Source organism: Staurois parvus, unplaced genomic scaffold (genome assembly GCF_062004578.1).
Source record: "Staurois parvus isolate SC_StPar_1 unplaced genomic scaffold, SC_StPar_1.0 ptg000080l, whole genome shotgun sequence".
Lineage (NCBI taxonomy): Eukaryota > Metazoa > Chordata > Amphibia > Anura > Ranidae > Staurois > Staurois parvus.
Genome location: NW_028317876.1, coordinates 5,129,631 through 5,273,809, shown reverse-complemented (window position 1 = coordinate 5,273,809; position 144,179 = coordinate 5,129,631). Strand labels below are relative to the sequence as shown.

General features: G+C 41.6%; 1 protein-coding gene across 1 annotated transcript; it reads left to right on the top strand.

The window, feature by feature from the left end:
• Positions 1–81,348: 81,348 nt before the first annotated feature.
• On the top strand, positions 81,349–134,165 carry TLR3 (toll like receptor 3). The gene is made up of 5 exons (XM_089669586.1): positions 81,349–81,480; positions 113,338–113,783; positions 114,936–115,127; positions 126,511–128,342; positions 132,262–134,165. The coding sequence occupies exons 2-5, from the start codon at positions 113,340–113,342 to the stop codon at positions 132,488–132,490; spliced, it is 2,697 nt and encodes an 898-aa protein (XP_089525712.1). The 5' UTR covers positions 81,349–81,480; positions 113,338–113,339; the 3' UTR covers positions 132,491–134,165.
• Positions 134,166–144,179: the final 10,014 nt, after the last annotated feature.

The window sequence follows — 144,179 nt, the reverse complement described above, 5'->3', positions numbered from 1 at the left end:
GGGACCAAGCTGCGGTTCTATGTGTGAATGGACACACAGAGCAGAAGCTTACGAGCAAGCCTGCTTGGGTGCCCCCATAGCAAGCTGCTTGCTCCTGGGGGCACTTGGCAGGAGGGAGGAGCCAGGAGTGCTGGTGGAGGAGCCAAGAAGAGGAGGATCGGGGCTGCTCTGTGCAAAAACCACTGCACAGAGCAGGTAAATATAACATGTTAGTTATTTTTATTAAAGAAAAAATGCCTTTAATATCACTTTAAGAGATGGTATTTTAACACATTAACCAAGAGAAAATAAATCCAAAGTCAGAAACTGGACTATAAAAAAACAAAAAGGTGTTTAAAGGGCTGAAATATTTTCTGAGTCATTGATCTGAAAAAATACATAACAAGATGACAGTAAAATCAGAACTTCATATCCAAATACTTTGTTTATGATTCAGAAAGCAATGAAGCCATTGGTTATTATGACAGCCAGGGCAGTAGAAGAGGTCAGCGATGGCGGTCTTAGGTTTGCTTTAATTCATATGAACATTACATTTCAGAACAGACAGCTCTCACAGCTCTGTTTTGCTTCTAAGGATGATATCATACTCTATGCACTGCCAACACAGAGCATATTTTGTGTCATACTCTGAGAAGAATCCTATGATAAGAATTTAGCCTGACAGCTCTAAGTGTAATGGCAGCACCTTGTTAGGAACACACACTAATCTGAGCCCCCAGACAGCTTGCAGATACTGTACCATGAAAAGTAGATCAAAGTCATGGAAAAAAATAGTAAAAAAATAAAAAAATAATAACAGCAGTGTTAAAACTAGAGGTCCATAGTAAAGCAAATGATTGACTCACTCACCACAAGCATTTTAGAATATATGAATAATGCAACAGACCAAGGCTGCCAAAAATCAAGTTAAACAATTCTAATAGATCAAATAAAATGTACCAAATTAAATACAGTTGGGAATATCAGGCTATAAGGATCTACTGGCTGCTACATTGGCTACAATGTTCAGCTGGAGGCCTAGCATTCCTGGATCTGGCATAATTTTTCTGGCTAAATGACCTCTCACTAGGTGCTACCATGGTACTTGATGCAGTAAATAGATGTAACAGATTGATGCTTGTCTCGATGTAACAAGGTCCATGATAATCTGTTCATAGCATCAGCACAGTGCCTGAACTATCATGACTAATCTAGATGTCTCTGCTTCATTTTATTGCTGTTCCTGTTAGAACCTGATTAACTCCTCACAGATGCCTTTAATTAAGGAAAAAAGAAGGGCATGTGGGAAAACATTTCCTGCCCGTCGGAGGAGGGAAAATGACACCCGTAATGCGGTCCTCGGAGTTCCAATGCATTGCACCAAGGACCACATTACGGGCACCATTTTCTCTCCCCTGATGGACAGGAAATGCTTTTCCACATGTCCTTCCTGGGGGGGAGGAGTGGGTGGTTCTCCTGCAGCCACATGGGCTTTTATAAAGGGCTATTGAAGGGCAACCAACAGAGGCACTTTGAAATAATGGTGATATGTCCATGTGGTCATATGGAGATTCAGCTTTATATCCCCTGTGGGGCAACTTGTAAGTATTCTTCTGTTTTATCACTTACTTATTGATATGTAGGACCCCATACACAGGGATTAATGGAAATGGCCAAGATTACTTTCTACTACTGATGTAGATTGCGAAAGATTTTATTTGTTTTTTTGGAATTCTTGTATATTCTAAGTCTTACTAAGGAGATTAACCTAGCCCACATAAACTATAACTTGTGGTAAGAGCTCAGTAAAAGTAAATATACCCAGCCAATTACCTCAAACTTACTATATTATACCTGATGGGCTCCCTTGTTTTATGCACAGCTGTACATGTATGGGGACATGTGTGGATACTCTTCTGTCTATTATATCTGTCTGAGATAATAAGGTCTTATTAGATATAATCCCGGTATAGGGTGTTCATAGTTGGATGGTAATAACTCTCCATCTGTATACTGTATATACAGAGACTTTCTTTCCCCTTGTATTGTGGCAGTTGAGGACAACGGAGAAGGGTGGCCTTAGCAGAAATGTTCTGTAACCCGGTGGCGTGAGAGGACACCCATGCTTAACTTAATAATACTCGATGTATATTATTTTATAATATGCTATGCAAAAAAATTCTTCTCGTTTTGTTTTGAAATTGCTGTGGATATGTATTAAAAAATGCAGCTATAAGATTACAAATGGATCTTTATATTACAGTTAGAAGTTATAGTGAGAAAATTTTGAAATGCGTTGGATACCCTAGGCTGCCAAACCAACAATCAAGATGTTCTATTTGTACGGTTTGAATATGAACAATTCGGGATACCACTAGGTCAGTGGTGGCCAACCTTTTTTTTCAACTGAGCCAAATCTCGCCAAAACCACGATTGAAATTTATTTTGAGAGCCACATTTTTAAAACTGAAAATACATAGGATGGTACACTGTTTTTAGTTTCAATAAGTTTTTATAGTAATTCATCCCCCATAGTAATTCATCCCCCATATAGTAATTCATCCCCCATAGTAATTCATCCCCCATATAGTAATTCATCCCCCCTATAGTAATTCATCCCCCATAGTAATTCATCCCCCATAGTAATTCATCCCCCATATAGTAATTCATCCCCCCTATAGTAATTCATCCCCCCTATAGTAATTCATCCCCCATAGTAATTCATCCCCCATATAGTAATTCATCCCCCATAGTAATTCCTCCCCCATATAGTAATTCATCCCCCATATAGTAATTCATCCCCCATATAGTAATTCATCCCCCATATAGTAATTAATCCCCCATATAGTAATTCATCCCCCATATAGTAATTCATCCCCCATATAGTAATTCATCCCCCATAGTAATTCATCCCCCATATAGTAATTAATCCCCCATATAGTAATTAATCCCCCATATAGTAATTCATCCCCCATAGTAATTCATCCCTCATATAGTAGTAGTAAGTAAGTAGCAAGTAGTAAGCCAAGTCCCCCCTGTGTCAATTCACTTACCTTTGCTCCGTGCGTTCCTCTCGCCGTGTTCCCGCGCCGTTCCGGTCTTCAGGGCGGACTGTGAGAGGAGCCTAGCTCCTCTCACGTTCGTCACGCTGCCCCGCCTACACACATCCTGACAGCCAATCACTGGCTATCAGGATGTGAGTGGCAGCGAGACTGGCCAATCATTGCATTTGAGCGTGCTGCCCTGGCTGTTTTTTTTTTGGTTCATGCTGCAGAGTCCCTGCCGCCCGAGAGGAGGGAGGGGAGCGGGCGCCCGGCACACAAGAGCCGCATTAAAGCGTGTAAAGAGCCGCATGTGGCTCGCGAGCCGCGGCTTGCCAACCACTGCACTAGGTAATTGTTTAAACATGCCAAAACTTTATTGTCCACTTTGTGATCTTGAAAGAAATGTTGATTACATATTTCAAATATGTCTGCACAACAACGGATGATTTTATCTACGTTTTGTCTATCTAAATTTTAACAAAGAAAAGAATTAATAAAGAACAATTGATATCTTTTAATTGTGTGTTTTGGTTGCCCATAAAATCCCATTAAGTGGTTTTTAAAAACTAGATGTCTTTAATTGAGTCCACATTTTCTTCCTAGACTTAATGCCTAGGGATAAGCCAAACTGTCCTTGGCTCAGATTGACAAAATTGAAGGATGTTCAGACGTCAAACCCGAACCCCAGGGGCACACCAATAGGACATGTTGGTACACGAAATGCATTGGGTGGATCCCTATTGCTGACGCCACGCCGCCGCCATTGAGGAGCGTCCGCCATCTTGGTACTCACTTCGCTTTTTTTATTACTCCACGTGGATATTTTAAATTGTTACTCGTGACCATTATAATAAAGTACTACACTATTAAACTATTAAGCACCTTTCTGGCTCCTGTGGCTGAGCTAATTTCTCCTTAGGACCATTTTGGCACCCACCCTGATGGATGGATGGAGTTGGATGACTAACCCATAGCTGCCAGCATACTGCTGCACCCCCAGATGTGTGATGTGTATAACCCATGCGCATTAATACTTTTGTTCTGGTGAGTGTACACCCATCCCAAGGGTGGATTACCTTTCACGAGTTCATGCACTACTGTCCGTCACGGATAAACCACACGTGCCATTCATAGGCACTCTCTGAGTTGGTACTCTCGCACGAAGGACATTCCATTATTCAGGAATGATGATATGAACTTTTTTTAGCACCATTTACCAGTTTACATTATTTATGTTATTTATGTAAGCACTTATTTGCACTTTTTTGATTTTACATGCGTTTGATTGATAACATGCATTTATAGCGTTGCACTATTACTTTAACATAGAATAGTTACATGATTAAAGAGAATGAAGATATATAATTATATTGGGAAATTAGAACTAGACATTCCCAATTATTTGAGATATAAGTGGGAAAATGTTTGACATTTGAAAATAGAATGTATGACATTCATTAGGAAATGCATTAGTTGTCTGATCATTTTGGAGAAACAGCAACCCAAAAAATAAATAATTAAAGGTAAAAAGTACACCTATATTATTTTATAAGCATTCTCATATGCAAACAGAAAAACGCCAACGGGACAAAGCCCGCGGTTGTGCGCCACCTAGCGAACGTATCCGGTATTGTACCTAAAAATGTGCCAGAGGTGACTCCGGATTTACTAACAGGAAAAGAGTCTACAAGTAGACTCTTTTCATTGATTTTGCTAGATGCCTTTCTGAAGACTGACAGGTCTAGATTGATTGAATTGAGTCTGCCTGAATGTTCAGCATCTGCTGGTAGACTCAATTCTTAGTAAATCAGGGCCTATGTGTCAGCTTTCTGAGCTCTCTGCTTTGAGAGCCTTTTCCATAAAATTTTCTTGGCAAATTTTTACAAGGTAGGTTGCCAGGTCATTCCTAAAACCTCTTTGCATAGGCATGGGACCAGCATACTAAGACCAGTTTAGACAGGAGCCAATTAACCTGCAGTCCCTGTATGTCTTTGGTGTGTGGGAGGAAGCTGGAGTACCAGGTTAAAGCCCAAACAAGCACAGGAAGAATGTGCATACTCCATGCAGGAGCATGGATAGACACTCAAATTTTGCAGTAGTAATCACCATAGTAGTCAAAACTGAAGGTATTGGAATGTTTACTTTCAATAAACAGGAACCTGTGGAGCTCGCTTTTAAAATATAGAAATACAGAGTAGATTCTGTATACTGTAATATGATATTTCACAATCATTGATGATGATAACTTTAAAAATAAACAGCAGATAGTAAATGCAGCAGGATTAATATATATAACATTATGTTTCATCTGGCGCAGTGTTGTGTTATACAGGCTGCAAATATGTAAATATTTGCATAGATTTAGAAATATTTTGAATTTGAAATAATTTAGTTTTGATTAGTAAACACCTCTTAAAATGTATTAATACGGATTGTTTGTTTTGGTATATAGTTATATATCTCCTATGTAATTCCTAGGTGTAGCACTCACCCCCGAAAGGGCTCATTTGTCCAAATTTTTTTTCCCATGCCAGAGTTGCGGTGGCCAGGCACACCTCAACAGTAACTCTTTCCAGCTCATTGAACAGTCTAGAGGTTTGTCTTTTTGAGCTTTATTGCTAAATAAACCTGAATGGGGTACAGGGAGCTGTGGGATATCTCCTTCCAATATCAGCCAGACATTTCACCTGTCAACTTTCCAGACCAGACCCTCAGTAAAGTTCTTTAGTCAGTTCCAGCAAGTTTCAGCAAACATGCCCCCCAACTCTGGCATAGCTGGGATCTCAATAAGCTCCTGCAAGAATTTCAGCTGCACTGCCCTGCAGAGCAGAAGCCCTTCAGGCTGGGAACTTCTCTTCCTGGACAGGAACAGGGCTGTCTCAGATCCCAGACTATAGATGCTCTCTCCAACCACTTACTGGGCATCTTTCCCTGGGAATTGGCTGAGATCACATAAATATTGAGGCTGGGGGTGTGCCTCTTTCAGCCTTCTACGTTCTAGAATCCTCCAGTAGGCAAGGGGAAGCAGTCGCATCTGGCAGCCAGTGAAGCCTAGAACAGCCCAAAGCAATCACAAACTGCTCCACTGATTACAGAGGAGCCAAAAAAGACTACATTTACCAAGCATATCTAGCAGCTTATCTAGGAGGGTGCTATATCTGCAAACTGTAATAATCAGATTTAACATGGCACATACCAATACAGTTTCAGAAAAAAACATATCTGGTAAATTGGAGTTGATTTGTTTACTGTGTCCCTTTAACATTTAGGCACATTTAAAAGAATTTTACCAAATAAAGACCTATGATATACAGATATACAGAATGCACATGAACATTTCCGAGGAAAATACTGAATGTTGATTGGATTATCTTCCATTTTCATATTTGTTATGGATATTGAGGAATATACAGTATTTAAAGGAAAGTTTTTGTTGATGGAGCTTTAACAAAATGGATAAGAAGCTTATTTTCAGTCATACTCATTTTTCAAATATAATTGAGCTCCTTACCTGGGTATGTTAGCTTTGTGAATTAACCTTTTATTTTTCTACAAATATACCTTGTAGCATAGTGGTGTATATCTATAAGCGGAACCTTGATAAGTTAGAATTTTAAGGCAATTACGCATACAATTTCCTCCCTCTGCATGAATCTGTTAGAATTACAACCTCTACTTTAGCCCAAACAGGAGATTTTCTTTCAGTAACAGACAGAATGGGACTTTTATTCCCAAAATTCCTTCTAGAGAAAAAAAGCACATACAAGATCTTGGACTGAAGAGATAAAATCTGAGCTTAAGCCAATTCCCACCATCTCATAAATCAGTGAAGGTCCATGTGCCAAATTCTCGTGAAACCCAGAGCAGATTGTTTTTCTCTGCACAGAACACCTTCTGTCCCCAACTCTGTGTAATCTCATTGGTAATGTGGCTTTTTGTCACACAAGCCAAGTCACTCTGTATGTAACTGAAAGCCATCAGAGCACAATGGTGCTGAAAGGCAGAGACAATATCCAGGATTCCACCATTATTACTGATCCGGGTAGATCTAGTAACTGAAAATCAGTAGACACCTGGCTACAACAGCCCAATGTCTTTCCTAATGCACAATTACAATGCTTTAAAAGGATAAGACATACCAACAATAAAAATCACCCAAGTATTTAAGCCAGCTTGGAAAAAAAGTGTTTTTCATTTGCTTATTCCTTGTGCACTTAGATTGTACCTAACAGTGTTTCCTATAAAATGTGGTCAAAAATATTAGATGCCAGTTTTAGCTGGACTGGGTGATAGTGTACCATTGAACATGGTAGAAGACCTTGTCCGCCTTATAAGCTAAACAAGCTAGGCCGTCATGTTTGCCAGACAAAGGTGGTGTCCAAGGATGGCTGAAATGTGAATGCAAGTCCGCCTGTCCTCTGATGTCTATGGATACCCTTAGTTTCTCTGTTTTTCTCTAGGTGTTGGGTAGCACAGTGGCTAATGATTAGCGTGAATGATTTTCCTCTGGGTACGCTGGTTTCCTCCCACACTCTAAAGACATGCTGAAAGTTAATTGGCTCCTGTTTAAATTGGCCCTAGTAGATGTATGTATGAATGTGAGTTAGGGACCTTAGATTGTATGCTCCTTGAGGGTTAGGGACTGATGTGAATGTACTCTATATATATATATATATATATATATATATATATATATATATATAATGTGCTGTGTAAGTTGATGGTGCTATATAGGTACCTGTAACAAATAAAATAAATCTGTGTGCACATGCATAAACAGGAAAAATGACCAAAAGAAGCCAATGGGAAAATATTATTTGTGCTCCCAGACAGACCCAGACTGGGACAAAAAAATAGGCCCCGGCATTTTGGACTGAGCAGCCCCTAGCCCAGGGACCCTTTTCTCGGAGCCCAGTGGTGGAACACCAGGGCCCGGTTGCAAGAGCGACCCCAGTAGGTCAGTAGGTTTTTATTTAATTTTTTACAACTTTATATGTTATTATTTTTTTTTATTTTTTTGTAGGAGAGAAAGAAGAAAGAAAGAATGAAAAAAAAGTCCGACAATTTTGAGAAAAAAACAATATTTTTGACATTTTGCTATTAAACATGTCCAGTAAAAAAAATCAAACTTCATCATAACTTAATGCCAAAATGTACTCTGCGACATGTCTTTGCTGAACAAAATCCCAATACATGTAAATTAATTGGTTTATGTGAAAGTTATAGCGTTTACAAATGGCGGTATATATACTGGGATTTTTCTTTTTTTTTTTTTCTTTTTACTAGTAATGGCGGCGATCAGCGACTTATAGCTGGACTGCGGCAGACATTCTGACACTGGGAGGAACTGACTTGGTGTCACTGTTATCCCCAGTGACACCAATACAGTGATCAGTGCTTAAAAAAAGCATTGACACTGTACTAATGGCACTAGGCAGAAAGGGGTTAACATGAGGGGCAATCAAAGGGTTAACTGTGTGCAGGGACTGTTTTACTAGGGAGCAGTGTGTGTGTGCTTCACTGTAAGCACACTGCTCTAGATGGCTGTGCTGTGCACAAAATCAACAAAAGTAACACAGGTATCTTCCCCAAAGTTGCATGCAGTTGTGTTGCATTGATGTGAACAGGCACCAGCGATATCAATGTGATTTCTATTGTCATGCGTTTCTGTGCGACTCAAGTCGCATATGAAATCACAATGGTGTGAACCAGGCCTTACATGCTTAACATTTAATAATCCCCTAAAACATGGCTAACTTGACCCCTAATACAAGACCTTAACACTTACCTGTAACCCCTCCTCCCCCTCTAACATTTTACCTCCAAAGTGAGCACGTAATACTTCACCATCCCAACCTTGGCCCTTAACCCAACTACCTAAATAACCTTTTATAATGTAAATAACTCAATTTCTCACATTCTAACACTTAAAATAACCCCTAAACTAGGACTTTACACTTATCTCTACTCTTCTGTATACTTACCTTGCTCTATCCCATGAGCCTCTGTGTCCACAGAAGACAGCCCACTGTTGAACCCAATTCAGTTTGAAAACAGGAACTACATGCATTTTACTATCACTGATTAGCTGCTGCAGTAGGTGGTTGAGCAAGATTATGGAGCAAAAGTGATGACTAGGGATTATAGGAAGGTTCACCAATTTCATAACTGTAATGTTAGCGTCCAAAATGGGACAAATTGCAGAATTGTGGGTGCATTACAGATCACTCATTCATAAAACAAAACAGCCATATTTTAATATTGATGGCATACTAGACTATTGTTTTAATTTCTACAAAGCTAGCAATCCTATTTTAAATGCTAATTTACACTGTGTGTGGTTGCCTACAGTTATCTGAACACAAAATGCAGGTTACTCCTGGAGCACATAGAAAACAATTGTTTTCTATGTGTCCTGTTCAAGATATAAAACAACAGTGATGACCGGTGTGGAAAATTGTTTGATATCTTTATAAATCAATCAGAGCCTAAGTAGAAAAGACTGAATCATGCCAACATGCTGCAGAGTAGTATGTAGTGCAAGGGCCCGCCTAACTGGATACAATTGAAAGTGTTGTTAGGTTTGACCTCCTATTATATGGTTTTTGGTAAATCTAAACCAAAAATTTCAAGAAAATTGTATAATGTATGGCCAGCCTTGCACTCCACGTGAAAACAGTGATTACTTTGCAGAGGTCCAAAACACCCCCTATTATCAGCTAGGGAGATTTAGCTTTGCTAATTCCTCAGCTATAGTCTGAATATGTAGGATGGATGTTGGACCTCTGTAGAGAGACCACTATTTCCACATAGAGAGCAAAGGTCCCAATCTGAAGCTGCTGGCAAGGGACAAGCTGTTCTTCTTAGGCTTTGACTGTTTTTGAAAAAAAAATAACTCTAAGACAGTGAATACCTTTTGTTATAATGTACTGTACCTAGAATGTATTAGGCTGATTTAAACTAAAGGTTCAGTCGAGCTTTAAAGCCAGCGTCAAGGTTACTTTCACTCCAGATAGTTTGGGCCAAACTGGTCTAAATTAGCTATTTCTTTTACTAACTGCGGCTGTTGTTAGTGTCTAAACTGTATGTAGCATCAGCCTGATTTGAATTTGTTCAATGAATGAAGAAAAAATCATTCAAGAGGCTTTGGGACTTTGATGTAAGTGCTTACAAAATAGTGAGAGGACAAAAACATTCAGAGAGCTCACTGACTGAGGTTAGCCTGCTCACAACAGACAAGGCTACCTCCAGTGTAACCCAGCAGGTTCCTCAGCAGGTTCACAGAAGAAAAACATGCACCAGGAAGGTCTTGTGGCCCCAGTGCCTCAGCTTTGTCGAATAGCTCTTCTAAATTAACCAGTGGAGAGGATGCCTCATTCAACACAAAGACTGATCTCATGTATGTTCTTAGCCGATAAGCTCACCATAGCTCACTCATGGAACTTGATTTGAGCTGATTTGGAGTCCATGTGTGGACTATGCTCATATTGACCTCTAGGGAGTGCAAAAGGTGACCAGTGTTCTCTTTTCTTTTAAACCAATATCCACTCTCCCTCTTTCTCCTTTTTCAGTTTTCTTCTCTTTTCCTAGTTCCTCCTCTTCTTTACGTCCTCTTTTCATGATCATCTAATGTTTTTATGATCTTATAGTTTTCCCTTCACAACTTATATTATGTGGGGGCAAATGGTACTGCTTTGCAGTTGCTATATAAGCTCATATGTATATGTGACTGATACAATACAGATATTCTCCTCTCTAGGATAGATTATCCTCTTTTTTGAGGTGTATTTGACCAATGTTATGCTCTTTGGACATTTATTGGTCTTTCTTCGTTTCTTACTGTTCACGGAGACCTATTTTTATGATGCTTGGCCAAAGCTATGGCCTTCCTTTTTTTATGTAATCTGTTATTCTATTCTTTTGAAATAATAAAAAGATTAAAAGAAAAAATATGCACCAATGGAAGAAGCATCAGACCTTAGGATATATTAATTTATACCATAAAAAATCAACGAGTTTCAACTTGATTGCTCACATAGATACTGCTGGCCAGTGACTCTTTTGATCCAGCAATTAACTTCCCTACACAGATTCACACAGGAAAGCTCTACTTTGACCATTCAAACTTAACTGTAGCCCCGATGAAAGGATAGTTTTTATGACCCCAGAAACACATTGGATTTTTTTGGTATAAACTAATATATTAATTTGGACTCCTTTATCCTTTGGTGTTATTATCCTTCCATTAGTACATGATCTTTTTCTCCTCAATTTTATTCCTACAGCAAATAGAATGTCCCCGTATTGCTGTTGGAAAGCAGTGCTGTATACTGATACTATACACAATTTATACAATGCTGACAGTGACTGCATCTATTAGTAAAGGGAATAGTTCCTTTGGACCAGCTTGAAGTGAAAGTAAACCTGGAGTTTGGCTTTAGCTATCCAATGAATGCGATTTTATTTGTTTTCATATAAACTTGTAAGCACAAACAGTAAAGATAAAATTCAGTATAAAATACTAAACCTAAGGCAAAAAAAGCAATAAACCTTTAGTAAATGTTCTCATGAATTTGTGATCTCTATTTTTTTTGGCATGTAAAGTTTTTACAAGTGAGTTCCTGGGATAATGCACCTTTATAACCATTTGAAACAGCAAACATTTCAGTAAGGGTTGGGACCACTGAACCAAGCTAAAAGTGAATTCCATGCATATTTCCAACACACCGCCTGTTTCAAGCTTCTATTAAGGTATTCTTGCAACTGAAATGCAGCCTACCATACGAGATTCTAGACAGTGAACTGTGGTTTAGTACAGAATTACAAAGTGATTTGAGAACAGCTTTTTGGGCCACACACAGAGGTACAAAGAGGGCTTATTGTCCTGACATAGAGGGAAAAAAAAGCACAGCAACATTACCGATTCAGCAAACGGCAATTTTCTTAGAAATATAAAGAGGGGTAATTTACAAATACAGTAATTTGTGGTTGAATCTATATAACTGTGTTCTAGCTAGCATAATTCCCTGTCTAATTTTATCATTTATGATTTATACATAAAGTATAACTATAGTTTGCTGTTTCTTCAAGCAATGCACAGAGGTGGTAAACAATGGTATAGAAATGGAATATGAATGTTACAAAAGTATGTCTCACCCACAGTCTATTGAATGAAAATGCCTAATGAATGCATTCTTTATGAGCTAATGTGGAGGTGTACCCACAGCTAGTCCTGTACACCTGGGTTATTATGATATATAGCTGAATTCTGGAAACAAACCAGAAAACGTTTTTAGGGTGTTGATTAAATTTTTCTATTGACAAATCCTTCCTAAAAAAGCAAGCAGAAAAAAATAAAAATTGTTCCTAATATTTCAATAAAATAATTTTTGTATACATTTTCAAATATAGTATATGGGAAACTATACACCAGCTTCAAGGTGCTACTTTTTTGTATAGCTACACCAACCACCTTGGAACAAAGTATATCCATGAATAAATAAAGAGTAAAGCTGCCCATAGATGGATTGAAATGCATCTCGTTCAGCAGGGACTGGTTGAATTTTATTTCATCTATGGCTGTTCCCACAAACAGAAGCTAATCTAATGATTGACTTCTGTTTAATGGGTCTATTAGAAAATCTTTCTTGGCTGCAGCTGCTCATCAGTGTATTCTGACAGCAGAGAAGACCTGCTACTCAGAATACAACGGCACATTAGGGAGGAATCCTCCATCCACCTCGCATGTGTGGATGGGGGAGTCCATTTGATTTTTTTGTTTTTGATCAGCCTTCTGGTGGAACGAAAAAAAAAAAAATAGGCATCTATGTCTAACCAAAGTTTACCTGGAGGGATGGGTTTGGGAGGGTTGCTATTTTTCTTCTCAAAGGTACAGCAGGTAGGAACCACACTAGCTAAAGTCAGTTGCAGAGCACTGCATCCAAGTGAAAAAGCACCTAATTCATTTATAATAAAACATATACAGATAGGTATGAAGATATGAAATTGTTTCTACTGGAGATATTTGAATATGTACAAAACTGAAGACCATAGGATAAAAAAAGGAAACAATGCTTACTTATTTATGGAGAAGCAGCACTGTCACCCAAAGACAGGAAATACAGTATATTGGGACCACAGAACATCTCCCCATTTCCTCATATCTATAAGTCAAAGAGCTGTTCTAAGGTCTAAGATCACACAGAAGAACTGGGCTGATAACTCTGATGGAGATAATTCTGCAGAACTCACAGGGATTTACATCGCATCAACAGGAAAAACTGATATTTTTTGCACTTTTTGAACAGTTATAAGAAAATACTTCTAACTGTACATTTTGAGTTAATGTGTTACTACACAGCAGTAAAATTAGTCTGTATATGCAGTAAAGCATGCTTGTTATATTCACTGTGGAACCTAAGAGGTTTATCCTCTATATTGTGCAAAAAGGATGTTTGATTCTGTCTTCTCTGATCCTCCCCTTCTTCTACTATCCCCAATCCATCTGCTGATAGTACAAAGTTCTAGGAGACACTCTGCACAATTTGGTGTATATTGCTAGAGAGTTTTTTTATTTGGGAGTGTACATGTGATCAGCACAGGGCAATCAGTACTATCCAGACAGAGATCAGGGGTTATGTCGCCTCTTAGGAAAGTCAGGGCAGAATGAAAACTCCCCCTACAAGCTTTAACTAGTGCTCAGCTGGACACTGATAGAAGTCACAAGCCTGCTATATACTGCTGCTGAGAAAAGGTATTTAGCAGTTGATATTTACTACAATAATTGCATTTCTGTCAGGAATGGACTGGCCAGCAATGGTGGGACTCACCTGCCTTTTGATCTGCAGTACCAGGGCTGGCCAGCGGATGCTCCCAGCAATCAGAGACTCAACTTTGCAGCCAGCTAACACCTGGAACTGATTATGCTGGGGTATTTAAGGGATGGCCAGACCCACAGACTCGGCCTTGGTGTTGTGTTTGTCCTGGGCCCTGTATCCTGTTTCTGTCCTGCATCCTGTTTCTGAACCGCTGCTGACTTCTCCTGCTCTGATCCCGGCTCGCTCCTGACCATCCCTCTGCCTGACCCTCTGTACCACGCTGCTTGCTACCTGTTCTGATCCCTGGCTTGTGACCCTGACCATCCCTCTGCCTGACCCTCTGTACTACGCTGCTTGCTACCTGCTGAACCTGGCCTGTGACCCCGACCAATCTCCGCTTGCTCCCCCTGTACCTACCTGCCCTATTGATATTGACCAGGCCTGCCTGACGACGCTTGCTTGTATGTACTGTTATCTGTGGGTGGTTGGTTTGGTTTGGTTGCACTGTATTATGTTTTAGTATTGCACTGCGTTTATGTTTGTATTGTTAGTGTTAATAAATTATATTGTTTATAACATATCTGAGGTCTGCGTTTCCCTGCGCCAGCCACACACCTCTGGTCACACCTGGGAGCCCTGACATTACACCAAGGCCAATCCTGACCAGAAGTGGCTGCACAGGGAAGCCATCTTGGCTTGTTGCTGGGAAGGATGGATCTGGATGAGGTTGTGTATTTATATCTGCTAGTGTTTGATGACAGGGAGTATGCTTATCAAACTCTGAAAGAGTATCCCCGGGATCAACTACTAGAATGTATACGGCTCGCTCATGTTCTAGTAGATCAGGGCACAGAGTTCTCTGAGGTGCAGCCTTTGATTGAGGTTTGTGCTGAGTTGGTTTCATCTGGTTCCCTCGAATGCAGGGATGAATTTTTGCCACCATTTAGTGCAGACCAGGTAGAGTCCCTGGTGTGGTTATTAGAGGATGATGTGGGTTACTTTCTGGAGCGTTATTCCACATGTTCACCACAGACACTAAGAGATTGTATAAACGCAGTGCAGTCATTGACCAGACAGGCTTTGTGTAAGCTCAGCTTTGTTCAACCCATACTGCAGACATGGACAGACTTGTTGCACCCAGCCTCAGTCAGCTTACAAAAACCCAGTCCTGCTTCTAACTCTACTCCTGTATTCCCACCAGCTCCTCCAGTTACAGCCCAGTATACTTGGCTATCTACCGCATGTCAGTACCCTGTTCCCACTCGCTGCACCTATCCTGCCTTTAACCCTGTAAAAAAGCCCTCTGTAGCAACTGCTCCCTCTCCTGTTCCATCCTCCAGTTTTTCTCTGTCTCCAGCTGCTCCATTCGTTTGCAGACCTGCGTTTACTTGCAGTGCTCCAGTAGTTAAAACCAGAAAAAAGCGAAAATTCTTTCCAACCAATACCATCCTGCCAGTATCCAAACCGGTGAACCTGCCTTCCGTGACTCAGCCTGAAGCCTCTACTCAGCCTGAAGCCTCTACTCAGCCTGAAGCCTCTCTTCAGCCGGATGCCTCTCTTCAGCCGGATGCCTCTCTTCAGCCTGATGCCTCTCTTCAGCCTGAAGCCTCTACTCAGCCTGAAGCCTCTACTCAGCCTGAAGCCTCTACTCAGCCTGAAGCCTCTACTCAGCCTGATGCCTGCATTCAGCCTGATGCCGCTACTCAGCATGATGAACTGATCCAGCCCGACGATCCTATTAGGCCAGTTGACTCGATGCCCGCTGTTGATCCAGATGATCCGGTACCTGATCCGGTGCCCGCTGTCATACCTGGTGACCCGATGCCCGCTGTCGAGCCAGACAATCCGATACCTGATGACCCGGTGCCCACTGTCGTGCCTGTTGACTCGGAGCCCACTGTCTTGCCAGACGACTCGATGCCCGCTGTTCCGACAGACGACTCGGTGCCCGCAGTCTTGCCAGTTGACTCGATGCCCGCAGTCTTGCCAGACGACTCGGTGCCCGCAGTCTTGCCAGACGACTCGAAGCCTGCTGTTCCGCCAGTTGGCTCGGTGCCCGCAGTCTTGCCAGACGACTCGGTGCCCGCAGTCTTGCCAGACGACTCGGTGCCCGCAGTCTTGCCAGACGACTCGGTGCCCGCTGTTCCGCCAGTTGACTCGGTGCCCGCAGTCTTGCCAGACGACTCGGTGCCCGCAGTCTTGCCAGACGACTCGGTGCCCGCAGTCTTGCCAGACGACTCGGTACCCGCAGTCTTGCCAGACGACTCGGTGCCCGCAGTTCCGCCAGTTGACTCGATGCCCGCTGTTCCGCCAGTTGACTCGGTGCCCGCAGTCTTGCCAGATGACTCGGTGCCCACTGTCGTGCCTGGTGACTCGGTGCCCGTCGCTTCGCCTGGGGGCCCGAGACTTGTTGCTCCGCCTGAGGGTCCGAGACCTGTCGCTCCATCTGGGGGTCTGGCGCCCGCCGCTCCGCCTGAGGGCCCGAGACCTGTAGCCCCGCCTGGGGGTCCGGCGCCCGCCGCTCCGCCTGGGGGCCCGAGGCCTGTCGCCCCGCCTGGGGGCCCGGCGCTCGCCGCTCCGCCTGAGGGCCCGAGACCTGTTGCTCCATCTGGGGGTCCGGCGCCCGCCACTCCGCCTGAGGGCCCGAGACCTGTCGCTCCATCTGGGGGTCCGGCGCCCGCCGCTCCGCCTGAGGGCCCGAGACCTGTTGCTCCATCTGGGGGCCCGGCGCCCGCCGCTCCACCTGAGGGCCCGAGACCTGTAGTTCCGCCTGGGGTCCGGCGCCCGCCGCCCCGCCCGGGGGCCCGAGGCCTGTCGCCCCGCCCGGGGGCCCGAGGCCTGTCGCCCCGCCCGGGGGCCCGGTGCCTGTCGCTCCGCCCGGGGGCCCGCTGCCTGCTGCTCCGCCTGGTGGCCCGATGTGCCTCTGCCCGGAGTCCTGCCCGATGTGCCTCTGCCCGGAGTCCTGCCCGATGTGCCTCTGCCCGGAGTCCTGCCCGATGTGCCTCTGCCCGGAGTCCTGCCCGATGTGCCTCTGCCCGGAGTCCTGCCCGATGTGCCTCTGCCCGGAGTCCTGCCCGATGTGCCTCTGCCCGATGTGCCTCTGCTCGGTGTGCCTCTGCCCGGAGTCCAGCCCGATGTGCCTCTGCCCGGAGTCCAGCCCGATGTGCCTCTGCCCGGAGTCCAGCCCGATGTGCCTCTGCCCGGAGTCCAGCCCGATGTGCCTCTGCCCGGAGTCCAGCCCGATGTGCCTCTGCCCGGTGTGCCTCTGCCCGGAGTCCAGCCCGGTGTGCCTCTGCCCGGAGTCCAGCCCGATGTGCCTCTGCCCGGTGTGCCTCTGCCCGGTGTGCCTCTGCCCAGTGTGCCTCTGCCCGGAGTCCAGCCCGATGTGCCTCTGCCCGGTGTACCGCTGCCCGGAGTCCTGCCCGGTGTGCCAGTCTTTGATATCCCGCCAGTTACCAGACCCGGGCGGTGGAACATTTTTCCCAGCTAGGACTGTTTGGAGCGTCCTGAGGCCGCTCCTTGAGGGGGGGGGGGTACTGTCAGGAATGTACTGGCCAGCAATGGTGGGACTCACCTGCCTTTTGATCTGCAGTACCAGGGCTGGCCAGCGGATGCTCCCAGCAATCAGAGACTCAACTTTGCAGCCAGCTAACACCTGGAACTGATTATGCTGGGGTATTTAAGGGATGGCCAGACCCACAGACTCGGCCTTGGTGTTGTGTTTGTCCTGGGCCCTGTATCCTGTTTCTGAACCGCTGCTGACTTCTCCTGCTCTGATCCCGGCTCGCTCCTGACCATCCCTCTGCCTGACCCTCTGTACCACGCTGCTTGCTACCTGTTCTGATCCCTGGCTTGTGACCCTGACCATCCCTCTGCCTGACCCTCTGTACTACGCTGCTTGCTACCTGCTGAACCTGGCCTGTGACCCCGACCAATCTCCGCTTGCTCCCCCTGTACCTACCTGCCCTATTGATATTGACCCGGCCTGCCTGACGACGCTTGCTTGTATGTACTGTTATCTGTGGGTGGTTGGTTTGGTTTGGTTTGGTTGCACTGTATTATGTTTTAGTATTGCACTGCGTTTATGTTTGTATTGTTAGTGTTAATAAATTATATTGTTTATAACATATCTGAGGTCTGCGTTTCCCTGCGCCAGCCACACACCTCTGGTCACACCTGGGAGCCCTGACAATTTCCATGTAGTGTGCACTGTGGGAGACCAGATATAATGAATGCAGGGTCATGGGTTTAGTAACACTTTATTATTGCATTAATGTTAATATGACTTTCACATTATACATCCTTATTCCTTCATATTGTATTAAAGATAGAGACTATATAAGTTATCCATCCAGAAGACTCTCAGTACCTCAGTGCAGTGATTCACGTTTTGCCTAAAGTTGAACTGAAAAATCCCCCTTCACCACTCTCACCCTTCTCCCCACCCTCCTCTAATCTGATATTAAAAAGAAAAAAATTAGAAAAAAATGTAAATGCTACATTTAGGCCATCAAAATCTGTGGTCACGTAACATTCCAGTCCTCAGTCTTCCTTCTTTTGTTTACCAGAGGCAAAATTCTTTGGGTGTGCACATCATTACATTAACACTTCCTATTGGCTGTCCAGTACCAAGGTCCTCTCATGATCCAGAAGAGAGTCTGCAAGGGCACCATCTGGGACCAGCCAGCACAGACACATCTGCAGCACTGGATTGCCAGTCTCCTGCACCTGAAAACAGGGAAGAATCCAGGTGGCAGAAAGTTGAGTCTAAACTGCTCCAGAATGTGTTTAACCACTTCCTGTGCATTCATAGCCTAAAATCAAGAGATGGGAAGCAGTGCCGATGCGGGCCATATGCCATACCAGCTCCCTATTCCCCGTCATATGCCATACCAGTGTCCTGATCACCGCCATACACCATACCAGCATCCTGATTACCGCCATACACCATACCAGCTCCCTGGTCACCTCCAAACCCCATACCAGCATCCTGATCACCGCCATACCGCATACCAGCATTCTGATCACCCCATATGCCATACCAGCATCCTAATTACTGCCATACCCCATACCAGTGTCTGGCATTTTAGAGTCTCAAGTGATCAATTTTCAGATGCGTATCTCATAGATTGTAAACTCTATAACTTTCACACAGACTAAATAATATACATTGTTTTAGGGTATTTTTGCAAAAACATATTTTGGCCTAAATTTATAAAGAAAGATTATTTATTTGCAAAATTTCATAACAAAAACTAAGCAAAAATGTTTTTCTTTTTCAAAATGTATTTTTTCATTTATATAGCAAAAAAATAAAAAACCGAGTAATGATTAAATACCAGCAAAAGAAAGCTCTATCAGTTTAAAAAAAGAGATACAAATTGCCTATTATTATAGTGTTGCATGACTGAGTAATTGTCAACTCAAAGTGTGACAGCGCTGAAAGCTGAAAATTGGCCTGGACTGGAAGGGGGTGAAAGTGTCAGGACTTGAAGTGGTTAAAAAAAGAAAAAAAAATGAATGCGTTCGAGGGAGTCGGGGTAGGGGAGTGGGCATTAGACTATATTTTGCCCAGAGATGAGCTTTAACAACTTTTGAGATAAGGAGCCTGATCTTCTAGACTCAATAAAGTGTGTGAACATTCACCTTAGTTATCCAATCACTTGAAAAGCACATTTTTGTTTACTTATTTCATCTGCACCTATATAGATAATTGAAGTGAATATTCACACTGTTTGTTGTGTAAAGGTTCCCTACTCCTTTTGGTAAATTAGCCACAAATGGGAGGGGTGTATTATTTTCAATGAATCATATGACTCAAAGACATTTTGATAAGAAGCAGTAAAACGCAACTGTTGTGTAGAGCTGCAAAGTAGGACACAAACCTTGACTGTGTAATGAGAAAAAATAAATGCCGTATGTACTGTGAATACATAATTGAAACATGTATTAATAAATTTTACATTAGCTTATTTTTTTCATACACTTTTCAAAGATAAAATAGAAACGACTAAACAGTATATGCCCCTAATTTCTTACTAAATAAATTCTTACAAAAATTATGGTGAAATTCTGCATGAAATGGGTTTGCTTGTTGTAGACACTATTGTATTAGTGAATTTTTCAATTTCTTTAGCCAATTTGCAAATTAATTTAACTAATGAATTTCCTAAGTTGATTAAAGATCCCTGCTTATGGATAGCGAGGGTTGTACAGTGTAGATTGGAGCACAGTAGTTGTGACTGTGCAAAAGGACATGTGAGATAGACCTCTGCCATATAGAAGGTAGTGGGCTTGATCTGCCACTGGGGAAGGTAAGATTGTGAAAGGGCCAGAGCAGCGGGAAAAAAAATGTTCAAATACTTGTGCAGCTCGACATTATACAACATTTAAACAAAGCAATAATTTGGCCTAAAATTCAGCTGCCATCTGGACAATCTGGTGACATCATACGCTCTTCCCCTTCTTGTCTGATGGTGGTGGCAGGCAGTCCTTACAGCTGCAATAAAAGGCACACACCTAATGACATATAAGTTCTAGGAAGTGCACAACCACTGTGAGTCCAGGCCAGCCTGATGATGCACACCCAGGAGGTGGGTTTCTGACAGCCTAAACTCAAGGGTAGTTGGTTAAATGATGCTGGCCCACATTCAACGAGGATTGGATGCACCATCTACCAGAAAAGCAGAAAAAGCAGACTGTTTTAAAGGTTTTAAAGGGGGGAGTTATTCAGATTGAATTTGAGTTATGCTGTAAAAGCTGCTTTTTCTTTTTAACTGAGATGGACATTTATGTATTTATTTATTTAAATAAAAAGATACGTGCCACAGAATCTTTTCCTTATATTTTATGCTATAACAGTAAGAAATAGTTAGAGATTGTTTGAAGAGATATACTGTAAGTGCATAAAATAGGGAACTGGTATTCTTTGGATTTAAAATCCATAGTATCGGATTAGAGTTACCCAGGAGTCTTTTTTCATTGAATGATCTTGAATATCTATGTAAGTCATTCACATTTGTCACATGCAGTAAATATATCATATGTTATCAGTGCAATTAGACCATACCCATCAAGTCTTTGTGTCCTTGTGTTATCACGGCTGCTAGTAAATTGAAAAGGGTAAAAAAAAAAATCAAAATTGTATATCAAGGGTGACTACCACCAAATTACAATGAACCTGCTACAAGTGATGGAAAGATCTATACTATATTAATGGCTTTGAGTGGCTATACTCACTGGCTATATTTTTTACTGAAATTTTTTTTTTTTTTAGAATACCAATCTTTACCCCAATAATCAATATAAACCTCTATTGCAGTAGTATATAAAAATAAACTATGCAGCTGCATTAAGAAGAAAACTCAGAATGACACATCAGATGCTGGTAAATGGATTGGCATTCCCATTTGTAATATACTGTATCTCAAGATTGCATGCTAGCTGGTGATTGATTCATAAAAACACTTCTAATGAAATGCTTGCATATCATGCTGACATTGATAATTACAAGTGGATAACTATACCATGTGAGACTTAATTATTCATTAAGTGAGTAAAACATTAGTGAAAAAGCTGGTATATAAAGTTCTGCCCACAGTGCTGTTCCTGTGTTGCCAAGTCTCAGCATTTGTATGATTAATTTTTGAATACAATAAGGAACCTCAGTTGGGTTTTTGTTACTGGTTGGGTCCTTACTAGAAAGCTATAACCTCACAACTTGTCTTTAAAGTTCCATTTCACGCAACTGCAAAAAATTAAATCCATTTCAAGCTTTAGCTATTTTTCATCTCATACAATCTGGTGATCTTACATAGCAAAATAATATTGGAAAGGCATGTAGATTGTGTGAATTTCCAACTATCAACTAATTCCAGCATATCACTGCTGCAAATATGCTCAAAGAACCACTGAGCAATAAAACTTAGATAAAAAATGTTATTAAGCTCCCTCTCTTCCCAGGGGGCAAAAGACAATTAAACATGATGGCTTTTTCGCCAAGAGCTATAAAATACCACTTCATATTTTTGCTGATCCCTTCTGAGAATATAATTTAAGAGCTCAATTCAATTTGTTAAATGAAGAGAGCAAGATATTAAGGTTTACATTACAAAGCTAAAAAGGATCTGGTGAACCAATGGCCCTGGGTCTTCCTATAAGGTGTCCAGTTTCTGGATTCTTGAAAATGGACTTTTTAGATACCACAAACCATTATAACTGACAAGCAGGATTAACACAAATGGAAATAAAGAGTATTGAAAGAAACAATGTACAAACAGAGGGAGACTGAAATTAAAGCTTGCAAAATCTGGTGCAGCTCTGCATAGAAACCAATCAGCTTCCAGGTTTTATTGTCAAAGCTTAATTGAACAAGCTTAAGTTAGAAGCTGATTGGCTACCGTGCACAGCTGCACCAGATTTTGAGTTCTCCAGTTCTAGTAAATTTCTCCAATAGAGGCTCAGCTTTAAGAGGTTGCGTGTAGCAATAGTCTCTCAGCTGTACATCTTTGTATTTTAGTGTTACACTAATGTAGTTTTGCTAAATCCTCATAAGATCACAGTAAAGGGAAATCCTAGTTTACATTATGTTTAATCATTACAAGTGTTAAATCCACCAGTTGTAATACATATTTTGAGATAATTCATCAGTGATCAATTTAAGTTACAGCTATAAATGTCTCCCATGATCCTGCAACACTAAGTGACTGCAGGTGTTTGAGACATAACATTATGGTCACATAGACCATTTTGTTGCTAAACTCTCAGAAAAAGTATAGACTTGGTTTCCTGAAACATCTTTCCAACAATATGCTGGAAATACTGGGCACTCAGTTGCAATGTGTGATAGTACGAATATATCTGGGATATAGGACTTTTCATGGTATACAGGAAACAGGAAACTTTTATTTTTCAATTACATAGTTAGTCTGGCTGAAAAAAGACAAAAGTCCATCCAGTTCAACCATTACAAAAAAAAAAGTTATAATCCTATACCCACAGTTGATCCAGAGGAAGGCAAGAAAACCCCAGCAAAACATGTTCTTGCTGGGAAAAAAATTCCTTCTTGATCCCCCGAGAGGCAATTGGATGTTCCCTGGATCAACTTTACCTATAAATGTTAGTATTCAGTTATATTATATGTATCTAAGAAACAATCCAGGCCTTTTTTGAAGCAATCCACGGAGCTGGCCAGAACCAACTCTTCTCAAGAGGAAATAAATTCAGTTCCTCTAATCTTTACTCATAGCTGATCTCCTCCATGCCTCTTATCAGTTTAGTTGCCCTTTTTCCAGTTCCTCGGTGTTCTTTTTGTGAATCGGTGCCCAAAATTGAACTGCATATTCCAGATGAGGACTTACTAATGATTTGTACAGGGGTAAAATCAGGGGCGGACTTACCATTTGGAAACTCAAGCACTGCCTGAGGGCCCAGGGTCAGTAGGGGGCCCCATGAGATGCCCCTGGTACCTTTTTCATAGGCTTTTTTGAGTTTGGGCCCCATGATCCCCTATTGCCCGGGGGCCCCATGAGTTCTCAGTCCGCCCCTGTTACATACATAAGAAACTACCAAAATATGGTAAGGTAAATTGTATCCAAATGCAAAAGAAATGTAGTCTGGGGGCCCCATGAGTTGTCAGTCCGCCCCTGGAAAAAATGATATCTCTCTTTCTGGAGTCTATACCTCTTGTAATAGAATAGAGGATTTTGCTTGCTTTAGAAACCGCAGCTTGGCATTGCATGCCATTATTAAGTTTGTGATCTACCAGAGCTCCCAGATCCTTCTCCACCATTGATTCCCCCAGTTGTACCCCCTCTAGTATGTATGATGCATGCATATTCTTAGCCCCCAAGTGCATAACCTTACATTTATCAACATTAAACCTAATTTGCCACATAGTTTCCCAATTAAACAGTGCATTGAGGTTGGCTTGTAAGTTGGAGACATCCTGTAAGGACGTTATTCCGCTGCACAGCTTGGTGTCATCTGCAAAGACTGAAATGGTATTTTTAATCCCAGACCCTATATCGTTTATAAATATATTAAAAAGTAAGGGTCCCAACACTGAATATCTGTCCATAATTAAATGTGTTGCTTGCTTGGTATTAACCATTTTTTTTATTTGCCGCATGCAGGCACCGCTGAACATAATTGCCTATTATTTACAATTGTCTGTCTCGCTGAGTCATCGGATTTCAAGGGTGTCACCAGATTCAGGGAGGATTTGTACTTGCACATTATCAAAGCCAACACCTACAGGTGGGCTACATTGACATATCAGAGAAAACTCACAATATAGTGGCAACTCAATTATATCCTATATATGTACACACGTATTATGGGGGGGGAGTTTAAGTAATTTTCCTTCCTAAGTCTTAAAGCTTTAAAAGAGATTCATAGGAGATTTATGTACATAAAATTTGATCATGAATTTTTTATGTATAATTATGCCTGTATATTTATTGTATTGATATATTTCAGATAAGTATTTCCAATAATTAGCTGCAGAAGCGGTTTTGTTGTTGTTGTTGTTGCTGCGAAACATGTCACAGTTGCCGGTCGTCTTATATTTGATTGTAATATGTGGTAAGGATAACAACATTGTTTTCTCTGTGCTGGAGGTATATTATACTAGTGTACACATATGCACAAGAAATTACAATCAATATATGAATGAGTCACGTGGAAGTATACTGATATGAATTTTTTATAAGGATAATTTTAATATATGTATAAATGAAGATTTGTGAGACTGTTTTAGAAAAAAAACTTATTGTTGTAAATATATTGATAAAATAAAGTCATAAACACACCTGAAAAATCTCCTTTGTTGGTTCAACGTATTTGTCTACATCTTTTTTGGGATGTGGTGTAATGAAATATGGAGATATCTGTATATATGTTTTTCCCTAGACATCAAATGATATGGCAATATTAACCACTTAGTGACTTAGCAGCAATGTACTGCTAACGGGCGGCAGCTGTAGGGAGAGCGACGTACCTGTACAGCTGGAGCCTGTCAGCAAGTCCTGGCCAGTGATTCCCGGCCGGGATCTGCTGATCAGTTGTATATGATCACAGACCAGAGCTCTCTGTTGACATTCAACACAGAGCTCTGTACACAGGAAATTATCTCTGTGTTTCTGATCCCTGCAAAGAAGATATGAGAAATTTAGAGATCTCTTAGTAAAGGCAGCACACTTCACACACATTACTCACAGTTAGGCACACATTTAACCCATTGATCGCCCTAGATGTTAACCCCTTCCCAACCAGTGTTGTTAGTACAGTGACAGTGTATAATATTAGCACTGATAACTGTATTAATGTCACTGGTGATGTCAGTGGCAGTTAGTCAGTTCCTCCCAGCGTCAGATTGACTGCCACACTATCACAGTCCTAATATAAGTTGCCGATCACCAGTTAAAGTTAAAATTCCAATATATATACCATGGTTTATAGGCGCTATAACTTTCACACAAACCAATCAATATATATATATGTACAGAATACACAATATATACCCTGTTTCCCCTAAAATAAGACCTACCCCGAAAATAAGACCTAGTGCTATTTTTGGGAATTGCTAAAGTATAAGACCTACCCTGAAAATAAGACCTAGTTGTGATCAGGGCTTTTTTTCAGCCGGAACATGGTGGAACGCCATTCCACCACCTCCGCCATTGGCCTTGTGCACACCCAAATCTACTGTCTCTTATAAACACAGAATCGCAGCTGAAGTGACAGCATCATCTGCTCCCACAGAACCTCCCTACCTCTGTACTCACTGTGGGACAGGGAAGGAACAGATATCTGCGGGTGCAGTATGCAGTGTGTTTAGGGGTGGGGCCAGTGGCGTCCCGAGGCGGGTGCGGTCCACACCAGGTTACACTGACCAACCGCATGGCATGACACCGGACCCGCTCCACAAAAAGGTAAGTTGTAAAGCAAGCTGACGATCCCTGCAGGATGGATCCGATCCATCCTGCGGGGATCGTCGGCTTTCTTTACAACTTACCTTTGCTTGGAGCGGGTTCAGTTTCACCCCGCATAGGTTGCATGCCGACGATCCTCAGGTGTTGCAGAGGTAAATTGAGTCAGGTGAGTTGCAGACAGGGTGCATAGGTGAGCTGCAGCTGGGGGGGGGGATGCAGAGGTGAGCTGAGTTGCAACCCATCTCTGCACCTCCTGGCCACAGCTTAGCTCTGCACCCCTTGGCCACAGCTCACCTCTGCATTCCCTGTCTGCAAATCACCCCTGCACCCTGTCTGTGGCTCATATCTGCACCCTGTCTGAAAATCACCTGTCAAGTCATCTCTGCAACACCTGACTGAAGCTCACAACTGTCATCAACCGACCCTCTCCATAGCAACCCTCATCCACAACTGCCTGCATCTCACCTCTGCACCCCCTGTCCACACCTCATCATTTAAAAAACAAGACCTACCCCAAAAATAAAACCTAGTGTGTTTTTTTGAGCCAAAAAAAAATATAAGACAGTGTCTTATTTTCGGGGCAAAACGGTACAAGAAATTTGATAAAAATATAAAAAAAATGTATTGGATATGTTTTATTACAGAAAGTTAAAAGGTTTGGGTTTCCTTTCAAAATTTTTGGTCTTTTTTTTGTTTATATAGCAAAAAATAAAAAAAAACAGTGATGTTCAGATACCACAAAAAGTAAACTATTTGTGTGAAAAAAAAATGATATAATTTTCGTTTGGGTACAGCATTGCATGACTGCTCAATTACCAGTTAAAGTAGCGCAGAGCAGTATAGCCAAAAATAGCCTGGTCATGAAGGGGGTAAAATCTTCCATAGGTCAAGTGGTTACATTATTACAAGCGGTTGCAATATTAAAAGGATACAATTGGCTTATAAATTCAATGACAAATTTTGTTTTCCTTAACACTGACTATAAGATAGATAATAAAAACAAGAATAGACTAAAATAATTTCCTCCCCAATCATAATTATGCAACAAGCTTGTATTATTTCAACTGTAAATCCTTTGCCATATTAAAAAATGAATTACATTTGTACATATTAGCTGAGGCTTTCTAGATTTCGGCATCCTCTCCTATCATTTCTAATTGATGGACACCTTCTAGTGTGGTTTGCTACAAATGTTCAGTAACATTAGTGCTGTTATAAAGGCAAAGCCTCATGCAAACCTTCCACTTAATTAAAACTATTTATAAAATGGTTGCAGTTCAAGGCTCTACAATAAAAGCAGCCCATCTCTGTTACATCTCCAAGGCAGCAAATAAAAAATGTAATTCCCAAATCACAAAAGTATAAGACAGAACATAGCACTGACCCAGTGGGCGCTATCACTCATTTCCGAGCCGTTCAATGTGTGAAATCCCATGCTGAGGTACTGGCAGGAGTAATCCCACCCAGTGGTGTGCTGAAGACCATTTATAGCCTCAGTTATTAGTGTAATTTCTTTCCCTTAGAACACAATTGCTTTTGTTTTAGTGCTGGCAGAATGGAAAAACCACAAGCCTAAGTATGTAGAGCTTCTATGTTAATTTAGGGGAAATAGACTGCTACAGGAAAGAAACATTCCTCTAATACCACATTCCTGAGCAGAATTTTATACAAGGATTTTATATTAATTACGGTAGATTAAAAGGGATTATATTTATTGGAATGAGCAAAATATAGGAAATTTCTTAGCTAAGCGAACCAGATCAGCACCTATTTCCCCGATTGTTACTTGTCACATCATTACCAGCAATATTAAAGGACAGCTCATTCTTCAATACTGAAAGGTGATTATAGGGAATGATTCATGAAAGCTGAATTATAGTAGATCTATTAACCTCCACCGTTCAATTGGGTGCAGGAGATTTTAAAACAATACAGGCGCCTCCCAAATTTCACTAGAACGTGTCATGCCTTTGGTAAGCACTTCCGGTCCTCCGGCCTGCAATGTACTGCGGACAGACGGCAGCTGCAGGAACAGAGACGTACCCATACGTACGTCACTGTTTATTCCCGGGTTTGGAACGCGCATGTGCGCCACCCCCCACTTACCCCCACCATCATTTGCTGCAGGAGATGTATGTCAGTAGGTCTCGGCAAGTGTTTTTTTGCTGGGACTCTGCTGATGTCCTACAGCAAATGGAGAAGCAGAGCTGTTTCTGTATTTAAGCCCTTGATTGCCACATTAACCCTTTGATTGCCTCCTGTCACCCTGCCAGTGCCATTAGTACAGTGTCAGTCTATAGTATTTTTTACTGATCACTATATTACTGCCACTAGTGACGTCGGATAGTGTTAAATAGTGTCAGGGTCAGTTAGCACTCCTCTCAGCCTGGGTCAGCTAGCGTTAGATTGCCCACACACTATCGCACTCATGCTTTAGGTTGCTGATTGATCACAAACAGAACTATGCCAGTGCCCCCTTAGTATTAGTGTCCCTAAAAATGCAGTGTTAGCAGGATCGCTGCTAGAACTTGCATTTAGCCCCTCCACCCCTACTCCAACAAGAAGTGCAGTGCCAGTGTAATTCCTGATCACTGTCACCTGTGATATATTGCACACAAAATCGCAGCGTTAGCAGAATCAGGCCTGATCTCTGCTAGCACTAGCAGGTGAATTTTATTGATAGCAGTTAAAGCAGTCCCTGACAGCAAGGTGCTTCTTTTTCAGTGAGTAGCACTAGGTACCTGTAAATTTAGAGACCAAAATGTCCCAAAAGAGGTACACTAGTAAAGAGGCCTACAGGATTCTGAGCATGTCAGATGAGAGTGAAGGGAAAGCCTCAATGACAGAATCCACATAAGAATATAAACCTGTAGAAAGCAGCAGCACCTGGACAGCTAGCTCGGACGATGGATAAAAGATCCCTGTTAAAATCAGGCATACCCAACTCTATGAAGCTGAAGTGCTAGGAATGCATTATTTGTCTCATATGCAGCAGAGTGCCAGTACTAGTGCCACACTATCTTTTGGTGAACTGGCGAGCACCAGTGGCCTAGAACATCCTGGTCTTTTTCATACCAGGACTGCAGTAACACTTGGTGACGTGGCGGGTCCCATAAGTGCAGTACATGCTGGTGAGGTGGTGAGCACAAGTAGTGTCCTACAGCTACCAAGAATTCAAACACAGGCCCATAGAGCCCATAGTGTCCTTCTGGACATGCTTGCAAATCCTGATTGACAGCCTACAGATTCTGCAGCACCTGTACTTCCCCCATTCACTGTCCAACCCGGAATTCAGGTGGAAACAGCGGATTTAACCATTTGCCGCCCGCCCTATGGCCAAATGGTTAATGGCAAATGTCATCAGCGTTCCTGGTGGATGCCATATGGCGTCCTCCCACACATGCGCAGATTGCGCTCCTGCAGGACATGGCCGATGACAGATCTGAGTATCGGCCCCGTTGCCAGTACCATGTGACCTGCTGTGACCAATCACAGCAGGTCACATGACAGTTGTATACAATGGATGGCTTCATTCATGCCATCCATTGTATACTACTGCCTACCTGTGAATGGTCACAGCTAATCACATGCACATGTCATGTGATTAACTGTGGCCAAATCACAGCTAAGCACAAAAAAAAAAAAAAAAAAACCCTGAATGAATCGATGTCATTCAGGTAAAAAACAAAAAACAAATACTGATCACTTCCCCAAAGTAGTACAATGTTACTATGGTAACATTGTACTACTTTGGTCATAGTGAAATATGAAAAATAAATCTTAAAAAAAAGAAAAAAAATGTAATAAAAAATAATAAAAAAAAAAAATATATATATATATATATTTTTTTTTTTTTCCATACTGTCACCAGTCAGTGTCCCTGATCACCACCATGCCAGTTATATGATGACGCTGTACTGCACTGGTGACAATATGACAAAAAAAATACAACTTCAAAAAACTCGCCATGCCTCTTATGAAGTACGTCGGACTGTCTACTTTGCAAAAAGGGGTCATTTGGGGGATATCTGTACTGTTCTGACATTCTTGGAGCTCAAGAAATTAGATTGGCTGTCAGTACTTCAGGACTGATGAATATTCAGATCTATACCATAGTTTGTGAACTCTATAACTTTCCTACAAACTAAAAAATACATCCTAGTTTGGGTTATTTTCACCGATGTAGCAGATTACATTTCGGCCTAAATTTATGAAGAACAATTATTTATTTGCAAACTTTTATAACAGAAACAAAGAAAAACTTTTTTTTTTTCAACATTTTTGGTTTTTTTTTGTTAATTTAGCAAAAAATAAAAACCCCAGTGGTGATTAAATACCACCAAACGAAAGCTCTAGTTGTGTGAAGAAAATGATAAAATTTTAGTTTGGGTACAATGTTGTATGACCGCGCAATTATCATTCAAAGTGTGAGAGCGCTGAAACCTGAAAACTGGCCTGGGTAGGAAGGTGTAAAATTGCCCGGTATTGAATTGGTTAACTACTCCCCTTGATTTTTTGGAGCTGTTATTCACAGACGATTTGTATAATTTGAGTGTGGGCCAAAGCAATTTATACGCACTACAATTTACCACTGCCAACCAAAATTCAGCTCTTGCCAGACCATTCTCATGGAAACCTATCCTGGTTTCTGAATTTAAAATTTTTGGGGGCCTAACCAACAACATGGGCACTGCAAAAAAGAATGAGTTGCGATCGTATTGGTCCACAGACCCAGTTCATCATATGCCCATGTTCTCTGCTGCCATGGCCAGGAGTAGATATGGAATGATAATGCTCTTCATGCATTTCAGTGATAACACACTCTGTCGTCCTCAGGGTGACCCTGAACATGACCAGCTCTACAAAATTTGGCTCCTCATAAACCACCTCACTGAGAAATTTGCAAATGTATATGCACCAGCAAAACATCTGCGTGGAGGAGTCCCTCATTTACTTTACTGGCCACCTTGCATTCAAACTGAACCTCGCCAGTAAGTGTGCCAGATCTGGGGTCAAATTGTACAAGCTCTGTGAGAGTGCCACAGGCTATGCATACAATTTTAGTGTTTATGAGGGAAGAGACAGTGAAGAAGATCCTCCGCATGTCCAGATTACATAGGGAGCAGTGGGAAGATAGTATGGGACTTGGTGTCGTCATTGTTCCTCAAGGGGTACCAATTATATGTGGACAATTTCTATACAAGTGTTCCACTATTTAGACATTTGTGCAATCTTGGCATTGGCTCATGTGGTACTGTGTGACCTAATCGCCGGGGCTTCCCCCAATGGCTTGTAAACACCCGACTTAGAAATGGGGAGGAAGCCTGTTTGAGAAAATATGAATTGCTTGCAGTGAAGTGGAAGGACAAATGGAAGTTTTTGTCCTGTCTTCCATTCACGCATTCATGATAACCCAAATTAGCATGGCATCTAGCGTTGTAGAGAAGCCCCTCTGTGTCCATGACTATAACTTTCACATGGGAGTGGTGGACTTCAACAACCAAATGATAGCTAGTTTCTGGCACAGTTCGACACTGGTATAAAAAGGTGTCTATTTATTTATTTCAATTGGCCATATATAACTCTTTTGTAAATTACAAAGCAACTGGACAAAATGGATCCTTCCTAAAATTTTAGGCCCTTTTGTATCCAGACACTGCTGTGACCCAATTCCCAAATCCAGATGCAATGAGCCAGCTGCATAAGAGGCATTTTCCAAATGTCCTCTCTGGTACCCCAACCCAAAGATCATCTCAAAGAAGATATCGTGTCTGTAGCAGACACGAAATAAGATGCAACACATGCTTTTTTTCTATCTCTCCTATCCTGACCAACCTGGTCTCTGCCTCTAGGACTGCTTCTGTCACTATCACACACCAGTGGAGTATTAGTATAGGGTACAGCACGGCACAATCTAGGGAACATATTCACCATTCTCACACAGGGTCTTGAAAGATGTTAGTCAGGTAACTGTCTATCGCTTTTTGAGAAATCAGAGGCTGATACAAAAAAATTTGAAAAAGCAAAAATTCACAAGTAAAAAAAAAAAGGAATTAAAAATACGAAATACTGTAAATAAATACAAAAAACTCCAAAAACAAGTTGTCGTTTTATTGAATTAATGTTTTATTGGTACTTTGTTTTATTTTTAACTGTTGTTTGCTTTGCAGGAACACCATTCAGTTGTTTTATTGAGTTAACATTCTATTGTTACTGTGTTTTATTGTTAACCATTGTTTGCTTTGCAGGAACACCATTCAGCTGCAGCACCGACTGTTTATTCTGACAGCAACAGGGTCTTGCTCTTAAAATATAATCGTCATTGCATGCAGTGCTGCTGGTAGAGATTCTTCATCCGCTGTTAAAAAAAAAAACAACATATATGCCCAACCATGGGGGCCTGGGGTGGTCAGTGGGCAGATCGCTCCTATGCTTCAGCATACATATGTTTAATTTTTTTGGCACAGATTTAATGTTCTCTTGTAACTGTGTTTTATTGTTAACCATTGTTGTTTGCTTTGCAGGAACACCATTCAGCTGCAGCACCAATCTGTTTATTCTGACAGCAACAGGGTTTTGCTCTCAGAATATGCTTCAGTGGGTGGATCGCTCCTATGCATATATTATATTTTATATAATATATATGAGATATACTACTGGCAGAGATTCTTCATGAGCAGTGTGCTGTCACAACAGGGTGCCCACACTGAAGATGCCAGTGCCAGGGAGAGAAGATGACCGGTGAAACCAGCGGTGGTGAGGACACCGCTGGACCGAGGGACAGGTAAGTGTCTGTATTTGAAAAGTCAGCAGCTACAGTTTTTTTTTTCAGATGGAACTCCGCTTTAAGATGGGCATTAGATGATGGTGGCCTGCCATCCAGGGTTGCTCATGTGGACAGAACAGCTCTCTGGAACTTGTATGCTGAACAGCGGTACTCAGCTAGTGAGCAGGGCCAGGACAGTCAGGGACTACATTTCCCAAGAAAGGTATCATGTGGGAGGGGGCATATAAATATCCAAGCTCGGAAGCATAACTCAGTGCCATTTTGTTCTTTTTAACAAGTTACCTTTAATCCCAATATAAACTTCATATTGGTTTATACTAACTTGTGTGTGAGCCCATTTTACAGTTGTGATGGTCACAAGAGCATGATGGTGTCAGCAGAGGTTGGGCTTTCATCAAGAGGTTCAGAATGATGGGAAAACCAAAAGCAACCCTTAAGGGGGTAGTGCTACATTGGAAGTCCTAATGCTTCCCTGCTCTACCTATAAAGAGAAATAAAAGTTTTTGGCTTTAGTGGGAAAGTGTTAAAGAGACTTTAATCAGAGAAAACAGTTTATACGGTGATAAGGATGTGCCACAGCAAGAATAAAGGTGTGGCTAAAATCAGTACTGTGTGGCCTTTACATACAAAGAAAAAAACAGAAACATATTTGTTTGCAACAATGTCCACATGTAAATGTAAATACTTTAATATCCAAAACAACAATCTACATTTTTTGTATTTTACATATAAGACCATATCAGGACTGTTTTGCAAAGTACACCTGTGGTACCTTTATTGGTGTTTCTATTCTTTGATACTTAATATGAATAAAATGTAACACAATGTACCTTATGAACTTGTCTTGGAAGATAAAAATGTCACTAAGGCAGTAAAAGTCTTTAGCCACACATCTGCTACATTTTTTACATGACAATTCTATAGTGGATTATTTATCACATTTCACTATACTTATATTGTTGCCCGTAAAGACATAGGTGGATGCACATTTACTGCTTATGTCTGTTACCCCTGAATTCAGCTATACAGCCCACAATTTATATCCAGTGGATGTATATATGTGCTTATGTTAGCATTTCATTTTGACTGCATATTTCAAAGTATGTGCTGCTCAGCACAGTTGACTAAGTGCTTTAACTTACTGGAACTCTTTTATGCCTAACTCAGATTGGTCAATGCCAATCACTTTATTATTAACAAGTACTAACAGATATACCTATGCTCAAGTGTCCTACAAACTCATTGCTAACCTTAGGTGGAACTACATTACATCTGTGCACCACAATCCAAAAACCCTAATTAATTTATCTATAATGTTCAAAGCCAACTCCATCCATGTCCCCATGCTTTATTTTGTTGAGAAATGAGAGCAGATGATTTATGTATCATTTACTTCCTGGAATCCGTCTGCTCTTATCTCAGGCACGCAGCCAAGAGCATGTGCTTAGCTGAGAAAGCCCCTCCTCCCTTCCTCCCCTCCTGAAGACTGATGGGATGTATGACATCATTTGCTTATGTCTGGAAACCAGAAAATATCTGCAAAAATAAAAAAAGAAAAAGTTTTAAAAAAGTAAATATGATATACTTTCCTATCTATTTACTAATAATGCTAGCAGCATAACAATTCAAAATAGTCGATGCTGACCGAGAGAGTGAGGTTCCATTTTAAACTTCCACTTTTTTGTAATCCAATAAGCTAAGGGATGGCTCATTCCCTGTCCTATAGCTAACATGGGCTCACATGCGGGGCAGGGAATGACTCAGCCTGAAGCTCAGTAGTGTTCAAAAGCAGGATTACAGAGTTTGTGTTGGGGGATATCAGCTCTACTTATGAGCACACCAAATACATAGTTGCCAGCATTTGAAAAAAGTTTTTAGTGACACTTTTTTTTCTGTATGGCAAGAAAGCCTCTGTAAACAGGGCATTGCTCTAATTAGGGGAAGGGCATTCAAATATTATGGGTGTGGCCATGGTAATAATACACTGCTATGAAAAGTGGGTGTGGTTTAAAATACACTAAATATTGGGTGTGGCTTAAAGAGGGTGTGGTTAAATAGAGATTGAGATGACGTATGTTATGCAGAATGTGGTAATGTTAAACAGGGAATGTACAGTGCAGAACGAGGGAGGATGGAGATGACTGTGTGTGTGTGTGCGGGCAGGATGAAGGTGTGTGCAGGATAGAGATGACGGGATGAAGGTGTATGTAGGATGGAGATGACTGGATGGAGGTGTGTGTAGGATGGAGATGATCAGATAGAGGTGTGTGCAGGATAGAGATGACTGCATGGAGGTGTGTGCAGGATGGAGATGACTGGATGGAGGTGTGTGCAGGAGGGAGATGACTGGATGGAGGTATGTGTAGGAGGGAGATGACTGGATGAGGGTGTGTGTAGAAGGGAGATTTTAGCAGTTTTTGTAGCAGACTTCCAGGTAAAAATAAGTTGTGGCCATTAATGAAATGCTAATGTGAAAATATGTTTTTTCCTGCCATTGGATGACTGAAGATTGATGGAGACAGGTTCTAGAAGTGTTAATGACTTTATAGGAATTGAAAGGCCACTCTTTAGATAATGTAAAACTTAGGTCTGGAGCTGACAGGAGTCTACAGACTCTTCCCTGATCACTTACCTCATCCACCTTTCTCTGCTCCTCTTGTTACTTCCTTTCTCTTCTCTTTTTAACGTGTCCTCCTCTCACATGCACCAAGATGGGCTGGGCACAATCATTGTCTAGGTTGGCTGCCCAAGTTCCGGCTAATCAAACTCAAGGTTCGCAGGCTCTGCCCCTCAGGCAATCATTATCACCCAAAGACGGGCTGGCATGGTCACCCCTCAGCTGGCCATGCCCCTTCACAGTGCTGACCAATCAGGAAAGAGAGGCAGGCATCACATGACTTCTTGTCATTATTAATTGGCAGTCCCAAGAAGGGGGAGAGCAGGAGATGGCAGGGAGAACATAGGGGGATGTCTGAAATGGCTGGACAGATAGGGCCAGCCGGCGGCAGTACAGCATTGACATTCAGCAGGGGAGCAGCGCACAGCAGCCTTCATGTCACAGGACAGAGCTGACTGTCCATGACAAATCCAGTTTTTTGTGATTCTGCCTGTGACAACAACTGTCCGTGACAGATGGCCATTTTCCGTGAGTGTCTCGGGCATTTCGGGACTGTTGGCAACTATGCATTTAAAGTGAACCTGAACTGTAGAAGCTGAACCCAAAAACAGCAAGCAGAGGTCAGCAGCATTGCCTGTAGGCTCCCTGCAGCTGATCTTTTCCCCACTACTGACTTATAATGTCTTGTTCTTAATTGTGTCTCCTTGTGGAGTTTTACATTTTTCAGGGTACATGGTCTATTTATAGGCCAGAGTGGTACTGCAGTTGGAGAGAAAGTCCAGAGAAACCTGGCTTATCTAAGGTCTCCTTCGTCCCCTAGGCAGTGTTCCGATTGGCTATGCTGCATCTAGGCGAGCCTGGTGGCCATCTTGAGGTATCAGAGCCTTTTTAAGTGCCTGCCCCCAGGCTTTAGCACACTTTTTGCAAGTGGATAGTGTAGGGACAGTACACTCGTCTGTCAGGAAAAGTGAATAACAGTAGGGAAAGGTTCTGGATGGGTAGGGACACACCAACCTGCATCGCAATCCTTTTCATTGGGCTTAGACTGGCCAGGCCACATTTTACCCTAGAAGACAAATGCAGTTGGTGAATCAGAAAATTCTAGAATCAACAGGTTTGCACAGAACTGAGTGTTGCCCAGACTCAGTGGGGTTTATTTACTAAAGCTGGAGAGTGCAAAATCAGGCTCCCTTCTTCATAGAAAGCTATCGGCTTCCAGGTTTTATTGCCAAAGCTCAATCGAACAAGCTAAGGTTAGTAGCTAATTGGTTTCTATGCAGAAGTGAGCCTGATTTTGCACTCAATAGTGTAACACCCTGCATTAATACTAGTTCCAGGATGTTAAATAGACACAAGATGGCAGTGTTCTCCAGTTCAGTTATACAGACTCAGTTTATGAAAATCTTTGTTGGACTTGTAGACTGATAGTAGGACTTCACTGTTTAATAACGAGCTAACAAACTACATTTCCCAGAGGAGCTGGCTGATGGGCAGAGGCAAAAAAATACAAAATCACAGGAGTCTGCTGCAACATATGCACCCTGCAGGTTAGGTTACATTAGTGCTTCAGTCTGCCCTACTCGCCAAGGAAATTCTTTATCACTTTAGTTTGTCATCCTTTTTAAACAGAACCTAACCCCTGCAGACGTTTGTTACCGCCCTTTCCTTAATCTCAGCCTAATTTTAGATTTCACTCTGTGTGTGCTAAAGAGATACTATCCAAATTCAACATCACTTAAAGGAATTCATTTTCATTTGTGTTCACCCTCTCTTAAGGAAATCTTACCTTTACATCAAGGAAGATTTAAATCTTCAAGTGCACCACCTAGGGCTCCATCGAGCATGAAGAAGATTGGACAATTTAAATTTAAAGGGACATTGACATATCTAAGTAAAGAGCTATTTTCCTTTCTCAGATTTAATTCCAGCCACCGGTAACTGTGAGCCCAAACATCAGTTAGTCTGTCATTTGCTTAGTCTCCCTTCAACTCACTTGGGAAGAAACATCTGGGAACTGGGAAAAAAAGAACCAGGGCTACTGTTTGAGGTTTTGTTGTGTGGGAACGCTTACTCGAGTCTTCTAAGAGTGTTAGCTGTTATTCTATGTACATACGTTTTGTCATTTTACTGTGCTTGCATTTTGACCTCAATATAACCAAAATATCAGTTCACCCTAAACTGTGAGCCTATTTTATGGTTGCAGCCACAGGGTTCTTCTGGCCAAAGGTCTAAAGTGGTACAGCGGGGGTTGGGCTTCCAAAGCAGGCACAGGAAAGACAGGGAACTCGAAAAATACTCATTGGCCATCAAGGGGGTAGTACGACACCAGCTTTAGTAAGAAAACCCCAGTGTGTTTACAGCTGCCGCACCATGCTGTACCTACCAACATAGTTTAAGAGCATTCATGTTTAAAGTATTTTCAGCTATGGTGAGTCCTTCTCTACATTTGACCTCTCCGGGTAGTTGTTTGGAGTGGCTGCCTTTTCCACAGCTACAGATACATTTTTCTGGACCAGATTTCACCTTCACAACCATCTGCTGGTGAAATCTTGGAGCCTGGAATATAGAATAATAACATGTTTAGTGTAGATCAAAGGTAACCCACCACCAAATTCTTAACCTACAGTCCCCAAGAACTACACTCCGCACTCACCCTGAAGTGGAGTTAAATGGCTGAAAGGCCTTTTATTAAACAAACATAACCATAAATAACAATAAATAACCAATTTACCAATACATTAGCAAATATGTAGAAATCCTTTAAAACACATCAGCCAAGAATTTTTGCCTGTGGCACCATATTTCTAAAGATATATATATATATATATATATATATATATATATATACAAAAACAGTGGATTCCACCATCTAAATATATTCACAAATTACTAGTGCAGCGAAACTCTCTAAATTAATAATTGTTAGAAAACATAAATACTCCTGTGAAAAACATATACAAGTGATAAACTAAAGAGTCCCTAAACAATCCCCTCATTGATGTGTATCACTTACGTGAATATCTTCTTCTTTAGTAATATTCAGTGATCTTCCACCACACCAGGTGAAAAACCTGCTCAACTCAAGAAAAGAAAATATGAGCTCATCTGGGTGTGCTCAACTCTTCAGTCGCAGTGACATATCTTCTTATATTCTCTCACCTTCCACTCACTCTGACATCAGGCCAAAATTGATCTAATGTAACAGAAAGCCCGAAATATAGTGCTCTCTGTATAACACTTTATTGTATCCCCCACTAAAATAACACTTAAAGATATAAAAGCATAAAAAGCATAACATGTGTATCCATAGCCAGCTCACCGCTCCACTAGCAAGATAGTGGCGGCATGGTAACACAGTACCGGCTCCTCCTTCCTAGAAGCTATCCGCCCCCTCTCAGGGCTTCCTCAGTAGGTGGAGAGCCGTTCTAGCACAACCTTTTATAGCCACACATTCCCCCAACTTGTGTCCAATTGGTCATGGAGACACAGGAAGTGATTCATCATCTTTGGGTGGAAGTGCCAATACTGGCCGTTTCTCCACTGGAGGTATACCGGTGACCACCTTAAGTGAGGGTAATAGGAGATTCTCACCGAACACAGGCACCGGCATTGTGTCATCATCCCTGGGCGGAAGTGCCAATACTGGCCTCTTCTCCACCCATGGACTGCAAACACACCTCCGGAAGTATACTGGCGGCCATCTTAAGTGAGGGTGAAAGGAGATTTCCACCAAACTCTGGCAGAAAACACTCTCTCCCATCCTCCACACAAAAGACGAGACACCTACACATTATCCCCACATCTACCCAGGCTACCTCCCCAAAACCCTGATACATAAAAACATAAATGATGAATACTATGTATATACCTGGGCTGTATCAATACAATACCCAACTTAAATACATCAAACTGCACATGCATACAAGAATATATACTAACTAAAACACTCAACTATTACCAATAAAACAATTGAAAACAAAATAAATATTAAGAACCCTAGGTGACAGAACCTTGGTGTCAAAAATCCAAAAGGATTCCCTCTGACTCAAAAACTGTATACAATTACCTCCTCTCCAATGTGCCTTCTTACCTTTCTTAATATTATTAATATGTTCCTTAATCCTCATGTGTAAAGGTCTAGAGGTAGATCCAACATACTCAAGTGAACAAGGACACTCCATCATATACACCACCCCTTCAGTGGTACACGTGATGAAGTCCTTCAATTATTAAGAGAAACCTGTGACTGTTGCCTTAAATTCACAAATTATTTTTTATTAACTTTAGATGTGAGTGAAAGGCGAGAGGAGATACCCTTCCACCCTGTCATGCAGGCCCTGCACATCATTCATTTCTCATAGCTCTGGGCCTTTTCTTTCTGAGAACCAATCCAGGTGGGGATGTGATTTGGGTCTCTGAGCAGTGGGTCTGTTTTAAAAAAAAGGGTTATTGAAGATTAGACCTCTCTATTCCATTATAGAAACAAGCAAATGATGTATAGTATTTCAATTAACACTGTAATTTCAATTTAAAGAGTACCTCCATTTTTGTTGAGAAAAAATCATTCCCCTCTGAGTGATCTATGTACATTGCAAGGATTTTAACAAACCTTATTGCAGATTTGTTATTATGAAGACGTAGATGTGTGTTTGTCTGTGTCCATGTCCAGAGTGAATCTGTATGGGAGTGACTGATTAATTATCAATCAGCTGCTGCACCTGCAGGGCTCTAATGAGGAAAATTGCAAGGTTTGCATCCCTTCAGATGTGAGTTCCCATAGGGAGTATTTTGCCAAAAAATGACATTTTTATTGCAGGGGATGCCGAAAATCTGACTTTCATTTTAGTGCAGACTTCTGGAATAATCAGTAAGCCAGTCACACAAGCAGGAAATTACATTTTCAGGGGATGTTCTGTACACACTCTGTGTACAGAACACCTCCAGGTAGCCATATTGCATTGCATTTTACAGAAAATGAAGCTCTGAGGATTGAAAAGGAAAGGTAATTTTGAATAACATTCAATTCTAAATGCTATATTATTAATTTTTTATTTGCTATTTTTTTTCTCTCAAGAAAGTGGAGTTTTCCTTTAAATGGAATTTGTCACAACAGCTGATATGCATTAGAGTTGAGGCCCATTTGAGCGATTAAAGATTGTCATAACTCAGCTTGTCGATGTATTGCTTATTCTGGTGCTCTCCTGCAGTGCTGGATCTATTGCTTTAGGAAACAACTACATCCAGCACTAGATGGAAGCCTTGGGTCTGCCAGGTAACACCCTCCCCTGCAGGTTCTCTTTAAAAATGTACAATCCTCCTATTACTATTTATATCCAGGGGGCCTGTTTGTTTTTGTTTTTTTAGAAACTGGTCACTGTAGCTTGTGAATTGCCTATAGAACAAAGTAAGGGATTCCTATATTGTTAAAGAAGAATTCTAGGCAAATATGTTAAATGCTTGTTTTTGTCTAGGAGTACTGTAAGCAGAGATAGACTTACCTAATAGCGGTCTTGTGAATGGACTGTTCCTGAGATCAGCACGGCTCTGGACATGAGGCTGGCAGGAGCAGTCCACCGCTGGATGTGGGGAAGTGCAGTTTTCTGGAGGACTGGAGGATGGGATAAGTATAGCTTTTCCTTGAGTCCCATGTCAACCCATGCAGTGCGGACACAGCCTCACTGCATGTGAAAATAAAAACTTTGACTGGAGTTCTGATTTCAGATATTGATGATAGGCCTTATACACGTTACTTTTGTTTTTACTTTATAAGGGCTGCCTGTAGCATTTTTTACAATTAGCTTTTCCAGAAATTCAGTCCACATTCCTCTTCACGCATATCAATAACCTTTAGAGATCAGTGCCAGTCTGTCTTCAGCAAGTGTTGCATAATTCATGTGGCATGACTAATATTATTTCCCCAGATTCCCCAAGCTCAAGAAGCCAAACTTTAAACAAGATAAAATAGTTACTGTAAGAAGAGCAGCTCAGTAGGCCAATGTAGATATGACTCCCATCTGTTTAATACAGTCAGTGCTGGTCAGGTGACTTATATTTCTAGACACAGCAGATGGGAATAGAAGGATATATTGAGATTATAAAAACTCTACACCACACAGTTAAATAAGGTTGTCTAATCCATTTAAAAGGGTATTTACTTCACTTAAGACAGTTGTTATAACACATGGGGCTGACCTGATGAAACCCACATGACTGCTTTAAATTCATTATGCAGTTTTTGATCATAGCTAACAGTAAAATACTTTCAACTGTAATATAGTATGTCCAAAACATTTTTACTGTCCTGTGGCATTCTGTTTTCCACATTATCACTGATTTTTTTCTTTACTTAATTTTAAGGGCCAATTTATATCTATGCGTTGTAGTAACACATGCATTACTGAAATGCATAGTATATGGGTTGATGCATTGCCTCTTTAAGACCCTCTCATTTGGTGCAACTTGGCCACACACACAATTTGGTGCTAGGCTTTATTCGTTTTTTTGGAGGGGTGTTAACAAAAGTAATCGGTCCCAGGCAGTGGATATGCTATTTGTGCAACTGGTCATAAGCCCATTGATAGCAGCTGGATGCCTTAATGCAACGCAGATGTGACATATCATGTTAACACAGTAATGCACCACACAAATGTAATGGGACTTAATTGTTTTGTTTTTCACCTACATTCATGTTTGAAGCATTTGTCAAACGAAAAAAATTTTTGATCACTTTTGAATAGAATGTGACATTATTAGATAAATTAAATTAGACTTTTTTCAATGTTATTAATAGGAAAGAAATCATTAAGGACAATATCTTTTTTTAGAAAAAGTGGTAAACTTATAATATAATTAAGCTGCCCATCATAGCTATGGAACAAAACTAAAGTGTTGGAGTTAGTAGGGACAGGTCCACACTCAAGAGCTGAAGATGAAATTTGCATAACAGACCACTCTGGGTTTTGTGAATCAGAAGGCTCTTTGTAAGTTTGTACTTTATCTGAAAGTATACATAAGTACTCCTGAAAATTCTAGTTGCCTGGCAGTCATTCTGATTCTTTGATTCAATGCTATCGGATCACTGACTTAGAACATGAATGAAGCCAGTGAAGTCAGGACATGCCAAATGTCCACATTTAATCTTGGTTAGTGACTTACAGCATACCACCGTTTGAGCATCACCATGACACCAAGATGGCTAGGTATGCAGCTTGCATATTTATTTTTCAGCACAAATACTTAAAAAGTTATTCCTTTTTTTACATAGGATTAAAAGTGTGAGCTTCAACTGTAGGAGTATGGCCAATGGCACCAGAATCTAAAGCTAGGTATTACCTTCATGTTTCAGTGCAGACATTAGCAAACTGCTTGGGAAATCTATGATCACAGACTTCAGTGGCCATCTTTGAGGCTCATTTTGGGTTTTGCACAAAAAAGATTGCTGTGAAATGGGGAGGTAAACCTACAAAGACAAATGGAGCATCCACATGTGTAGGCCTTAGCTGCTAGATCAAAAATTACAATGTGCTAACTTCATGCAAGTACTGTCACAAAGGACACAGTGCATTTTTGGAATAGATCACTCAATATGACCCATGTGATATAAAAATAACTTTATTGGCACCACTGGCCAGTGGGAGTAAACAATGTCTCAGGCTTGGTGATCAGGGGTAGTAAAAAAAACTACATAGCACCTGTGGTCACTTAGAGTATGAAGGAATAGTGCCCCATCATTAGTATCAGTGGGAGGAACAGTGCACCATCATTGGTTTCAGTGTTGAGGAAGAGTGCCCCATCATTGGTATCAGCGGGAGGAATAATGCCCTATCATTAATGTCAGTGAGAGGAATAGTGCTCCATTACTGGTGTCAGTGGGGGGAATAGTGCACCATCATTGGTGTCAGTGGAGGGAATAGTGCCCTATCATTGGTGTCAGTGGGAGAAATATTGCCCCATCATTAGCATCAGTGGGAGAAATAGTGCCCCATTATTGGTATCAGTGGAGGAATAGTGCTATATCATTGGTGTTAGTGGGAGGAATGGTGCCCCATAATTTGTGTCAGTGTGAGGAACAGTGCCCCATTATTTGTTTCAAGAGGAGGAATAGTGCCCCACTGTTGGTTTCAGTGGAAAGAATCGTACCTCATTGTTGGTGCCAGGAGGAGGAATAATACCTTTTATCAGTGGGAAGAATAGTGCCCCAAGGTCAGGACCATCTTTAATGAGGGGAAAAAGGGACATCAGTGCGGGGCCCTGTCATTTTTGTGGGGCCCAGAGCAGTTGTCCTTTGAGCCTGTGCTGCCCGCAAATAATTTTCCTATGCAACTGATCCCCCTGCTAGCTCTCCCGGCAGAGTTAATACATATAGCCTCACTGTGACAAAGGAGAGGCACAGATGTGGGCTGCATGTGCTGGAGTCCATTTATCCCACTTCTTCCTCTGTCAAGATAGCAGGACCTAAGCAGCTATGACAGTGAGTGAGGTAGAGTCGTTCTCTGTGTTCCCCACTTGCCCCCCTTTTCCGGCCGGCCAGCAGTGCAGAGATCAAAGGGCTGTGTGTGTGTATTTTTCTTCCTCATCCTTCCTCTATCAACAGTGGAGGAGATCAACAAAGCAGTGGCAGAACCGGAGCAGCTTGCAGAGGGGGACTTGGTGAGTTGCAGGCAATCAGTGAGCAGTGATAATGTGCTGTAGCCTCTAGCAACCAATGGATGAGCGGTAATAATGTGCAGTAACCTCTAGCAACCAATCAATGAGCAATAATGATGTGCAATAAACTCTATCAACCAATGGATATGTGGTAATAATATGCAGTAATCTCTAGCAACCAATAGGTGAGCGTTAATGATGTGGAGTAACTTCTAGCAACCAATGGATAAGTGGTAATGATATACAGTAACCTCTAGCAACCATTGGGTAAGTGGTAATAATGTGCAGTTACCTCTAGCAACCAATGAATGAGCAGTTACGATGTGCAGTAACCTCTAGCAACCAATGGATGAGCAGTAATTATGTGCTGTAACCTGTAGCAACCAATGGGTGAGTGGTAATAATGTGCACTAACCTACAGCAACCAATGGATGAGTGGTAATAATGCACAGTAGCATCTAGCAGCCAGTGGGGGAGCAGTAATAAGGTGCAGGACCTGTAGCAACCAATAGGTGAGCAGTTATGATATGCAGTAACCTCTAGCAACCAATGAGTGAGCGGTAATGATGTGCAGTATCCTCTAACAACCAATAGATGAGTGGTAATAATGTGCAGTAACCTCTATTAACCAATGGGTGAACGGTAATGATGTTCAGTAACCGCTAGCATCCAATGGGTGAACAGTAATAATGCGCAGTAACTTTTAGCAACCAATGGGTGAGCAGTAAGGATGTGCAGTAACCTTTGGCAACCAATCAGTGAGCCTGAACCAATTAGTGAGTGTGGACCAGTTCTTTATGTTTACATTAATAAAAGTATGAAATGTGTGTTTGTTTTTTGGGATGTTGGAGTAGAGAGCAAAATTGAATGGGGGGAGGGGGGGGGGCAAGAAAATGCTTGCCCAGGGTCCAATAAACTTTAAACACGACTCTGCCAACGGGCTGCATAAAGCCAGCCCATGGGCCACAGTTTGGATGCCACTGATTTACAAGATAGCCCTAGACATATGCTTTTGTCAAACACTGAAAGCATCTAGAACCATTAGAACCATTGATACCATAGCGCTCACTGTTCTGTGAAAGCGTCTTCAACAAAAACATTTTCTATAATCATTATAGACTAGGTGCTTTGCTGAATATTAAGCGTGTCCACTGTATCACTGAATACAACAGAATCATCAGTGATAGCAAATTGCTTTGTTTTTGCTGCATAACTGTTTTAATGTATTTAGATTTAAGAGTTAGATTTAATGTATTTAGATTTAGAGACTGGAATTCCTGCTAAAAATGTCTTACAGCAATATGTTTATACATTCTGCCATTTATCAATTACTGCTTATTCGGGAAGATACTGTTCTAAAACGGCTGACTTTCCTATGAGTGTTCCAGCATAAAAACATGCACAGTATCCTGGGACAGGCTCCATAAATGGTGCAATCTAGTACTATGTGAAAATAGATTCAGGCCACATTGTGATTTAACCAGTGAGCACATTTCTGCTGTATTACATGAGTGAGGTAGATTGCTGCATTAATGGAAGCACTGTATAACATTTATCATGGCTCCTGTCTGTGGCATTTCTCCATTCAGTGGACAGGAATAGATTTTCTTAGATTGATGATACAGAGGCTGCACTTATTAATGGACCATAAATAATCCATTGTAAAGTGTACCTTGAATGGCAGTATGGTGATCAGATATAAAACATGAAACAATCTGAATATCTTTTTTTCCATGCACTTTACAGCAAATGTGGGAATGAGTGCTTTCTACAAGTCAATATAACACATATTCCTTCATCATGCAGGCGCTGACACTGCAGTTGACAATGACTGGTTCATCTATAAGGTGAATTGTAAAATCAATGATTCACTGGACTACACCAAGCTTGTAATGTAGAAAAGAAGACAGACATCACCTTGCATATACAGGAAAGCTACGTCCCTGTGAAATAAAGAAGACTGCTATTTTATTATATAAAGCATGACATTAATTGTATGGTTGGAGCAAAAGCTGTTGTTCCGTATAGTATGCTGTCACAACTTTATGGGAAATGTACCTTGTTACATCCTCCACTTTCCATCTCTGTGTATAAAATGCATTGTATCAGGTTTATGTGACCATCGAGTGCATACAATGTAATTGGTGCATCATATAATACACACTGACATATGCTTTGGGTTTGCAGTCTAGCGAGTGGAGAAAGGTGGATTTTTTGCAGATATGTGGGGCTTGTGCCTCTAAACATGCTGTGTTATATACTGTATGTTAAATGTAAGCGGTATTAAACCTAAAATGTAATGTAGCTTATCAATCCCTACATGTGGTGGCTGCATTAGTTTCATTTTTTAGGCTTTTTTTCTTTTATATCACCAATAAGGCTGTTATTTTTCAACTTTAAAGTGTTGCTAAACCCATGCCCCTGCATTCACTATGTCTGGTCTCCCACAGTACACAGAACATGGAAATGCTATCATTTTACTAAATATAAACTGCTAAATACCTTTTCTTGTCAGCAGTTAGAGCAGTCTTGTGACTTCTATCAGTGTCCAGCAGAGCACTGGTTAAAGCTTGTAGGAGGAGTTTTTATTCTCCCCTTATTGTCCCATGAGGCTGTATAACCCCTGACCCTCTGTCTGGACAGCGCTGATTGGCCCTGTGCTGATCACATGCACTTTCCCAAGAAAAAAAACTCTCTAGCAATAGACATCGAGCTGAGCATATGCAGCTTACCCCCAAGGCTCTGTTCTATTTGCAGATGAATTGGGGACAGTAGAAGAAGGGGAAAATCAGAAAAGGCAGGATCAAATATCCTTTTTACACAATATGAAGGATTAACTCCTTAGGTTCCACAGTAAGTATAACAGGAATGCTTTACTGCATGTAGAGATTGATTTTACTGTTGTGGGTTAAGTAACACTTTAGCTCCTTAACAGCGAGTGTACACATACAGTGGTAAAAATAATTATATGATCCCCTGCAGATTTTGTAAGTTTGCCCACTTACAAAGAAATGAAAGGTCTATAATTTTTTATCATAGGTGTATTTTAAATGATAGAATATCAACCAAAAAAACAGAAATAAACACATGAAACAAATGTTATAAATTGAGTTGCAGGTCAGTGAGTAAAATAAGTATTTGATCCCCTACCCAGTGGTGTATTTAGGTTTTGTGTGGCCCTAGGCAACACAAAACTCATCACCCCCCCAGAGAGAGCCTGACATTGACCAACAAGACCCATGTCTCCCAACTGAGAGAGCCTTCCACTACCACTGCCCCCCATACACCAGCCATCATCCCCCATGGCGAGAGAAAGAAAGACACTCACCTTCTTAGCTCCAGACGTCCCTGGGAATGAGAGTTGGGCTGTGCATACACTGTCATGAAACCAGCAGCCTCTTTCGGAACCCACAAGGTCCCCATGCCACGCGTGTCCCTTCTTCCGTCCCTTCTTCCAAGGGGCAGTGCTGCCCTCCCTGAAAAATGTCACCCTAGGCAAATGCTTTGTTTACCTTGTGGTAAATACACCCCTGCCCCTACCAACCCACAATTCTGGCTCCCACAGACTGGCTATGTGCTCATGTGGTACACAGATTAGTCCTGTCAATTTAAAAAGGTGCTCCTAACAACTTGTTATGTGTATAAAAGACTCCTGTCCACGGAATCTCTTTCTTGGGCACCACCATGGGCAAGACCAAAGAGCTGTCAATGAACATCAGGGACAAGATTGTAGACCTGCACAAGGCTGTAATGAGCTACAAAACCATCAGCAAGAAGCTTGGTGAGAAGGAGACAACTGTTAGAGTGATTATTCGAGAATGGAAAAAATACTAAATAACCATCAATCGCCCTTGGTCTGGAGCCACATGCAAGATTTTGCCCCATGGGATAAGGATGATCATGAGAAAACTGAGGGATCAGCCCAGAACTACATGGGAGGTGTTTGTGAATGATCTCAAGGCAGTTGGGACCACAATCACCAAACAAACCATTGGGAACACAATACACCGCCATGGATTAAAATCCTGCAGCACTCGCCAGTGAACATCTAAATTATTCAGAGAAGGATTGGGAGAAAGTGCTGTGGTCAGATGAGATCAAGATTGAGACCTTTGGAATTAACTCAACATGCCATGTTTGGATGAAGAAAAATGCTGACTCTGACCCTAAGAACACCATCCCTACAGTTAAGCACAGAGGTAGAAACATTATGCTTTGAGGCTGTTTCTCTGCTAAAGGTAGAGGTCGACTTTGCCACATTAAGGAGTCAATGGACAGGGCCATGTATTGTAAACTCTTAGATGAGAACCTTTTTCCCTCCAGAACATTGAAGATGGGTTGCGGATGGGGCTTCCAGCAGGACAATGATTCAAAACATACAGCCACAGCAACAAAGTAGTGGCTCAAGAAGAAGCACATTAAGGTCATTAAGTGGCCTATCCGGTCTCCACACCTTAATCCTATAGAAAATGTATGGAGGGAACTGAATCTTTGAGTTGCCAAGTGACAGCCAAAAAACCCTAAAGCAATTCTAAAGGGTTTTTTTTTTTTTGTAAAATAACAAACATGTCTATACTAACCTGCTGTTTGCAGCGGTTTTGGACAGAGCAGCCCCGATCCACTTTGTCTGGACTGTTAACCCCTTCATGACGCAGGCAAAAAGTTTTGAAACTTTGACAAGTGTTAGTAATACTGTACGTATCATTACATCTACTTAGTATATCCAGGTAAATTATACCTTGCTTTTTCAGGACATTTTTCGTTGGTGGTAAATAGTAATAAATATCTCCCGTTTTTTTTATTATCAAAGGAAAATTGAATAGTTAAAAAATATATATTTTTTTTAAATTCAGCTGTAAATCTCCTGTTATTAACATAATTTAACACCAAAGAACAAGTAAAAACTGTATTTTCCCTTTAAGAAAGATATGTCTGAGAGGTGTATGAGAATTATGTGTATGTGAATTATGTCATTTTGAAGACTAAAGTTGGGTATACATGTACCAAATGTTGGCCAGTTCAGCAGGAACTGCCCGAACTATTCTACATGTATACTCCTTTCTGTCTAACAGTCAAGTTGGAAAATCAGCATGTGATCAGCGCTTGCAGCCAGTAGCTGCAGCATTGATCTGTGTATTCTGGGGGGAGTCCCTGCTTTTGGAATAGCACAGCAGAAGAGATCCCATCATCAACACAAACCATTTTGATCTGTGAGGTTTTTTCTTTTAGTTCGTCCCACTGGTTGAACAATAAAAAAAAACCTCAACATGTATACCCTGCTTAACACAGTTGATTTCAGCACTTATATTACTTTAGCAACCTTTTTCAAATTCTCTTTAAATAACTATTTGAGCATGCGCAAACATTCTCCACACTCACCAAAATGTTTCTATTGCTTGCCTGGAAATGCTGACATGTTATAATATACTGTTTTTACAAACTGCTCAGTAGAAATTGATAACCTTAACAGATATTCCAGGAGACTGTTAAAATCAATATTCCAACATTTCTAACAGTAACACTTATTACCACAATCTGTCAAAAACAATTACTTTATTTAAACTTTGCTTTTTTAACAATTAAAAATGTTAATTTAGGAGATGCAAACATTCTACTGGGATTAGTATCAGAAAACCATTTAGCAGTGTATGCCATATGTATGCATAGGATCGATCTCTCTGGAAGTGAGCATACAAAACACACAGCATACACAGTGCACACAACACAGAGCACATAGCATGCACCTACACTCTCGAGCCACTTTATTAAGCACACCCAATGGCGTCCCTAGGGGGGTGCAGGCCGCATCGGGTGGCACCATCACAGGGGGTGCAGGAGCAGGATGCCAGCAGAGCTTCTGAGCTCTGTGAAGGTCCTGGCCAGTTATTGGGGTGATCCCGGATTCCCAGCACAGTGACAGCTGCCCCCGGTGTAGCGGTAAAATGTATATCCCGGACCCGTGAAGATATGTATCCCCTGAAGCAGCTGTGAATGGGCGGTTTCAGGCCAAAGAAGCCAATCGCCAATCTCCGACTTTAGCACAGAGCTGCCACAATTAACCCTTTACAGGCTGAAAACTGCTGAAGCTGATCCTGTGGATCACTAAGCTCTGTGTATCTTGAACAAATGATATATTGCCAATGCGGTTTTTACAATTTTTTCCTAATTTTTGCATTTCAGTGCGGGAGATCTCCTTGAGCTTCTTTCAGATGCTTTCTGTCTGTCTGGACTGGCATCCTGATAGTGATGATCATGTACCATAATTGCACACTGAGCCCAATAAACTATCAGTGGTGCACTATTAACCACTTCATGTCCGGACACTTTCACCCCCTTCCTGTCCAGGCTAATTTTCAGCTTTCAGCGCTGTCGCACTTCGAATGACGATTGCACGGCCATGCAACACTGTACCCATATGAATTTTTTAGCATTTTTTTGAGACAGATAAAACTTTATTTTGGTGGTATTTATTCACCACTGGGTTTTCCAATTTTTTTGCTATATAAACGAAAATGTCAAAAAATTTTGAAAAAAAGTGTTTTTCTTATAAAAGTTTGCAAATAAATAATCTTTCTTCATAAATATTGGCCAAAATGTATTCAGGTATCTTACTATTTTTTTTTTAAATATTATTATTAATGGGGTTTTTTTTAACATACTGTCACCCTAGCAGTACAGTGTCACAAAGCACATGTAGACTGTGCACTGCCTGTTCTGTAGAGCCGTATACAGAATTTCTAACAAGTTATTGGTCAAGTCATAGTCAGTTACAGCAAATAATTGCAAGATACAGCAATAGAAATAAGATTGTAAAAGAAAAAAAGAAAATGTTCAGTAACACAGTTGCAATAAATCTTTCATTTGCAAATCTGACAAACCAGAACGACCAGTCTTGGAACTTCAAGATGAAAATGCTGCTAATATGAGAAGGTATGTGGAATCATATAAATGAAGCCAGGCTAGAACACCTTACAGATGAGTGGATAAAGAAAGATAAGAAAGCTCAGAGCACAATCTCTCTTAGCATAGAAGATGATCAAATCCTACATATACAGTATACCCGAATGACTGTTTGCAAGTGTGCTACCCTTGATCAAGATGCATTAAGGGTGTAGTTAACCTAAGGATGTCTAAAAGAAAGCTAAATGTGGGTTAGGCAAACAAATGCCAATTGGTACAAGACAACAACAACAGCAAAGCTGAAAACTGTTTGCAGCTCAAGGAGCCTGCTCGAAGAGTCTTTTGCTTGGAGTTGGCTTCAGATGAGATCCAATGTTCAAATGGTAGATCTTGGAGAAAGTGAGGATTGAAGCCCTGGTGGCAGAATTAGAGATCTGAGAAACAGCTGTCTGGAACTAAAAAGCTCAGGGAGCTAGTTAGTAAAGTGAATCTTCTCCAGGATAGGATGGAACCTGAACCTTAGACCATGGGATTAGATGATGGTCTGCTTGAGTCATCTCAAGATGGTGGAACTATAAACTTGAACATCAGTACAGGGTCCATCTTAGTAAACAAAAAGGAAATAGCCAGTTTGAAAGAAGAGAGACTCTCCAGCCAGAACGCCATCCAGACAGAAGGAAACTTCCTTGGGCAAACTGAAGGTTGAGTGAGGGAAGGGATATGTCTTGGCTGGGGAGACAGATAGAACCTAACCTGGACAAGATAGAGAACCAGGCTTCAATTGCACCTTGTCCTATGCAAAACCATGAATGTTTCCTTGTTGTATAAGGGCACCAGATCAGACACTTGCCTCACCAAGACAAAGGCTACATGAGAACTACATGAGAACATCTCTGATGCTGTTTTACTGGACTGTTCCAAAGAGGTAGGTTGTTCCTTGAAGGCCATGAAGTCTACTTCCTCTCTCCCCATACCTGCTAAGCTTAAGCGCCATAAACAAAACATTCTAGCGCAACCAGAATATATTGTACCACCTTCTCCTTTCTGCTCTTCCTTGCCTGTGGGAGACTCGAGAAGTTACTAGCAACAGTGTTGTAATGCACCTTCAGTTATTTGTAATAGCTCTGCTATGGTAAGGTCTAACAAACTGGAACTGAAAAACATATCTTTAATAGGATACTGACCTCAGTATGACTTTCTGAACTGGACACAGATGTGACACTCTTAAGCCACGGGTCCCTTTGTGTGAGAGGCCTGTGCAAAAGGTAAATCCCACTAGAGATTCTTTCACTACCTGGTGAATGGAAAGCACTCTTTGGAGTATGCAATATACCTATTGGAGTATGCAGTATATTTTAATATGATTTATAAAAATGCAGAGTAAACAGGATGGTGCAGCTTGATTATATTCATAAGCAGTCAATCTATGATCTTTTCTTCTGGAAAAGGAAGAGTCTTACCATGTAATTACATCCTCAATAGTATAACATTTAAATATGTTTGTTCTGAGTTGTTTTATGGCTATGAATAAGGTTTTTTACCAAAACGCGTAAACTGCTGTAACTTGCACACTGTTCCCTTTATGAATAAAGTACTTTTATAGGGAGAACGAGTGTCCGGCTCTTCATCTTATACTCCTATGCTGTTCAAAGTGCCAGGAAGACACTGTGAGCTTTGGAGCCCCGTTGGTCTACCTCCAGGGGAATTCTACCTGGGTGTACATTTTTGTTTATAAATAAACTACACATTTGGAAATGTCACTGTACTTGTGTTCAATTGAGGACTATGAATCCCTCTGTGGCGGTGAAAATAGTAGTTATTTAATTCACATATCTTGGTGAATAAATGACATGGCTGTGCAGGCAGGTCCATGCGCAACTGGGCCAAAATCAAACTTTAACAGGAACCAGTGAGGATAAGAAGGGGTCTACATTACAGCCATACACCCTAAATATGGGTGTAACATGAAGCATGGGCTAAAAAGTGGACTTAGCTTTTAAAGGGAACCTGTACTGAGAAAAAGTAGGAAGAGAATACTTTCCTGGCTGTTATTCAAATCTAATGGTTTCAGTACTTTCTGTGCCACAAACTGTATGTGGGCTAGTATGCAGATCATAACTTTCTGCAGATCTCATGGGCCCAATGCTTATTCTGAGTCAGGAACTCAAAATTAGGATAGAAGCTGCCAGGAAACTAGCATGCTAATACAAAGGGCAGCAGTCATAATAGAATAATAAAAGATGGCAGATACTACATAGTGCATATTGTATTTTGTCAGCTGCAGAGAATGAGAAATCTGTTTTTTAAGTGTGTTCCGCCACCTAGTGTATATCATGAAAAAAGCATGCCAATTAGTAGGTGTAATTCATTTTATTATCACTATAACGTTTTCTAAAAATGATCATGATAACGAATGATAATTTTAACTGTAAGATTAAGATGTGTTTGTTTAGTTGTTTGTTTATATATTCTAAATTCACCTAAAAGTAATACTACCTATGAATCCTTCAACAGTGAAATTATTGCTATGGTTTGGATTGAAAGTCAGGCTGGGTCACCAGGTATTTACTACTGTCCAGTGTATAAGGTGTATTATCAGCTCTTTATGGTTACTAAAATTAAAAACTGATCAAAGCGTCAATATTAGGAAACAGCATTTTTTTCTACTGGTAATTCAAACTTGCAGGTTATTGCTGGCCATACATGAATCTGTTTTTCTTGATTAGCCAGCAGGCTGATTAAAAAATAAATAAAAGTATTCTCCCACACAAGCAAGGTGGATAGAGGAATCCTCCCAGCTGTGTTAACGTGTTACTGAACCCACAACAGTAAAATCAGTCTGTATATGAGGAAGCATGCTTGTTATGCTCACTATGGAACCTAAGGGGTTAATCATCTGCATTGTGTAAAAAGGCCTTTTGATCCTGTCTTCTCTGCTCCTCCTCTTGTTCAAATATCCACGTCTTACCTCCTGATAATCCAGACTGAACCCATAGCCACATGCACATGGCTCAGTTTAATATGTATTGCTAGAGAGTTTTTTTTTTCTTGAGAGAGTGCATGTGATAAGCACAGGGCCAATTAGTGCTGTCCAGACAGAAGTCAGAGGTTCTACATCCTCCTAGAGCAGAAAGAAAACTCCTCCTGCAAGCTTTAACTAGTGCTCTGCTGAAGTCTCAAGACTGCTCTAACTGCTGATGAGAAAGGGTATTTAACAGTTTATATTTACTAAAATAAATGCCCTTCCATGTTCTGTGTACTGTGGGAGACCAGATATAGTGAATGCAGGGTCCTGGGTTTAGTAACACTCTAATTTCTGAGAGTGGGAACTCCTTCATGGCTACAGTGCTGAACAGGTTGCTGAACATGTTACACCCAAAATATGGGTGTAACGTGTTCAAAAAGTTGAACTTATCCTTTAAGAATATGTAAACCCAACATTTCATATTCCTAATATGAGCCTGCTGTACCGTGTACTTATATGAAAAAGTATCCTGTTCTCTTTGTATTGCTTCCTTTGTGTGGAATCCCTGGTATTCCTGTCAGTCCCTCTGCTTTCCTATTAAAGACTGACCACTAAACATGACAGCACAGCATGATCAGTTCTTTAGCTATGCTTGCTGGGAACTCAGTGTGCTCTCCTCCAAATAGTAAGACTTTTGCTGCCCACCCCTACCCGTGCAGTCTACTGCTCTTTCTCCTCCCCCAGCTCTTATGCAGCTGAGAAGCTGAGAACAGAGGGTATGTGATCATTTATAAAAAAAGAAAAGAGGGGTATTATTTTTTTTATATCTATACACAAATGTTTTGCCTTTTATCTCTATTTTGAATGGGTTGTTTGCAATGTGAGCATTTACAATCACTTTAAGTTGTATGAAAAGACAGTACCATAGTATCAACCCTAGGGGGAGGCGATAGTGTCCTAATGTTTTCCACCTTGTAATAAACTGAACCAATAACCACTGGCCAATCAAAACACCAGTTAAATATGCAAAATATCACTGGATCAAAGGAATTTGACTGCTTTAAAGTGATTGTAAACTTCAAGCATGAAATATGAACAAAGCATATCCCTCTATAGTGTCATTTCTGGCTGATGCCTTGTTCCTCTGCGATCTGCATGAGTCACTTCTGACAAGTTTTCCTGGCACCAAGAGAAAGAGGTGAAGGGAGGAAGCTCCATAACACAGTTTGTGATTTACAACCTCAGCTATGTTCCTGTAAGCTGTGTCAAGGGGGGTTTGTTCCTTCCCTACAAACCGCTCTCACTGAGCTCTGCAGTGTGTAATTTCTGCTCCCCACCCCCTGCTTTGTGAAATCTCAGACAAGCTTTATAAATTCTGGACCTAGATACGTAGATTATGGATCAAGGTATTTGACTTTATCCATATAGTTACAGACCATCAATCTTATTAAATCCCCATAAATTGCTCTTCGAGAAATTTTATATGAGTCTCCCTAAACTTAGTACACATTTGATTTCCTATATAATCCTATATAATCCTGGCCGCTAGAATAGCCATTGCACGTTGCTGGAATCAATCAGTAGTAATATTTATTTATTGCATACAAATGTTGCATTGGATCATAATCAACGCTAAAATGACCTGCATTTTGCATAACTGCCAAGCTAATTTTTAAAAAACATGGCAACCTTGGTTACAATATTCATCTATAGATACAAGGATGTGAGACACAAAATTTTGACTGCCCTTGTCTTACCAACTCTCTCTTTCATTCTTTCTTTCTCTTTCTTTCTTTTTTTCTTATCTTTCTTTTCTTTTTCTTCTGATTATTTTTATATTGACCATATTTTGAGAACCTTATTAATTTGGTCCGTAATCTCTAACAAGTATATTTATTTTATTAAATAAATACTGTTCTATATGCTGATTCATTTGGTAACCTGATTATATTATTTTGTCATCATTTGTATACACTATATATTAAGTATTGGTTGGCCTGCCTTTACACGCACATGAACTGTAATGGCTTCCCAATCTTAGTCCGTAGGGTTCAATATTGAGTTGGCCCGCCCTTTGCAGCTATAACAGATTCAGCTCTTCTGGGAAGGCTGTCCACAAGGTTTAGAAGTGTGTCTATGGAAATGTTTGACCATTCTTCCAGAAGAGCATTTGTGAGGTCAGGCACTGATGTTGGATGAGAAGGTCTGGCTCGCGGTCTCCACTCTAATTCATCCCAAAGGTGCTCTATCAGGTTGAGATCAGGACTCTGTGCAGGCCAGTCAAGTTCCTCCACCCCAAACTAGCTCATCCATGTCTTTATGGACCTTGCTTTGTGCACTGGTGCTCAGTCATCTTGGATCAGGAAGGGGCCATCCCCAAACTGTTCCCACAAAGTTGGGAGTGTGAAATTGTCTAAAATGTCTTGGTATGCTGAGGCTTGAAGAGTTCCTTTCACTGGAACTAAGGGGCCAAGTTCAACCCCTGAAAAAACAACCTCACACCATAATCCCCCCTCCACCAAACTTTACACTTGGCACTATGTAGTCAGGCAAGTACCATTCTCCTGGCAACAGCCAAACCCATCGGATTGCCAGACAGAGAAGCATGATTTGTCATTCGAGAGAAAACATCTCACCTGCTCTAGAATCCAGTGGCAGCGTGCTTTACACCACTGCATCCGACACTTTGCATTGCCCTGGGTGATGTAAGGCTTGCTAGGCCATGAAAACACATTCCAAGAAGCTCTCTAAGCACTGTTTTTGTGCTAATCTGAAGGCCACATGAAGTTTGGAGGTCTTTAGCTGTTGACTCTGTAGTCAGTTGGTCAACTTCTGCGCACTGTGGGCTTCAGCATGCGCTGAACCCGCTCAGTCATTTTCGGAGGCCTACCACTTCGTGGATGAGTTGCTGTTGTTCCCAGTTGCTTCCACTTTGTTACAATACCACTAACAGTTGACCGAGGAATATTTAGCAGCAAGGAAATTTCACGGATAGACTTATTGCACAGTTGGCAACCTATCATGGTACTGCACTCCTGAGAGCGACCCATTCTTTCACAAACGTTTGTAGAAGCAGTCTGCATGCCTAGGTGCTTGGTTTTATACACCTGTTTCCATGGAGGTGATTGGAACACCTGAATCCAATGATATGGAGGGGTGTCCCAATACTTTTGGCAATATAGTGTATATAATTTGACATTCGTTGATAATCGTTGTATCCTTATATTTTACAGGGAAACATTTTATTGTCAGCCATATTAATGTGTTATTCATTGTATTTGTTTAATACCTTGGGTAAAGCATACCTTTTGTTTTTAACTGTTCACATATCTTTTATGATTTTATTGTTTTTCTATGCTATGTCAAGAAAAAAAAAGATTGAACAGACAAAAAATGTATCTGATGCTAAGTAGGATTTTCTTGACCTGAAAACACTTACTGCACTTTTTTTGTTATAAATTATTAAGGGTCCAAGGATTCTGTAAGTTATTGAATTGCAGTGAAAACCCTTAAGGTGTATCTAATGCCAACATTTTCTATTTTTGCTGTCTATATTCTTTTCAGTAAAATTCCCTTTACTTCCAGTCTTCGAAACACAAAAAAGAGGAGGAAATCTTGTCAGTGGAACTTTTCCCATTGGAGAGTGTTTCCTCTATCCCTGCTCCAGTGACAACTGAAAACATTTTGGAATCCATACCTCCCAACTTTGGAACTTGAGAATGGGTGACACTTCAGGGAGACAGTGACCTATGACAATGTTAATAGTAAAAAAAAGAAAAAAAAAGAAAGAGAAGTCTATGAGGTAGCATACGGTTTGCTGGACTTAATCCCTTATAAGCCAACACAGTTTTAAAGCAATGAAATTCCTGGAGTTATTCTTTATTTATTTTTTAATTACAGATACTTATATAGCACCATCAATTTATGCAGTGCTTTACATATATATTGTATATTCAAATCAGTCCCTAACCCTCAAGGGGTGTACAATCTAAGGCTCCTAACTTACATTAATGCATACACATACTAGGGCCAATTTAGACAGGATCCAATTAACCTACCAGCATGTCTTTGGATTGTAGGAGGAAACCCACGCAGGCACAGGGAGAACATGCAAACTCCAGACAGGTGGTGATTTGGTTGGGATTTGAACTGATCACCCTAGTACTGCCAGGTGGAAGTGCTAACCATTTAGCCACTGTGCTGCCCACTGTGCTTTAGGAATACATTATTTAAATATTTTATATTTATAACCTAAGCACAGTTTTAATTTAAGTCAGCCTAGCTACTCTCAGAATTTATGAGCCTGCATTGTGTCTGAATTGTGTGTTGAGCCCCAGAAGTTGTTTGCTGGGGAGAGAAATAGTTCGCAAACTAGCCTAATGCTGTGCTTGACCTCAGGAACATGAAATGATCAACTATTTCAAGCCTCTGTCATAAGACGCGTGCAGACAACTGATGCATTGACATGTTATTGAGGATGAAAACAATGAGCAGATTTCAAAAAGCTCAGATAGCAATAAGGATTTTTAAAATAAATCCCTTTCTGTAGAACCAGCTGTAAAAATCTGTAAAATCCTTCTGTGGGAGATCTGCTGCCCTCTACTGTCTGTGTTTGTAAATAACCATCCTGCTTAAAGCAGTATTAAACCCATAACCAAAAATGTAATATCTTGGAGCTTACCAATCATTGTATGCAATGGCTACATTCGTTTTCTTTTTTTATGTTATTCCTTCTGTTTTAGCCTGGTGATCTGGCTAGTAGTGCACCCCCCCCCCCCCCGTATTATACACACACTGCTCTGGATGAAAGGGCACAGGGGGCAGATTTGGACAGCAGCATTGTCAGTCTGGGTGGTGGTGTGTTAGATTTACCAGTTGATTTAAATACACTAACAAACTGAAGTTGAATTCCAGCTAATACTTTATTTTATTTTTTTTATTTGTGGGATAAAGGTTTTACATAAATGAAAGTTGAATATTTTAATCACCCCACTGCCAGTGTCAAATGGTTTGTGTTATCCCTGTAACTGCAAGAGAGGCCTTTCGGTTGAAAAACAACAGACTTACTGGCATCACTAGATGAAAATAGAAGAAAGCCTAACAAAGGAAATGCAGCCATCACATGTAATTATTGGTGCTGCAATATAATAAATGTTTGTATAGAGAATAGTATATATAGGAGAGCGATGAAAATAAATATGAAGCAGCTTGCACAAATGAAAAGGTAACAACTCCTGTAAAAACATGGTATAAAGTGCAGCGCTGAGCAAATAATTAATCAATAAATAAATATAAAGAGGAACATCCAAGTGCAGCATATATTTATTTCAGGTACTTATATAGTGCTGTCAATTTACACAGCGCTTTACACATATATATTGAACATTCACATCAGTCCCTAACCCTCAAGGGGTGTACAATCTAAGGTCCCTAACTTACAATCATACATATGCATATTAGGGCCAATTTTAGACAGGATCCAATTAACCTACCAGCATGTCTTTGGAGTGTGGGAGGAAACCAGAGCACCCAAAGGAAACCCATGCAAGCACACGGAGAACATGCAAACTCCATGCAGGAGGCGCCATGGTCTGGAATCGAACCCATGACCCATTTACTGCAAGGCAGAGGTGCTAACCACTAAGCCACTGTGCTGCCCCATATATAAAGCTTCCAATAATACTCCAATAAGACTATATACGAAAAAAAATTTAAAAGAGCAAACAGAATGGTAAAATGAGATATTTATATCCATATAATTATAAGGCAAAGTAGCCACAGGTAATAGTCATCAAATGAGTGAAAATATAAAAATATAAATAAATATAATGGTGAAGTCCGTAAAATATATTAGTGTCCGTAGGTGCAGCAATCTTAAATGCAAGTTAAACCATGGTACAAATCAAGTGAAGGGGTCCACCACCTCTGTCAGATGTAAACTCACCAGAAAGCTACTGGTTAATAGCATGTATGTATATCACATCTGTGGATCCAGAGGCAGCCAGGGGATCTAATGCGAACTGCTCCGCTCCAGGATAAAAGAATAGCTCACACAGGAGCCCAGAGATCATATATAGTGTAGTATTTTATTCCAATAGAGGTAAAACATCCACGTGGAATCAAGTATATAAAACTGGTAAAAGGAAATACCAAGATGGCCACCGCTCCATCCTTCGGCAGTGGCTGCATGATGTCAGCAAGTGTGGCTCCGCCCGCATTATACCACATAATAAATGTTTGCTTTTGAGTTTAGTGCTGCTTTACTCCAAAGATTGGTAGTAGAATGGGAGAGGCTAACACCAGATGTTCTGCTATGGAAGAGCTGTTACTGAATCCAGACCAGAGGCGGGGATTATTAGATCTCCACCACCAAGACAGATGTCACATTGTCATCATCCTCAGGGGCCCCTGCCACTTTATTAGGTACACCTTGATGGTATACAGTTGTACCGCCTTTCGCCCTCAAAACTACCTTAATTCTTCATGGCATAGATTCAACAAGGTGTTGGAAAAATATTCCTCAGAGATTTGGGTCCATATTGACATGATAGCATCACACAGTTGCTGCAGATTTGTCAGCTGCACATCCATGAACTGTTGATACAAGGCAGGATGGATCCATGCTTTCATGTTGTTTATACCAAATTCTGACCCTACTATCTGAAATTGAGACTCATCAGACCAGGCAACATTTTTCCAATCTTCTATTGTCCAGTTTTGGTGAGCCTGTGCAAATTGTAGCCTCCATTTCGTGTTCTTAGCTGACAGAAGTGGCACCGGTGTGGTCTTCTGCTTCTATAGCCCCATGTGCTTCAAGCTTCAACGTGTTGAGCATTCACAGATGGTATGCTGCATACATTTTTTGCAGGGCCGTCTTTAACATGGGGCAAAACAAGCAGCTGCCCTGGATCCTGTCATTATTGTGGGGCCCAAAGCAGATGCTGCTTGAGCCTGTGCTGCCTGCAAATCAGAGCCCCATGATGACCCTGCAAACCGACCTGATACATGGCGGCAGCCAGCAGGGAAGGGGCAGGGCCAGGAGCTCCACTGATGCTCTAAACCCTGCCCCATGCAGCCTGTATGGTCAGGAGGAGGCCGTGGCTCATGGCTGCTGTAGGAGCTAAGAGGTGGGTTTGGATCCTTAGTGGGAGAGGTTAGCGGTAGCACTGAGAGCCCTGGCCGGATCGCGGTCACGAAGCACATGGTAAGCAAGCTGCAGGTAGGTCCTTCTCCCCAATGTGCAATGGATTGTTTCCTAACCCTGACCTGAGGTCTTCACCAATTAGAGCATGGGCCACCCCCGTGGCAGTGACATATCTTCCCGCTGTCTGATGATGCTTGATGGCAGGCTTTCAATCTTGGTGATGTGCACAGTGCAATAGATATGAATGTGGGTGCATCCAAATGGCAGGCAAAATATTTCACTGCAAAGCAATGGTCCCATTTATTGTCATCTCTGAGATGTCCAATCCTTATTTTATCCTGTTATAAAGCCGTTCATAATACTGCCCCAAACTACATCACCGATCTGGTATCCAAATACCATCCAAAACGTACTCTCCGCTCCTCACAAGACCTCCTACTCTCTAGTTCCCTGGTCTCCTCCTCCTATGCCCATCTCCAGGACTTCTCCAGGGCTTGCCCCATCCTCTGGAACTCCCTACCCCAATCCATCAGACTATCACCTACTCTCCTCACCTTTAGGCGCACCCTGAAAACTCTTCAGGGAAGCCTACCCCGCCCTCAGCTAATTACTGAACACACCCACTCTCCCTACCACTCCATCCCCCACAGCTATTTCCTCCTGTACCACTGTCCCCTCCCTCCTAGATTGTAAGCTCCAAGGAGCAGGGTCCTCGAACCCCTCGTGTATCGCATTGTATTGTTATTGTACTGTCTCGTGTACTGTCTCCCATTATAATGTACAGCGCTGAGCAAACTTTTGGCGCTATATAATTACTGTATAATAATAATAATAAGCCTAAGTCTTAAATGGTTGTAAAGGGTGAAGTTTTTTACCTTCATGCATTCTATGCGTGAAGATAAAAAACCTTCTATGTGCAGCCCCCCCACCAAATTACCTGAGATTCAACTTGATCCAGCGACATGCACGAGAGCCTCAGACCTTCATGGTTTCTCTCTCCACAATGGCTGAGACACAGCAGTGGGAGACATTGGCTGTCAATCATAGCCAGTGAGGAGGGAGCTGGGGAAGGAGGATTGAGCCATGCTCTGTGTGTCCTGTTGACACACGGAGCTAGCTCAGGAGCAAGCATGTGCAAGTGCCCCCAGAGCAAACAGCTTGCTCTGCGGGCACTCGGCAAGGGAAAGGGACCAGGAGTACCAGTGGGGGCCCAAAAAGAAGAGGATTGGGAGTGCTCTGTGCAAAACCATTACACGGAGCAGGTAAGTATAACATGTCCATTATTTTAATGTGGAATTTTACTCTCCTAATTAAGTACTGAATTTTTTTAAATCCCTATGATGCGAGCTTTAATAAATAGATAGGAAAGTATATTCTATTTACTTGTTTCAAACTTTTTTTTACATTTCTTTAGTTACTTTCTGGTTTCCTTGGCTGGGCAAATGAAGTCATACATCTCAGGCGTCCACTGGAGGGAAGGAGGAGGTTTTCTTAGCAAAGCACATCCACCTGTCTGCATGCTTGAGCTAAGGGCAGATGGATTCAGGAAGTCAATGATGATCTGCCTTTATTCAAGATGACGGCAGCCAGAAATGCCAGGGGGTGTTTTTCAAAGTGATTTCTCAGCATAATAAAGCATGGAGACATGGATGGATAGGGGAGTTTGCTTTGAATATTAAACATTTATTAAATAGCGTTTCTGGTTAGAACCAGAACCTGAGAGCCACTCTAACTAAGCCTGATTTTTTTTTCCATCCAAAAAAGTCAACTCATTCTATTGCTCTCATTGACATTACATCTGTTACATAAGTCTTTAAACGTGTTATCACCACTTAAAAGTTAAATTCACCTTTAAAACAAACAAAAAAAAATCTTTTTGCATATATAAAATGTGCATTTATTATTTTTCTATTAGGAGCCTGTAAAGCATTGCATCCTTGATTGGCAGATCGCAGGTGCAATGCAGGGTTCCTGCAGACTGTACATCCTACGAGCAGGCAATTACACACTGACAATGAAATACCTAGAGTGCTCAACAGCACTGTGGTAATTCATTCAGAACTACAAGCCGACATCTGCAAGGGATGTCGGTACTTGTAGTTCTCCCATTTAAAAGACTCTGGTCAAGATGGCCCTGCTTTTTTGTAACGAGTAGTTATTTGAGTTACTGTTGCCTTTCTGTCATCTTGGACCAGTCTGCCCATTCTCCTTTGACTTCTGACATCAACAGGCATTTTCGTCCACACAACTGCCATATACTGGATATTTCTCTTTTTCGGACCATTCTCTGTAAACCCTAGAGATGGTTGTGCATGAAAATCCTAGTATATTAGCAGTTTTTGAAATACTCAGACCAGCTCATCTGACACCAACCACCATGTCACATTCAAAGTCACTTAAATCTAAATCTAAAGCGCTGAGCAAACTGTTGGCGCTATATAAATCCTGTATAATAATAATAAATCTGCTTTATTTTCTATTCTGGTGCTCAGTTTGAACTTCAACAAGTTGTCTTCCCCACATCTAGATGCCTAAGTGCATTGAGTTTCTGCCATGTGATTGGCTGATTAGCAATTTGTGTTACCAAGCAATTGAACAGTTGTACCTAATAAAGTGGCTGGTGAGTGTATATACCCAGATATGTGCTCAATTCTACCTGGACTTTTATCCAGCACTTTGCTGATAATACCTGTTTGTACGTTGGATGTATGTACTATTAATCTTTTCTTATTTAAAGCTTGTATTATTTCTATACAGGTGTGCATCTATATACTTGTGATTAATGTTATATGCGGGTTGCAGTAGTTCTTCTACTCCCAATTATTTTGATTAGATTACTGGTTAATTTCTCAGGAAGGGAATTCTCTCTGCTCACAAAGGCTCTGTCCTGGGTGGAGGAGCTGTTAATATTATCACACCCACTCTTCCTTTTAGCGAAGGTTCTAATCCTCTAATTTACCTATAGATTTAGCGCAATATCCTGTTTGGGGGATGTAATTTCTTAGAGGGCTACACATCCACCATTACCATTCACTGCTGCTGCTGTGCTTTAGGCATCTTTTACACTAGAGGAACGTTCAGGTCCGCCTGTCCATTTTTCATACAGACCTGATCGGACCCTTCAGTCTCCTCTATGGAGCAGCGGATGTAAATGGATATGTCCGCCCCCTGTAAAAGGAGCCTTAAGTGTAAAATAAATCACCAACATTACTGATTTGGTACATTTGAAAATTTGTTACATTTGCAAAGTTCAATAAAGCTGTGACCTTGCCCTATTTCCAACTTAATCAGCTTCCATGTCTTTTTTGGAGGGCAAGGTATTGGTTTATTAGTTGGCCATAAATGAGCCAATGCTTCTCAGCAGTCAAGTATTTTTTGTGGTTTGCTCATCTATTGTTTATCTCAAAGGGCTCCATGTACACGGGGGCATTTGGAAAGCTCTTCTGAACAATGGAAACTGACTGCTGGAAAACGTAGGTTAAAAAACGTCAGTTTAGCTGCGTTTGCATACCGCGTTTACGCATGTTTATGTGTGTTTGCGTTTAGATGCGTTTTTAATAGAACCTCAGGATACCTTCCCAAATGCCCAGAATGCACTGAAAAATAGTACAAAATTAAAATTTCAGACATTTTGAGAGAAATAGAGATAGTAGAAGCAGAGAGAGCAGTATGTGTTGAGATAACCTGTCTTTTCTGGTTGTATTCACTATGGATCCTATCATGAGCATAATGCGGCACGTTCTACCATTTTGTCCTTCACGCAAAACCTGGAACTGACTGCGCTGGTGTACCGGGTCCATTTGAATACATTGAAAACGCTTTGCATGCATTTCTGATTATGAAAAAAGGCTCTGGACAGCATCTGGACATGAAACAGTTAAAAAATGCTTGTAAATGCAAATTCTTATAAACGCACTTAACCGTGTTTACAAGCGTTTACAAGCATTTGGCGTTTGAAAATCTTGTAAAATCTACTCCTGAACGCACGTTTGGTGCGTTCAAAAAAACAACTGTAACCTTAACTGCCTGTAAACGACTATGTGTACATGGACACATAGGAAAACATTAGGGAGAGTTCAGGGGCTGCTGAAAAAAAGCTGAACCACTCCTGAACGTCAGTTTAGGAGCTGCAGTGTACATGAACCCTAAGTTTCTGCATACACTTACATTGCACACATAATTCATATATGCATGCATTGCATATTATCTTCCACGAGATGGAGTTGCAGAAGTTAAAGGCCACATCAAAATGTGCTTTGGTTTCACGTTGTGCTGAATTTTCCATATGAAGCTTCAGGACAGGTGCTGGTGTGAGATGGGGAAACAGCTCTCATTGTTTGAACACTTTGTGTGGAAGTAAATTAATGTTTTGACTGACATTCTGTGGTTTAGCCACAAGATGTCACTGTCTTTCTAACACAGCCAACAGCCAACACAGACTGCATAAATATTTGTATATTCATGAAGAGGTGGGGTTTTGCACACAGAGTTGGAGAGAACAGGAAGGAGGGAGAGAAGCCATGTTTTGGAGCATGGTGAATAAGGGGCCCTGTGAGCTGAGAAGCTGATGACATCCAGGTGTGAAAGCGTCCCTTCGTAACCAGAGCTGCAGCTAAGTGAAGCTGATGAGATTTCTGCCAGGAAGCTGATGAGATTGGTGCCAGGAAGGCTGATGAGAGCAGAGGAACTAATCAACATATACGGCAAGACCGCATGCTTGTTGGAGAGACATTTGTTCTGTTCAGAGTCACCAGCGGATACAAAGCAGACCCGGGTCGGTAAGATCATGCACACACCTCATTTTTAGTGTTGGCGCCTTGAGACTGAGTCCAGGCCTATAGTTAGTTAGTTAGGGTCTCTGTTTGTGTCAGGCCACTTAAAGTGACATTTCACATTGGAGAGCTGATAAAATCCTACAAACTCAAGCCAGACTGGCGTTTTGCTCAGAAGGAACACTCAGGCACGTGCTACAGGACCAGTTATGGGAGGGGGAATACTGTAGATTTGTGTAAGATTGTAAGCTGTTGTACTGCACCGCAGGCTAGCCCATACCATACACCCATACACTGATTCCTGCTCTTTTAGGGTAATAACAGGTAAGGTGTGGCAGCTTAGTTGTGCCCGCCAGTAGGTAAATTACTTCACTTTCTACCTTCATCCATCAGGAGGCGCCGTGCTGTGCAGCACAAGGGTCTCAGCCTTTGGGCTGGGTGTATGTAAATTTATTGTATGTTCCCAGCATTTGTGGTTGTGTTTATTTGCCACATCTAAGTAAAATTCTGTTGTGGCAAAAGCTGGTGTTGGGGTTGCTTTCCTCGTTCGTGACTTCACTGTATCCTGGGGAGCCCACCCCGGTACACGGCTTACACTGGCACCCACCCCATGTACAGGCTGCCTTTATTTTGGTATCGGATTCTGCCTCAAGCTGTGTGCAGACAGAATATAGAGGTGGATGCAGACACAGGCTGCATGGACACAAACGCATGTCAAAATTTGCAGGAGTGACTTCAGGGCCAAAATGCACACTGTCTGCATGCAGGATGACTAATAGCACCCATCTGACCAAAGCCTTAGAACTACCAATATTGTGCTCATGTTGCATAGGATGAAAACTGAATTCTTCAAAAACTTCCTAGTGATATGAATGACCACCACTGCATCTTCTCCACTTATTGCCACTGCACATGACCACCACTCTACCCCCACACTCCAAGCCTTCACACTTCTCTACTGACCACCAGTGCACTCACGCATTTCTTGTGCATTACGATGTATACTATACATTATATTTCCTACACTGGCACACTCTGTACCAGGGGCAGACTGACCACTCATGGGGCCCCCGGGCAATAGGGGATCATGGGGCCCCTGTGTCCTTGCCCAAACTCAAAAAAGCCTATGAAAAAGGTACCAGGGGCATCTCATCGGGCCCCCTAATGACCCCAGCCCTCGGGCAGTGCCCAAGTTTCCAAATGGTCAGTCCGCCCCTGCTTGTAGGTATATGTGCTTGCCATACGGGATGTACGAGCAAGCAGATATACTAACAGGATGAGTCAATGAACTACCACGGTGCTCAACAGTGCTGTAGTAGTTCATTGAGAGCTACATGCTGACAGCTGCAACTTGTAATTCATTCATTCACAAAACTCTGTGAATGAATCATGGTGGCCTTGTCGTTGGAGCTCCACATGGCAGCGCTGTTTTCATAAACTGACAGCTAGTACAGGGAACTTGTCCCCGTATTTCTGTCACAGGGAGGGGGGGAGTCAGCAGGTGGCAGTTGCAGCATTGGGAATATCCACCCTAAAAATGGGTGGAACATGTAACATGTTCCCAAAGGTGAACTTATCCTTTAACTCTCCTAGGCCTAGAAGATGGTTTTGGGTAGTACATGGGCTCTCCCTCTTACTACTCCCCACAATCTGAATCATATCCTTTAGACTGAGGGTCGTTACTAGGTTTATAATTAGACCGCTCAGTTTCAGGTTTAGGTGGATTAGTATTACCCTGGTACATACTGTACATTCGACTACTCTTTGGCTTTCACTAGGGGGCACCTTTCCTCACCTGTAACCTTCCAATTCCTGTTTTAAACTTTGACATTTCTCTAATTGGCTTACCTTATTGCAGTTCTCGATACAACTTTTGTAGAATTTTGAATTCACTTTTAAGCTCGACTCTGCATTCTTTTAAACTATGCACGTCAGCAGCAGCTCCTTAAGGTGCTTGGTTAATTCTGTTAGCTCATCATCTTTTACTTTTATGGTAGAGAGGGCTTGTAAGTAATGTTTTCTATGGTGGGTATTTTGTTTCTCCAACTTCTTGAATAAATACGACGGAATTGCCCGTGATTCCATAATTCTATAATTATGAAATCATGTTTTTTTTAATGTCTGTGGTTTTGGAGAATAAAATTAATATTTTACTGTTTTTACAGTCCTCTCCCTGTATTCATGACCACTTGGTTCACCTGTGCTTGAATATGTTGAACAGTTATGGTATGCTCAACCACGTCATATTGGGAAATAATTCTTTAGGCTTCCAGACGTTTGGATGATTCTAAGGAAGATGTTGTGTTATGGCTATGGACTCGTTCAGCTTCATAGCAATGGCTAGAAGAAGCAGACTCACTCTTAAACATTTTTGTTTTTACTCTGACCAACAATCAATTATTAATAATCAATATTTTATGCTAAATAATAGTATTTATATCACTCCACAAATCCAGCTGCTACCTTATTGTGCAAGAACTTCTGATGGCTCTCAGCACTGCCTCCAAAAATTATGTCAGGGAATGTCTGAACGATTAATTTAGTCAGATAAAAATAATTGAACTGACTTTGCCATGCATAAATCTTTGAGTAACACAATAAGATTGGTGTAAGTATAGACTGCAGACTGTGAAAAATAAATTATATATTTTACAGAAGTTACTTACAAACACCATATAACAGTCAGTTTCAAAGATGGACACAGACACTAAGATAATTACAATGAAGTTTTACAATTACAAAGAAAGAGTTAATAATAGAATTGGCATCAAAAGAAGACCAACAACATATCACAGCTGGCAATCTTTTTACAGGCAAACACACAAAGAAATGGGATCTTGGCTCAATCCTGTGCTTCTACGCCCTCTAGGAACCAAGTTTAGCATTGCCTATTATGTAAACAGGGCTGCCAATTCAACATTTACTAAAAGTAATTTTCCTATGTGAAGTCGCTTTTCCATTCACCAGGACAAGGTCCTAATTGTTTCAATTAGATGTAAATTGGTGTTTAACATCTATTGCTTCACCTTAAGAAAAATGGCTAATTTGATTGAAACCCTTTCAGCATACTTGGGATTTCCCTACTTTTACTAGACAAATTTCTCTATTGTAAAATGAAAGAATATGATAAAAAATATAATTTTTATTCATAGAAATTCTAACATTACATAGGCCGTTCAAATTTTACATGTTGGTACAGTAACTCTTCCTCTATGGTAACTCTTTTGCTTGCTGCACAACTGGATTGTAGTCACAATGCCATACAGAAGATCGGTGTAGACTTTGGGTATTGGAAAAAGTGTGGTAAGTAGGTACTTCCAGTGGCATAGCTAGTACATCTGGCACACGGGACGGGTCGTTTTTGCACCCCCCCAAAAAATGGTATGTGGTGAAATAGTGCCTCGTCAAAACTGTGGGTGTGGTCAGATGGCATCGATAGTGGGAAGAGCTTAAAGGGACATGCTTTAATGACTGTTCCACAAGCGATTGTTTAAAAGACACGAACAAAGCTCAGTGCACTCATTTTAATAAAATAAAACTGTTCTATTACACATGCTTTTCTACACACAGCCAACCTTAGTGAAGAATGTGATGTACTTAGAATGCAGTAGTCAGAAGTATGAAATGTACAACACAGTGAGGGAAAAAACTGAGGCAGCTGTGCATGGCAACCAATCAGTATCTATCATCATATGCTACATAGTAATGACCTGCGCTTCAGACACACCAATCAATAGTGCACACTCAAATACTATACTAAAATGGGCTGCTGCTTCTAAAAGGTACAACCTTATCAACATATCACACAAAATAAGAAGCACTGCCCCAATTATTGATAAATGACATAAATCTTAAACTTAAATATAAATGAATAATGAAAATAATGTGAAATAAAAGTCCTTAATGTAAATCCAATAAGTGCAAATATTCCTTTCGCATCCAACAGGTGACACATGCTCCGTTCTCCCCGCTGTGGGCCCCCTAACTCACCAACTATAGTGGACTCCTATAGTGAAGTAAGAGTCATTCACGCTTTGGTGGGGCATGAAGAGTTATGCTGGGACTTGTAGTCCTCCAGGTTATATAATGCTTGCCCTCCTCAGTGATCCAAATAAAGAGCTGGTAAAAGGTATAGGCATGTAAGGAATGGAAAGAGGCATCCAAATAGTGTAATTCCGTTTACTGGTTTAAAAGCAGACACACTGATATTGTACTCACATGTTTCCAGAGAAAATAAACATGAATCGCCAACTATGCAGCAGTCAACCCCTTGTGATCTTCAGACACCTGTGCTAGCATCAACACGATCCATAACTAACGCGTTTCGCCCCTTCAAATGGGGGTCCTCGGAGACATATCACTTGTTGGATGAAAAAGAACTATTTTCACTTACTGGATTCACATTAAGGTCTTTTATTTCACATTATTTATTTATATTATTTATTTTCCTTATTCATTTGTATTTATTGTATTTAAGTTTAACCACTTCAATACCAATTTTCAGCTTTCAGAGCTGTCGCACTTTGAATGACAATTGCGCAGTCATGCAACACTGTACCCATATGAAATTTTTATCCTTTTTTTCACATAAATAGAGCTTTCTTTTGGTGGTATCTAATCACCACTGAGTTTTTTTACTTTTTACTTTTTGCTAAATAAAACAAAATAAAACCCTGAAACGTTTGAAAAAACCCCCACATTCTTCTTTGTTTCTGTTACAAAATTTTGCAAATAAATAAATAAAATTTCTTCATAAATTTAGATCAAAATGTGTTCTCTCTCTCCAATCTAAGCATTGAAAGTGTGATCTCTGTAACTTACAGTTGTGATGAGATAGTGATAACCCCAATTTCGGTTGGATACCACAGTCAGTGACTCAATCGAGATGATATCTTGTAGATCTTGTGAAGTTTATTCCATAAACTGAGAGAATCTTACAACAATGAACATTCGATAGGTCAAAAGATCATATTGTGACCTACTTCATGAGACATGAGGCTTGCAGAAATGCATTACTGGGAAAAGGGGTGGGCTCAGGGGCGGACTGACAACTCATGGGGCCCCCGGGCAATAGGGGATCATGGGGCCCCTGTGTCCTTGCCCAAACTCAAAAAAGCCTATGAAAAAGGTACCAGGGGCATCTCATGGGGCCCCCTACTGACCCCGGGCCCTCGGGCAGTGCCCGAGTTTCCAAATGGTCAGTCCGCCCCTGGGTGGGCCATCTATACAGCATTAACTAAACCAAAGGAAAGGGAGGAGCAGAAACAAAATACAGAGAACACTTAAAGGCATATGACAGTCATGTGAAATATGACAAAATGTATTCTGCTACATTTCTTCGGTATAAATACCCCAAATTAATGTATATTATTTAGTCTGTAGGAAAGTTATAGAGTCCACAAACCAAGGTATATATATCTGACAATTGATTCATCCTGATGTACTGACGGTCCATCTCATTTCTTGAGGCCCGAAAATGCCAGGATAGTACAAATACTCCCCAAATCACCCATTTTTAGAAAATAGACAGTTCAAGATATTTAGTAAGAGGCATGGTGAGTTTTTTGGAGGGTGTAATTTTTTGTCACAATTTTTTTGAAAATGTAGAAATTAAAAAAAACAAAATCACTATTTTTTTTATCACATATTGTCACCAGTCCAGTACAGTGTTATTATATAACTGGTGTGGCGGTGATCAGAGACACTGACTGGTGACAGTATGTGAAAAAAATAATAATAATTAAATTTTTTTATTTTTTCTATTATTTTTTTATTTTTATTACATTATTTTTTTTTAGCTTTTTTTTTTCAACACACTGTGTCCAAAGCAATACAGTGTTACCACAGTAACATTGAACTACTCTGGCCAAGCTGAAAGAGCGGCTGAGAGAGAAGCGGTGCAGAGGGAAGCTGATCGTCGGCACGAGCTGGAGAGGCTCCAGCCACAGCGACAGGTGCAGAACCCCAGGGTCCCTAGAGCACAGGGACGCCACTCTGGCTGTGGGCACAGCCGCCAAGTTTCCAGTGATGGACAAAGATAGTGACATTGACATGTATTTACTGTCATTTGAAAAAACATGCCGTCAGTACCATGTGCCCCCAACTCAATGGGCTCCGTACCTGACCCCAGGACTACGAGGCAAGGCCCTGGATGCGTTTGTTGAAATGCCAGAGGGACAGGACGACGATTATGAAGCTTTAAAAGATGCCATCATCCAGAAGTACCAGATGACCCCGGAAGTGTACCGCAAGCAGTTCAGGTCCATGCAAAAGGGACCTGGGGACTCTTACACGGATGTGGCAAGTTGCTTACGCACCACATTCCGACAGTGGACTAAAGGACTGAAAGCGGACTTCTACGAGTCTTTGGAAGATCTCATTATACGAGATCAGCTCCTGCATATCTACCCGGCAGACATCAGACAGTTTGTCTTATAAAGAGAACTAGCCTCTGCTAAAGCTGCAGCCGATTTGGCAGATACCTTTGTTCACATGCGGGTGTCTGACCCTCGCAAGGCTCCTCCAAATGGCTGGAAAGGAGGGAAATCGCCCCTAGCAACTCCACCTACTCCGGTGAGTCAAGATCCCCTTCAACCAACACCTGCAGCACCTGGGGCCAAGCCATTCCTGACTGACAACCGCAGATGTTTCACCTGTGGGAAAGCTGGACATCTCAGGATGCAGTGTCCTGAGCAAAAGCAGATGACATCATCTGGCCAGCCGGCCAGCAACTCTTCTGCAGTGCTGTTTGTCCGCAGGAAGATGCGGGTAACCCCTGCCAACTTGCAGCCAGTCACTGTGGGCAACCGGACTGTAACTGGTTTCCAGGACACCGGAGTCGAAGTCACCTTGATCCGGCCAGAGGTGATTAAGCAAAGGAACATCATCCCAGGAAAGTTCCTTACCCTCACGGGAGTTGGGGGGACCCGTTCATGCATACCCTGTGCAAAGGTATTCATCGATTGGGGTGCGGGAAGGGGGATGAGGGAGGTGGGGGTCTCGGATGAAATTCCCACACTTGTTTTGTTGGGTGCCAATTTGGGTACTCTTGTGTCCTATTACGCCCCTACTGAGAATACCCTGAAGGTCCCCCTGGAACTCTCTGGACATGCCGAGGTACTGTGTGCAGATGTTGGTGTAATGTCTGAGCAACCTGTGGATGGACAGAGGGAGGGGGCTGGGAACGGAGTGGGGTGGCAAGATTCTTCATTAGCTGGAGAACAAGAAGAAATCCCCTTGTCTGGGGAGGTATCGAACTCATGTGTCATGGACAATAGAAACGTACCTGTTGATAATGATGACGATGAAGCTGATATTGATAATGTTGATGATAATGTTGATACAGGCAATGATAGTAATGATAATGATGACGATGATGCTGATATTGATAATGTCAATCACGTTGATAAGGTTGGTAATGCTAATGATGATGATGGTCATGAAGATAAAAATGATGCATTTTCATTGTTGGGGGTCAACCACAGTGCTGTGAAGGGGGCAGAGGTACAATCTTTGGGGGCTGAGCAAAGGGATGGTCTGAGTAGGCCTGTTCCTTGCCTAGGCCCAGAGGATTCTACCTTGATAAGTGTCCAGGAGTTGTCCTTGCATGGTACTGGACAGCCGGCTGGGACTTGTAGTTCCACGTGTAAGGCAGCACTGGAAAGCAATTCACACATGGACCTCAGCAGCCAGATAGCTGTGAGCTTCCCTGCTGAGAAAGGTAAACAAAGGCCTGACAGGGAGACTGAAAGCATGTCATATGATCTGACCTGTCCTGGTGTGTCACCAGGCAGACAAACGTGTCCTAGGCAGTGACAGCACACCTGGATAGGAAGTGCGAGGGGCCTCATTGGAGTTGATCAGCGGGTCTCCAAGAGGGGGCTGTGGCCTTCAGCTCCAATCACCTCTCCTTTCCAGTCAGGTACAGGAGCTGTTGGCAAGGCCTATGAGAGATGGTGTCAGAGTTCAGGAAAACCCAGGGAGAGCTCACCGTGCTGTTCATGAGTTGGACGGCAGGGTGTATCTTTCCCCCATGCCTTCATCCAACCTCATCTCACAGGAGGTGCAGACTGAACGGGCCAAAGAGACAGAGGGAATGGTTCCGTCAGGAATCCAGGGGTCAGCTAGAGTCTGGACATCCCCGGTAGTCTAGGTCCCCAAACAGGATCAGATGACCAGACTTTGTGAGGATCTTGGAAAACTGAGCGCCGGCCCTGTGGTTGTGGCCTACCCCATGCCCAGGAGCCATGAGGTAATGAAGCATCCAGAAGGGGCCTGCTGTCTAACCATCATGGACCTGAGCAGAGGGTCTGGGCCACCATCTCTAAACCAGGAGGCTCAGGACGAGTCAGCCTTCACCACCCCATGTGGCTTGCCTGAATTCCCGGGAAAGCTAATTGGGGTTGAGAATGTACCAACCACCTCCCCAGGGGTCAGGAATGGCCTACAATGTGGAATGGAACGGGGTGCAGTTGCCCACTTTAGGGGCCTTGTGGGGTTTGGTCCTGTCTGGGAAGAGCAACTTGGGCCACTGCCACTAGTCGGGAACAAACTGCCCGTGCCTAGTCTGACAGTCGAGAATGGTAACCGTCAGAGGGGCATGTCAGTGGTTCAGCTTTGGGAACCACCGGTAGGAAGAGACCCCCAGAGGTCTGGGAATGGGGAAACTGAGGCAGTTATGGCCTGGCCGACTCCCCAGGTCAAGAAACAGGTTGCGTCAGTCTTGGATGCAGCTGGCTACGGTAAGACGCCTGGGTGCAACTCTCACGGCTCAGCTGGACCCGTGACTGACCTAGCAGACAGGAAACTGACAGAACTGGTGTCCTGGATGCTAGCAGGTAAAGAGGACTGTTCATCTTGGACGAAGGTACCTGTGGACCCATCCGGGCAGCGATTTCCAGAATTTGCCTGTCCGATTCTGGTGCACACAGGCGCCACTACCTTCGGGTCAGATGTAGTCCTAGGCATGAAGAAGAAGATGGGAGAGGGAAATCTCCTTCTCTACTTTGACAAGAAGCTACATATCCATATGTTAGCAGATGACACCCCTGAGCCGAAGTGTTTTGTGAACAGGTGGGCACCCGGCAGTCGCCACGATATCCGGATAGTCACAGCTGACTGGTGCTCCCCTGTGACCACTCACTTGGTCAGCACAAAAGAAGGAACCTGGTTCTCCCGCAGTGAAATGGCACCCTGTCAACCCAAGGTGAACCTCTGGGCAGAGGTCGGTTGCATCAGGAGGGAAATTGCAACCACTTGAGGGGGGAGGTGTCACAGTTATGCACACAGGGAGAGGTGCAGTTCTCCATTTTGCTCCAAATTTCTGCATTGTGGTATTTCTCTTAAACTAATATGCAGTCACCTGAGAGGAGGAGGTGTAGTATCGTCCATATAAGAGCCAGGCATAGGCTCTCCCTGAAGGAAGAAGGCTTCATGTATCTCCTCATTCCCCCTCCCTCAGGAATGCAACCAGCGTATGATGTTGAGTACCTGCCTAACAATCCTTTGCTGAATAAGGCTTGGCTTGTCCATTGTGGGAAGAGATTTTGAGTAGAAAAAAGAAGTATCTTTTGTGTTTAGTTAGAAAAGTGAGGACCGTCGGCTCTGTACCATCTAGCTGACCAAGAGTCTTGTACCATCGCAACTAAGTGCAAGACCAAAAATCCCTTTTTTAGCTCATCAGACTTGAAACTGCTTAACCCCAGGCATTTATTTGGCAAGTACTTATTTACCTAAACTTCTTTCTGTTATCTGTTTGCTGTGCTGTTGTGCTCTGTATATTTTTATATATATATTATATATATATATATAAATATATATATTGGTTACATCTTCTTTCTGTAAACATTTTTACTGCACACTTTCGACCTTTTGGTAATAAATCTTACTTTCTAAAAGTGTTGAACTGTTTCTATAGCTTCTGAATGTAACTTACGAGTCCCTGCCGCTGAAGAATGCTACTGTGAGTATTTAATCCTCTGTATAATCGGTCTGGAGAGATAGCGGGATACTGACGGTTAACCAATCACCCTAGTGTATTGCTGAGTTTCCTCTTTCTCTGTATAAAAAGGAGGTGGTGGCAGTGTGAAGGGTTAATTGCGTAATTAACCTGACCCAGTAACAATCGCATTCAGGCTGCCGGTATGTGGATCATGGTCCAATTAGCTGGAACATCGGTGTGCAGGGTGCAGCTGGGTGTGGCATTGTTACGCATGTGACAGCGCGGTTTTTAGATTGGCTAGTCCTTCGGTCACGAGTTTGGAGAGAAGGGCTCTCGGTCACAACGAGGAGTGTAAATGACATAAATCTTAAAACCTTCTTGCCCGGCCTATAGCAGATTGACAGCCGGCGGGAAGGTGTTAAGATTTATGTCATTTATCAATAATTGGGGCTGCGCTTCTTATTTTGTGTGATAAGTATCTATCTTCAGCTTGTTCAATTAATCTTTGAAAATGAAAGCTATGCACTGATTTGTTTTCATGCACATCTGATCCAGATTCTGGCTGCTCTAGTTTTGATAAATTCCCCTAAGGGCTCATTCAGACAGGCGCTGAGGCATGTCCTCTATGCTGAGCCACTTTTCTTGCATCTGCATCCATCTCAGAGCTTCATGCTAGGAGCCCATAGAAGTGGGTGCACAGATCCAAATTAAGACATTGTGCATTCACATCCTATGTCCATGCAACTGCTGCATCCCAATTGACTTTGATTGGACTGCTCGCACAGGGATGCCCAAAACACCTGTGCATCTCCATGCGATACTTGACCATCATGTGGGGCACGGACATATACGCTTCCTGTGAAGCGGGTTAGATAGCAGAAAGAGGAGATATCAGGCTTCCCCTCCAGGGTCCAGGCAGGCTCTTTTTCAGTCCAGGCTCTTTCTCCCTAAATCTGGCATGTCCATTAGGCACCCTCTTTCTTAGTGCAGGGCCTCCACAAGGCCTGGACTGGCCATAGGGCACACCGGGCTTTCGCCCCGTGGGTCGGGGTGTTGGTTTACATGTCCTTATGGAGAGTCCCAGTCCAGTGACAGTGGCAACGAGGCAGTGACGGCCCTGGATCCCACAGATCTAAACCCAGTAACTGACAGCGGTGTCCTCACGGTGCAGGCAGAATGAAATCCGCATTTCATGTGTACACGGCGAGCAGGTGGCCCTGGAGACAGAATCTGTGGGAAAAGTGGGCAGCAAGGGCAGCTAGGACCGAGAGCCTGGAAAGGAAGAGATCTCCACTGCCTCTCTGACCCCCCGAAGAGGCAAGCCACTTCCAGAGCCTGGACTGCTTCTCCAACTTCCTCTCTGCTCAGCGACCGCAGCCCACAGGGCAGGCTGACTGAGGGCATGGAGGACAAGGACTGATGGGAGGTTAAAGCAGCCAGGGACTGGCTGGCATGGAAGGTACTTGGCATCACACACATGACACATCTACCCACAGACAAGGAACGGGGACTGGAACATGGGGCAACAGGAAGGACTGCAGACAGGGCTAGCTGTCTTTCCCTAATCCCCCCACCCTCTCTCTCTCATCCCCTCTCTCATTCTCCCCCTCTCTCTCTTTCATTCACCCCTCTCTCTCTCTTCCCTCTCTCATCCCCCCTCTCTCTCTCATCCTCCCTATCTCTTTCTCATCCTTCTCTGTCTCCCATCCCCATCTTTCTTTCTTACCCCCCTCTCTCTCTCCCATCCCCCCATCTCACTATCATCCTCCCTATCTCTCTCTCATCTGCTCTCTCTCTCATCCCCCTCACTCTCTCATCCCCCATCTCTCTCAACCTCCTTCTCACCCCCATCTCTCTCTCAACCCCCGTCTCACCCCCCCCTCTCTCTCTCTCTCGCACCCCCCCTCTCATCCCCCCTCGCTCATCCCCCCTCTCTCTCTTATCCCCCCTTTCTCTCATACCCCCTTTCTGTCTCTCACCCCCTATCTCTCATCACCCCCTTTCTCATCCCCCATCTCTCTCATCCCCCCTCGCTCACCCCCCCTCTCTCTCTTATTCCCCCTTTCTCTCATACCCCCTTTCTGTCTCTCATCCCCCCTCTCTCTCATCACCCCCTTTCTCATCCCCCCTCTCTCATATCACCCCCTCTCTCTCTCATTCCCTCTTTCTCTCTCTCACACCCCCTCTCTTTCTCTCACCCCCTCTCTCATCCCCCCTCTCTCTTATCCTTGCTATCTCTCTTATGCCCCCCATCCCCTCTCTCTCTTATCCCCTTTCTCACCCCCCTTCTCTCTTGCTCATCTCCCAGGGTTCATTCAATATTAAAGATGGCCCTGGTTTTAGGAGCTGTCTAATGTCACAGAGAGCTCCAGAGAGGGTGAGAACTGCGACATAAAATACGCAATTATATTGCACATATCATACACGTGGCTTTCACCTGCAGGTATCTGACTGGTGCAAGCCATCTGGGTCTCTGGGGAGTGACACTAACCAAGCCAGAATCTTTGAGCCCTGTGGGACCTGTCCTCCCTTTGTCCTCACTGCAGAACATGAACGTGCTCAGTGGTAGCTGCCTGTAATAGCCCAGCATTCATTTTTTCATTTATTATCACATACTTATATAATTCCAAATGATTGATAAATTACAGCGACCGAAATAGGCTAAATATAACTTAAAAAATTGAGAAAGTGGTAGTTACAATTTTTTGTAATTTGGATTAAAAAAAATGGGCTGCTCAATCTGAAATGCTGGGCTTATTTTTTGTCCCAGTCCAGGCCTGCCCTCCACGCTCCACCTATCCTAGTGCAGGGCCTCCAGACCCCCCTCTCCTAGTATGGGACCTTCAGGCACCCCCTCACCAGGTCCAGTGTCTCCTTTAGTACCCCCCCAATCCAGGGCCTTTTCCACACCAACTGTCTTTTCCTATTACAGGGCCTCCTCTTCACGCCTCTGCTAGTCCAGCGCCTCCTCTGCACCCCTCTGCTAGTCCAGGGCCTCCTCTGCACCCTCCTTCCAGTCCAGGCCTTCTCTGCAGCCCCCCAAGTTTAGGGCCTCCTCTGCACTCAGCCCTACTAATCCAGGTCCTTTGCCACACCAATCCTCCTTTTCAAGTCCAGGGCCTCCTTTGCACCCCCCCCCTCCTTATGCAGGGTCTTTTTCACCCCCCTTTACTAGTCCAGGGCCTCTTCTACACTCATCTCAGTCCAGGGCCTCCTCTGCTCCCACCCAGTCCAGGGCCTCCTCACTCCACTTCTCCCACCTGGCCCATAGAAAAGCATTCCTGAGCAAAGCTTCAGCTACCATTACTATACCTGCAGCAATTCTCAGGAATGCTTTTCTATGGGCCAGGCAGGAGTGGAGTGATTTAGCGCTGGTGCACTTTGTGGTTTTGTTCCTTCTATTTGTTTCCCGGTATTTGCTGGACTGTGATCTGGTGGCAGTAACACCCTTAGAGCAGTGGTACCTGGTGCAGGCAGCACCCCTGGTGGTGCCCCCTTTATGCGGTGCCCAGGGCACATGCCCCTCTGCCCACCCCCTAGTTTCGGCCCCTCAGTATCTCAGAAGTTGACACCAGATTTAAAGAAAAGAAGGGTGTAGGTATGATCTGCTGGAAGCATTTAAAAGCCAATGAAGAAGCATTTTTTTGTTGACCTGGTGACGATCCAGAAATGAAGAATTAGTCAATAGAATGGTGTCACATCCCTTCCCCAAGGCTTAAAAAGTTCACCAGCCATTGAACGATCAGCCCAGACATACATGATGACTGTTTTTTGAGATGACAAGTATGCCATTTTCCTTGATTCTGTGTAGCTTGGTTGTACTGTCACCAGCATGCGATATATTGAGAAACTTAGGAAGCTTAGAGAAGCCATTAGGAAAAAGAGACCAAATAAGAATCTGAAAATTATCCACATTCACCATGACAATGAGTGACCACACATATCTTGGGCAACAAATCACACGACCGACAAGTTCAGCAGGTCACTGGTCCTCCATCCACCATACAGCTCATGTTAAGCACCCTCCATCTTCCACTTTTTCTGTTCAATAAAGAACAGTCTTCAGAGACAACAATTTGATGACACGGATGAGGTGAAAGTGGCTTCAAAGAAGTGGATACAAAAGTGCACACCTAAATGTGTTTTAAAGGGGATTTGAGAGTTGGATTCAACAATGGCGCAAATGCATCACTTGTGATGGCGACTATATGGTTGATTTACTAACAGCAAATAGACTGTGCATTCTGCAAGTGCAGTTGCTCCAGGGCTTATAAATGAACAAAAGCTCTGCTGACTTACATCATTCAATCATGTGCAAGCAAAAATGCTGCTTTTTTTAAAATTTCCTTGCAAGTGATTGGGTATTCTTTGCAAAGTGAAGCTTTGTAAAGTGCACAGTCTATTTGCTTTTAGTAAATCAACCCTCATGATGATTAGTACCTTTGTATAGAGGAAGAGTTACTAATGACCTATGTAAGTGGGCAACACAGTGGCTAAATGGTTAGCACTTCCGCCTGGCAGTACTAGGGTCATTGGTTCAAATCCACACCACCTGCCTAGAGTTTGCATGTTCTCCCTGTGTCTGTCTGGTAGAGAGGCCAGACGGAAGCCACTCTTCAGTAAAAGGAAAATGGCAGCCATGGTCTGTTTCATCAGACCATGAGAAACAAAACTCTCTGGTCTGATGAAACAAAGATTGAACTGTTTGGCCTTAATGCCAAGTGTCTTGTCTGGAGGAAACCAGGCACCTCTCACCACCTGGACAATACCATCCCTACAGTGAAGCATGGTGGTGGCAGCATCATGCTGTGGAGATTTTTTTTAGTGGGTGGAACAGGGAGACTAGTCAGGATCAAAATAAAGATGAATGCAGCAATGTACTGAGCCATCCTTGATGAAAACCTGTTCCAGAGCGCTCTGGACCTTAGACTGAAGCGACGGTTCAACTATCAACAGGACAATGACCCTAAGCACACAGCCCACATAACAAAGGACTGGCTACGGGCCAACTCTGTGAATGTTCTGGAGTGGCCCAGCCAGAGCCCAGACTTGAACCCGATTGAACATTTCTGGAGAGATCTGAAAATGGCAGTGCATCGATGTTCCCCATCCAACCTGATGGAGCTTGAGAGGTACTGCAAAGGAGAATGGTAGAAATTGCCCAAAAATAGGTGTGCCAAGCTTGTAGCATCATACTCAAAATGACTTGAGGCTGTATTTGGTGCTAAAGGTGCTTCAACAAAGTATTGAGCAAAGGATGTGAATTATACTTATGTACATGTGTTTTTTTTGTTAATAAATTGCAAATATTTCAAAATGAACTTCTTTCACCTTGTCATTATGGGGTATTATTTGTAGAATGTTAAGGGAAAAAAAAGATTGTAAGTACCTGAAATAAATAAAATGTAAGCAGTTTTGCATTACTTTCATAACAGCCTTTGCCAGTGTGAATGAGGCCTTTCCAGATAATATCTCCTGTGTTTCTATTAAACCAAATGCAGAAAGATAGTGCAAATCTAGCTTAACTGTATTATGAAATATGGTGTCTGTTGTAAAGAATACTACACATTGTTATGTTCGCTCTTTGTACTGTCTTACTGAATAAACCTGTTTGTGTTCTTCTTTGTTTTTTCTTCTATGCAGCTGCGCTGTGTAATCTTTATGGCGGCTGTGACTAAGCCAAATAAATGTTCATCTGACTGCCACTAGTTTCCAAGCAGCTGCAATGTACCTTGTACAGACTGTAATGTGCATAACCACTCCCTGAGCAAGAAGGAGGGTTGGAGCCTGAGTCATCTCAGCCATTCGCAGCAGCTCCACCTCTACTCTTCTTTCTCTACATGCTGGGATCTCTGTATTATATTTTGAAATTTGCATCCTTTACCCATGAGGAAGAGTGCAATAAAATACATTACTCCGACATCCAGGACCTATCTGTAAGTCTGCATTTCACAATCTATACAGTTTATAAATTGAATTGCATTTTACAGTTTAGAAATGAATTGCACTTTGAACTAGCCTGGCAGTTCACTGACTTTATCTATGGTTGGAAGTCTGCCCAGAACTGGCATAGATGATGAAATAAATATAACCATGTCTATCAAAACTTGCAGATCTGTATTTCAAAGTGTTGCATGAATCAGATAAGGATGGCACATTTGTAATATTCAGCGTTAAGTAATGGTGTTAGAGAAAACATGTTTTCGAATGATTAGAGCAGCTGTTCTCAACCTTTTTACCCTGGAGGGTCTCTTGAAATAGTTAAGATTTCCCATGGGACCCCAGTTAAACATATCACATCTACAGCTCACAGAAAGTGTGATCAGTAAGTTTTGTAGAAAGTTTTAAAGCTGATGTTCAGTGGGTTTTTTTGTAATCTGCAAAGGGACAATACTTAGATCAATGACAGGTGTTCTGTGTGCTGTTGGCTGATCTGTTCCTTGAAATCTACATTCTTCTGCCACCTGGATAATTCTGCAGCTGTAATCCTTCGGTGCTGTGAGGGTTAATATAGGTGGCAGAACCTATCACAGGCTTTTGTCAGAAGTGCTGATTATGATAGACCTTTCTGCCCATCTGATTCGTTCACAGAAGCCGTACTATCACTTTCCAAAATGAAAAGCACTCTTTGAATGGAGGAAATGGACCTTTCATTCATCCACCTATCATCCATGGAGTGCTTTTCATTGTGGGAACTCATAGTACAGATTCTATGAATGAAACAGGTCAGCACTTTTAATGGGTGCTTGTCACAGGTGGAGCTGATCGTTTTAACCATAGGCTATAGACACTACCAGCAGCGTCCCCACCAGGTGCCGCATTCATGTTGAAAGCTTGTGGAATGTTATGTGCTTCATTTTGAGTATATACGGTGGACCATCTGAAAGAAATTCCCCATAACCCAGGGAAAAATAAAGGGTTAAAGGCACATTTAGATCAAACTCATAGTAGGTCTAATCCAGGGGCGGATTGACAACTCATGGGGCCCCCAGGCAATAGGGGATCATGGGGCCCCTGTGTCCTTGCCCAAACTCAAAAAAGCCTATGAAAAAGGTACCAGGGGCATCTCATGGGGCCCCCTACTGACCCCGGGCCCTTGGGCAGTGCCCGAGTTTCCAAATGGTCAGTCCGCCCCTGGTCTAATCATTAAGGTGAGAGGCTGAAGGTGGCGGTTCCTCACAAGGCGGTGATATCCACATCTATTTGTTTGTGCACGTGGATGGGATTAGCACATTATATGGAAATCTAGAAGGACTTGACATGTATGAGGACTATTATAACTTTTATGCAGTGCTGTCCCATGTTTTAATGTTATCTGATATCTACATATGTGGTATGATCATATTGGGACACAGTAACAACAGCTTTGTGATTTGTTAATTTTTATTTGGAACTGTCATTGTTAAGTTTATTATAACTGCATCAGGAATGATTGCGCATAGGTTTTTTGTCATTTATCTAGTATTTTATCCACCAACATCTAGAACAACAATCATGGATAATGATATATTTACATTTGTGGAAAATTGTACCATCAATCTGGATGATGATTTGATAAAAATAACACCATCACATGTGACTCAGACCAGATAGTTAACAAATTTAAACATGTAATGGAAAAAAGATCCATCTATGGTGGGATATGGTTACCACAGACAGATATATTAAAGAACAAATAGTACCCAGACAGTTGAGGTGGGACGTACCCATAATGGATGGTCTCACAGACCCAGAGTCCACTAAGGAATGGTTCCAATTTTTTAACAAGAAGGGTCTGGAAGTCATACAGTTTCTTTAAAAAGGAAAGAAAGGAAAATGAAAATGATAAATGACATGATTAAGAACTTAAAAATAAAAATGGAGCCCTATAAAAATTCACAGGAATATACGACCATTACCAATGAACTCAATAAATATTTGAATAAAAAAGATAGAGGCCAAAATAAAAAAAAGCAAAAAAATTCCAAAAGGATACTTTTTATTTTAAAAATTAACAAGTTTTTAAATGGCAGAATAAGGTTAATGAACAACAGGACATGGTAGAGGAAACACCAGCAAAAGTAGCAACATATAAGGAGAGACAGGATACTAACATACAACAACCAACACCGAGACCAAATGGATGGAGAAAGAGAGAGAAAGAAATCAGAATGATAGACATAATCAATACGATCACCACCCGCGAACACCAAGCAATGGTATTATGGAACAAGAAGTTGAACCATGCCCATATATGGAAAGGGAGCAAAACACAGTTCAAACACAGAGACCATATAACTATCCAAGGTAGGAGTATAGAAATGGATATTGGAATAACCAATACAATTATGGCAGCCCCATCCCTCTAAGAAATAGATATGCCCCATTGAGGGAGGAATATAAAAGAGAGTTCCCACACAGGAATTTTTTTTAGAAAATGGCAGGACCCATTATCCATACCAGGACCCCAAACAAGAGGAATGAAAGGGACCAAGCAGAGAAAGAAGAGAGGATGTAGGGGAGGAAAGAGTACAAAAGGAAAAAGAACATTACGGGAGGGTGTGTACAACCTCAGTACTAAAGATTTGACCACTTAGGAGATTAAAGTCCTAAACAAAGGTTTAAAATTCACCACTAATAAAAACATTTCACCACTAATAAAAACATCAATAAATGTGGTACTCATGTCAGTCTACAAAAGTTCATCAGACAAATTAACATACAAAAATATGATTGTCTAACCCCAGAGGGGTAGATAACAACAGTGGAATGGTTAACACTAAAATTATACACAGTAATTTGAAAAAAACGTTTAATTCAATCCCCAAATTAAAGACAAAAAATATGTGGACGTTTTTAATAGAATGGTATGTGAAGACCTAGAAAATATTAGAATCAATACATCAAGGGACCCCAATTACATCAGGAGGGGCATTAAAAGTATTGAGGAGAGACGTGATGTGATTGTAAGGCCAGCAGATAAAGGCGGGGGAATAGTAGTATTATCTAAGGAATACTACACTCAAGAAATGGATAGACTTGTGGGGGATAAGAACACCTACCATATTCTAACGCAGGACCCCACTGTCAAATATAAAAAGGAACTACAGAAATTAGTAAAAGAGGGTCTTGAATAACAATAAAAGAGGATCTTAAATAACAAGGAAGGAATCTTACACCTACTACTTGTAGGATCCCTATAATATATCACAAAAATCCATAAGGAAAAAACTACCCCTCCAGGACGCCCAATAGTCAATGGTGTTGGATCAGTGCATGAACACCTGGGGACCAATATTTACAACCATTGGTTCAGAAAACTAGAGCGTATCTTAAACATCTTTTACCCCCTTCCTGCTCAGACCAGCTTTCAGCTCTCTCACACTTTGAATAAAAATTACTCACTCATGCAACACTGTACCCAAATTAAATTTTGGTCCTTTTTTTCACACAAATAGAGTTTTCTTTTTGTGGTATTAATTAGCACTGGGGTTTTTTATTTTTTGCACTGTAAATTAAAAAAAGACCAAAAAATTTGAAACATTTTTCTTCGTTTCTATTATAAAATCCCAATCAGTGTGTATTATTTGGTCTGTGTGGAAGTTATAGAGTCTACAAGCTATGGTACCAATCATTCAAAATTGAACACACCTGATCAGACTTGATGTACTGATGGCTCATTTCTTGAGACACTAACAAGCCAGGGCAGTAAAAAATACCCCCCAAATGACTCCTTTTTGGAAAGTAGACATTCCAAGGTATTTAGTAAGAAGCATGGGGAGTTTTTTGAACCTGTAATTTTTTTCCCACAATTCTTTGGAAAATGAAGAAAGTAAATAAAATGTATTTTTTTCACACAACTGTTCTATTAACAGGTTATTCCTTTCACACAGCATATTCATACTTGCAGCTTCACCTCAAAACATATCCTGCTGCTCCTCCTGAGTATGGGGATGCCACATTTGTAAGACTTTTCCACAGCCTGGCCACATACAGAGGCCCAACATCCAAGTAGGACCTACAGACGTTCTGAAGGCATAAATTACACATCTCATTTCCTGACTACCCATCACATTTTGAAGGCCCTGGAGCACCAGGACAATGGAAATACCCACAAAATGACCCAATTTTGGAAAGCAAACACCCCAATGTATATTCTATGAGGCATAATGAGTCTTTTGAACATGTCGTTTTTTTCCACAGGTTTTCAGAAAATGTGGAAAGAAAATGAAAATGTATTTTTTTTTACACAAAGTTGTCCATTTCTAATATATTTCTAACACATAGCATGTACATACCAAAAATTACACCCCAAAATACATTCTGCTACTCATTCTGAGTATGGGGATACCACATGTGTAAGACTTTTGCACAGCCTGGCCACATACAGAGGCCCAACATCCAAGTAAGACCTACAGGTGTTCTGGAGGCATAAATTACACATCTCATCTCCTGACTATCTATAACAAACTTGAAGGCCATGGAGCAACGGGACAATGGAATTACCCTTGGATACCTGCTATCTTCTGGGAGTGCTGTGCTGCTTGTACTCGCAACTGCACTACTGGTGGATGCCTGCTCCTCCTCAGATCTTCTGAACCTCTTTGTTTGGACTCTCTCCTCCTCAGAATCTGTTGCTGACCCACTGCTTTCAATTGGTTCATACTCAGAATTTGAGTCTGACAAAGAGAGTTCCTCGCTACTCTCGTCCATCATACTCAGTATCTGGAAAGCCTCCTTGCTGGTGTATAGTTTTTCAGACATTTTGATGTTCACTGGAACAGATGTTTATCACTAGTACAGATGTTGATTTGACACTAATACACGGTGACAGATGTTGATCACTTGTACAGAAGTGGATGAGCACTGGTACACCATGACAGATGTGGATCACTGGTACAGATGTGGATCACTGGTAAAGATGTGGATGACCACTGGTACACCATGACGGATGTGGATCACTGATACTGTGTAACAGATGTGGATCACTGGTACTGTGACAGATGTGGATCACGGGTACTGTTACAGATGTGGCTCACAGGTACTGTGACAGATGTGAATCACTGGTATTGTGACAGGGTGATGTGTGGGCGATGTGTTTGTGTGTAACAGATCGGCTCTGCTTCTCCTCACTCGCGAGAGCAGTTCAACTTAATGGTGGCTTTGTTGATATCACATGACAGCTGTGATTGGACACAGCCATCCTGTGATCAGAAGGGCCAATCAGAGATCCCTTCTGCAGAGCAGTGTTGCACTGTGTCCAAGGTACAGAGGCACACCGAGAGCTTGCAGCTGCGTGGACATGAGGCCGCATGCGCAAGTTCTGAAGGACGTTCCTGAACATCCACAAAGAATGGCGAAGCTTCCACCTGGCCACTGCAAATAAACGGCCAGGCTCTGACACTTCTATACTAAGTGTCAGAGCCTGGGTCCGAACCTGGGCCTTCTACGGTGAGTGGCAATGTTTCTTCTTGCTGAGCCACCTGGAATGCTGGACAGCACCCTTGACAATTATTTGAATGATCCTGCCTTCACCTTGTTTGTCATGAACCTTGAACCCCTTGCTCCTCCCATGAACTTCCTGATACAGGCCATGTCTCTGCACTTCCTGTTTGCCAGATGATTGTGCTCTCAAGCCAGTATCTCGCTCCTTGCCTTCTCTGCTGTCATCCATATTTTGCTACCACTCGTTATTGACCCTTGGCTTGTTCTCGACTACGCTTCTGCCTGATCCCAACCTGCGACTGCTCACTACCAACCTTGGCTTGTTTACTGACTATGCTTCTGTTTGATCACTATCTGCTTAATACGCTACTGGACCTCCACTTGCTCACCTCCTGGTGGGGTGATCCTGAGGACCACGACCTGGTGCTATCATGCAGCAAAATCCATCTCCACCATCAGGAGCTCTGGTGAACACCACTTAGTACTTAGACTCCGCACATCAGGTGAGCCCACTCCTCTGCCATGGTGACCTGCCTGTGTACCTATCCTGCTGGTTTTGGTGTGAGCCTTTCCACTGCTATAGCAACTGGTCTCTGAGCCTGACACCTGATCGTGACACTAAGCATCTTTTACAGATGTTAAATACCCTAACAGATGTACACGCCTTGACATCCGCTACGGGGGATGTGGGGTCCATTTATACTGTAACAGATTGCTCAGATGCTATTGATGCTGCCAAGAGAGCTTTATATAAAAATCAAACCTTGTGCAAACACCAGAAAAAATTCATCCTTAAGTGTCTAGAATTTTGTCTAAACCATAATTACTTTTGGTATCAGGATACATTTTACAAACAGGTCAAAGGGGTGACGGTGGGCGCTAAGTTCGCACCTAGTATTGTCAACCTATTTATGGCCAAATGGAAGGAGAAGATATACAAACATCCATCAGAACATCTAGTACAAAACTCCAGATCAGAGGCGGACTGACAACTCATGGGGCCCCGAGCATTAGGGGATCATGGGGCCCCTGTGTCCTTGCCCAAACTAAAAAAAAGCCTATGGAAAAGATACCAGGGGCATCTCATGGGGCCCCCTACTGACCCCGGGCCCTCAGGCAGTGCCCGAGTTTCCAAATGGTCAGTCCGCCCCTGCTCCAGATTCATAGATGATATTATAGTAGTCTGGAAGGGCGACATATATCATCTCACCAATTTTACATCAGGGCTTAATAATAACACCAAAAATAAAATACTAACTTGGAAAATCAGCACAGAAAAAAAATGATTTTCTAGATATGGAACTTTATAAACATTTGAGGGAATTACATACTCGTACGTATTTTAAAGTTACTGATAGAAACAGCTGCCACCATAAATCATGGCTAATGAATATCCCTAAAGGCCAACTATTAAAGATTAAAACAAACTGTACACAGCAAAAGGATTATGACCTTCAGACTAAACATATAGGAAAACTGTTTATAGATAAAGGATACAAAGAATCAACAAACAGGAGAGACAAATTTTAATCAAAAACAAAGAACCACATATTGTAAATAATTTCAAACTACCAGTGATATTGGATTACAAAAAACAACAGATTAGTGGAACAAATCTTTATTAAACACTGGCAAATCCTTAGGAATGATAAGCACCTTAAAACTGTGTTGCCTGACCGGACTAAATTTATATACCGTAGAGCCCCTAAACTCTGCACAGGATAGTACATAATGTTGTTGACCCCCCCCCAGAAAGAATACATTAAATTGTTTTGATATAAATGGTTTTTATGCATGCGGTAAATGTTATACTTGTAATAGGTCCAAATGCAACAAGAAAAGGAAAAAATCTTTATCTTGTGTTACTGACAAACAATATGACATAAAGGATTGTATAACATGTCAGACGGAAGGGGTGGTATATGCCATATCATGTCCATGCAGGTTACAGTACATCGACAGGACAAAAAGAACCCTAGCAAAAAGAGTAAAAGAGCATACCGTCCATCCACACCTGATCCCCTCCCCCTTCTCCCCTAAACTCCAGCCACCAGAAGACATATCGACGAGATTCGCCTCTGCCCGCTGGACTGTCGACAACCAAGCCTCCCATCACTCCTGCCCTCCCGGGCACCTCCTCAAAATGCCTCTTCCACTCCTTCTCATTTTCCTCTCTTCCGTTCCCAAAGTCCATTCACTATATCCCTCTGCTCCTCCCAAACAATTGTATATTGTGTCCCCACTACTTCCTTCACCCCTCTACGGCACCCACCACCTCCTCCTATTACTGCACTCTCCCACTGACCCGAACACCTCCACTAGTAGTTTCTCACGCTCCTGCACATCCCACTCCCATGCCACCATTCTCACCCTTCTCCTCCTCCTAACCGCGGGGGACATCTCCTCGAATCCTGGCCCTCCACCACCTCCCTCACCCACAAAACACCCTCCCACCTCCACGTCCCGCCGCAACCCCTGTAACTTAGTATCTGTCCCCCTGCTCCCTAAAATCTCCCCCCCCCCCCCGTTTTCATGTGCACTCCTGAACGCCCGATTGGTGTGCAACAAGCTTACCGCCATCCACGACCTCTTTGTTTCCCGCTCCCTCAACCTCCTAGCGATTACGGAAACCTGGATCCAGGCCACTGACTCTACCTCCCCTGCTGCACTCTCCTACGGAGGTCTCACCTGGACCCACTCACCTAGGCCCAACGGTCGTAAAAGTGGTGGGGTTGGTCTGCTCCTGTCACCGCAGATCACCTTCCGAGTCCTCCCAAACCCCCCCTCTCTATCCTTCTCCTCCTTCGAGGCCCACTGCGTCCGACTATTCTCCCCAACCCCCCTGAAGATTGCTGTGATATACCGGCCTCCTGGATCCATATCCCGCTTCCTGGATGACTTTTCCTCCTGGCTACCCTTCTTCCTCTCCTCTGAGCTACCCACCATCATCCTTGGGGATTTCAACATCCCTGTCAACCTTGCCAACCCGGCCACATCCCATCTCCTCCACTTAACCTCCTCCTTTGCACTTGCACAGTGCATACAATCCACCACCCACTCCGATGGTAATATCCTTGATCTTGTCTTCTCCAACCCCTACCCTCCCCACAACCTTACTAACACCCCCTTCCCTCTCTCTGACCACAACCTGATTACCTTTTCTATCTCCTCGTCCTCAAACGCCTACCCCTCCAAATGTCACACTACTACCAGCCGTAACCTCCGCAACCTTAACCCTGCCCCCCTCCACTCTGCAGCTGATCAACTCCACGACAGCATCCTTCCCCTGTCCTGCCCCGACTTGGCTATGACGGCCTACAACAACGCGCTGTCAACAGCCCTTGACTCACTAGCGCCTTTAACCATACGCAACATCAGACCCCGACCGCTCCAGCCCTGGCAGACTGATACATTAAAACCCTCAAATGACACAGTTGTGCCCTGGAGCGACTATGGCGCAAAACCAAATCCCAACAAGCCTTCACCCGCTACAAATCTGCCTTTCACACCTACACCTCCTCCCTCCACGCAGCCAAACAAGCCTTCTTCCTGACCCTCATCAAGGCCGTCTCCTCCAATCCTCGCCGACTCTTCTCCACCATCAACTCTCTACTCTCGCCACCCCCACCTCCACCCAGCACCTCACTCACTGCCCTTGAGATTTCCAATCACTTCAAAAACAAGATTGACACAATTCGCATGGACATCGCTGCAACTCACACACCCTCTCAACCCGCCCCCTCTCACACAGCTACCCCCTCATCCCTTCTCTCCCTCGACATAACCCGCAGGGAGTTCGTCGCTGCTCAAACTCCCTCCAACCCCGTTCCCCCTCACTCAGCTACCCCCTCATCACCCCTCTCCCACGGCCCCACCACTGCTCTGACCTCCACTTCCACCCCACCCTACATTCCTCATACTGAAGCCCCCCCAACACTCCACACCTTTGACCTTACTACCATCGAGGAAGTCTCCAAGATCCTCTCTGATGCCCGCCTCACCACCTGCCCCCTCGACCCTATCCCCTCAGAACTCCTACGACCTCCCTCCCCCTCCATCCTACGCTCCCTCACCCACATCTTTAATCTCTCCCTCTCCTCCGACACTTTCCCCTCCCCTCTGAAACATGCACACATCACCCCCATACTTAAAAAGCCCTCCCTGGACCCCAATGACCCGAACAACCTCAGACCCATCTCCCTGCTCCCATTTACATCCAAACTCCTCAAGCGCCTAGTCTACACCCGCCTAAGCTCCCACCTCAGTGACAACAACCTCCTCGATCCCCTACAGTCCGGCTTCCGTCCCCTACACTCCACCGAAACTACCTTAAACTCTCCAACGACCTGCTAACCGCCAAAGCTAATGGCCACTATTCAGTGCTCCTACTCCTTGACCTCTCTGCGGCCTTCGACACAGTCAACCACCCCCTCCTCCTCAAAAAACTACACTCCCTTGGCCTCAGAGATTCTGCTCTCTCCTGGCTCTCATCCTACCTGTCACAACGCTCTTTCAGCGTTACCTATAATGCTACCACCTCCCACTCACTCCCCCTCTCTGTTGGGGTCCCTCAAGGCTCTGTCCTCGGGCCCCTTCTCTTCTCCATCTACACTCCCTCCCTTGGCCAACTCATACACTCTCACGGCTTCAACTACCACCTATATGCCAACAACACACAAATCTATCTCTCAACCCCCCACCTCACCACCTCAGTCTCCGCCCGAATCACACACCTACTGAGCGACATATCAGACTGGATGTCGCTCCACTTCCTTAAACTGAACCTCTCCAAAACCGAGTTTCTTGTCTTCCCCCCAGCCCGGACACCACCCTTCATTGACTTCTCCATCACATCCAACAACGCCACCATCAAACCCGCCCCGCAGGCCAGAGTACTTGGTGTCATTCTGGACTCCAACCTATCCTTCCAGCCCCAAGTCCAATCTTTAACAAGCTCGTGCAGACTCCACCTCTGCAACACCGCCAAAATACGCACGTTCCTAACCCCAGAAACCACTAAACAGCTCATCCACTCCCTCATCATATCACGACTCAAATACTGCAACTCCCTCCTTACTGGCCTGCCTCACCACAGGCTATCCCCGCTTCAGTCGATCCTGAATACGGCTGCCAGACTCATTCACCTTTCCAACCGCTCCATTTCCGACACCCCCCTCTGCCAATCCCTCCACTGGCTTCCGATTGCGCAACGGATCAAATTCAAAATCCTAACACTGACGTACAAAGCCGTCCACCATACTACCCCGAACTAGATCACTGACCTAATATCCAAGTACCACCCAGCACGCACACTCCGCTTCTCACAAGACCTCCTTCTCTCTAGTTCCCTGGTCTCCTCCTCCCATGCCCGCCTCCAGGACTTCTCCAGGGTGTCACCCATCCTCTGGAACTCCCTGCCCCAACCCATCAGATTACTACTCACCTACTCTCCTCTCCTTTAGGCGCACCCTGAAAACCCACCTCTTCAGGGAAGCCTACCCCACCCCCTGCTAACTTGCCAACCTCCTCCACTCTTCCTACCACCCCATCCGCCACAGCTATCTCCTCCTGTGCCACCATCCCCTCCCTCCTAGATTGTAAGCTCAAAAGAGCAGGGCCCTCGATCCCCTCATGTTTTGCATTGTATTGTTATTGTTCTGTCACATGTTCCTTCCCCCTTTGTAATGTACACCATCCCCTCCTTTGTTACGTTGGTCCCAGCTCTCTGCAGGTCATTCACTAGTTGTACATGTTCATTCTGTCCTGTACATGGATCAGTCGATCAGTCTGAAGTTTGCTAGAGAGCATTTGGATGATCCAGAAGAGGATTGGGAGAATGTCATATGGTCAGATGAAACCAAAATAGAACTGTTTGGTAGAAACACAACTCGTCGTGTTTGGAGGAGAGAGAATTCTGAGTTGCATCCAAAGAACACCATACCTACTGTAAATCATGGGGGAGGCAACATCATGCTTTGGGGCTGTTTCTCCGCAAAGGGACCAGGACGACTGATCCATGTACAGGACAGAATGAATGGGGCCATGTATCGTGAGATTTTGAGTGCAAACCTCCTTCCATCAGCAAGGGCATTGAAGATGAAACGTGGCTGGGTCTTCCAACATGACAATAATCCCAAACATACTGCCCGGGCAATGAAGGAGGGGCTTCGTAAGAAGCATTTCAAGGTCCTGGAGTGGCCTAGCCAGTTTCCAGATCTCAACCCCATAGAAAACCTTTGGAGGGAGTTGAAAGTCCGTGTTGCCCAGCGACAGCCCCAAAACATCACTGCTCTAGAGGAGATCTGCATGGAGGAGTGGGCCAACATACCAGCGACAGTGTGTGCCAACCTTGTATAGACTTACAGGAAACATTTGACCTCTGTCATTGCCAACAAAGGATATATAACAAAGTATTGAGATGAACTTTTGATATTGACCAAATACTTATTTTCCACCATAATTTGCAAATAAGTTCTTTCCAAATCAGCCAATGTGATTGTCTGGATTTTTTTTCTCATTTTGTCTCTCATAGTTGAGGTCTAACTATAATATTTAATATATCCTCCTGCGCTGCTATGCCTACTATGGATAAAGGACAGCTGCTAACATCCAATCCTCCCCTTAAGCTAGACAAATAGATAAATTAGTATGATACTGATGTAGCGCTATAAATGGACTAATACCTTTTAGACACAATATATGATAGTATTGCACAATTATATACAGATCTAATACAGGTGATATGTGTAGGTGATTAGTGAAATATATATCAAAACAAAATATTCAAGTGATAATTCAAAATAATAAGTGGCACACAGTGATTCTCTATACAGGGATATAAGTCACTATATATAGGTGATATAATTGCAAATGTCCACAGCAACCAGTGATTTCACATATGAGATAGCACCCACAATTCTTCAAAACCATGCTCCTGTGTTGGTGCAGGTGGTGAGAAATAATCCTAAATAGCAGGCATGCCCGCTCAACTTCCCCCTGCGACCCACAGGGGCCACAACGCCTTATGGATCACTCAGGATCCTGCATGCTCCTCTCCAGGGTACAAATAGCTCCACAAATCTCAATAGCCTTTGGTCCACCTTCAGTAACTTGGTATATGCCCTTGTGAACTCGTGATGTTTTGGGATCATACAACAAAAACACAAAGATCCTCCATAGTGCAAAACTGTATAGCAGGTTTAATGTGGATAAAAACGCCAAGTACAAACTCACATTTAGCAGGGAAGACAATTCGCAGTTTGTATCACCTCTCTAAGGTGTACTGAGAGCACTCTGGTGTACCAAGATGGCGCTGGACCGGAAGTGCGTCACCACATCGCTTCTACGCGTTAGGCCACGCCCCTCGTAGCTACATCAGGATAGCGTCATTGTGATTGTCTCTGATATTTATAAGGGGATCCTACTCGTTATTGGTTAGTTAACATTGTCAATCATCATGGCATTTTGTTGGAGTCCCGTTTGTTTTGGAGACATTTCCGCGGCCATTTTGTTATAGTTTTATTGTATCTTGAGAATAAGTGTGTAATATAAAAGACTGCTGTCATTTTCTTGCGGTTCTGGGTATACCAACTTCTACACTATGTTGTCCCTATGCAATTCCAATCTCTGTATATTATCCTATCTCTAGTCCCACCGCAAGTAGATGGTATATTGATATGTTTTTCCAGAGTTATTATTCAGTGCTCATTTTAAAAAATACCTGCTTTGTAAATGCTAATTCTGAGTTAGAACATTAATTATGTATCTTCCAATGTAATGTTTAAAATTCAAACAAATTTTATTAAATATATTAAAAACCCCATTACAGATTGTTAAAAAAATATAAAATTTAATTTTCTGATAACTGATAAAAAATGGAAATTGATATAAAATATAAATTAAAAATGGGCCTTGTTATATTGGAACCCGAGGTAACCAGATTGGTACAATACACTCTAGATAGGTGCTTACATAATACCTTAAAATGCTTAAAAATCACTAATGAAACAGTTAAGATCGAATTCAATGTTTAACCCCTTAGGAGCCTGCGTTTGCATAATATAAATCCATTTGGACTCCATTTTGCTCAGTGTGCGAATTTTGTGGCTCCCTCACCAGTGTTTTTTATATCACTCGATATCCCAAAATTGCAGTTCCATTGGATCTTGGTTGTGGCATGTTGCGAAGTGTTTGGAAACACTATGCTTAGGGAATCCTTTGTTAATTTTTTGGATATGTTCCCTTAATCGCATCCATAAAGGTCTTTTGGTGCGTCCATTATACTGGAACCCACATTTGCACTGGAGACCATACACTACCCCTTCAGTCCTGCATGTTATAAATTCTTTAATTTTAAATTCTTCCCCACTGTTTTCTGATCGAAAGGTAGACCTTTTTTTATTCCTTCCTTTAGTTGCTTTACACGCATAACATTTTCTGCATGGGAAGAAACCTTCTGCATTTAAAAACGTAGTTTTTTTTTATCTTTATTGGGTGGGTCCACTACATTAACAAGTTTATTTCTTAGGGTGGGTGCTTTTCTGTAAACAAATTTAGGTTGTTGTGATATTATTTTTTCTAGACTCAAATCTGTTTTTAAAATTGGCCAATGCCTTTTAAAAATTTGTTCTATTTTTTTGTAATGAACATTGAAGTCCCTAATGATAATTGGTTCATCCGTAAAGTTCTGATCTTTTTCATTATCTTTCAACAGTAATGCTCTGTCCATATTGTATACTTCCTTACTTTTTTCTTTTATTAATTCGCCTTCGTATCCCTTTACTATAAACCTATTTTCCATTATTATGGCCTGTTCCTGATAGTCTTCTCTGTGCGTGCAGTTGCGCCTTAACCTGATTAACTGCCCCTTTGGTATATTGAGAGGCCAGGGGGGTAGTGGAAACTCTCAAGGGGTATACAGTATACCCGTTTTGGTTAACTCCTTTATAGTGATTCCGTGTATAAATTGTAGACTTCTTAGTATAAATTTCCAAGTCTAAAAACTGGATACTTTCAGCACTATGACTCCAAGTAAAGTTAATGTTTTTGTTATTGTTATTAAGTGAATTAAGGAACTCCGATAAGTCTAATTCATTTCATTCCCATATCATGAAGATGTCATCAATATACCTTTTGTAGATCTTAAGCTGTGTGTGGGGGGATGTTGGAATATGCTGTCATCTTCCCATTGGGCCATGAATAAATTAGCCACGCTGGGGGCAAATCTTGCCCCCATGGCTACACCTTTTATCTGTCTGTAGAACTGTTTATTGTGCCAAAAATAATTATGTGTTAGGCAATATTCAAGGGTTTCCAAAATGAACTTACGCTGTTTCCATTTTAAAAGGCTGAATTCCCTTAATCCCCAACTAACTGCCATTAGAGCGTCCTCATGGTTAATAATTGTATACAGAGATGAGACGTCTCCACTTACTAAAATCATATCTTTTCCCTGTTTAAGTCCAAATTCCAAATTTTACTTCCAAATTTTGGATGAGATGTTTGGTATCACGGAGATATGATTTTGTATTTATAACTAATGGCTGTAAGTGGATGTCAATATATTGTCCCATTCATGCCATAATAGATTGAATCCCACTAATTATGGGTCTTCCTGGTGGGTTAGACAAATTTTTGTGTATTTTTGGCACTGTATAAATTATGGGTATTCTACACGCTTCAGGGATATGGTACTTTGCTTCATTTTTATTAAGAATACTTGATTCCACCTCCTTTTTAACTATTTTTTCCAGTTCTTTTTTGTATTTAATCATTGGATCCTTGTTCAATATTTGATATGTAGTTAAGTCTGTTAGCTGATTTTGAAGTTCCTCTAGATAATATTCCTTAGACAGGACGACAATGCCCCCACCCTTGTCGGCTGGTCTTATAACAATGTCATCTCTTTTAAATAGTTTCTTTAGTCCTATTTGGATTCCTATGTTGCTTGGTTCTTTGGATAGATGTAATTTATCTAAATCTGCATTGACCAATCGTTTAAACACTTCGATCTGATTGTTATTATTAATTTGGGGGTTAAACAATGATTTATTTTTGAGGGAAGTATGTATTATGTGACTGCTCTGGGCACTTGATACACAATTCTTTGCCCCTGGGAGGCTCATAAAATATTTTTTAATATTCAATTTTCGTATAAATTTTTGTGTGTCAATATAGATGCTGAACCTGTTAGCTGGTTTCGTTAGGGCGAATTTTAAACCTTTACCCAGTACTTGTAATTCTTCATGACTTAACTTTTTATTACTTAGGTTAAAAACTCCTTCCCCTATTGTTCTCTTTTTCTTTTGTGTTTTGAAACCTGCTCTGCATCCCCTCCTCTTCTGGGGCTCCACCTTTCGTCTGATCTCGGGCCCCTTTCCATCTGGCCTCTCCCTAAAAAATCCCTTTGATTGTATTCGTTTCTAGTGGGGTCATGAGGATTGAGTGGCTGGGCTGAGCTTCTATCATTTTCCCTAGGGGGATACCATCTATCATATTCATGTCTTGGGCTCTTATTGGGATGAGTATTACCCCCCCTACCTTGATTAGGATGGAAATTGTTTCCACGATAATTATTCCTTCCTTGTTGATAATTGTCCTGTGGTCTATATTGGGGTTTAACATTTCCCCTCCTTCCTTGTGGTCTATATTGATGTTGCCCCTTATAACCAGATTTCCATCTCTGCTGTGGAGTGTAGTACTTAGGTGTATAGTGGTTACTACCCCTATATGGACTCCTAGGGGGTTGTACATGCATCACTGTAGGATCTTTCATGTTTTCTGCATGATATTCTTTTACTGCTGTTGTGTTAGTAGAGCTTACTTCTGGGTCTTTAGGTTTAATTTGCCATTTAAACACCTGATTGCTTTTGTAATCATTAAGGTCCCTTTTGTATTTCTTAGATTTTCTAGTTTTTACTTCCTGGTCAGCCATTTCTAAGTCGTTGTTTAACCGGTTTGTGAGATTAATCACCTCTACAGACTCCTTATGATCCTCAAGCTGATGTTTTATCTCTCCTATCTGTGTATCTAGATGTCTCATCTTTTTTTGTTTTCGTTTAAGTAAAAATGTAACTAATTCTAGACTCTTTTCTTGAAAAAAATTGTACCACTCTTCTACTGATTCAGGGTCTACCAAACCATCATTGATGGGAACATCCCATCTTAGACGTCTGGGTACTAATCCCTCCTTGAGATATTTCTCATGTGTAGTTAAATCCCACCACACTGATACTTTTTTTTTCATTAGGTGACCTAATTTCCTAAAGAGTGAATCCCAGTCATTCTCTGGAGTTTTCGTACCACTAAATACACACAAGAAGGGATCAGTAAGTGCAAGTGTGAACCCGAGGCTATAGACACTACCAGCAGCATTCCAAGCAGGTGTCACATTCTTGTTGAAAGATTGTGGAATGTTCTGCGCTTCATCTGCGGTGCACCAGATGAGTGCACCAGATTTGTGAGTGTGATTTTATCAGTATTTTAATAAATTGAGTTTTACACGGGACACAGTATGTTGGTTTATCCTTTCATATGTATATATCAGTGGACCATCTGAACCAGGGAACAGTGCAACCCACCAGGAGGCAATTCCCCAAAACCCAGGGAATAATAAAGGGTAAAAGGTGCATTTAGACCGAACTCATAGTAGGTCTAATCATTAAGGTGGGAGGCTGAAGGTGGCAGTGTCTCACAAGGCGGTGATATTCACATCTATTTGTTTGCGTACGTGGATAGGATTGGCACATTATATGGAAATCTAGAAGGACTTGACATATATGAGGACTATTATAACTTTTATGTAGCGCTGTCCCATGTTCCAGCGAAATCTCATGCTCTGCGTGAACTAACCAACTGTTATGAGAATGGGGTAAAATTGAACGTTCTTGAGGGTGAATTCCTGGTATATATTGTGACAGTATGAAAGGCGAGGTGATAGATGGTCCCTATGTGTCACCTCGCATGCGATCATACTTGGACGTTTAAGGTGTAGTCCACTCCGGGTTTTCTGGGCCACAATGGCAGAGGTGGTTCCAGACCAGATTTTGTGCTCCACTGATGACCACCAGCAGGTGGTATAAATAAGGCAGGGCTGGAGCAAGGAGCTGCTTGTGGCCTGGGACTCAGAGAGCCATTCCTGAGAGAGCTGTGCATGAAAGTGTGTGTTACACAAACAAGGAAAAAGGTTTGCTTATTGTTTCGTTTTGTTGGTGACAGGGAGAAGCCTTTCACCAGTGAGAGAGGAAAAGTTCTGTGTTTAGTTAGTGCCTGGATGGCAAGGGTTTATTTTTCGTTTTAATATTTTATAGACCTTTAAATAAAACTGACAACCATTCAGATTTTGAAGAAAGCCTGTTGTGCGGTCTACCTTTTTCCCAGGGAAGGTGATCCCCCACCTGAGCATACACATACATACATACATACATACAATATACAGTGGATATAAAGTCTACACATCCCTGTTAAGATGTCAGGTTTCTGTGATGTAAAAAAAATGAGAGAAAAATCATTTCAGAACATTTTCCAACTTTAATGTGATCTATAAACTGTGCAACTCAGTTGAACAACAAACTGAAATCTTTTAGTTGGAGGGAAGTAAAAAAAAAACTAAAATAATATGGTTGCACAAGTGTGCACACCCTTACACTAAGACTTTGGTAAAGCACCTTTTGATTTTGTTACAGCACTCAGTCTTTTTGGGTTTGAGTACATCTTGGTTTGAGTACATCTTGGTTTGAGTACATCATGGCACATCTTGACTTCTCAATATTTGCCCACTCTTCCTTGCAAAAACACTCCAAATCTGTCAGATTGCAGGTGCATCTTCTGTGCACAGCCCTCTTCAGATCACCCCACAGATTTTTGATCGGATTCAGGTCTGGGCTCTGGCTGGGCCATTCCAAAACTTTAATCCTCTTCTGGTGAAGCCATTCCTTTGTTGATTTGGATGTATGCTTTGCGTCGTTGTCATGCTGAAAGATGAGGTTCCTCTTCATGTTCAGCTTTATAGCAGAAGCCTGAAGGTTTTGTGCCAATATTGACTGGTATTTGGAACGGTTCATAATTCCCTCTACCTTGACTAAGGCTCCAGTTCGAGCTGAAGAAAAACAGCCCCAAAATATGATGCTGCCACCACCATGCTTCACTGTGGGTATGGTGTTCTTTCGGTGATGTGCAGTGTTTTTGCGCCAAACATATCTTTTGGAATTATGACCAAAAAGTTCAACCTTGACTTCATCAGACCATAACACATTTTCCCACATGCTTTTGGGAGACTTCAGGGGTGTTTGCAAAATGTAGCCAGGCTTGGATGTTTTTCTTTGTAAGAAAAGGCTTCCGTCTTGTCACTCTACCCCATAGCCCAGACATATGAAGAATACGGGAGATTATTGTCACATGTACCACACAGCCAGTACTTGCCAGATATAATTGAAGCTTCTTTAATGTTGCTGACTTCTTTTTAACATGATTTTGAATGTGATTGCTTGATTCTGAACACAGCTACATCCCCAGTTATAAGATGGTGTGCACACTTATGCAACCACATTATTTTAATTTTTTTATGTTTACTTCCCCCCTAAAAGATTTCAGTTTGTTTTTCAATTGAGTTAAACAGTTTATAGGTCATATTAAAAGGTGGAAAAAGTTCTGAAATGATTTATCTGTCTCATTTTTGCATCACAGAAACCTGACATTTTAACAGGGTTGTGTAGACTTTGTATATCCACTGTAAATACACTATATTACCAAATGTATTGGGACACCCCTCCAAATTAGGGATGCACTGAAATTTCGGTGGCCGAAATGTTGCAGCCGAAAGGTTCATCATTTAGGGAACAGTTTGCAGCAATATGAGCTAACGCATGGCAACAATACCACTTTATAGATTCTGCACCCAGACCTCTAATGGCCTCCGGCAGTCACCCGCCAAATCCACCATATGTGGGGGATCACCTTCCCTGGGAAAAAGGTAGTCCAGACAGCAGGGCTTTTGTAAAGTCTGACTTTTCGGGAGTTTTATTTAAAAGGTTGCATGCATCATAAACAAAACAGAAAATAAACCCTCGCCATCCAGGCACTAACTAAACAGGAGATTCCTATCTCCCCGGTGAAGGGCTTCTCCCTGTCACCAACAAAATGAAAACAGTATGCAAACCTTTTCCTTTCTTGTACAATGCAAACTTTCATCCACAGCTCACTCAGATATGGCTCTCTGAGTCCCAGGCCAAGAGCAACTTCTTGCTCCACTTTTGCCTGATTTATACCATCTGCTGGTGGTCATCAGTGGACCACAAAATCTGGTCCAGAACCACCTCTGCCATAGTGGCCCGGAAAACCTGGAGTGGACTCCAACTTAATCTCCCAGATATGAACACATGCGAAGTGACACATAGCATCCATCAATCACCTCGCCTTATATTATGTCACTATATATATAAATTATAATCATGATAAATGATATTCAATATAAAATATAAATATATAGTTCATATTAGTGCTCCAATATTTTCATGTGCAAAGACACTTTCAAAGAATCCCCGTGCTGTGCATTTAAATAACCACATGTACACCAATAGTGCTCTTGGGTGGCCTCACACCTTCAGGGTAGACAATATAGATCTAATCACGCTTTAATCAAAAATATTTAGTGCTTCCGAACCACCTGTTGCACCTGCTTCCCTCTCTGGTCATCTAAGTAGTTCACCAGCCATATGATCTAAATGTTCCAAATCATAAAATGCCGACCATAGTGTAGTATAACTAAAATGAGGATTTATTGAACATATACTTGATACACTTACATTCAGCCAGCAGTATGTAGGCAAAACCAAATGATAAGATCCATCTGCAGGTGTTCGCACCTGACATCATGCAGTAACATTTACCAAACATTCCTTGTAATTTAAAGTGGTACTAAAGGTTCACATTATTTGTTTTAAAAATAACAAACTTGATATACTTACCTGCTCTGTGCAATGGTTTTGCACAGAGCAGCCCTGATTCTCCGCTTCTTGGGTCCCCCGCCAGTGCTCCCCCCTGCTGAGTGCCCCCAGAGCAAGCTGCTTGCTGTAGGGGCATTAGTGCATGCTCACTCCCAAGAACAGCTTGGTGCCACCCCTCACTTCTTCCTCACTGACTGTGATTGACAGCAGCGATGGCTCCTGCTGCTGTGTCTCAGACAATGAGGAGGAAGAAACTCGGGAGATACGCTGCACTCGTGCACATCACATATATTCATCAGGAAGATTCACCTGCACTGAATACTTGGTGATTGTCACATTCACTGCTTTATAAACATGCAGCGGTATTTTCCCACACCATTTTTAATAAATAAAAATTTATTTTTTAATAAAGCTGAGCTATGGGCTATTACCACCTCTCTATCTAGATGCTGGCATAAAAAAGCAGGAATGCCGCTTTTTACTGTGGTCAGATAATGGACTGGTCTTTAGGTGTCCATGCAACCAGCAAGTGATGTGAACAATTCCTATTGACAGACATTGATGGGGAGCTGTCAAGATTCAGAAGAAAGACTGCAAGTGATGGTGTCAGGGCAAGCAGATTAACTATTGTGGGCACACCTTCAGCGCTGGACTACTGGTCACCTGTACCCTGGACCCAGATGGTGGTGTGCCTAGCTGAGTATAAAACACTCTACAAAGTATTAAAAGGTACTGATTGGGTTGGCTTTTGTCTGAAGATGTGCTTTAGTTAAATTTATTATTTTTACAGATTAGCTAAATTTACTGTGCGCATTTTTTTCAATTTAAGGTGTTTTTTATTTGTACAAATTAACGTTTAGAAAAAAAAATAAATGCATATTTTGTGCAGGTAACAAATGTGTATTCTTTTTTTCGAAGGAGCCTGCAGAGCCTTGCACCCGCGATCAGCAGGAAACCGGGAATTAAGGATGTGGTAGTGTAGGTGGAGCCCTGCATAGCTGTTTTCAAATGGTGATAAGGGGTGCAGGGAGAAGATCCCCCGCCAGCTATCACGGTGGGGGGAGGCTCCATGCTGAACATGTTATACCCTAAATACGGGTTTTTATTCAGAAAAGTGAACTTAGTCTTTCATACCAAATATTATTGCATGGGATCTCTTTGTTAACCACTTAAGTAAAGGGCACTTTCACTCCTTCCTGCCCAGGGATTGGGTGGGTTTTTGAATTTTTGCTAAACAAATGGAAAAAGACCAAATATTTTGAAAACAAAATTAGGCTGTACTGATGGGCACCGATAGGCTGCACAGATAAGCTGCACTGATGAGGCAACACTGGTGGGCAATGATGAGGCCGCACTGATGGGCACTAATAAGCTGTACTGATGGGCACTGATGATGCAGCACTGATACGGAGGCAATGATAGGCGGCACTGATAGGTGGCAATGATGAGCGCTGATATGCTGCATTGATGGACACTAATAAGCTACACTGATTGCAACACATATAAAAGTGCGCTGTTCACTTGAAAATAAACCATATAAAAAAAAATAATATATATATATATATTGTGCAAACTAGAATTCATATGTTATCAAATAATGTGTATATAATAATACAAAAACCTACAAAATATATACAGTCATGGCCGAAATTGTTGGCACCCTTGATATTTCTCCAGGAAATCATGTATTTCTCACGAAACGTATTGCATTAACACATGTTTTGCTATACACATGTTTATTCCCTTTGTGTGTATTGGGACAAAACAAAAAAAGGGAGGAAAGAAAGCAAATTCGACATAATGTCACACAAACCTCCAAAAATGGGCTGGACAAAAGTATTGGCACCCTTTCACAACTGCGGATAAATAAGAATGTTACAAGCATGTGATGCTCCTGTAAACTCACCTGGGGCAAGTAACAGGTGTGGGCAATATAGAAATCACACCTGAAAGCAGATAAAAAGGAGAGACGTTCACTTAACCTTTGCATTGTGTGTCTGTCTGTGCCACACTAAGCATGGACAACAGAAAGAGGAGACGAGAACTGTCTGAGGACCTGAGAACCAAAATTGTGGCAAAATATCAACAATCTCAAGGTTACAAGTCCATCTCCAGAGAACTAGATTTGCCTTTGTCCACAGTGCGCAACATTATCAAGAAGTTTGCAACCCATGGCACTGTAGCTAATCTCCCTGGTCGTGGACGGATGAGGAAAATTGATGAAAGATTGCAACGCAGAATAGTCCGGATGGTGGATAAGCAGCCCCAAACATGTTCCAAAGACATTCAAGCTGTCCTGCAGGCTCAGGGAGCATCAGTGTCAGCGCGAACTATCCGTCGACATTTAAATGAAATGAAACGCTATGGCAGGAGACCCAGGAGGACCCCACTGCTGACACAGAGACATAAAAAAGCAAGACTACAGTTTGCCAAAATGTACTTGAGTAAGCCAAAAGCCTTCTGGGAAAACGTCTTGTGGACAGATGAGACCAAGATAGAGCTTTTCGGTAAAGCACATCATTCTACTGTTTACCGAAAACGGAATGAGGCCTACAAAGAACAAAACACAGTACCTACGGTAAAATATGGTGGAGGTTCAATGATGTTTTGGGGTTGTTTTGCTGCCTCTGGCACTGGGTGCCTTGACTGTGTGCAAGGCATCATGAAATCTGAGGATTACCAAAGGATTTTGGGTCGCACTGTAGGGCCCAGTGTCAGAAAGCTGGGTTTGCGTCCAAGATCCTGGGTCTTCCAGCAGGACAATGACCCCAAACATACGTCAAAAAGCACTCAGAAATGGATGGCAAAGAAGCGCTGGAGAGTTCTGAAGTGGCCAGCAATGAGCCCAGATCTAAATCCCATTGAACACCTGTGGAGAGATCTTAAAATTGCTGTTGGGAAAAGGTGTCCTTCCAATAAGAGAGACCTGGAGCTGTTTGCAAAGGAAGAGTGGTCCAAAATTCCGGGTGAGAGGTGTCAGAAGCTTATTGATGGTTATAGGAAGCGACTGATTTCAGTTATGTTTTCCAAAGGGTGTGCAACCAAATATTAAGTTAAGGGTGCCAATACTTTTGTCCAGCCCATTTTTGGGGTTTTGTGTGACATTATGTCATATTTGCTTTTCTGCCTCTGTTTTATATTTGTTCCAATACATACAAAGGGAATAAACATGTGTATAGCAAAACATGTGTTAATGCAATACCTTTTTTGTGTGAAATACTTGATTTTCAGGAAAAATATCAAGGGTGCCAACAATTTCGGCCATGACTGTACCATTAATTAATAAATGATATACAGTGCATAAATGAATATATATATATATATATATATATATATATATATTCCCCAATCCAATGTGAAGAAAAACTGCTGCGTGCTGAATTGATCTTCAAAAAAAGTGCTGCCGTGCTCAAAAGGTGCTTCTCAGAAAAAACAGACAAGCCTCTTACCGAACCAAACTGATCACAAGCTATAGAGATAGAATGTGCAGATATTGTGCAAACTCCACACTGACACTCTCACTGGCAAATCCAGGGGGGATGGATGGATAACTGCATGCTCACACCAGGAACCTGTTTACCCACTTCAAACCGCTCTCCGCAGTAATACAGTATATGGAAAGGTTTACAAAGAAAAACTTCATAGTGCAACCCCATTAAAAAGTAGAAATTTATTGCAGCTAAAATAATGCGCTTACATTTGGTTGAGTACAAAGAGAGCAGTGGAAAAAACAAGTTAGCCGTGTTGTCAGTCCGCCAGCTGGTGCGTGGTGACGTCACAGAAAATTAACTAATATCTATACACAAATGTTTTGCCTTTCATTTCTATTGCAAGCTGAATAGGTTGTTTTACAAGGTAAAGGTTCACACATACTTTAATGACTGTATTTGAACCTACATATGAAATTGATGATCAGCTTGGTATATTTGGTTAATCATAAACCTGACTCTAATCCTACAAAATCCCTGACTTTGTGCAAGTGTAAGAATTGAAGCCAAAGGGAAGTCACACCAAATATTGATTTAATTTAGATCTTTCTTCTTCTGTTTGCTCACTTTGTATTTCATAAATTGATAAAAAGAAACAATTAAGATATATATATATACAGTCATGGCCGAAATTGTTGGCACCCTTGATATTTTTCCTGAAAATCAAGTATTTCACACAAAAAAGGTATTGCATTAACACATGTTTTGCTATACACATGTTTATTCCCTTTGTATGTATTGGAACAAATATAAAACAGAGGCAGAAAAGCAAATATGACATAATGTCACACAAAACCCCAAAAATGGGCTGGACAAAAGTATTGGCACCCTTAACTTAATATTTGGTTGCACACCCTTTGGAAAACATAACTGAAATCAGTCGCTTCCTATAACCATCAATAAGCTTCTGACACCTCTCACCCGGAATTTTGGACCACTCTTCCTTTGCAAACAGCTCCAGGTCTCTCTTATTGGAAGGACACCTTTTCCCAACAGCAATTTTAAGATCTCTCCACAGGTGTTCAATGGGATTTAGATCTGGGCTCATTGCTGGCCACTTCAGAACTCTCCAGCGCTTCTTTGCCATCCATTTCTGAGTGCTTTTTGACGTATGTTTGGGGTCATTGTCCTGCTGGAAGACCCAGGATCTTGGACGCAAACCCAGCTTTCTGACACTGGGCCCTACAGTGCGACCCAAAATCCTTTGGTAATCCTCAGATTTCATGATGCCTTGCACACAGTCAAGGCACCCAGTGCCAGAGGCAGCAAAACAACCCCAAAACATCATTGAACCTCCACCATATTTTACCGTAGGTACTGTGTTTTGTTCTTTGTAGGCCTCATTCCGTTTTCGGTAAACAGTAGAATGATGTGCTTTACCGAAAAGCTCTATCTTGGTCTCATCTGTCCACAAGACGTTTTCCCAGAAGGCTTTTGGCTTACTCAAGTACATTTTGGCAAACTGTAGTCTTGCTTTTTTATGTCTCTGTGTCAGCAGTGGGGTCCTCCTGGGTCTCCTGCCATAGCGTTTCATTTCATTTAAATGTCGACGGATAGTTCGCGCTGACACTGATGCTCCCTGAGCCTGCAGGACAGCTTGAATGTCTTTGGAACATGTTTGGGGCTGCTTATCCACCATCCGGACTATTCTGCGTTGCAATCTTTCATCAATTTTCCTCATCCGTCCACGACCAGGGAGATTAGCTACAGTGCCATGGGTTGCAAACTTCTTGATAATGTTGCGCACTGTGGACAAAGGCAAATCTAGTTCTCTGGAGATGGACTTGTAACCTTGAGATTGTTGATATTTTGCCACAATTTTGGTTCTCAGGTCCTCAGACAGTTCTCGTCTCCTCTTTCTGTTGTCCATGCTTAGTGTGGCACAGACAGACACACAATGCAAAGGTTAAGTGAACGTCTCTCCTTTTTATCTGCTTTCAGGTGTGATTTCTATATTGCCCACACCTGTTACTTGCCCCAGGTGAGTTTACAGGAGCATCACATGCTTGTAACATTCTTATTTATCCGCAGTTGTGAAAGGGTGCCAATACTTTTGTCCAGCCCATTTTTGGAGGTTTGTGTGACATTATGTCGAATTTGCTTTCTTTCCTCCCTTTTTTTGTTTTGTCCCAATACACACAAAGGGAATAAACATGTGTATAGCAAAACATGTGTTAATGCAATACGTTTCGTGAGAAATACATGATTTCCTGGAGAAATATCAAGGGTGCCAACAATTTCGGCCATGACTGTATATATATATATATATATATATATAGCCCCTACTTTGTTTTTATAAGTGGCCACATTCCCTCTGTTCTCAGCTGCATAAAAGCTGGGGGAGGAGAAACAACAACACATTAACACATTGATATTCCCAGTAAATGGCTGTGTGTGTGTGGGGGGGGGGGGGGGCAGGCTGAATTCCCAGCACAGCTAGAGAGCTGACCAAGGTGTACCATGCTTAGTGTAGTCAGTTTTTAATAGGAAAGCAGAGGGACTGGCTGGAAAGCAACAAAAAAGAGAACAGGATACTTTTTCATAGAGGTACATGGTACAGCAGGCACGTATAAGAAATATGAAATGTTGGGTTTACATACTCTTTAACTAAAACAGAGACAGCTGTGTAGGAAGCTTAAAACTGGGTGAGGAACAGCCAAACTCTGAGGTTGTGAAAAACTGTTTCATGTCACACATCATGGCAAGACTGAGCACAGCAACAAGACACAAGGTCTTGGACACTGCACCATCCAAGTCTCTCCCAGGCTGAGATTTCAAAGCAGGTTGTGGTTTTAAGATATTTAATAATCAAGGATGTGCTGTTCAAACACTTTTGAAGTAGCGCAAAGAAACGGGCAGGACCATAGACGCAGTGGTTAGCCAAGAAAACTTAATGCAGCAGATGAAAGACACATCATGCTTACTTTCCTTCTACATCAGAAGTGCCAACCTTTACCTCCACATGCCTGCAACAGTCTAAAAGGCCTCCATTCTCTGGCATATTCATGTATTGTCAAAGCTTGCAGCCCCTTCCTGCCTCCAGCACATCTCTATTGGTCAGTTGGGTAACCCATCACAGACCATCCCCATTAGGAATGTGAGTGGTCAAGACTTGGTGGCCATCTCCAAAACAACTGGAACTTGTCAGACCTTTGCCTGCCAGAAAGTTTCAACGTTTCAGCATCTCTGCAGACATTTCAGAGGTGCTGCCGGTATGCATAATAACCTCTAGATACCTGCATCTTATATCTGCATTATTTTTTTTTCTTTTTTGTTCTAGCAACAACTTCTAGATTTCAGTGGTTAAGTAAATTTGCTTGTTAAAAATTATTGCACATTTATGGTAGATTTTGGAATATTAATTGAACTTTCAGATGAAAAAATGATTACATGATAAAATGACAATAGGTTACAATACTGTAATCCCAGATGAAGAATGCTATTAGTAGACCTTATTTAAATATGAACTGTTCTATACTAACACACAGCCACTTATGAGAATCAACCCTGAACTAGAATAAAACACTAAGGTCTCATGCACATGGGCATAAACAGATTTTCATACTTGGGAAGCCCAGGTAGTTCATACAATGGCCCATAGACATGGCAGTGTGCAGCTGTATGCGGGTAAATGCTGGTACTTGCCTGAATTCAGGTAATGTGACCGTACACTATACTCGTGTATGCGAGTAGTACCAATGTATACCTGCTTATAGCCATGCACTGTCATTCATGTCTATAGGCGTCTATATGCAGCATCTGGGTTTCCCAGATGCTAGAATATGCCTATATTTGACATTCTATGCACTCTCATACACCCTAATGCATGAGGTCTTAGAGAACAAAAGTTCAAATTTGTATAAAGCTAAACTGGCTTGAGACACAACCTACTTAGCATTAATTCTGTGCTTCTGGCTGTACCAGCAGTTTACCTATATAGCTGTCATTACATGTATGTTAGGAGGCTGAACAGCATAAGGTTGACCCTCATTTAAAGGAAAAAGTGGAGATTCAGTAGAAGATTGCACAGCACAGAATCATGTAACAAGAGCTAACAGTCCTACCTCAATGCATTGTGAAAGATTAGACAAGTCTGTCTTTAAAGTGGTATTAAATTCAAAGGCATAAATGTAATATATTGCAGCTTACCAATCATTAGATGTGGTGGCTGCATTAGTTTTCTTTTTTAATTTTTTCCCTCTGTTTTCACCTGGTTATCTGGCCAATAACACACCTCATGTATTACAGTGCCTACACTCTGGATAAAGGAGCACAGGGGGCACTTTTGGAAAGCAGCATTGTCATTCTGGGGAAGGGGAGTTTTAATTTTACAGGCATAAAAATGGATTCTAACGTGGCGGTACTCCACGCAGTAGTAAGTGGCAAGTGTGTCCTATTACTGATAGGCATCGCACATGTCGCAGGCCAATCCAGAGACCGTTAATCAAGATGGCAGACAACAGTGTTAGTGAATGCATCGAACAGTGTGTGGTGATGAAGTTTCTTGTGAACAAATGCGTAAAACCTGCGAATATCTACAGAAACGCTCAGCCACAGTAAAACATTTGAATGGGGTAAACGTTTCAAAAGGTGGCCAAACGTCTGTCAGTGATGATCCCAGCTGTGGTGGTTCCCAACCCTCAGTCATCATTCCATTCAGTGGAATGTCCTGTTGTGAAATTGCAGAAGAGATTAATTTTTCTGTGGGAACGGTGAACACAATCATTCACGAGGTGAAGCAGGCTGTCCTAGGATGGTTTAGCTGTACTGTCAAATCATTCTATGCCAAAGCTTTCCTGGCATTAGTTAAACACTGGGATACGTGTATAAATGTAGCAGGGAAGTATGTCAAAAAATAAATGCAGTTTCTACTCCTTGAAATTTGTTCTTTTATTAAATAAACTCAAAAGTCCTGGTTTGATGTGAACGCCTCTTGTACTAGCAGATTTAAATACACTAAAAAATTTAAGCTAAACTCCAGCTAACACTTTATAAGCAGTTACAACAACAGTTTTTTTCCTTTTGGGATAAAGGTTATACATAAATGAATAATAGTGGTCACTGTAAGCACTACTGTCAGTGTTCAATGGTTTGTCTCATCCCTGTAATGATATACAGTGAAGGAAATAAGTATTTGATCCCGTGCTGATTTTGAATGTTTGCCCACTCAGAAAGAAATGATCAGTCTAAAAATCGATTGGTAGGTGTATTGTAACACTGAGAGACAGAATAGCAACAACAAATTCAAAAGAAATGCATGTCTAACAAATTATGCACGGATTTGCATGTTCATGAGGGAAATAAGTATTTGATCCCCTTCACAAAACATGACTTAGTACTTGGTGGCAAATCCCTTGTTGGCAATCACAGAGGTCAGACGTTTCCTGTAGTTGGCCACCAGGTTTGCACACATCTCAGGAGGGATTTTGGCCCACTCCTCTTGGCAGATCCTCTCCAAGTCGTTAAGATTTGGTGGCTGACGTTTGGCAACTCGATCTTTCAGCTCCCTCCACAGATTTTCAATCAGAATAAGGTTTGGAGACTGGCTAGGCTACTCCAGGACCTTAATGTGCTTCTTCTTGAGCCACTCCTTTGTTGCCTTGGTCAAGTGTTTTGGGTCATTGTCATGCTGGAACACCCATCCACGACCCATTTTCAATGCCCTGGCTGAGGGAAGAAGGTTCTCACCTGAGATTTTTGATGGTACATTGCTCCGTCCATCGTCCCTTTGATGCGGTGCAGTTGTCCTATCCCCTTAGCAGAAAAATACCCCCAAAGCAGAATGTTTCCACCACCATGTTTGACAGTTGGGATGGTGTTCTTGGGGTCATAGGCAGCATTCCTCCTCCTCCAAACACGGCAAGTTGAGTTGATGCCAAAGAGCTTGATTTTGGTCTCATCTGACCACAACACTTTCAACCTGTCCTCCTCTGCATCATTCAGATGTTCAGTGGCAAACTTCAGATGGGCCTGGACATGTTCTTTCTTGAGCAGAGGGACCTTGCAGGAACTGCAGGGTTTCAATCCTTGTCGGCGTAGTGTGTTACCAATTGTTTTCTGGGTGACTGTGATCCCAGCTGCCTGCAGATCATTGACAAGATCCTCATGTGTAGTTCTGGGATAGTTCCTCACTGTTCTCATGATCATTGACACTCCATGAGGTGAGATCTTGCATGGTGCACCAAACCTAGGGAGACTGACAGATGTTTTGTGTTTCTTCCATTTGCGAATGATTGCACCAACTGTTGTCACCTTCTCACCAAGCTTCTCACCTAGTTTGGTAGCCCAGTCCAGCCTTGAGTAGGTCTACAATCTTGTCCCTGACATCCTTGACCAGCTCTTTGGTCTTTGCCATGGTGGAGAGTTTGGAATCTGATTGTTTGATTGCTTCTGTGGACAGGTGTCTTTTATACAGGTAACAAAATGAGATTAGCAGCACTCCCTTTAAGAGACTGCTTCTAATCTCAGCTTGTTACCTGTATGAAAGACACCTGGTAGTCAGAAATCCTGCTGAATGATAGGGGATCAAATACTTATTTCCCTCATGAATATGCAAATCAGTGTATAATTTGTTAGACATGCATTTCTTTGAATTTTTTGTTGCTATTCTTTCTCAGGTGTTACAATACACCTACCATTCGATTTTTAGACTGATAATTTCTTTATGAGTGGGCAAACATTCAAAATCAGCAGTGGATCATTTTTCCTCTCTGGACAGTCCAAGCAAGGTCCTTTCATTAAGAATTAATAGACTGAGCTCTTCAGGTCAATGGACACATTGTCCTTTTTAACACTCTAACACCACAGGGGGTGGCAACAGCACACAGTCTCTAAGATCTCTCACAACTGTCTGTACTTCAATGTCTTCAGAGGATTGGCTGCTTCCTTTCAGTGCCTTAAAACACTTTCTCCCTGTGATACCAGATTAGAACCACAGACAACAGACCCACTCAGTCATTTCCAGCAACTTCCAGCAAAATCAGCTGGGATCGCAATGATCAGCAAACATGTGATAGGTGGCCTGGAGGGCAATGAGTCTTCCCCAGGGTGTGATCCCCTCAGGGACAAGACAATTCTATTCCATGCCCACGCTATTTATGCAGTTTCCCAGCAGCCATCTGTGCAATTTTCCCCTAGGGATTGTCTAAGACAGTATAAATATCCATGATGCTCATTTGCCTTACTCGACACCTATGTTCCAGAACCATTCAGATGGTTCCAGAAGGCAGGTGGAGTAATCAAACCTTCAGCTTGTGAAACACATTACAGGTCTAAAGAATCACACACAGCCACACTTATTACAGTGAGCCAAGCTAAATTTACCTAACAAGAAGAATACAGCTTCACTGGATACAGTGAGCCAAGCTAAATTTATCTAATCATAGCACCTATCTAGGAGGGTGCTACATTAAAAAAACTGAGAGAATTAAAGACAGAAAATCAGGGCTCTCTCAAACAGCTGGACAATGCACCAATACCAGTAAATCTTTGACCACTACACAAGTCTTTACATTATCATTGGCTCTGCTTGAAATTTACACTCTCCATCAGCATAAACCACATGACCAGTGTTGTGGAATTGGTTGTGGAACCTGCCTTTGGCAAGAGAACTGATTTCTAGTTTTCCAACAAGAGGTACTCAGCAGCTTTGCTGAAATATATAACCTTTGTGTTAGCAGATACCACCTAACCAACATTTTGGCGTTGGTCATGTAATCTGTTTCTAGAGGCTGGATTTTCAGTTATCCAACAAGAGGTAGGTTTTTACCATCAATATTGTACTATGAAAGAAGCTTTACACATTGATTTACCAACCAATTCTACTTGTTTCCTAGGGTTGTTCTTTAAAGCTACAGACATTCACTGGCAAATATTTGGTCTTTGAAACATTCTTGCTTGTAAGATTATAACGACTAACTGAGAATTATTTGTTTTACAGAAATGAAAATGACATATTTTGCCTGGCTATTTATGTTATGGACATTGAACACAATAAGTATTTCCCCTGTCCGTGCTGCAAATCGCTGCAAAGTCTTTCAAGAAAAAGCTGACTGTAGTCATCTGGAACTGTCTACCATACCTTCTGACCTGCCTGTTAACATTAAAGTTCTAGATCTGTCCCACAATCGCCTAAAGCAGTTACCTGCAACCAATCTCTCCAGATATGATCAGCTTGAACATCTAGATGTTGGCTATAATACTCTCCATATTATTGAACCAGCGTTATGTGAACAGCTGCCTTTGTTGAGAATACTGAATCTACAGCACAACGAGTTTACCAAGACTTTAGAGAAGGCCTTCTTATCCTGCACAAACCTTACTGAACTATACCTGAATTCTAATGGAGTGAAAGAATTAACCAGAAACCCTTTTAAAAACTTGCAGGTACATATTATTGTGAAGCATGTACAGTATATCTAAAGTCAACACTTTTTTTTTAGCTTTGATAAGAGTAGGGATGGGTTAGAACCCCATCAGCTTTTCATTGCTCTCTGATATTGGGAGATGTGTCTAGAGACGAGAAATCCAAAGCTTTGCAGTTGTCTCTTTAAAAGGAACTCTTCCATGAGACCACTTGTTCCAGTGACAACGGTCTAAGAAGGAATTTCCTCTCACTTTGGAGAGAGTTCCTCTTACATGCAGTACAGAAAATACATAGGGGATAGGATGTGATGGGAAATTAACCAATAGGGCGTAAGCACCAAAAAAAGAACAAAAAAGAAAAACTAAAACAGATTTTAACAATTCTCCACTTTAAAGTGGTATTAAAGGTTTTGCTTTTTTTTTTAAAACAAAATAACAAACATGTCATACTTACCTGCTCTGTGCAACGGTTTTGCACAGAGCAGCCCTGATACTCTTCTTCTCGGGTCCCCCGATGGCGCTTCTGGCTTCTCACCCTTGACCAGTGCCTCCAACAACAAGCCACTTGCTATGGGGGCACTGGTATGTGCTCGGCTCCTGAGCCCTGCTCCATGGGTCCATAAGACACATAGAGCTGTGGCTTGGCACAGTCCCAGTTCACTCCTCATTGGCTGTGATTGATGGCAGTGGAAGCCAAAAGCTCCCGTTGCTGTCTCAGCCAATGAGTAGAGGAAGCCCTGGGACAGCCGAGGCTCTTGTGCACATTGCTGGATTGAGAGGGGCTCAGGTGAGTATTAAGGGTGCTATGGGGGGAGCAGCACACAAAGTTTTTTATCTTCATGCACAGGATCCATGAAGGTAAAGAACCTTCAGCCTTTACAGCCACTTTAAGTACATACTCACATGGTTACGTTTCTGTAATTGTACAGCACAGCAATTAGAATAGCACCCTAATACCCCAGCTCAACACAAGTTGGGAGAAAATGGTGGATGTTTGTTTTTCCATGTTTTGTGATGTTATGGCAGCCTATTGAAAATTAAAGTTTGTTAATGCACTGCAACACAGCGCAAAAAAATGAATGGGCCTACAAAATTGCTTTAGACATATTTTAGTTAGCAGAAAACTTGAATGATCATGACTAGCCTAATGTATGTTTTTATTTTTGTATGCAGAGTTTGAAAATTCTTGACATGTCTCACAACAAGATGACATCTATGGCATTAGGAGATATAGAACAGTTATCAAATCTTGCAGAACTGTTCTTTTCTCATAACCTGATCAGCGAACTAAAGAAAGAAGCTTTAGTATTTCTTGGCAACAACTCTGTCCAGAAGCTGGATCTATCATCCAATCCTATCCGACAGGTGAGACGCAATTTGTTTATACGTAATTTGGGGGCAACCATCAGACCTGCATCATTGATGTGGCTATATATACTTTTATGTCTATGAAAATGACATAACAAGGTGTTTTTAAGTAGTGTTAAAGGGGATTTGTCACAAAGCTGAAGACAACTGTCTGAAAAGAGGCTGCCGTTCTTTGACTGCATGCTAAATCTATAAACAAGGTGACTGTTTTTATGCAGCTAAAAAATCGACTTCTATCAGATCCAACATGCATTTAGCTTTATTCAAGATGTCAATTAAAAGGGAGTAACATAAAAGATCAGGATGAATTATGTAAAAGGAAAGGCTGTATAAGATAGTACATATACGTAAATCATTGTAAGGGTGCAAGTTCCTCTTCACATAGGTGACATTTCTACAGAAAAGCCTTTGAAGGCTAACTTCTACATATCACAGCGAAACCTTATAATAATACTTGATTTGACTTACATATTATTACAAACTTCCTCTTCTATAGTTTTGTTATCACATCAAAGCAGAACTAAAAAAAATCATTAAAATATAATATTAAAGCAGAAGCCAAAATTCACAAGATAACTTTAAATAGCCTGATAAAAAATAAAATGTCAGTTTTTGCTGTAATATTCAGCTTCTATCTAGTGATCTCCCCTACAGTACTTCTTTTGCACCACAAGATGTCCTCAGCATTATTTAACCCTCTTCCTCTAAGCCTAGTGTGTCCTGGAACTTCCCCCCCTGCCTGTGACTGGACAGTAAAACGAGATTCAGCACATCTCTCTGGTCTCTAAGGTCATCTCTCTGTCACTCTGTTCTCTCCTCCTATCAGCATGCTTCATCTCTGGACATGAACTGATTAGCTTCCTTTATAGCTACTCCTTCTCTTACTCCAGCCCTGCTGTACAGGGGCTAAAAGAGACTAATACCAGGTCACGTCCAGGTATGTATACTGCTTGCATTTTAGAAATAAATGTAATAATGTATTAATAATTAGACAGCAGCATGAATTTGTGTATTTTATATCTGCCTAGAGTTCAGCTTTAATATTGAGATTTGTAGATTATACACTAAAGGGAGCTTTCAGGGGTTCAGTGCTGTTACTCTGTAATTTTATGATATTTTTACTGAGTAAAATATGAAGGCTGTTTCAGTATTTTGACCAAGAACAAATATTTGGATCAGGAAAATCAGTAAAGTTAGAGCTTGTCATCAGTATGCTTGTTCCCAGAAAGTAAGCTTGACATGCCAGGATGACAGCCAGGGAGCTGGTATTCAGAAGGAAAAGAGCTCAGCACTGGCATTACCCTTACTTCCTTAGGACAGTTTTCCTTAAAAGTGGTTTTAGAGGCAGAAGGTTTTTACCTCAATTCATTCTCTGCATTAAGGTAAAAAAAAACTTCTGAATGAATCTTCCCCCTAAATACTTACCTGAATCCGATCTCGATCCGGCGCTGTGCATGAGAGCAGAGGTTCTCCCACCTCTCTCTCTCTCCTCATTGGACAGAGACAGTAGCAGGAGCCATTGAATCGTGCTGATGTCAATCACAGCTGGTGAGGAGAGCAAGGGGGTGATGCCAAACTTCCCTTTATGAGGTTGATTTACTAAAACTGGAGAGTGCAAAACCTGTGCATAGAAACCAATCAGCTTCCAGGTTTGTTTGTCAAAGCCTAATTGAACAAGCTGCCTTTATATGCTGATTGGCTACAATGCACAGTTGCACCAGATTTTGCATTTTTAGTAAATCAACCCCACTGTGTGTCAATGGTCTCAGCTCGGGACCCGAGAAGAGGTGGTTCTGTGTTGCTGTTTGCACAGAGCAGGTAAGTATAACATGTTTGTTTTTTTAAAAAAATAAAATGTTTGCCTTTCAGAATCAATAGTCATTCTAAACATCAATCACATAGGGAGTGCATTGTTTTCAATGAGATGCATAAACTTTGCACCAGCTCATGTATTTTGTATGTTACTGCAGCTCAATAGTGTGAATGGGTCCTTTATTAAGATTATACATTCCTTTCAATCATACATAAAACGTAGGACAACATGGCATATTTGAGATCAATCTTGTGTCAAATGCTGTCCTCTGCACAGGTATGAGTTTATTTACACAGACATATGTCATATCATTTTTTATTGATATTCTGGCCTACATCCACAGAGAAGATGAGGGTGCAGTGTTCCTCTTATTACAACCATGGGTCTGGTAATTGATTATAACAACTAGATTTCCCACTCAACACTCAGATTTCCATCTGAGGCAGAATGGAACATGAAGAGAGGCAGGACTTGTCTTGAGTTTTCACCACACAAGGTGCAGTCTGCTGTACAGCATATTATACAAATACGAGCAAGACTTAAACATAGGCTGGCCATACACTTTACCAAATGTGCTCATTGGGTGACCCCTTTCCACCTGGAATCCCTTAATTAAACCACTTGCCCTCCAGAGGATTTTCCCCCCTTCCTGCCCAGGCCATTTTTTGCAATACGTTGCTGCATTATTTTAACTGACAATTGCGCTGTCATGGAATGCTGTACATAAATTCAATTTATGTAATTTGTTTCACACAAATAAAGCTTTCTTTCGATGGTATTTGATCACCTCTGCATTTTTTATTTTTTGCGCTATAAACGAAAAAAGGCCAACAATTTGAAAAAAAAAAACTATAATTTTGACTTTTGCTATAAAACATATCCAATAAAAACATGTAAAAAATCTAATTTACCTATAAATTGAGGGCAAAATGTATTCTGCCACATGTCTTTGCTAAAAAAAATCCCAATATGTGTAAATTAATTGGTTTACGTGAAAGTTATAGCATCTACAAATGGCAGTATATATACTGGAATTTTTATTTATTTTTTTATATTAGTAATGGTGGCGATCGGTGATTTATAGCGGGACTGCGGGACTGCCTTGGGCATTCTTACACTGGGTGGGAACTGGCTAACTGCCACTGACATCCCAATGACACTAATACAGTGATCAGTGCAAATAAGAAGTATTGACACTGTACTAAAGACACTGGGCAGGAAGGGGTTAACATCTGGGGCAATCAAAGGGTTAACAGTGTTCTGTGTGTGTTTTACTGTGTGCACTGTGTTGTGTTTTACTAAGGAAACATGCTGCTGTGTATTTCTCTGCTGTGCAGAGAGGTACAAAGCAGCATGTCTTTGCTGACAGGAGAGAGACCTGTGCTTACACACAGGTCTCTCCTCTGAGAGCTTTGCCTGACAATCGCTGAGTGCCAGGCAGGAATCGCCAGCCGGGATGCAGGGGTTAACATCTCTAGCAGAGCGGGTAGGACGGCGCGCGCCCCCTACCCGAAAATGCAAATCTCGTGTATATATACACACGATTTTGTGCAGCCCTGTTGCCCTGTAGCAGTATTTCAGAGTGGCTTCATTTAATTAGGTGCAGCCATTGGTAGGGGTATTTTAACAGCCAGCGGGCTGGCTGTCAAGAAACAATAGGCAGAGATTGTCCATCTTTGACACAGAGGGGTTTATTTACTAAAGCTGGAGAGTCCAAAATCAGACTCCCTTCTGCATAGAAACCAATCAGCTTCCAGGTTTCATTGCCAAAGCTTCATTGAACAAGCTGAGGTTAGAAGCTGATTGGTTTCTATGCAGAAGGGAGTCTGATTTTGGACTCTTCAGCTTTAGTAAATAAACCCCAGACTGTCCAAGCTGTATAGCATGTAAGTTGAACAAAAAACTATCAGTGTATAGCCAGCTTAAAGCAGTATTAAACCCAAAAACAAAAATGTAACATATTGCAGCTTACCAATCACCTCTCTGTTTACACCCAGTGATCTGGTCAGTACAAGGGCGGACTGACCATTTGGAAATTCGGGCACTGCCTAAGGGCCCAGGGTCAGTAGAGGGCCCCATGAGATGCCCCTGGTACCTTTTTCATAGGCTTTTTTATGTTTGGGCAAGGACACAGGGGCCCCATGATCCCCTATTGCCTGGGGGCCCCATGAGTTGTCAGTCCGCCCCAGGGTCAGTAACCCAATTCCTGTATAAGGCTCCATGTACACTAGCATTTTTTATAAGCTCAAAAATGCTAGAAAAGAATGCTGGATGAAAAACGCTGATAATAACGTTGTCCCAGCTTTTAGTAGTGTTTTAGTAGGATTTAAGTGTTTAGGAGCATTTGCATTTTATTAGTGTTTTTACAGTACATGAAGGAAAAATGCCCTGCAACAAAAGCTGTTAGGAGGGTTTAGAAGCATTCAGCATTTTTTTCTGCCAGAAAAACGCTTTCAAAACTCTGCAAAAACGATTTTTTTTCTGATCCTAAACACTGATGCTTGAAAAACGCTTCTAGCATAAAATAGTGTGCATTGACATATGTGATAACACTATTAGCTTTTTGGAGCAGAAAAAAAAATGCTCATAATAGCTTCTAGGAGCTTATAAAAACGCTAGTGTGCACGGTGCCTAAGGCCTCTCTCAGACGTGGCGGACCCGTCAGTGGATCTGCTTGCTCTCTCAGCTGATCCCCGCTGAGTTTGCAGATGACAGGTCTGTGTCCGCTCTGCTGATGCCCGCTGTTTTATATGGGGTGTTCAGATGGAAAAGGACCGCCTGTCCATTTCCATCTGACTGTCATCCGATGCAATCTGCCGGATGGATGGGGAATGGATTCCCACTTGTCTGTTTTTAGCTTACAGGATCGGATGCCAGCAGGTGTCAGCAGATGCATGTCCGCTGACACCCGCCACTCTCTATAAGGTGTGGGAACTAGCACCAAGGGTAGAGCTTTTGAAGCACACTGTCACTCACTTCCTTTTTTAACCACTTGAGCTCCAGAGGATTTACCCCCCTTAATGACCAGGCCTCTTTTTGCTACTCGGCACTGCACTAATTCAACTGATAATTGTGCGGTCATGCAATGCTGCACCCAAACAAAATTTACGTCCTTTTGTTCACACAAATAGAGCTTTCTTTCGGGGGTATTTAATCATCTGTGCGCTTTTTATTTTTCACGCTATAAACAAAAAAAGGCCAAAAATGTTGAAGAAAAACAATATTTTTTACTTTCAGCTATAAAAAATATATAGTAAACTCAAAGTTGGTTATAAATTTAGGCCAAAATGTATTCTGCTACATGTTTTTGGTAAAAAAAATCCCAATAAGTGTATATTGATTGCTTTGTGTGGAAGTTATAGCGTCTACAAACTATGGTATAAATACTGCAATTTACGCCATTTTTCTGCTATACAGCGCTGCGCTAGTTTAACGGACAATTGCGCGGTCATGCAATATTGTACATAAATGAAATTTACATCCTTTTTTTCCCCACAAATTGAGCTTTCTTTTGGTGGTATTTGATTGCCTGTGCTGTTTTTATTTTTTGCGCTATAAAAAAAAAGGCTGACAATTTTGAGGAAAAAAAAACAATATTTTGGACTTTTTGCTATAAAACATGTCCAGTAAAAAAAAAATGCAAAAATCAAATTTAGTCAGAAATTTCTGCCAAAATGCATTCTGCGACATGTCTTTGCTAAAAAAAAACCAATACGTGTAAATTAATTGGTTTACGTAAAAGTTATAGCGTTTACAAATGGCGGGAAAGATACTGGGATTTTTAGTTTTTTTATTATACTAATAATGGCGGCGATCAGCGAATTATGGCGGCGATCAGTGACTTATGGCAGCGACCAGCGACTTATGGCGGGACTGCGGCGGACATTCTGACATTGGGGGGTACTGACTTGGGGTCACTGACATCCCCAAAAACTCTAATACAGTGATCAGTGCAAAAAAAGAAAACACTGACTCTGTACTAATGGCACTAGGGAGGAAGGGGTTAACTTTATTTTGCAGGGAAGGGTTATCTGTGTGAGGGGGAGTGTTTTACTAGGGGGCGGGGGTGTGTGCTGCATGGGACACCGCTGATCGAGAGAGAGAAACTCTTCTTTCTCGATCAGCTCGTCCTCGAGCTGTCAGGGAAGTGACAGACAGCACAGCTACTGCAGCTGTGCTGTCTCTCACTGTTTGCCGCCGATCTCCGGGAAACAGGCTGTAAGGACCGGCTGTGACCTGGTGACTAACATCCGCGGCGGTGATCGGCGGGACAGATAGGGCGGCGGCACGCCTCGCACGCGCCCCCTATCTGTTTACAAAACACACGTTTTAAAATGTGGTTTTGCCTGCCCGTGCCACCCTGCCGCCGTATTTCTACAGTGGCAGGGCGGCAAGTGGTTAAAGGCCGTTTTTGCCCACTTTTATTTAAAAGAAAGTTCCATACACCATAGGTTTTCCACGCAGGGGTATCCACCATCAATGCAAACAAAAACAAAGATTCAGCCTCCTGGCTCTCTTTAGCAGCACCGTTGCTCAGGCTTCATGCCTCGGCCCTCTTGACCATCACATTCAACACCCTGCACCTGGGTTAGCGCCTTTTCTCAGCACTCCTGCTTCTCCAGCCCACAGGCTTGGGCCCTCTGTCAGACTTCTCTGTGCCACCATGCACACTTGTGGCTGCTCTCTTGCACCCACATGGACTCCTCGTGTGGGTGGAGCCAAGAATCCTGGTCCTGACTCTAGAAGAGGCCCACACATACCTGACCAATCAGTCTCCTGGTCATTCCCAAAACCTGGTCCAAGGATTGGAGATTTCATCCCTCCCAAATCACTTTGAAATCTCCAGGCTCCAGGTCCCAAAATGGACTTTACAACCAAATGAGGAAAGTGAAAAGCCAGTTTCCTCTGCATTAAACAAGTACCCTGGAGCCCCGCAACCTGCCTTGTTGAGAATCCCAGATACAATATCCTTTCTACACTGTGACAGGTCGCCACACTGTCACAAAGGCTATGGATGATCCAATTGGGTCCACCTTAAAAAGTGACAGGCGGACACGATCAGACCATCAGTGTGAAAGGAGCCTTAGAGTGCCTACACTTTGGATGGAGGAGCAACAGAGACACCTTTGAACAGGTTTTACATAAGTAAATAAAAGTTGATCATTGTAAGCACCGCAGTCAGTGTCAAATGATTTGTCTCAACACTTTAAGTGCTACATCTGCAGGACAATTTGTTCTGTTGAAAAAATAGACTTACTGGCCAGATCACCGGGTGGAAATAAAAGAAAGAAAGCCTAAAAAAGAAATTGAATGCAGCTGCCACATCTACGAATTGGTAAGCTCCAATATAATAAATATTTGCTTTGAGGGTCAATACCTTTTAAGTCTGCATTTTTGGTGAAAAAAAACAGTACATGCCTTTCCATGTAATCAGGCCTGGACTGGGACAAAAAATAGGCCCAGGCATTTTAGACTGAGCAGCCCCAAGCCCAGAGACCCTTTCCTTGGAGCCTGGTGGCGGAACGTCAAGGCCTGATCACAAGTGTGACCTTTGCAACCCTGGTAGTTCTACCACTAGTGTCAGTAAGTATTTATTTATTTACAATTTTGTTATTATTTTATTATTATTTTTTTTTTTTTTAGGAGAGAAAGAAAGAGGGAAACAGGAGACAGAGAAAGAGAGAATGAGAAAGGAAGCAGAGAAACAGGAGAGAGAGAGAGAGGAAACAGGAGAGAGAGAGAGGGGGGAGAGAGAGAGGGGGTGAGAGAGAGCGCGAGAGAGAGGGGGAGGGAGAGAGAGAGAGGGGAGAAACGGGGAGAGAGAGGAGAGAAAGAAAGGAGAGAAACAAGAGAGAGAGAATGAAGAAGGAGGGAGAGAAGACACAAGGCTGCTGGGTAGTGTGGGTGGGGCAGACACAGGAGGAGAAGGCAGGAGGGGAAGGGGCAGAATCAGCTTTCTCTCTCTGCTCCCGTCTGTGGTGGGCGGGGAACTGTCAGCTCTGGGGACAGAATATGCAAACAGATCCCCCAGAGCAGTGGCAGAGAGGGGGGAACCTGGCGGCAGCATTGCAAGAGATTAGGGGGTGGCCGGCCATGGGAGGGGCATACAGGAGCCCAGGGCATGCAGGAGATGAATAGGAGGGGCTGCCAGGCGGCAAATAGAGGAGCCGAGAAATGCACCGTCCGGTTCCTATATGTGCCGCCCCTTCTATCCAGGCAGCCTCAGCCCTCTGGGCAAATGCCCAGTGTGCCCTATGGCCAGTCCTGGCCTGCATGGAATGCTAGTGAATTTAATGATTTTTGTATGCATGAGAGTTGTTTCCTACTGGGCAGAAATAGCCAACTGTTTCAACCATCTTCAACTAATACATCTTTTATATTAGTTTTTAATACATGCTGTACATTTAACTCATCCAAGCAAAATGCATTTTTATATACAGTATGTATCATTGATGATACTTGTTGGTATGGGTCACTCACTTATAGGAAGCAGATGGTGCATTACTTCCACATTTATTTGCAAATGCATGCAACTGAAACCTCTGCTCTTGACTATATAATATTTTTAGAAGAAGACTTGAAATCTGCTCCCCATTGTCAGCTGGCAAAATGAAGTGCTGCGGAACATCACAAGGTCTCTGTGTAAGATTTACTTCCACTTTTTATGTCATGATTGCTTCCTGGCAGCGACACAATATACAAATGTATTATTTTGTATTTGCATCATACTCCATCTTACCCACATATTAGATTCTCTGAAGGAAGCAAAGCCTGAAATTGAGAAGTTTAAACTACCCAGATGAAAATCATGTATTAGCAGACATATAAGCACAATCTGGGATTGCATAATTGCTGCTCTTTAAGGTTTCATTCACATTATACATGCAAAAAAAAACAGATGGAAAAATGAGCAGATTTCACTTGCATAGAATATTTTGGGCTAGTTCATGCAAGCTCAGGTCAATAATGCATACTTTATCATTCCCATATCTATTTGCTCCAAGAGTTAAGAATTAAAGAATTCTTCAGAATATTTAGAATGTAACCACTTTAGGACCGCCTGTCCGCATTGTACTGCACACAGGCAGCTCCTACAAGCACAATGATGTACCTGTACATTGCTGCCTGCTCCCGGGTGCAGGGCGAACGTGGGGCTGCCATCTGACCTCAGCTGTGACTGAATTTTAGCAGCAGGTCTTGGTCAAGGATTCATGGCCTGGACCTGCTGATCGGCTGTGTCCAATCACAGCCCAGAACCCTGTGTTGACAAACAACATAGGGCTCCATACAAAGGGAACAGTCTCTTTGTTTATTCTCCCTGCAAAGCAGCAAAGATTTTTAGTAAAAATCAGCACACATTAACACTTGTTAGGCACACACTTAACCTCTTGATTACCCTGAGATGTTAACCCCTTCCCATCCAGTGACATTAGTACAATGACTATATGTAGTATTATCACTGATCACTGTATTAGTGTCACTGGTGATGTCAGTGTCAGTTAGTCAATTCCCACCCAATGTCAGTTAGTGTCAGATTTCCTGCCGCACTATCACAGTCCCACTATAATTAGCTGACCACTACTAGATCCATTACTAGTATACAAAACAAAAATAAGTAAGTAAAAATTCCAGTACATATACCCTACTTTGCAGACTCTATGACTTTCACACAAACCAATTAATATACACTTTTGGGATTTTGTTTACCAAAGACATGTAGCAGAATACATTTTGGCTTAAATTTATGAAGATATTTTTATTTTATATTGGATATGTTTTATGTTTTGTTGTTTTTCAAAATCTTCTGCCTTTTTTAATTTATATATTAAAAACAAAAACCCAGTGGTGATCAAATACTCCCAAAATAAATCTCTTAACAACCGATAACTCATCAGCTGAATGATGTAAAAAAAATGGTGGCAATTAAAAATTCTGGAAAAAACTGTGTGGGAGCCCCCCCTCCCCCCATCCATGCCAGGCTCTTCAGATCTGTTATGGATTTTAATGGGAACTCCAAGCCAAAATTTAATAAATAAGAATGGCATGGGGTCCCTCAAATCCATACCAGAGCCTTATTCGAGCATGCAGCCTGGCAGGCCAGCAGAGTGGTGGGAGCAAGTGCCCCCCCCTCCTGAACCATGCTAGGCCAAATGCCCTCAACACAGGGGGCTCCTTTGTGGTAGGGGCCAGATACCCCCCAAAGCACCTTGTCCCCATGTTGATGAGGTATAAGGGCCTCTTCCCCACAACCCTGGCCCGATGGTTGTGGGGGTGCAGGGGCTGTCTTATCGGAATCTGGAAGCCCCCTTGTTACTCCCCCAGATCCCAGCCCAAACACATTTGAATCTTCGAATAACCAAAAATTCATCTGAATTTATATTCAGACCAAAAAGAATTGCACATATGTATTAGCGATGTAGAGGCCTTCAAGCAGGGCCATAGTGCTTAATAGAGAACCAGGCGTACAACACATGCTAGCAGTATAAGGAAAAATAGTCCATGTTGACAGAGAGTAAAGAGGAGGAGGTTCAGAGTTGCTCTGTGCAAAGCCATTGCACAGAGCAGGTTATTTTGACATAATAAATGAACCTTTACAATCACTTTAAGTAAACCATTAAAAATGTTTTGTTATACCTGTTCAATGTATGCAAAAATATATTTGATTATGCCTGTGCCTTCTGCTGCACTATTATCACATACAGTTTTTCCCAGTTCCCTTTCTGTAACTACATGAAACCTCCATCTCTACAAACAACTTGTTCTAGGATGTTAATGCTACTCCCCCATAGATACTGTACAGTGAAAGGGCATTGTCACTCTAGGAGAGGAAGTGTGGTACTGGCAGGATTATCAGGTGAAAAAAAAACTGCATAAAAATAATAAAACCACTGTTAAAGAATGGTAATCTGCAATATATTGCACTTCAGTTCATAGGAATAAATTAATTTTACATATATTTTTTCCAGGCTGGGCTTGTTTACAAGTCTATATTACAGTGAGAAAGTTACTCTAAAATTGTGGTAGAGGTATATGAGCAATGATAGTTTGGTTTTCCATCGTCTTTTTTTTAGATAGATGGCTTCTTCACATCTTAGTGGCAGTATGTTTAATATTTTGTTATTACTGAATTTTCCTGGTGGTTAACACTTTTTTCTATTTGGCACTATCTGCTTGGAGTTTGCATCTTTTCCTTGTACTTGCATGGGTTTTCTGTGTGTACTCCGGTTTCCTCCCACACTTTAAAGACATATTGGTAGATTAATTAACCCCTTTCCTTAGTATGCATGTATGTGCGACTTTAGATTGTAAGCTCTTTGAGGGCAAGGACTGATGTGAATATACAGGTTGTAAAGTGCTATACAGAGATATAAAAACCTGTAATAGATAATACATATGCTCACTTTATTTCTACCATCGGATTACAAGCCCCCTTTCAAAGTAGGTTTGCATTTAAAGGTATTGCTATCTTGAGGTTCAGATATACTATATATATATAAAAACATAAATTACTTTACCAGCTCCTTTACTTAAAGAAAAAGGTAATATATGCTTGTTTCTATTTTACAGATGAATCCAGGGTGTTTTCAACCACTTAATTACCTCAATACACTTATAATGGCTAACCTGACGCTTGGACCTAATTTGATAGAGCAGCTTTGCACAGAACTGGCCGTAACTCAGATTAAAGTTCTCATTCTACTTAATTCTCAGCTAACAAAGATACACAATAAAACTTTTAAAGGCCTTCAAAATACAACCCTTGAAGTTCTGGATATATCAAAAAACAGTTTGACGCAAATTGATAATGACTCATTTATTTATCTACAGTTTTTAACGGTTCTCAACCTGGAGGAAAATCAAGTCAGTCATTTAAACGCAGGAGCATTTAAAGGCTTGTCAAGTGTTAAATCCTTGAATTTACAAAAGTTTTTTAGTGGTACTAAAGACAAAATTGATGACATGTCATTCCAGTGGCTTAAAAAACTTGAGAGCCTGAATTTGGAAAGAAATAAAAATATTGATTTTGCCAAGGTCAGTTTTACAGGATTGACAAGTTTGAAGAATTTAAGCTTGACTGAATGCTCATTTCAATCACTTACTAATAGGACCTTTTCATCGCTTTCGAATTCTCCATTGATGTTTTTGAATCTCTCGAAAACTAGCTTAGCTAAGCTGGAATATGGGGCATTTTCCTCTATGAAATATCTTGAAATACTTGATTTAGGCCTAAACAAGATCGTGCAAACCTTAAGTGGCTATGAGTTTAAAGGTCTTCTCCGCATTAAAATGATTTATCTTTCTTACAATAAACAATTGACTCTAACAAGCACTTCATTTAGTTTTGTTCCAACCCTTGAAAAGCTGAATCTTAGAAAAACAGCATTGACAATTAACTCTGAGAGCACATCTCCTTTCGCTTGTTTGAAGAACCTCACAGTTTTGGACCTTGGGAACAACAATATTGCTAACATAGGGGAGGATTTCTTTTCTGGTCTTCATAGCCTTAGAATACTCAACCTGCAGCATAACAACCTTGCTCGACTGTGGAAAAAAGCTAATCCTGGAGGACCTGTTTTATTTCTGAAAGGTCTTCAGAATTTGGAAATACTTGACTTACTGTCCAATGGGTTTGATGAGATTCCTGCCAATGCTTTCAAAGGACTTTTAAATTTAAACATCCTGAATTTAGGAGAAAATAATGTGTATTTACTACTAGCATCCCTATTTGAAGATCAAAGCACACTTCACTCACTGGATGTTCATAAGAATCTGATAACATCAGTTGAGCCAGATACATTTAAAAACGTTTTCATCAACCTTAAAATGTTAAATATGGCTCAAAACCCCTTTGATTGTACCTGTGAAAGCATAGCATGGTTTTCTAAGTGGCTTAATACAACAAATGCTACTGTCATAGGACGGGACAAACAATATGTTTGCAATACACCTAATAAATACCATGGAATTTTTGTGGAAAAATTTGATAACGCTCCCTGCAAGGACAATGCTCCTTTCAAGGCAATTTTTACATTCACCTTCACTTGTACGTGCTGCTTTCTATTTCTGGTATTGTTCTTACATTTCCAAGGCTGGAGAATACAGTTTTACTGGAATGTTGCAGTTAACAAGATCCTTGGTTTTAAAGTAATTGATCCAGGCAACCAAAACTTCCATTACGATGCTTACATCATACACGCTAGCAAAGACATGGAGTGGGTAGACAAATATCTACTTCCACTTGAAACAGATAATACTTCTCAGCTTAGATTCTGCTTTGAGGAAAGAGACTTTGAAGCTGGATTACCGATTCCAACTTTAACAGTCAATAGCATCAGAAGAAGCAGGAAAATTATTTTTGTGATATCCCACTATTTTTTGAATGACCAATGGTGTACTAGGTAAGTTTGGCAACCTGTAAATTGTTACATTTATCACCTAATTAGTAAAATTGGCATACAAAATTCATTTTGCCAATGTTTCTGTTCACTACATACTGTATATTGTAGATCAAATTTTCTAAATGTTTTGCACCAAATTTAAAAAAAAAAAAAGTTGAACCACATTTAGTGATACTGTGAACACATTGGACTGATTCTTAAAATTGATTTACATGTCGAAAACTATTGTGCGTTCCTAAAGAATGGTAGACTTTAAAAATGTTACAAATAGTATATCTGCTTTATTACAAAAAAAAAAGAAAATACACATTCATAACAAACATATTGTAGACATGTGCAGAACAAAAAAATTTGTTTAGTTTTGGATCGATTCGTTAAGTTTCTAAATGTGTTTTGTTGCATTTGTAACAAAATTTGTTTAGTTTAGTTTTGTTTAATTTTTTTTACCAAATTAAACATTTTCCAATAGCTTTGAAGTATTCTAATCAAATTTGAATAAAAAATATCAAATCAATCTGAATTAATGGTGAAGAATAGCTGGTTCTATTTCATTTTAAATTTGAATTTCAGAAGACACCTAAATTCTTTTTATTTTATTCTATTCTACTTGAAATTCAAATTTCAGAAGAAGGCTATATTTTATTCTAATATTTTCAGTTCTATTCTTTTCTATTCTATTCCTTTATATTCTATGAATTTCTATTCTATTCTATTTTACTCTTTTCTATTCTATTCTGTTTTGTTCTATTCTTTTCGAAATTCAAATTTCGGAACACCACTGTATTCTATTTTATTTTATTCTATCCGAAATTCGCATTTCGAAAGACGGCTATATTCCTTCTATTTTTCTCTATTCGCAATTCGAATTTCAGAAGACAACTATATTCTTTTGATTTTATTCTATTCTTCTATATTCTAATCTATTCTTTTTTATTTCTATTCTTTTATTTTTTTATTCTATTATTTTCTATTCCTTTATTTTCTATTCAATTCCTTTATTTTCCATTCTATTTCTTTATTTTCTATTCTATTTTATTCTTTTTTATGCTATTCTATTTTAATCTGTTTTCTATTCTGTTTTATTCTATTCAATTCAAAATTCTAATTTTGAAAAACGGCTATATCTTTCTAGATTCTTTCTATTTTATTCTATTCTATTCAAAATTCAAATTTTGCAATTGGAATTTCGGAAGACAGCTATATTAATTTTATATTGTATTCTTTTATTTTCTGTTCTTTTCTTTTATATGCTAACTTATTTTTTACTCTATTCTTTTCTATTCTAATATATTACATTTATTTCTATTCTTTTATTTTATTTTCTATTCTATTCTTTTCTATCCTATTCTTATATTTCCCATTCTAGTCTATCCTTTTCTGCTCTATTCTTTTCTATTCTATTCTTTTATTTTCAATTTTATTTTATTCAATTCTATTCTTTTCTATTACATTCCTTTATTTTCTATTCTGTTGTATTTTATTCACTTCTTTTCAAAATTCGAATTTGGGAAGATGGCTATATTTTAATACACACAGTCTTTGAAGGAAATAAGCAATAGTAAGCAATACGTTTACATTTTGAATTTCTTTTCAAATTCATTTTTAATTCAATTTGAATTTGATTCGAATTCAGATAATTCATTATTTCGGATGAAATTTTGCTTTGTAATTTTTGGATTTGTTTAAACTTGTTACTATTGAAATTTGGAAATTCGGATACATACAAATCTCCAAATTCTATTATTTTATTTTTATTCTATTCTGTTATTTTCTATTCTATTATTTTATATTCTTTTCCATTGTATTATTTTCTATTCCTTTATTTTCTATTCTATTTTTTTCTGTTCTATTCTTTTCTATTCTGTTCTATTCTATTACTTTGTATTATATTCCTGTATTTTCTAGTCTATTCTTTTGTATTCTTTTTTCTGTTCTATTCTATTATTTTATATTATATTCCTTTATTTTCTATTCTGTTCCTTTGCTAATATTTTCTGTTTTATTTTCTATTCTTTTCTGTTTCATTCTATTCTTTTCAAAATTAAAATTTTTGAAGATTGCTATATTCTAATACATACGTGTCTTTGAAGGAAATAAGCAATAGTCAGAAATATGTTTACATTTCAAATTTGTTTTCAAATTCTATTTAGTTTTTGAATTCTATTTGAATTCAGATAATTCATTATTTCAGATTCAATTTTGTTTTATTTTGGATTAATTTAAATTCGTTACTATTGTAATTCAGAAATTCAGGTACATCCAAATCACTGAATAATGAAAATTTTGTCCACATTTCATTTTGGAACTATAAAAATGGCACATGTGGAACATATGAGATTATACTTACCCAACAAGTCTACACTATGGAAATTGAAGGGTTTCAAGGAAAAAAAACATAAAAATGTTAACACTTTATTACCAACTGCCTGCATCCAGGGTTAATCCTCTGTGGGTAATGACTGCATAACTGATTATATGCAAATGGATGTGAATAGTTGTGGGTGCTGCCAATCTCCCATTACTTGGAATGGGGTGGGTCATAGGAAAACTGATCCATCCATTTCTCTCCTGCCCCTGGGCATTAAGCAGTGGCAGGATAGAAATGGATGGATTAGTTGCTCTATGAGCCACCCTTCCTATCCAGGCATCCCCAGCCCACCAGGCAAATGCTCGGTGTGTTCTATGGCCAGTCCAGGCCTGCTCATTTTACATCTATAAATTGCTGCTCCTGCACTGCATTTACATTTTTTTTTATATTATCTTCAATGGTGATATTACACCCCTGGGATTAAAACCAAAGCCAAAAATGTAATATATTGCAGTTTACCAATCTTTAATTGTGTTGGCTGCATTAGTTTTCTTTTTTTTTTCTTTTTTTTTTCCCTCTGTTTTCATCTGGTGATCTGACCAGTAACACACCTGTATTGGAGTGCCTTCACTCTGGATGAATGAACACAGGGGAACATTTGGACAACAGAATTTAAATTTTTTGGGGGAGGGGTTATTGAATGTACTAAATATCTAAATGATCTAAATACACTAACAAATTGAAGCCAAACTCCAGCTGATACATTATAAGCAGTTACAGCAAACAGCTTTTTTCCTTTTGGCTTTACATAAATAAATGTAAGTTAATCACCGCACGCACCCCTGTCAGTGATAAATGGTTTGTCTCATCTGTGTAACTGCAAGGGAGCTTGTTCTTTTGATAAACAACAGACTTAATGGCTAGATCACCAGAATAAAATTGAAAGAAATTTGAAGAAATAAAGCCTAAAAAAGAAAATGAATTTAGCCATCACATCTAAGAAATGGTAAGCTGCAATATCATATTGCTTTAGGGTTTAATATTGATTTTAGCATTGTCACCTATCATGCAGCTTCTTTATTTCACCTATCATGCAGCTTCTTTATTTCACCTAACATGCAGCTTCTTTATTTTGTAATCCTTGCCTACTGTATGTTCCTGTTTAAGCTGATGCCCAGCTTATGATTGATGATCCAAGTTTCCTTTTCCAGGGTGGCTTCTCTCTCTTGTAGAATTGTATGAAGCCACCTTTACATGCAGGGTCTAGAGTTAAGTCTCCCTATATTGTGTGCATTAATAGAAATATACAGCCCCATAACCTAGACTATCAACGCTACACTATCCACTGTTAAGTTTTTAATTTGAAGACTGAAAGTTCAGGGAAGCAACACTGAGAGAGTAGGAGCCAGCAGCACAGAAAGCTTTAAACTGCAAGTGCTGGGGTAAGAGTTTTTTTTACTGGGGAATGTTTATATTATTGAACTCAATGTGTTAAGATGAAAACGCTGAACATTTAGTACTACTTTTACATCACTTTTCTATACCCTATAGATGTTTGTTTTTAACGTTTTGTTGTGTTTATATTGAATGATATCATTTTATTTCTACAAGGTTCAAGATATACCAGGCCGTCCAGCAAGCCATTGAGCAGAGTCGTGATTCCATCATTCTCTTGTTTATTGAAGATATTCCAGATTACAAATTAAATCACAGCATAAACCTGAGAAGAGGAATGTTCAAGTCCCGCTGTGTTCTAGAATGGCCTGTCCACAAAGAAAGACTGAATGCTTTCAAGCAAAAACTTAAGATTGCCTTAGGATCAACTAACGTGGTGAATTGAAGAACAGTGTAAATTGTCTACAATATGGAGAACAACCTTATAGATGTGCAGGACTCTGCCTACTCCAAAGGGCTTCACATTAAAATTTAGGCCAAGAAACTAAGCCCTTTGCGTAAAGTGATTATTAGGTTCCATGCACACTAGCGGGCTTTTGTTAAGCTAAAAAAAGCTGAAAGATATGCCAGATAAAAAACGCTGGTAATAGCATTTTTTAGTAGCGCTTAGGAGCGTTAGCATTTTTACAGTACAAAAAAAAGCTAGAAAAAAGCTGTTGAGCGTAGTGTTTAGTTTTTTTTTGTACTGGCAAAACACTCCAAAAACTAATTTTTTTTCTGCTTCTAGATGCTGAAGCTCAAAAAATGCTAATACCAGCTTCTAGAAGCTTACAAAATTGGTAGTGTGCGTGGAGCCTAAAGCTTTACATTTTTTTCTTAAAAACAGATATGTTATTCCCCCAGGTGCTCTTAGCTCCTCCTCTTCTCTGTGAGCCTCCATAGGAAGCAGCTTTCAGTGGGGCCCAACTACAGGTGTGCTCCCGATCCAGGCTTTGTGTGTCTGTTGACACACAGTGCAGGTCTGCCCCACCGCCACGCTCTACACACAGGGTTTGATTGACAGCAGCAGGAGCCAATGGCTCTCACTGCTGCCTCTGTAAGCAGAGAGAGAGGAGAGAGCCACTACTGACGGGCACAGCACTGGATTGAGAATGGAATCATGTACGTATACAAGGAGGTGAGGGGGGTTGATACAGATACAGGGACATTACCTTAATGCAGGGAGTGCATTTTATGTTTACCAATTCCATGAGAGTGCTAAGAAACTTGTGATGAAATGGTCAGAGAGTCAATCTCCACCCAGCACTATTTTCATTTTTGATAAGCTTGGGAAGAGTTAATGCTTGTATCAAGATTTTATTGTTGTCAGTGAGACCCTGCTGGGCTAATTTTGCTAAATTTCTTTCTTTGTAACAGCAAGACAAGGGAACTGGTTGTCACTTGGAGAGAAAGCCTCAATAATTTTGACAGAGGCTCTGATTTTGATGAAAAATAGTGTTTTATTTCAGTTTATGTTCTGATTAGAGAGATTTCCTATCACTTCCTGACAAACAAAAATCTCCCCTCAAAAAAAAAACTGAATGCAAAAAAAATAAAACCTAACAGGTCTTATCCCTTCCCTACTCTGCTCCAAACTTTTCAGTTTTTAGCTAGAATTGGACATAAGGGGACAATTCACTCAAGGGTCACCCAGTGTGTTGCATTTAATAAATGCACGTTAATGTGAGTTGCTTTAAAGCAGCCTATTCAGTCAGCCTAACACACCAAAATGGACCATTAATTGGACCTCCTGTATTTTTGATAGCACACTGCAATGCACACGTGTGCATAGTGTGCTATCGTGTGTTGTGATGGTGCGCTTGAGTGCCAATCACAATAAATGGCATGTAACGTGTGTTCCTGTGTGTTAGCACAGTGGTTGGAAAGGGCCCTTACCATTGAGAAACACTTTCCTCCTCATTTTGTCATAAGGAAACGTATAAGGAGAAAAAACTATTTAATGAATGACAGTTAACTAGCAGGAGACCAAGTGGTCTCTTATGCTGTCACGTACTGTACGTATCAATGATATATACAGTGGGGATCGAAAGTTTGGGCACCCCAGCTAAAAATTTGTATTAATGTGCATAAAGAAGCCAAGGAAAGATGGAAAAATCTCCAAAAGGCATCAAATTACAGATTAGACATTCTTATAATATGTCAACAAAAGTTAGATTTTATTTCCATCATTTACACTTTCAAAATAACAGAAAACAAAAAAATGGCGTCTGCAAAAGTTTGGGCACCCTGCAGAGTTAATATCTTGTACTGCCCCCTTTGGCGAGTATCACAGCTTGTAAATGCTTTTTGTAGCCAGCCAAGAGTCTTTCAATTCTTGTTTGAGGTATCTTTGCCCATTCTTCCTTACAAAAGTCTTCCAGTTCTTTGAGATTTCTGGGCTGTCTGTCACGCACTGCTCTTTTAAGGTCTATCCATAGATTTTCAATTATGTTGAGGTCAGGAGATTGTGAAGGCCATGGCAAAACCTTCAGTTTACGCCTCTTGATGTAATCCCCCGTGGATTTCGAGGTGTGTTTAGGATCATTATCCATTTGTAGAAGCCATCCTCTTTAACTTCAGCTTTTTCACAGATGGCATCAAGTTACCATCCACAATTTGCTGAAATTTTATTGAATCCATTTTTCCTTCTACTCGTGAGATGTTCCCTGTGCCACTGGCTGCAACACAACCCCAAAGCATGATTGATCCAACCCCATGCTTAACAGTTGGACAGAGGTTCTTTTCATTAAATTCTGTGCCCCTTCTTCTCCAAACGTACCTTTGCTCATTCCGGCCAAAAAGTTCAATTTTAACCTCATCGGTCCACAGAACTTGTTTCCAAAATGCATCAGGCTTGTCTATATGTTCATTTGCAAAGTTCAAACGAGGATTTTTGTGGTGAGGACGTAGAAGAGGTTTTCTTCTGATGACTCTTCCATGAAGACCATATTTGTACAAGTATCTTTTTATAGTAGAATAGTGTACCACAACTCCAGTGTCTGCCAGATCTTTCTGGAGGGATCGTGCAGTCAAACGTGGGTTTTGAATTGTTTTTCTCACAATCCTGCGAGCTGTTCTGTCTGATATTTTTCTTGGTCTTCCAGATCTTGCTTTAACTTTCACTGTTCCTGATGACTGCCATTTCTTAATTACATTCCGAACAGAGGATATTGACATCTGAAAACGCTTTGCTATCTTCTTATAGCCTTCTCCAGCTTTGTGAGCGTCAACTATTTTCAGTTTCAGTTTTCTAGACAACTGCTTAGAAGAACCCATGGTGCTGATTGTTGGGGCAAGGTCAGATGAATCTGGGCATTTAAAACCTTTGAGATTGACATCCCCTGGTCTTCCCAGACGATGATTGAGAACAATCCATGACACTGGCAGCTTTGCAAAGGGGGCAGTGCATGCTATAAATTCTGCAGGGTGCCCAAACTTTTGCAGACGCCATTTTTTTGTTTTCTGTTATTTTGAAAGTGTAAATGATGGAAATAAAATCTAACTTTTGTTGACATATTATAAGAATGTCTAATCTGTAATTTGATGCCTTTTGGAGATTTTTCCATCTTTCCTTGGCTTCTTTATGCACATTAATACAAATTTTTAGCTGGGGTGCCCAAACTTTCGATCCCCACTGTATATACAGTTTAAAGTTTACAAAAATGATATAAAAATTAGAAAAAGAAGGATTTTGTAGATTATTTTTACTTTGAATTTTGTAGATTACTTTTACATTTGTTTTATTAAATGCTGGGACTTATTTTAAAGAAAAATCTTAGAGTTTTTTTGTGAGTGACAGGAACCGTTTTACCTTCAGTGAAAACCGGTAAAAAAAAATAAATCAGTAGATTCAGAATAGTATAGACCACTTTAGTTATATGCAAAGTAAACCTTTTCCTACATTCCTGAAGTAGAACTATAGGCAAAACTTTTTCCTGGTGCCAACATAGCAGCATACATGTGGTAGAAGCCCTGACTTCTTCCACCCACAGCACCATTGAGTAGCTATAAATCGTTAACATCCACACAACAACCCATTCCCTTTTTTTAAGATAGGATTTTCTGAAACTTTTAACCCTGGTAGCTAGTTATGGGCATACCATATGTATGCTGCCATGTTGGCACCAGGAAGTTGAAAAATTGTATCAAATACTTACCGTAATCTTCCTTTCTGGGTGCCAATCCATGGCAGCATAATGAACCCACCCCGTTCATTCCCAGCGATGTACCGGGAACGGGCTGTTGTGTGGGTGTTAATTCTTTACAACTATGCACCGTTCCTGTGGGTGGAAGTAGGCGGAGCTACTACTATATGAATGCTGCCATGGATTGGCACCAGGAAAGGAAAATTATGGTATTTGATACAATTTTCCATATTTTTTTTTTTCATTTTAGATAGAGCAAGAGAGGGTTATAATCCTTGTCAGATTTATTTTTCACTATCTGTCTCCCATTGCGGAGATTTCCCTTCACTTCCTGTCCCAAAGCCAAACAGGAAGTGACAGGAAATCCCTGCAAATTAAAAGAATTCCTTGGGGATCCTCAAGCCACACAAACTAGTGTACTCATTGGAAATTCTCCCCCCTATTATTGTTCTGGGGACAACCCAAAATATGAGATTTTCTTTTACATTCACTTTCAATTATAACAGTAAACTGAACACATAGAGAGGGTGAAACTCCTTAACAGGGGCACAGGCAGCCATAAAAACTGACAGGGGTTCTAATCCATCTCCGATTCCCCGATCTGTCCAGAACTAGAAAAAGGTTTTCCCTTTAGTTATACTTTAAAGTATCAATAAAGTCAAAACTTTTTTTTTTCAATTTAGATTAAGTTTTTTTTTGCTATATGTGTCCCATTAGAGAAATTTACCTTCACTTCCTGTCCCATAGCCAAAACAGGAAGTCAAGTAGTGAGAGGAAATCCCTCCAAAGTGAGGGAATCCTGGGGTGTCACCAGGATTGTCAGAACTAGTGAAAGGTTAATCCTCTAATTGTGTTCTAAAAAAACCCAAAACTTGAGGCTTTCTTTAATTTCACTTTCGATGATAACAGTCAATAGGACAAATAGAGAGGGTGAACATCACAAAAAAGGGACCTGACAGGTGTTCTATTCCCTCTGCACTCTATTCAAAACTAACAAAAAAGTTGTCTTTGGTGACACTTTGCCCTTTCTATTGGCCATTGAAGCTACCAATCACATTAACAAATCAATAAGCAGCTCCTCCTTCTTGGCAAGTGCCCCCATAGAAAGCCACTTTCTATGGGGGCACTCGTGCGGGCTTGCTCCTGAGCCACGCTCTGTGATGCAGCCCCGCCACCCCCATTACTGGCTTTGATTGACAGCATCAGGAGCCAATGCCTCCCGCTGCTATTAGTCGTCCAGTGAGGAGGGAGAGAACATAGAGAGCCACTGCTCACTGTTCAGGTTCGTATAGGGGGGTAAGTGGGTATCCTCTGGCACAGAAGTTGTTTTACCTTAATGCAGAGAATGCATTAAGGCAAAAAAACCTTCAGCCTTTACAACCACTTTAAACAGAACTCCAGCCCTTTTCAAAATATGCTGACGTAGAGGGGGTTGATTTCAACATTGTGTATGCCACCTCACAGATTCATCTGGCCTTGATTGCATCCGCTCTGCCCGCCTCCTCCTCTCCTCTTATCCAGTCACAGAAGACTTTGTATTATGTGAACCCATTCACAAAATACAAAGAATTTTGTGAATGGACAGCAAAGGGAAGGGGTGGGCAGTGTTACTGCTGTGCAGCAGAGCGCATATCTTCTGTCAGTGTTGCGAGTTTGGTGATAGCTGTACGCTGTGTGATTAGTACAAATGTAAATACAAGAGATAAATCCATGAGGTGGAATACACGTAGTTGGTTTTAACCCCTTATAAACCAGCATATTTTTAAAAATGCTACAATTACTGGAATTCCACTCCACACAGATGAGCTTAAACATGTAACTGGCTTGCTTGTTATGTAAATTACATGTACATAGATAATAGTATGCCTTGAAACTATCACATCAAAATACATGGAAACTGATATCAATGAAATGATTGGAATCTGTGCATGTGAGCTGCTTTTATAGCCTTTCCAGGCTGCATTCATCCAGCCTAATATTGCTCAGGCATGCCCAAACTGTACCAGTTCTATAAATGTTAAGTAACTGTATTTCTGGACATGCTTGAGCTACACAAAGCATCTTATACAACAAGCATAAAGTAGACATAAAGTGCTACTAAACCCACAACTTTAAAATCAGTCTGTATATGCAATAAAGCATGATTGTTATACTCCCTGTGGAACCTAAGGGGTTAATCCTCTGTATTGTGTAAAAAGGCTGTTTGATCCTGACTTTTTTGCCCCTCCTCTTGTTCAAATGTCCACGCATATAAGGCAGACTGAACATGTAGCCCTTCTACACATGCTCAGTGTAGTGTGTATTACTAGAAAGATTTTTTTTTTTTGTTCTTGGGAGAATGCATGTGATCAGCACAGGGCCACTCAGCACTGTCCAGACAGAGCAGTGCCGTAGATATTTTTTTTATGGGGTGGGGGGGTTCAGCTTGCAGCTGGGCTGCATTTTTACCAAACCCCCCACACCAACTTCTCCACCTTGAAGGAAGGAAGGGGTGGGTGGAAGGAAGGGTAGGTGGAAGTAAGAAAGGGAGAGGTTGGTGGAAGGATAGGGTGAATGGAAGGAAGGAAGGGGTGGATGGAAGGAAGGAAGGGGTGGATGGAAGGAAGGGAGGGGTGGAAGGAAGGAAGGGCTAGATGGAAGGAAGGGGTGGGTGGAAGGAAGGAAGGGCTGTATGGAAGGAAGGAAGGGAGGGGAGTGGAAGGAAGGAAGGGGTGGGTGGAAGGAAGGAAGGGTGGGTGGAAGGAAGGGGTGAGTGGAAAAAGGGAGGGGTGGGTGAAAGGAAGGAAGAAGTGGATGGAAGGAAGGAATGGTGGGTGGAAGGAAGGAATGGGTGGGTAGAAGAAAGGGAGGGTGGGTGGAAGGAAAGGTGGAAGGAAGGGAGGGAGGAGTGGGTGGGTAAAAGGAAGGAAGGGGTGGGAGGAAGGAAGGAAGGAAGGGAGAGGTGGGTGGAAGGAAGGGTGGGGTGGGTGGAAGGAACGAAGGTAGGAGTGGAAGGAAGGGAGGGGTGGAAGGAAGGGATGGAGGGGTGAGTGGAAGGAAGGGAGGGGTGGAAGAAAGAATGAAGGAAGGGAGGGGTGGGTGGAAGGAAGGGATGGAGGGGTGGGTGGAAGGAAGGAAGGGAGGAGTGGAAGGGAGGGGTGGAAGGAACTGAAGCCGGACTTACAGGGCTGTTGGCTGCTCTGTGTTCAGTTTCCTGCCCACACCTCCTCTGAAGCTGCACGGACTGGAGTGTGGGCGGGCACAGGGGGAGGCAGAGCAAATCCAGCCTCTCTCTCCTCTTCTCCTATTGGTGCAGAGCATGGAGGGAGGGGCTGGGCAGTGAGAAGAACACAGCGGCAATGGAAGGGCCAGATAGAATACGAAACAGTCAGGTATGTTCTGTGCAGCAAATCAAATCATATAGGATCAGCAACAAGGTGAAGATGAATTGTAGAAAGTTTTATTCAGATGCAGAGTAAAAATAGTTCCAGAATGCAAGCAACACTAATGCGTTTCAGTCAAGCATGATGTACTATGAGTAAGGTCTTGTTTGACTGAAACGCGTTAATGTTGCTTGCATTCTGGAACTATTTTTACTTCGCATCTGAAAAAAACTTTTCACAATTCATCTTCACCTTGTTGCTGATACTATATGCAGTGATTTACTGGTTCAGTGGATGGAAATTGCAGGAGTCGCACGCTGAGATATATACTTCTTATGGAAAACATGCTATGAGGGTTGCAGCACATATTCCTTGTATGTATGTTCTGTGCAGCAGTGACAAGAAGCGGTCTCCCTTATATGGCTTTCAATGAAGCAGCTGAAAGCCGCTTCTCCTCCTCTCCCTCCTGCGGCTTTCAGCATCTTCATTGAAAGCCATATAGGAGATCGCTGCTTTTCACCACCCCCACTGCCGCCCCTACCACACAACCCTAGCCCGGGCTCTGTTCGCCACCCCACCTTATTTCCACTTGCGGGCAAGTGGATTGAGGGCTGCAGGGATGGTTGGCAACTCTCCTTTGGGGGGTTCAGACCCCCCCCTTATCTATGCCCTTGAGACAGAGGCCAGGGGTTCTGCCTCCTCCTACAAGCTTTAACATGTGCTCTGCTTAAGTCACAAGACTACTGTAACTGCTGATGAGAAAAGGTATTATATTTACTAAAACAATTGCACTTTCATGTTCGGTGTACTGTGGAGACCAGATATAGTGAATGCAGGGTCCTGGGCTTAGTACCACTTTAAATTTATATATAAGAGGAAAATGCAAAAACAGAAGATTTCTATAAAATGCCACGATAAATTATATTACAGGTTACTTTCATTATTAGCAGCCAAACATCTATAGGATTCATGCAAAACCGTTAAGAAAGCAAATTCTTTGTTGTCCAGTGTTATATTTCTGGTAGAAATTGTGTCAAACTTGGAAATAAAGAATATTTTTGTTTTTAAATATTGATTTTTTTTTAACTACTGTCTAACAAAAAAAAAACAACATTTTAGTATGCATGAGAATTGACCTTTAAAAACAATGTTTTTTTAAAACCTTTAGCTTTGTTTTAGTAACTGTGTAAAAGATTGTTACACTGATATCCTTGTAAAATGTGTGCAAGTTTACTGCATCCTACAAAAGAAGGCAAAGTGGAAGCATGGTTCCAGCCAGACAGAAGTTCCCTAAATAGCAAACGCTTGGTAAATGTCATGTGCTTACCGTATGATACTAGTGTCTTTTCAAGGGACTTAAATTAGAAAGTTTAAGAATAAAGCATAAAGAAGATTAACCAAGGAATCGAAACTTGTGCAGCAAATATATTATTGTTAGTAGTATTGTTTAAACAACAGAAGACTTTCTGCTGGAAATAATCCTCATTAAAGCGAAATTAAACTCTGCAAAAACATAAAAACTTTTTTTTATGAGGGACCCCCTGCAGTTTATGCCATAATGTGCTAATTTGCACTGCATTCTATCCCACTATGACAGACTTACCTATCAAAGCAGGCCCTCCAGTGCTGCACTATCAGTGCTCAGGTGCTTCCGTAGCCACGTATCACCGCACAAAGCCAGTGCCATAAATCCATTAATGTACTCTAATGTGCGCTTTAAAGGCTCAGTGAACATTATTGCTGACAAGAAATTGGGAAGCATTTACATTAGGGTCTCTTCTGTCATAAGAACCCGTGCCTGTCAGTGATTTTTACATTTTGGGTTTAAAATCGCTTTAAACTGTTTAACAGCCATCTAAAATATGTATATTCAAGTAAATACACTCCACAAAAAGTATTACGTTTCCTTTGGATTTATTTTAATGTACCATATTTTCGCTCCATAAGACGCATTTTTTTACCGCAAAAAAATTGGGGGAAAATTTCTTTGAGTCTTATGGATCCTCCATCATTTGCTACCTCACCCACATCTTCAATCTCTCCCTCTCTACTGGCGCATTCCCCTCCCCCCTAAAGCACGCGCACATCACCCGCATACTCAAAAAACCCTCCCTGGACCCCACTGACCTGAACAACCTTAGACCCATCTCCCTGCTGCCTCTAACTTCCAAGCTCATTGAGAGCTTAGTCTACAATCGCCTAAGCGCCCACCTCACTGACAACAACCTCCTTGATCCACTACAGTCTGGCTTCCGTCCCCTACACTCCACCGAAACCGCCCTACTCAAAATCACTAATATAATAATAATAATGGAGCGAATATGAAGCGGCCGGACTGGTATTCCCACGATCTCCATATTAGAATACCGGGCCAGCTGGTCAGTTCTACTGTGCAGAAGAACCTGCTCCTCGGTCCTACCTGTTCCTCGGTCTCAGAGACTTGATAAAGCGCATGTGCGCAAAACATGTTGTCCCGGCAACCGGCCTCTTCCTTCTAAAGCTGCGGCTCCAGCAAGAGTTCCCCCACTCCGTCTCTCCACATCGTGGTGACGTCATCCAGAACGCTGGGACGTTGGGTACACGTGGTCCCTGCACTGACAGGTATTCTACTCCACTGCTTCCCTCTGAGTGGACGGGCCGTCCATCTTGGAACCTGACTTCTTAAAGCCACAGGCTGGTTATTTATTTTTTACCATATGAATTATTAAAGGCACACCTCCATATAAGGTGTATTACTTTTATCACAAAACTACACAGCGCCTGGCTCCTGTTCATACTTCTTTAATGTTAGCCTATACTTTGAATATTAAAACTGAACTCCAGGCAGATATAAAATACAAAAATTAATTCTCTGTAATCATTAATACATCATTGAATCTATTTTTTAAATGGAAGCTCTGTAAAACGTTTTTTGACTTGGTATCAGCCTCTTGCAGTCTACTGTACAACAGAGCTCAGAGAGGAGGAGAGAGAAGCAGAACAAGGAACATATCAGGTGATTTGCAATGCAATAAGCATTTATTTTATGGTTACTGTTTTGTAATATATTTTATGTAAATATTTCCTGCATCATTTTTCTTTTTTTTTTCATCAAAATCGAAAAATCTGAATCCATGAATGCTTTAATTAGACATTAAAAAACTTTGTTGCTGTGAAGAGCTGTCATAGTGTAAACTCTGACATGAAAGTGATACAGACACATTTTAAGCAGATGTAAAAGCTATCTATGTACCTTATACAACTGTGGACTTTATCATTGGGTAAGGTGCATGAGATAGGAGGTGGTGGTCAGTGTGTTCACCAACACTGGGAATATTTTGTTTGATGTGAGGGGAGCACGTATGCTATTGTGAAGATATGACACAATATATAATTCCTTCGGAGGTACATTTTCCATACGAAATTAGACGGATATACCATGAAGGAAGGTGGATTTTGCGGATGCTCTTCCTAATTTTAAGAGGATAAGAGTAAGGATGACAGAAGGTTAGACGTGGATACATGGTGGAGTAGAGTGTTCTACACATATTTGCACTAATTTTCTAAGTGCGTTTTTTTTGTATTGGATATCATGTGTTTTGGATAATGCACTATATGCATTTTATTTTTTTGAGGGTATTAAGTGGAGGAAGAGGAGTTTATCACTTGTGAAAGAAAGAAGAATTTTCTAATAGAAGACATCTGCATGTCTGTTTTTTTTTGACACCGAGACACTGAATAACTGAGTTGGACTATATATTTGTGACTTTCGGGGGAGAAAGTATAATTTGGCATCTGGGGTTATTTATCACTTATTGTATTAGTATTTAGTAATATACCGACATACTTATTTATTTAAGTGCGATCTCTAGCCAATGATTCCTGCGGGGCCCCTCCACCAGCAGCATTCAAGACTGAACCGCAGGACTGTTGAGAGGGTTCTTAACTCAATGCACATACACTTTTCATCAGAAAATGAGTTTTCTAACTGCCCATCATAGCCATACCCTCTTGATCTCTGAATTAGTGTCCTTCATGGAGAACACACCACAGTCTGTTACAGGGGCGGACTGACCATTTGGAAATTCGGGCACTGCCCGAGGGCCCGGGGTCAGTAGGGGGCCCCATGAGATGCCCCTGGTACCTTTTTCATAGGCTTTTTTGAGTTTGGGCAAGGACACAGGGGCCCCATGATCCCCTATTGCCCGGGGGCCCCATGAGCTGTCAGTCCGCCCCTGGTCTGTTATCATAACATTTACTGAGGATTATTTCATTGTTCTGGAACTGACACAGTGGCGGACTGACAACTCATGGGGCCCCCAGGCAATAGGGGATCATGGTGTCCTCACCCACACTCAAACCACACCCAAAAAAGCCTATGAGAGGTACTAGGGGCATCTCATGGGGCCCCCTACTGACCCTGGGCCCTCGGACAGTGCCCGAGTGCCCAAATGGTCAGTCCACCCCTGAGCTGATGTTAGTTTGGATTCTTTCTCACCTGTTATCACTGCCCATCTTTCTTTAAACAAATACTACAAATCACAGCTGTGACAAGTTGCATTTGGAACTGAATGCAGATTGTAACTTTCTCCAACATTGCATCACTGAC

Bases quoted from the DNA above. Each gene is read 5' to 3' on its own strand.
- TLR3 (XM_089669586.1), top strand. From the start codon at position 113,340: ATGAAAATGACATATTTTGCCTGGCTATTTATGTTATGGACATTGAAC. The intron at 115,128-126,510 runs GTGAGACGCAAT...TCTATTTTACAG, and splicing joins CATCCAATCCTATCCGACAG to ATGAATCCAGGGTGTTTTCA. The intron at 128,343-132,261 runs GTAAGTTTGGCA...TATTTCTACAAG, and splicing joins AATGACCAATGGTGTACTAG to GTTCAAGATATACCAGGCCG.